Source organism: Salmo trutta, chromosome 27, assembly GCF_901001165.1.
Source record: "Salmo trutta chromosome 27, fSalTru1.1, whole genome shotgun sequence".
Taxonomy (NCBI): Eukaryota; Metazoa; Chordata; class Actinopteri; order Salmoniformes; family Salmonidae; genus Salmo; species Salmo trutta.
In genome coordinates, this window is record NC_042983.1 from 9,305,464 (window position 1) to 9,443,823 (window position 138,360).

At 41.5% G+C, this 138,360-nt stretch overlaps 3 protein-coding genes across 7 annotated transcripts in view; 2 read left to right on the forward strand and 1 right to left on the reverse strand.

Moving 5' to 3' along the window:
* LOC115164264 (tumor necrosis factor receptor superfamily member 10B-like) overlaps positions 1 to 5,524 on the forward strand; it is a 6,273-nt gene extending 749 nt beyond the window's left edge. Inside the window, exons 2-10 of one of the 3 annotated variants that reach the window (XM_029716563.1) lie at positions 967 to 1,132; positions 1,331 to 1,459; positions 1,629 to 1,740; positions 1,960 to 2,069; positions 2,320 to 2,412; positions 2,672 to 2,712; positions 3,260 to 3,514; positions 4,911 to 4,944; positions 5,117 to 5,524. In XM_029716563.1, the coding sequence (XP_029572423.1) occupies positions 967 to 1,132; positions 1,331 to 1,459; positions 1,629 to 1,740; positions 1,960 to 2,069; positions 2,320 to 2,412; positions 2,672 to 2,712; positions 3,260 to 3,514; positions 4,911 to 4,944; positions 5,117 to 5,409 (1,233 nt within the window). In that variant the 3' untranslated portion in view covers positions 5,410 to 5,524. The remainder of the gene's footprint in view (positions 1 to 966; positions 1,133 to 1,330; positions 1,460 to 1,628; positions 1,741 to 1,959; positions 2,070 to 2,319; positions 2,413 to 2,671; positions 2,713 to 3,259; positions 3,515 to 4,910; positions 4,945 to 5,116) is intronic. The other 2 variants (XM_029716564.1, XM_029716565.1) reach the window with 2 other exon arrangements.
* Positions 5,525 to 18,478: 12,954 nt separating this feature from the next.
* On the forward strand, positions 18,479 to 87,377 carry LOC115164266 (lysyl oxidase homolog 2B-like). Of its 2 annotated transcripts, none has more exons than XM_029716566.1 (14): positions 18,479 to 18,667; positions 24,023 to 24,424; positions 24,902 to 25,077; positions 44,792 to 45,003; positions 62,174 to 62,390; positions 76,199 to 76,382; positions 79,419 to 79,570; positions 79,961 to 80,128; positions 81,145 to 81,310; positions 81,626 to 81,866; positions 82,463 to 82,578; positions 82,993 to 83,129; positions 83,457 to 83,568; positions 85,773 to 87,377. In XM_029716566.1, exons 2-14 carry the CDS (start codon positions 24,064 to 24,066, stop codon positions 85,841 to 85,843), a joined length of 2,313 nt encoding a protein of 770 aa, XP_029572426.1. In that variant the 5' UTR covers positions 18,479 to 18,667; positions 24,023 to 24,063; the 3' UTR covers positions 85,844 to 87,377. The 2 variants fall into 2 exon arrangements, with proteins under 2 accessions (XP_029572426.1, XP_029572427.1); XM_029716567.1 differs by having other exon boundaries at positions 24,056 to 24,424.
* A 5,361-nt stretch (positions 87,378 to 92,738) lies between these two features.
* On the reverse strand, positions 92,739 to 121,516 carry LOC115164267 (golgin subfamily A member 7). 2 transcript variants are annotated; one of them, XM_029716568.1, is made up of 6 exons: positions 121,427 to 121,515; positions 110,076 to 110,201; positions 102,508 to 102,660; positions 97,837 to 97,938; positions 96,681 to 96,738; positions 92,739 to 94,927 (listed from the first exon to the last, which is right to left on the reverse strand). In XM_029716568.1, exons 1-5 carry the CDS (start codon positions 121,433 to 121,435, stop codon positions 96,697 to 96,699), a joined length of 432 nt encoding a protein of 143 aa, XP_029572428.1. In that variant the 5' UTR covers positions 121,436 to 121,515; the 3' UTR covers positions 92,739 to 94,927; positions 96,681 to 96,696. The 2 variants fall into 2 exon arrangements, with proteins under 2 accessions (XP_029572428.1, XP_029572429.1); XM_029716569.1 differs by lacking the exon at positions 96,681 to 96,738 and having other exon boundaries at positions 97,783 to 97,938; positions 121,427 to 121,516.
* Positions 121,517 to 138,360: the final 16,844 nt, after the last annotated feature.

Here is a 138,360-nt window from a genome sequence, read left to right on the forward strand (position 1 = left end):
AATAGCTGTGTATTTATGTTCCAAATAACATTTTTGGGAGAATACATAAAACGGCAGCCGAACATAATATGATGCAGCATATCTATTGTCGCCTTGCCTCATTTCTACCCTGGAGTGTGCTTGGGTTTTGTTCAGAGGGTATGTTTGTTGGCTCATATTTGGACATACTTTACAGGTGACTACAGGTTGCTAACTAGGGTGTGCCCATGTATCTTGTGACTCAGACGTTCCAAATGGATTTGTGATGAAATTGCATCACAGCGCTTCTTGTTGGGCCTCCAGTTGAGAAATACAACCCTCATATAGTTGAACCAGATAAAGACCAGTTTCAAAATTAGTTTTTGTGTAACTACAGAAATTGTTGGGACTAATCATTAGACGTGCTTCACTTATAGTTGAAGTGTTAGTCTACACCTGTTGTTTACTAAGCAAATCTAAATAAGTGGCGTGATCATGAATGCAATTATATTGTCCCTGTTATCATACCTAAGTGTTGGCAAGTCTGTCACTTGAACAAGGAGCTCTGCATGTACAAAGATGAGGAAATGTCTTGACAAACAAGGTTTGGATGATCTCATAGACATTCCTGGATTATTTTCTTGCCCTTCTCTAGTTAGTCATTAATATGGACCTTTTTTATGGTATTCCCTTGAAGGGGAAGTGATTTATTGTCAGGACTGCAATGTCATATTGTGAGGAAAGAAAGACCTAGGTTTATGTACCAAATGGCATGCTATTCCCTACTTTTGACCAGAGCCCTCTAAAGTAGTGCACTATATGGGGAATAGGGTGCCATTTGAGATTTACACCGATTTTTTTTTTTTATTATTATATTTTTTTTTATTTTTTTTTTTACAACGGTAATTTCCTCACCAACTTTGGTATCTTTCCTTAGATGTTATGGGTGTCTCAAGTAAGCTAGGTGAAAACTGGATGACAATGTTTTTCATGTGTGCTTTATCTAAGGTTGTCCTCCTAATCTGGGCCCTCAACCCCATGGCGGCAGCTCAGTCTGGCCTTAAATTGACACGGACAGGAGGCAGCGCCAGAAACTTGACACAGCGGGACATCTCATGCCGGGAAAACCTGGAGCACCCACATGACAACATCTGCTGTTTAAACTGCCTAGCTGGTGAGACCAAACAGATTTAAGATTCAGTCTACTGAGACCAGTGTATGCACTTGAAATGGTGCACTACTTTGGCCTTGTATTGACCATGGTTATACGACTACAGTAATTCATATTCAGTATCAAGTGTCTGCTGTATGTACAGGTAGGTAAGACACCTGTTTGGTTAACCCAGCAACTGTTGTTTCTCTATGGCCTCAGGTACATATGTCAAAGCGTACTGCACACGTGCCTTGGAGAGGGGAACGTGCGAGGCCTGTGAGTTTGACACGTACACTGAACACGGCAACGGACTACGACAGTGCTTGAAGTGCACCACGTGTCACTCAGGTAATTCTGTTTAACAAGTTAGCCTTTTTCAAATTCAACATGATCCATTAGAACGGATGACAAATGAAATGGCTGAACTCCAAGGCGCCGATCTATCCCGTGTCTGATTTTTTTCTTTTCCCTTTGTTGTTGTCTTTAACATTACAAACTCTGTATGTTCCTCTCACAGATCAGGTGACTACAAAGGCATGCACCATCACTCAGGACAGAGAGTGCCGGTGTAAACCTGGGTTATTCTGTGCCCCTGACCAAGCCTGTGAGGTGTGCCAAAAGTGCTTAAGGTATGTCCATAGAATATGTGACCATACACGCTGATGCTCTCAAACTAAATCTAGTCTAACCTCCATTTTTACTTCATTAGATTGTTGTGAAGACGTTATTGCACAGTGGTGAATAACTTTCTTATACATGGCATTTATTCATCAGTAAATACAATCTAATTAAACTGGTTTTAATATGGCTTTGAAAATGAGATTTTGTTGAAACCCCCGTTATCTCAGGTGTAAAGAGAACGAGGTGAGGCTGAAGAACTGCACCGCCACGTCCAACACGGTGTGTAAGGCCAGACTGCCCACATCCATCACCATCTCAGGTACAAGACCAGGTCCAGGTACAGCAGACATCACCTTGCTGCATGCTCTGTTGTCTCCTGTTCATTACTATGGATTAGGATTTTATTGTGCGTTAACGCAGTAGAATATTATGAATGTTGCGTATATTTTGGAAAATGACTATTTCTGAATTTCAAGGGGCGTTCTGGGATTCAAACAACGACGAATTGTCAACCCTGCCACTTATTTGGTCAACAGCGGATGGATGGGGTTGTGACATTAAACATGCATTTCTCTCTGTTGAAACAGCAGGTGTTGTTGTGATTGTGGTGGCAGTACTGGGAATCACTGCTGCAATTGCCGCTGTCCATTGGAAGAGGCGAAATTGCTGTAAAAGGAGAGGTAAGTCATTTATATCAAATAAATACCTTTTTGATCTTTCAAAAGTGAAGTCTCAGGATGCCTTCCAAATGGCACCCTATTCCCTATGGGGCCTGGTCAAAAGTAGTGCACTATACAGGTAGTAGGGTGCCATCCAGAGGGAACAGAGTCTCAAAGCTCACTGTCTCAGCAGTGATGCACTTAAAGCTGTCAACAGAACATGTCAATATTGTACCTAAAAGTAAAGTGCCCTGTGTGTTTCATACTTCATCTGTTCCAGACTCCCAGAATAATCCCAGTGAGACGCTGAAGATTGAGGTGGTGAGTCAGCCGGTCTCATTCCAAAGTTATTTTCACATTCGCGGTGTCAGACTCAATGGGGCTGATCCCGACTTAGGAATTTATGTCATTCCTACACATGCCTTTCCTATGCACTTCTCACTATTTGGTATTCAGACTTGCCTTATTCATTCGTGTAACATGCTCTGCAGGTGTGGCTACCTTGCGCACTCTGAATACATCTAATTCAACTGCTGAAAAACTTCCACTTGCTGGCCAACAGATTTTCAATTGGGTTTTCCCTTTAAATACGATGTACCTATCAAATTAGAATTTTGTCGGACAGACTCAAGAGAATACGCATTGAGAGAAATGCGCATGAAAAGGGAATTGCGTTACACTTACGCACGCTTAACTCTGGTCTGAATCTGGGCCAATCAGCACTGCATATTGAGTTAGATGAATTCTGATAAAATTACTCCGACGAGCTGATAGAATTGCACCCCATTGTGAAAACATGGCAAAGTGCATAAGTGAACAGCAACAAATGGGCCTCATTTGACTGCATATAACTTTTCATATCTTGTAGGATGATCAAAACAACAGGTCAATTGAGCAGAGGCAGAACAACCGGAGTGCTGTGCAGGATGACACACGGCTCCATCCTTTGCTGGAGCTGACCCAGGTGGTGGGCGCCAACACCTCCTCAGCCGATGAGGACAATGGACTGGGCGACAGCCTCCACAACACCACCAACTCCTCCCAGTCCAGTTTGTCCGCACTACCCTCATCCTCCCCGCTTTCCAGCCCTTCGGCCAAGAGGCAGCCTGGCACTGCGGCTACGGTGAGAGCAGCAGCACAGGGCATGCTCATGCGAACCTGCCCCTTGTCTTCCCTCAAGCTCTTTTCTAACCACATCTTCATTGTTTCTTTAGAACTCCCATCCTATTCTGGGTCTGGTCTTACTTTCTGTTCATCTTTATTTTCTCTGCTCAATACACAGTGCATTCTGAAATATTCAGACCCCTTGACTTTTTCCCACATTGTAGCCTTGACTTTTTACACATTCTAAAATGGATTGCATTTTGGTTTTCCCTCATATCTACACACAATACCCCATAATGACAAAGTGAAAACAGGTATTTAGACATTTTTGCAAATGTATAAAAAGCAATTAAAACAGATGCCATATTTATATACGTATTCAGGCCCTTTGCTATGAGACTCGAAATTGAGCTCAGGTACATCCTGTTTCCATCCTGTTTCCATTGTTTCTACAACTTGATTGGAGCCCACCTGTGGTAAATTCAATTGATTGGAAAGGCACACACCTGTCTATATAAGGTCCCACAGATCTGGGTAATTGTACCAAAACATTTCTGCAGCATGAAGGTCCCCAAGGACACAGTGGCCTCCATCATTCTTAAATGGAAGAAGTTTTAGAACCACCAAGACTCTTCCTAGAGCTGGCCGCAAGGCTAAACTGAGCTATTGGGGGAGAAGGGCCTTGGTCAGGGAGGTGACCAAGAACCCAATGGTCACTCTGACAGCTCCAGAGTTCCTCTGTGGAGATGGAAGAACCTTCCAGAAGGACAACCATCTCTGCAGCACTCCACCTATCAGGTAGAGAGGGCAGATGGAAGCCACTCCTCAGTAAAAGGCACATGACAGTCCAGTTGGAGTTTGCCAAAAGGCACCTAAAGGACTCTGACCATGAATAAACAAGATTCTCTGGTCTGATGAAACCAAGATTGAACTCTTTGGTGTGAATGCCAAGCGTCTGAATTCATTCCGAATGCACTGTATTTACTGTTTGAAAGCCACAGTCTGTCTGACGTGTATACAGCATTAATTCACCCAATTCATAATTACTCTCATGGGTAAATGGACCCCAAACAACCGTGTCCCATTTTGAAGTAGTGCTACTCCCTTTACACCATCCATCTTGATGAAAACTTGCTAGGCACAAGACTTACTAGGCAGTTTTGACATTTGTTTTTGAAGATTTAATTAACCATTGCTAGTGGCCAGGCCCAAGCACATAAATGTGATTTATAGATGCACATGCAGGGTCGAGGAAAGGACGGAATAAGGCCAGAGACAAGAAGTCCAGAGCTGGTGTTGAGGTCCTTCCCTCCTGCACGACCCTCCAAGAGCCAAACTTCAGAGCTAGTGCAGGGGCCTCATTTAGGAGCCTGACTTATGATTTAAGACTAACCCATGTTTTATTTTTTTTCTAGGAAGATGTCCTCAGAAAACTTGCTCCTTTGAATGGTGAGCGGATACCCTCTATATTTTATGGATTTAGACTAGTTAACGTACTAATATTATTTAGCCTTGTCTGTGACCCACTCTGCTGTGCTCCATATTTTCGTTGATTTAACATTATAATACAGTTCAGCACGGTGGGTTTTGATGTCGGGGCCTTTTTTTATTTTAATTTTAGGTGACGAGTCTTTGAAGAAAAGTTTTGAACTTTTTGAAGAGCTGGACGTTTACTACCATAACAGATTCTTCAGGCACATCGGACTCAGTGACAATGCTATAAAAAGCACTGCACACCTTCATCCTGAAGACCGAGTCTATGAACTGTTAAAAGTATGGTTGGAAATGGTGGGCAGGCAAGCTGACATGAATGACCTAATCAAAGCCTTGCTTTATTTGGACCAAAAGTTGTCAGCAGAAAATATTATTTATAAAGCCATTGAAAATGGTTATTATGAATATGCAGTAAATTAATATGCAGAAAGTAAAATTGCTTTAGGAAAGTATAAAGACCCCTTCCCTTTTCCCACATTTTGTTACGTTACAGCCTTATTATAAAATGGATTAAATAAAAATCTTCATCAGTTAACACACAACCCCGTATTGACAAAGCGAAAACAGGTTTTTAGACATTTTTGCAGATTACTTATTTGCATAAGTATTCAGGCCCTTTGCGATGCGACTTGCAATTGCGCTCAGGTGCATTCTGTTTCCATTGATCATCCTTGAGATGTTTCTACAATTTGTGGTAAATTCAATTGATTAGACATGATTTGGAAAGGCACACACCTGTCTAAATAAGGTCCCACAGTTGACGGTGCATGTCAGAGAAAAAATCAAGCCATGAGGTGAAATGAATTGTCCGTAGAGCTCCGAGGCAGGATTTTGTCAAAGCACGGATCTGGGGAAGGGGTACCAAAACATTTCTGAAGTATTTAAGGTCCTCAAGAACACAGTGGCCTCCATCATTCTTAAATGTAAGAAGTTTGGGACCACCAAGACTCTTCCTAGAGCTGGCCGCCCAGCCAAACTGAGCAATCGGGGGAGAAGGGTCTTGATCAGGGAGGTGACCAAGAACCCAATGGTCACTCTGACAGAGTTCCTCTGTGGAGATGGGAGAACTTTCCATAAGGACAGCCATTCTGCAGCACTCCACCAATCAGGCCTTTATGGTAGTGGCCAGGTGGAAGCCACTCTTCAGTAAAACTCCTGCTTGGAGTTTGCCAAAAGGTATCTAAAGGACTCTGACCATGAGAAACAAGATTTTCTGGTCTGATTAAACCAAGATTGAACTATTTGTCCTAAATGCCAAGCGTCATGTCTAGAGGAAACCTGGCACCATCCCTATGGGGAAAACATGGTGGTGGCGTCATCATTCTGTGGGGATGTTTTTCAGCGGAAGGGACTGGGAGACTAGTCAGGATCGAGGGGAAAGATGAACGGAGCAAAGTACAGAGAGATCCTTAATGAAAAGCTGCTCCAGAAGTAATATATATATATATATATATATATATATATATTTTTTTTTTATACATTTGCAACAAGCTCTGAAAGTACTTTCTGAATGCACCATGTCCCTGCTTCTAGGGAGTTCTGGGGAAAATACCCAAAATTCAGACAGTAGGAGTCATAACTGAGCCGTATGTGTGATTAGTTAAATGATCTCCGGTACTTGCTGCGACAGGCCTATTGTCTGGCTGTTGAATCATTCCCTCTGCAGTTTCGCACAGCGAACTGATAAGTTATGCACATGCTAGCGACTGTAGAGCACATGGGTGTTGAGTAAACACTGTCAACTGTAGGAGAAGGGAAGTATATACACTGGATGTAGTCTACTCTGCTGTAGTGGTCAGGACATCATGAAATGCATGGACCATCCTGAATGTGGACCATCCTGAATGTATTTTAAACACCAGGGGTGCATCCCAAATGTCACCGTATTCCCTTTATAGTGCACTACTTTTGACCTGGGCTCTGGTCAAAAGTAATGCACTATATATAAATATGGTGCCATTTGGGATGCACGACCAGTGGTGTGTGTCTTTTCTGATTCAGCATAGAATGTATAACAGTTGTATTTATTTTTACATTTAAAGGACTGGTAAATGTGTGTTTGTCTATAAGGTTGTTTTATTATGTTGGTCCTGTAGAGCCAGATCTATTGATGCTGAATATTCTGTACAAACTATAGACTTTGTTTTGTCATGAAATAATGCTGCCTTGGCTTCCACCATAGTACTGTCTTCATGCACTGATAATAATGCCAAGGTCCTGTTGCTCCTTAAGCAAATAATGTATGTTGAGCAATGTCCATCAAACTAAATAAAGCAACAATGTTTCAGTGTAAGTGTTAGAGGCACTGACATTTTGAAAATGATTCATGTTGTACAGATCTCATGTGTTCAGAGCAGATAACACCACCTAGTGGAAACTCTGGAAGTTATTTTGTCTTCTGCTGTTTTAATGATGAGCTTATATCCTCAGCCTTTAGTCCTCTACACTGTATTTTGTGATGTCCTCTGTAGTATTTATCATGGCCTTTTTCAACTGATGAAATGAGTTAAGCTACTCTCCCAATACTTTGTTCATTATTTCAAATACAATTGTCTCTGCATTATGTTCTTGTCATATCTCCTCTGAAGTTTTAAAGATATTGTCAGTATATCCTTGAGTTGGAGCCAAAGTGCAGTTGCCAATGGCAGTGTCCCCTTTAATTTATAATTTCACATTATTTATGTAATGTTATTTATGTAATGTTCTTTACGATGTATTTTCTTTAAGAACAATACAAGTTGGATATTAATGCATCAGTTTTGAAATAAAGGTTTTATATATTTTGTGCTCTTTTCTAAATGTCTCTAACTAGAACCAGATCTTGCTAAAATGTTGCCCAAGAATCAATCACATGATGTCACAAAGAGTAAGCTGAGTGACATCTTAGAGATATAACATTGATTGTTATTTGGTTGACATGTTCTATGATGTCATAATTGTGTGTTGTCCAAAATGTCATTCTGTTTCAATACATTGTTAGAAGCAAGACCAGGAGGTAGAGAGGAAGGGTCTCTGCTGCACCTGCACTCGGTATCAGGATGGCAAAGAACGCTGGGGCATTTGACCTCAACAGCTGCACCGTCAGGCAGCTCATGCAGCAGACTGGCATTTCCTTGGGTAATGCCAGGAGACTAGTGTGCTTCAGGAACCACCAACGAAGGTGGGCTCACAGTATAGAGGCTGAGAGGAAAGCCTTGGCAAGGCCATCCCGGAAAGGAAACAGAAACAGGCGTGAAGTGGCTTCTCAGAACAGTACAGCAGGTGGCAGTGGCACACAGCTCCCTACCCATGTGTCTGTAGCTACAGGGACTGACCCTACCCATGTGTCTGTAGCTACAGGGACTGACCCTATCCATGGGTCTGTAGCTACAGGGACTGACCCTATCCATGGGTCTGTAGCTACAGGGACTGACCCTATCCATGGATCTATAGCTACAGGGACTGACCCTATCCATCTGTCTGTAGCTACAGGGACTGCGCAGGAGGAGAGCACATCACAGCTAATCATGATGCTGGGGAACTGGGACAAGCAAGCCAAACCGCATCTCCAGAGTCCTACACATAGAGAAAACATCAAGGGTGATGATGATGAGACACTGGACTTTAAAAACATGGATCTCATCAAACAGAGACAATTGTCTACTGGGGGAGACGGTGTCATCCTAGTCAGCACCCGAACGCCCAGTGGAAGAGTACTTGAGGACAAGGGCACAGGATCCATGCGTGAGGGACACGCTGCAGTATGCACTGCTCCCCGACGCAGTGCTCGTCTGAGACTGAAGAGACTTACACTCTCGCAGAACTCAAAGCTGGTTGAAACAGAGAGAATCATGATGTCCCTTCATCAGCGTTCAAAACCTCTCAATCACGGTAAAGCAACTCGATTCCAATTACTCATCTTGAAGCCTACAGATTCTGCCCTCCAGAGCAGGGGTGAGTGTGCCTGTAATTTAACTGAAGAGTCTCTACGTGGCTTGGACTCGGACAAGAGGCAAAGTAGGGCCTGTGATGCACTTGACAAGCAGCACTGTGGGAAACATGGACGGTGCCCAGCATCTCCCTGCTTGGCAGATGACGCAGTGTCTTCTGGAAATACAAGGCTTGTAAAAGGATTGGTCGACAACACACAACTGAGGAAGAAGAGGAGAAGCAGCAGAAACAAGTTCAGGAAAGAAAGTGGAAAGGAGGAAATGGAAGAGGAATCTCTCGACTTTTGTGTCATTCAATGATTTTGTGACATTCTTGATTTTGAAAATGATTGTTATAAAATGTTATTTGGAAGCAAGTGGACTGAGACTCATCTTTGGACCATTTATTCAAGTTGACTTTATTAATGTAGCACACAATTGCTTGTACAGCAAGATACAGTATAATATATATATTTTTTTTACAGTAGAATGCAAAGTTGATTTGTGTTGGGCTACAATTTGCTATTACACTTGCTAATTACTGTAGTTAACCTAACATTTAGTAAATTATCAAAAAAATATATAGTAAACATAACAGTATCTACTAGCCTAGTCATTTTTAAGTATTAGTAGTATCTGTAAATCTGTAACCTTCATTACTTACAAGTGATGCATTTTGAAAAAGGTTATCAATTCAACCACTGTAGGTATTAGTAAATCAGTTATTAAGAAGTACATTTTCAAGATGGAGATTTAGTTCTGCTCCTCTTCATTCTCACAATACAGCATCTTAAGGACAACGTTACACAAAGCCCTCTGCAAATCCCAAATCCATCCACAAGCAGTCTGTATGTAATTGATGTTCAAAAGGGACTACATCCAGCATACTTAGATGTTTATCTTGCTCTTTGAAAAAGTTGCCAAATTTGTCTGTTTTTGATTTTAGAAGAAGGGATGGATCAACTTCAAATTCTTGATGATGTGTTTGCATTTTATACTTTCTCCATCATGAACAGTCTGCCAAAGATCTGCCATGATAAATAAGCCATCTGCAAACATACTGTACATGGACAATGATACTTTAGGTCCCTTACTCATCTGTTGGAGTGACATTTCCTTGTCGAGTTTAGGCTCATACTCTTCATGAGTTTCACTTTTGCAGTTCCTAGATTCTTATAAGAGGGCGAACCATTTCTAGGACCATGGTATTTGAGAGTTTTCCTATTAACATATACAGACGCACGATAACATACACACTATACACATGTACACATGGATTTTGTGCTGTAGATACAGTTGAAGTCAGAAGTTTACATACACTTAGGTTGGAGTCATTAAAACTCGTTTTTCAACCACTCCACAAATGTATTGTTAACAAACTATAGTTTTGACAAGTCGGTTAGGACATCTACCTTCTGCATGACTCAAGTAATTTTTCCAACAATTGTTTACAGATAGATTATTTCACTTATAATTCACTGTATCACAATTCCAGTGGGTCAGAAGTTTACATACACTAAGTTGACTGCGCCTTTAAACAGCTTGGAAAATCCCAGAAAACTATGTCATGGCTTTAGAAGCTTCTGATAGGCTAATTGACATCATTCAAGTGTATTTCAAGGCCTACCTTCAAACGTTTGACCCAAGTTAAACACTAAAGGCAATGCTACCAAATACTAATTTAGTGTATGTAAACTTCTGACCCACTGGTTATGTGATGAAATAATTAAAAGCTGAAATAAATCATTCCCTCTACTATTATTTCACATTCTTAAAATAAATTGGTGATCCTAACTGGCCTAAGACAGGACATTTTTACTAGGATTAAATGTCAGGAATTGTGAAAAACTGAGTTTAAATGTATTTGGCTAAGTTGTATGTAAACTTCAGACTTTAACTGTGTGTGGTAGTAGAGTAGGGGCCTGAGGGCACACACTTATATGTTGTGAAATCTGTTGTGAATGTATTGTAATGTTTTTCAAAATGTAAAACTGACTTAATTTTGCTGGACCCCAGGAAGAGTAGATGCTGCCTTGGCCGCAGCTAATGGGGATCCATAATAAATACAAATACAAATAGTGCTGCGTTAGACTCTTAAGACAGTCTAACTCAGGCTGATCGACACATGGATGAGCTGAACTTTGCTTGGAATCCCCAGCTTGCCTCATTTTCACACCAAAATAATACAAGGGTCTGTTCTTCTCATCTCCCTCAATTTTAAGTGATTCAATTGTGGTATAATTAGTATTTTTTTCCTCATGCATTTTAGCTTTCATCTGTTCTGAACTTGACTTGGAATCATCAGCTTGCCTAATCTTCCCATTGAAATGTTATTTTCATCTTCCTCACTGTTAAACGTGTTATTCTTCTCACGTATGTTACTAATGAGCACTAATGGTCTGTGACTATAATTAGGTTTAGTTATTTCTTCTTCATGTATTACATCTTCCACCTATTGGTTTCTATCTTTATCCTTATATGAATTACCAAATTGATCTGTATTCTCTGGTAAAATACTCATTGGTTTATCATTGTCTTTGAATGGCTTTTCATTTTTCTGGTTAAGCCATCTCCAGATGGCTTAACCATTTGCTGCTGAATCAGTAATAGCATTTCCAGGAATTTTGAGAGGAGAATAATCTGTTGTTTCTACCTTCTTGCCTTTGTGCTGTTGTCTGTGCCCAATAATGTTGGTACTGTATTTTGTGCTGCTACCATGTTGTTGTCATGTGATGTTTCTACCATGCTGTGTTGTCATGTGTTGCTGCCATGCTATGTTGTTGTCTTAGGTCTCTCTTTATGTAGTGTTGTGGTGTCTCTCTTGTCGTTATGTGTGTTTTGTTCTATATTTTTAATCCCAGCCCCCGTGCCCACAGGAGGCCTTTTGCCTTTTGGAAGGCCGTCATTGTAAATAGGTATTTGTTCTTAACTTACTTGCCTGCCTAGTTAAATAAAAGTTAAATCAAATAAAAAAATGGAACATAGTATTCGGTGTGAGCAGAAATTCTCACTGAACATATCTTTAAACCTGCAGCTGTACAATGAATTAATCCCAAACAAGGATGCAGCTGAGATGAATCTAAATCTGTCGGTTCAATGTGATCCTTTTCATCCTCAGACAGTAGAACATCTCCCTTTAAGGGATTTGTTAACTTTGTATTCAAGCCAGGATACTCTACTTCTGAAACCTTGATTTTCTTTTGTTTTCTTCATCTTCCTTTTCTCTGATTTCATTTTCTACTAATATTGCTGTACCAGTACTGGTTTCACCCATCTTAGTGACAAGGGGTTCTGTTTTGCTCTCTTTGTCAAAACGTTCATATCCCCACCCTCTTCTGTGTACGCCGTGTCCTTCTCAGATGTTATACTTTGAATGTACCCGTCTCCTGCATTGTACATGGTTTCTCTTCCATTAACATCTTCCTGTGACTCTTTAGGTAAGATTGGATTCACTAGACATTCTAATTGCCTTTTCAGTTGTAGAAATAATTACTGGAAAGATTTTCTCTTGATGTCTTATTCTTTCTACTACATTACCTTCTGATGTTGAAGCAGTGGGAGTGACTTGTTCTGTCTCAGTTTCTAGTGGCTTCGTTGCTCTTTCCCTTTCAGAACTTTCTGCTGTTACTTCTGAAAATGGGGCACCAGAATCGAAGGATGCAGTTTGAGTTTCACTGGCTGCTGTTGTAGTCTTCCTGCAAAAACGTCCTGTTGTTTTTTCAATAACCTCAGCGTGTCCCATAATTGAGACACTGGAAGCTTCTTTGTTGATGGTGTCCTTAGTCCTTAGTCCTCTTTCTCCTCTTCAACATGTTTGTGTACATTATCTCTGTAGAAAGTGGGTAGAAATTGCCTGTTGACTTCTCCTGTAGTGTAGTGAAACTTGTAGTTTTGTCCTCTCCCTTATCTTCAAATTCTTGTGTTGGTGGAGTTTCTGAAAGCTTGATTTCAGCATCAGGTTGTGGGCTGACAGGTCCACTAGACATCTCACTGATCATTCCTGTAGTTGTCATGTAATTTGTCTTGTCTTCATCCTTTTCTCTTATAATTTCAGTTGCCTCTGATATTGGTGTACTTGTTTCATCCCAGTCAGTGGCCAGTGGCATTTTCTGTACTCTCCATCTGAAAATGTCCAGTTGTTTCTCTAAGAATTTGGGCATCAGATTTGATAGAAGCGATTTGAGCTTCACTGTCTGTTGCTTTACCAAATACATGGTCTACCGTGTCCTCTTCAATAATGTCTAGGTCTGTATGGTCTTCAGTTTCTTCTACATCCTCAGTTGGTCCTTTGAACATTGGCTCAACAGAAACAGTGTCATGCTCTAGGAAGATTGTAGCTCTACCTCTATGGTCCACTTTCTCCTCTTCTCCTTCTTTATTAAGAGGAAATGATGCAGACAATTGGAATTACATACACCCCCGCAACAACCAAAAATGTGGCCATGATGTATCACCATCTTTAGATAATCCCTGTTCTGTTCAGCAGAAAGAGTTGTGGGTTCTACATAGGTTTTCTCCTCTTTCTCAGCGTTTTCTCCAACATACATGTCTGACAGAGGTTCAGAACCCTCCAGTCCTTTTTCTGTGTCGTCCTCAATTTCACTAAAAGCAGTAGTTTCATTTGTCATGTGAATTATTTTGTCTTGATCCTGTGTGTTTTCTCCAATTGCCTCTGATGTTGGTGGACACTCTGTCGAACTAAAAGGATCAGTTGTCATAAGGCTGTCTAATCATCCCCAGCTTACAATTGGCTCATTCATCCCCCTCCTCTCCCCTGAAACTATTCCCCAGGTCGTTGCTGTAAATGAGAATGTGTTCTCAGTCAACTTACCTGGTAAAATAACGGTAAAATAAAATAAATAAAAAACAGGTTCCACATAATTTTTTAAAGATTTGTGTTGCAGTCTCTTCCCGTAAGTCCTAATGGTTCTGTCAAATCCTCCAAAATCATCATCAGGTACTTCGCTTTCCACAGAAAACTTCTGATTTTCATTTTGTTCTGTCATCTAATTGGATTCATTCCTCTCCTCCTCAATTGTTTGTGTTACTGATTTTTCAGTTCTCCATACGTGTTTATCCATTTTACAGGAGTATATCACTTATTTTCTCATGGTGTGCTTTCTGGAATTTTTGGTAGGCTACATCGTTTATTTGATGTTGTCCTGATTTTATTCTCATAAATTGTGCAGATGTACAGTACCAGTCAAAAGTTTGGACACACCTACTGATTCAAGGGTTTTCTTTATTTGTTTTACTTTTTTTCTTCATTGTAGAATAATAGTGAAGACATCAAAACTATGAAATAACACATATGGAATCATGTAGTAACCAAAAAAGTGTTAAACAAATCAAAATATATTTTATATGTGACCCGATTTAGGAAACTAGGCGTATGTTGCAATTCACAACTTCACAGGATAGCTGTTTGAACGTAAAATGTTTTATTTTTTATCAAAATGCGTTTTTTTGGCAGAAATGCCTTCTCGAACGTGTGAACTTTCATGTGCCTTAATATCAAACTTGTATGCCATCTGTAAATACGAATAAAATGGTTTAATTACGAGACTAGTTGGATTAGCCACAGAAAAAGAGAGCAACCTTCTCGCTAGCCATGATTGGCTGAGAAAATAAGTGGACTGCACATGCCGAGAGATGAGTTTGGATTGGTCTACCATATAGCCAGCATCTGTCTATTGGAGCTGGTCAGTATGTTTAGGTAATCGTGTCGAACGCAGCTTAAAAAATATATATGTATCGCGTAGTAAAACTGCATAAACCTAATGGCAAGTTAAAGTTTACTGTTAGCTAGCTAACATTAGCTGGCTGGCTCGCTAGCTAACGTTATGTGTATGCTCTCCACTTTTTGGAGGACTGAGTTTTGAAATCAGTGGAATTCAAGTATGATAGCAAAGGATATGGAGAAAACACCACCAATCTGGATTACATTGTCAAGCTAAGGCAACCATGCATGGCATCAGACAGGAGACGCGTCCAATCATGATGCATACTGGTAAGATTTTCAGATATTACACGTTTCTAATTTTGACAGAAAGTGGTTTAATTTCATGTCTACTGTTAGCTAGCTAACGTTATGTGTATGATCTTCTTCTTCGTATCTCAGACACATTTGCTTGACTAGTTGTAGCCATAGAACTTGGTTGGTTAGCTACCTGCAGATTCATGCAGGGTAGTAACGTCATGAGTTGTGATTATGGTCCATTGTTTGCCTAGCTACCTAGCTACATGTCTTAACAAAAGACACTCTAATTTTGACAAACTATTTTCATTTCAATTTAAAGTGTACTGTTAGCTAATATTTCGTGGCCACTCTACCATAAAGGCCTGATTGGTGGAGTGCTGCAGAGATTGTTGTCCTTCTGAAAGGTTGTCCCATCTCCATAGAGGAACTCTGTCAGAGTGATCATTGGGTTCTTGGTCACCTCCCTGACCAAGGCCCTTCTCCCCCGATTTCTCAGTTTGGCCGGGTGGCCAGCTCTAGGAAGAGTATTGGTGGTTCCAAACTTCTTCCATTTAAGAATGATGGAGGCCTCTGTGTTCTTGGGGACCTTCAATGCTTCAGAAATGATTTGTTACCCTTCCCCAGATCTGTCCCTCGAAACAATCCTGTCTCGGAGCTCTACGTACAATCCCTTTGGCTTGGTTTTTGCTCTGACATGTACTGTCACTGTGGGACCTTACATAGACAGGTGTGTGCCTTTCCAAATGATGTCCAATCAATTACATTTACCACAGATGGACCCCAATCAAGTTGTAGAAACATATCAAGTATGATCAATGGAAACAGGATGCACCTGAGCTCAATTTTCGAGTCTCATAACTAAGGGTCTGAATAATTATGTAAGTAAGGTATTTCTGTTTTTTATTTTTTTTATCAATTGGCCAATTTTTTTTGTTGCCTGTTTCTGCTTTGTCATTATGGATTATTGTGTGTAGATTGATTAATTATTTATTTATTTAAACAATTTTAGAGTTTGGCTGTAAGGTAACAAAATGTGGAAAAAGTGAAGGGATCTGAATACTTTCCAAATGCACCGTAGGTGTTTATGCACATAGAAAGCTAATTTAAGCTACCCAAACTTCCTTCACTGCTCCCTCCACATCTTTGCCTAGCACCCTAGACATGTCAAGAACTTAAACAGTTTGGCAGCATACTATATTAATACCCCATTCTGTACCTGTCTAGGCGCAAGCCAAAACGTAAGTCAGTGTGGGGTCTATTAAGACATGTTGCCATGAGATAGAGAAAATTAAGACAAAGCTTAAATTGCAACTTATATTCAGGTCAAGTGAGTTTTTTACATTTTCATTCTGTCGCTATTGGCGCGGTGCTGTACCGCTTTCCCCTCACCTGGGGGCAGAATAAGCTGTCCTGGATGCTGCTGCGTGCTGGTGTCATGATACTGGCTCTGGTCTGCGCCGTCCTGGGGCTCTGTGCTGTGTTTGACTTCCACAACTCCAAAGCCATTCCCAACCTCTACTCCTTGGATTGTTATTTGCACCAAAGCACTCACTCTTCTCCACTGAGGTTTAGTATATGTGCCACTGCCAACACACAAATTAAAATGGCATTGTCATACAACAACTGTGAACTCATATTAGGCCATATTTTAGCCTACTTGTGTTGTGCCTTACTTGGCATGCATGGTGATTGTTAGAATTGTTATGCCATTTTCTATGGCTGTGAGAGGCTGAAATAATGTTTGTTTTGTTTTCTGTGGGTGGTGACCCTTGTTGGTTTCCTCCTGCCCTGCTCACCCATGTCATTCCACAAGCTGCTGAAAAGTGCCCATGTGTGGATGGGAGACAGCATACTGATACTCAGCATCGTGTCCTGCATCTCATGGATCAACTAGAAACTCTTCATGGCATTGTAAAAGACATTGTTCACTATGTGAGCCCATATTCTTATAGTGTCTCAGATTGCGCTGATCTAAGATCAGGTCCCCCTGTCCATGCAATCTTATAAATTGTGATGTAAAAGGCAAAACTGATCCTACTCTGAGACTATGAATATGAGCCCTGATTAGGTTAATTTTCGTTTTTGTATTCAGGACTTGGAGGAAACAATGCACTGTATACAAATTTTTCCATAATGTACCGACAAAAAATGATATCTAGCTGTGTTGACAATATTACACAAATATTCAAAGTGTAATTCTTCAGAATGAACTACAAATGGGACACAGTCATATGCCAACCTGCCACCTGAGGCATTTGTCGCCAACTCGTTAGGAGTCTTCATTGTAGCCTTTGGATTGGTCGTTCTGAAGTTTCTCTCCAATCAGAAATGGAAGCGACCAGAGCCTACAAGTGAGGACATGAGCTACAGGGTGAGCGCAACAAACCTGATGTAATGTTGCCAAGTCGGATGTCCTGACCAACATATATGAGGTGTAATAGACAAATCATATTTTTCCAACACTATGTATGTGGATAAAGCTGTAATATCTTTATTGCTGTTCATAAGTACAGTATTGTATTGACAGACTTATGAACCAACCCTACTTCATCTCAAACAGATTCATTATTTGAATGACATTTCAGAAGCTATGCTATATTCCTATTCTATATACATACTGGGTGAACATTTATTCACTGATGTATTCAACTCCTTTATGTCATTTTTTAAAAACAAACTTCAATGTTTCCACATGCAGTCACTGTTTCAAGACGACAGCTAATAGAACAAAAAAAAAACAGGAGGCTTCAAACCTGCTCTCAGCTGCTAGTCATACCCCGCAAGCTATCCATCACTGTTATCTGTCTCTGCTGGATCCATGGTTCCCTTAATCAAATGATGAGATGCTGAATGTCCTAGCCACTGCCAGGACAGTGTTGTAAGCGACAATATGTCCCATCAAGATATGCATATTTACTGAAGAGTATATTTGACATCGCTGCCTTGTTTTACATGAATAAAACAAATAAATGAATATGATGTACTCAAAAGAAATGACTGTTTCCGCATTTCTTTGTGACTGCCATTGCTGTTGGGCATGGCATTTAGGCTAGTGTCATCACTAAAGCTAGTCTGGGATTTGAGAATCTGTTCAATGATTTATATTGACCATTCAATATGTGGCCATGCGAACGATCAATATGTTGTGTTCTTTTGTGGTAGAGAAAACTACGGCTGCTGTGGGCCTATTCAAGAAATACACATTTAACATGATTGCTATATAATTTGCACATGGTGGCAGCAGTTTATCAAGGATCAGTACAGAGAGTAACTATCAGACTATCAGATGCTGTCGCGGACTAAATGGGATGCATGGGTGGGTACAATTGGGCACAATGGACAAAATATGTGGGTCTTTGTTTTCTGCCAAGCATTCAAGTCATCGATAAAGGTGTGCTTTTTTGGTTCTGGGTGCCGATTTGTACCAATGTGTCACAGAATCAGGGTTGTTGAGCTGCATTTTGCTGTCCTTCTGCGATGATGTCGTGTCCCAGTGTCGCGCCAAATATCCAGGAATTAAGGCTATTCCACTTCCAGCGCTCACTGCTCAGGCCATCGGTGAGGTCATTTCAGCAGTGGGCGTAACTGGGCAGATCCACAAGGCATAACTTTGTCGGAAGCGGCATTGAAATTGCAAGGGGGAGTGAAAGTTTAGCCGGGGAAACCATCCGAAAGTCACGTAGCAATCCTAATCCTTGGGGAGTACAAATATAAATTCGTGATTTGGGCATCATATCAGGCAGCCATATTCTTCAACAGGATCAAGATCATTTTTTGAAAATCGTCTGTGGTGAGAGTTTTTTGGGGAAATAACTTGAAAATTGGGTTAATGTAACAGTTACTAAAGAATATTACTGGAAAAATGTGCTTGATAGGCTATTTGGTCTTTGTGCTTCTTATTAAATTAAAGCAACTTTGGCTACTTGTGCTTATATGCCACGTATAACCAAATGCACTCTGATTTCATGTTGATAATGACATTTGGTTGTTAACGGTTTCTGTGTCTAGACTTTTGTATTTGTAATATTGATTGTAGGCGATAATGAGAATACATCACAGTCTGTTTCACAATGTTCACAAATAAGGATGCCAGCATATTGTGGGAACGCTGATATTATTTATGCCAGGAATGGATAGTTGTGGGGTTTGTGATATGAAAGGTGCACAGTATTCAATTACAGTTTAGTTGCAGTTACTTGGTCTGAGAGAAACAAAATGCCTCTGCTTTTGTGGACACTGATCTTACTGATTTCTCACAAGATGATTTGTGATTGCAGTCTCTATAGCCTATCGTAGTTGTGTAATTAGGTTGCAGAGAATGTTAGTTAAATGGCATACCTGTGTATTATTACCTGGATGTGTTGTTCTGTGCTATAAATCAATGGCATGGTAACAGGAGTTCTCTGGCTTGATTCTAGTTGACTGTATTGTCCTTGAAGGAACAGTGAATAAACTATTCAAGTTGATGGTTTGGTTAACTTTGGTACACTTTCTATGAGCTGCCTGTATGTAATGCATTTATAGAGTCTTCTCTCACCATCCCATAGTGCATGATAAGACTCATTTCAGTGCTTCTATAATTATCCAGTTAGTTCTACACATTATAATGGTCTGAGCAAGGTATTGGGAAGGCTCCAACTCTTTCTGACCTGACATATTGAACCCGGAACCACCACCTTATGACCTAGATGCCCTACGGCTACGAGTCAGTGTCTAGCATTCTCGAGGGGAAACATGACAAGTAAAAACTAGTGACCATTTTTTTTATGTCAGCATAGAATTAACGTTGTCTTTCTTGTGAAAGAAGCGTTCTAGGTGGTTGATGGATGCTGCTGTGTTTAGTTTATCTGCCTGCACATATTGGTTTCCACTGAAGACCAAATGGAGGCAGAGCTTCCTGGATACCTTGCTTTGTTTGGCGGAAGCTAAATGACTTCTGTTTGATCCAAGAGGTCACCATTTCATGGGGTGGGCCCATCTTATACTTTTGAATCTTTACCTTACATTTGCGCTAGGAATGTTTTTTTTGTGATACTGTACTGCGCTCCACCTTGAGCCCTTAAATCGTTGAGTGCTGAAGCAGGATGGAGTTTAAATTTAAGATATGGTCATATATCTTAGATCCCAGATCACATTTGTCATACAGTACTGTAGCTTCTGTGTGTATCTTATCCATGTGGTTTAATGAAAACATTAGGATGGTTATTAGGCTGTGAGGAGATGCCGACCCTGTGGGCTTGATTCTAGCTGTTGGGCTGGATTTTGTAATGTCTATGTTTTGTAACTTGTGTAACCAACTGCCCACTTACATTGAAGAAAATAGAAAGATGCTGGAAAATGGAAAGATCCAACCCCCACTGCCAGACATACATAGCTTTTAGTTTACATCACTTGAAAGCCACTATATTATTGAATTGCGTAATGCCTTGTGTGAAATGTTGCTGCAGTCTTAAAAGGAGTTATGCATTTTTTTTATCAGGAATCAAGGTAAGACCCAAGTACAGATTGTGTGAAGTAACAATGTTTATTGCAACCACAGGGACAGGCAAACGACAGGTCAAGGCAGGCAGGGGTCGAATAACAAGTAACAGTCTCAACGTCAACAGTGAAGAGGCGACTCCGGGATGCTGGCTTTCTAGGCAGAGTTGCAAAGAAAAAGCCATATCTCAGACTGGCCAATAAAAAGAAAAGATTAAGATGGGCAAAAGAACACAGACACTGGACAGAGGAACTCTGCCTAGAAGGCTAGCATCCCGGAGTCGCCTCTTCTCTGTTGAAGTTGAGACTGGTGTTTTGCGGGTACTATTTAATGAAGCTGCCAGTTGAGGACTTGCGAGGGGTCTGTTTCTCAATCTAGACACTCTAATGTACTTGTCCTCTTGCTCAGTTGTGCACCGGGGCCTCCCACTCCTCTTTCTATTCTGGTTAGAGCCAGTTTGCGCTGTTCTGTGAAAGGAGTGGTCCACAGTGTTGTACGAGATCTTCAGTTTCTTGGCAATTTCTCGCTTGGAATAGCCTTCATTTCTCAGAACAAGAATAGACTGATGAGTTTCAGAAGAAAGCCCTTTGTTTATATATATATATTTTTTGAAAAATTGTTTGAAAAGGTATAGTCTTTGTAAATGCTATCATAAATAGGACTGGTGGAGTTACAGTATGTCACACATGTAGCTAACAAAAACATATGGAAATGTCTGCTCTACTCAAAATGATAACCAACTAATTGCAGCATTACAGCAAAAATTGAAGAAGCAAGCGGTCTGATGAGTACAAATGTAAGGAACTTGTCTGTCAGCCCTGCATTAAAGACAAAATTGGACTATAGAAAATTGTAATAAATAAAAAACCCTACCATTTTAACTTAAGAACCAAGAAATTGACAGCTGTCCCATATAGATTTCTCAGAATAAGAATCGACTGAGGAGTTTCAGAAGAAGGTCTTTGTTTCTGGCCATTTTGAGCCTGTAATCGAACCCACAGATGCTAATGCTCCAGATACTCAACTACTCTAAAGAAGGCCAGTTTTATTATTTCTTTAATCAGAACAACAGTTTTAAGCTGTGTTTTCTAATGATCAATTAGCCTTTTAAAAATATAAACTTGGATTAGCTAACAGCGTGCCATTGGAACATAGGAGTGATGGTTGCTGATAATGGGCCTCTGTACACCTATGTAGATATTCCATAAAAAATCTGCCGTTCCCAGCTACAATAGTCATTTACAACATTAACAATGTCTACACTGTATTTCTGATCAATTTGATGTTATTTTAATGGATACATTTGTTTTGCTTTTCTTTTAAAAACAGTTACATTTCTAAGTGACCCCAAACTTTTGAACGGTAGTGTAAATCAATGTTTTTCTCTGTGACTTCATGCCACATGACATCCTGCCATGATTGACCAGAGCGGAGTGACAGTTTGTTGTTGTTGTTAAGCCCCCCCAAGCCTTGGCTTCCAGGCCTCATTCCTGTTGTTCTCTAGAGCCCGGGGAAGTTCATATTAGAAAACTAGGTATGAGTGGAGCGCTCATTGCCATCGGTTGCTGGTTGATAGGCTGTAAGTAGACATAGATTTTTTTAAAACAACCACCCCTTCCATATCCCTCTTTAGAAGTGCAAATTATCTAGAGTAAGCTTATTTATGGTGCTAGAATACTATCCTGTATTTTTTAATGTATATTTCGGAAATTGTTTTTATTTTATTTTTTATATAATTTGGTTAAAAATTCAAAAGGCATTTGCACATCTGAGCTATCTTTTTTTGCAGGTGCATGGTGACAGTTGAATAAAATTAGAAAAAAGAAGAAGCCCGCACACTGCTCTTGATAGTATCACTGCTCTTTAATAAGCTTGATATAATTTGGTTGAAATGACACTACCCCATGTGGGCACCAGTGAAAATGATTGGCTTTCGGTTTCAACTCTCCACCTCTGTTTGAATGTGCCTATTCACATTTCTGGGAGAACTTTCACAGGCTTTCATAATTCATACTAAAAGTGAGGTGAAAGGTAGAGGCTGGTAGACGCTACCCCAAACCCAACTCTGTTTCCCCCCACCGGTATGCAAATTGGAGTGGGTCTAGGGTTTCTGGGATAATGGTGTTGATGTGAGCCATGAAAGCACCTCATGGCTAGAGATGTGAGTGCTATGTGTCGGTAGTCATTTAGGCAGGTTACCTTAGTGATCTTGTCACAGGCACTATGGTGGTCTGCTTAAAACATGTTGGCATACAGACACGGACAGGGAGAGATTGAAAATGTCAGTTAAGACACTTGCCAGTTGGTCACGCATGCTCGCAGTACACGTCCTGGTCATCCGTCTGGCCCTGCGGCCTGCGGCCTTGTGAATGTTGGCCTGTTTAAAGGTCTTACTCACATCGGCTGCGGAGAGCGTGATCACACAGTCTTCCGGAACAGCTGGTGCTCTCATGCATGTTTCAGTGTTAAATGCCTCGAAGTGAGCATAGAAGTAGTTTAGCTCGTCTGGTAGGCTTGTGTCACTGGGCAGCTCTCGGCTGTGCTTCCCTTTGTTGTCTGTAATGGTTTGCAAGCCCTGCCACATCTGACGAGCGTCAGAGCTGGTCCAGTACGATTCGATCTTAGTCCTGTATTGATGCTTTGCCTGTTTGATGGTTCATCGGAGGGCATTGCAGGATTTCTTATAAGCTTCCGGGTTAGAGTCCCACTCCTTGAAAGCGGCAGCTCTGGCCTTTAGCTCAGTGCTGATGTTGCCTTTAATCCATGGCTTCTGGTTGGGGTATGTACGTACGATCACTGTGGGGACGACGTCATCGATGCACTTATTGATGAAGCCAATGACTGATGTGGTGTACTCCTCAATGCCATCGGAGGAATCCCAGAACATATTCCAGTCTGTGCTAGCAAAACAGTCCTGTAGCTTAGCATCTGCTTCATCTCACCACTTTGTTATTGATCTAGTCACTGGTGCTTCCTGCTTTAATTTTTGCTTGTAAGCAGGAGTTAGGAGGATAGAATTATGGTCAGATTTGCCAAATGGAGGGAAAGGGAGAGTTTTGTTTGCATCTCTGTGTGTGGAGTAAAGGTGGTCCACACACATAGTGTGGAAATATATATAAAACACAGCACAATCAAGTTTTTGATTGCAATGTGCCTTTAAGCACATGTTTGTTAGCTCCAAAGTGGTAGTAGCTGTGACTGCTTGCTGACAGTGAATGCCGAGCTATTCAGTGGCTAAATACACTGCAAACATAATTTCGCCTGGTTCCCGTGAAGCAATTGTAATGACAGTCCACCACAACATACCCGAGTGTCTCCTGATTAGCAAGGGCTAGTCTGTGTTTAATTTCATTGCGTTTTAAAACATAGTTTGAGATCATTGTCAGTGGATTTTGCCTGTGGTTTGAGTGGTGAATTGGACATCCTGGGAAAATGTTGTCCGAGGTTGCAACAGTAACCAAGAGGGGCTTAGCGAAGGGTCAATTGGGGTTACTGTAATTCTTTGAATGTAGGTGAAGCACTTGCTGCCCTTATTAATCTCCTTTGCTGCAATCCTGAATTCCAAACACCCAGGCAGTCTCCCTGTGAAAAACCATATGACAAAGTCGCCAAAGGAATTTAAAATGGGTAATGTTATTTTCCTAATCTCTGCCTACTCTCCCATAGATAACCTCTTCTGTCTACTGTCTGACTTGACAGACACCGCCATGCTGGCCGCCTGGTCTCTCCCCTGCTGCTTCACTATCCTGTTGGGCCTGTTAGAACTGTGCCGGGCCCAGTACGAACACCTAGGCTACCCACACGGCTATCCGCAGGGCTACCCAGAGCCCGAGCAGGAGCAGTACAGTGCCCCGGAGCTGCCACCTGACACACCCAGGATACAGCTGCGTTTGGCAGGGGACAAGCGCAAGCACAACGAGGGGCGCGTGGAGGTTTTCTATGATGGCGAGTGGGGCACGGTCTGTGATGATGACTTCTCCATCCATTCTGCCCAGGTGGTGTGCAGGGAGTTGGGCTACCTGGAGGCTGTCTCCTGGTTTCCATCCTCTAAATATGGGAAAGGAGAGGGTAAGATGTCTGTTATTGCACTTCAAACCTTTATATGTGTAATGATAAGAGGAAGGGGAAATAATTTACTATTTTAAGGGATGTTTTTTTATTGGCCAGGTTTAACCAATTTTCCCAGTGAAACTTTTCAATAGGCCATTTGGATTTATGTTTATTCTGACATATTTCACTGACAGGCCGGCTTTACCATGAATAAATGCAGGATGTTTTGGATTACCGGTAGTGCTCTTTGTCTATGTTCTGACTCTACTTTTACCAAAAGGAATAAGGCACATCTGTACTGTAGATATGTTATAAGGTAGTCAGTGTACGTACAATCTCAGCAGCATAATTGCTGTCAGTGTCCAGTCCACTTTTCCAAAGTCGCTTGGCTGTTTGACCAAGCTAGCGACAACTGGTCAGGTGAAAGAAAGATTTATCCCTACAGAGTTCTTTTTGATGTATCCACAATGTGTTCAGAATCCTAATGTTTTTCAGGACGCATCTGGTTTGACAATGTCCAGTGCAATGGAAAAGAGAAGACCTTGGCACTGTGCACCTCCAACGGGATTGGTGTGTCCGACTGCAAGCACACAGAGGACGTAGGTGTGGTCTGCAGCGACAAAAGGATCCCAGGATTTAAATTCATCAACTCCATGGCCAATAATGTGCAGGTAAACAATCTACCTTCTATAAAGCCTGCCTTAGTTAGACACAAAAGGGTGGTTTCCTAGACACAGATTAAGGCTAAACCTGGACAGAAAAAGGACTAGGCTTAATCTGTGTTCAGGAAACGGCCCCAAAGACACTTGACTTTGGTTGACATTTTTACACTGGGCCAGAACATTTGGTTCCTGACTGCTCGTCAGAGAAAGCCCTCACAGCTGGTTTTATTGAGCTGTTCTGTTCTGTGCAGTGACAGCATCTAAGTATTACGTACATGTGGCTTTCAAAAAAAGTGAATAGTCAAGCCAAAACTAAATTGTGAACCCAATGATGACTTTACGGTCATGTGCACTAGCCCACGTGAAGTTTTTCAAAGAAAGTGAGGCTACTGGTAACTAACTAAATAAGTAATCATAGGTGTTGCACTCACAACTGTCAGTGTAATCCTGCTGGGCTCTTAAAGGCTTCATTGCGCACCTCATGGAAGTATGTCCTACAAGCCTACAGCTAATTGCAGAGTGTTATCTTGCTGTTCTGCTCACTCTGCAGGCCCTCGAGTTCACATACCAATCTTATGAGGGGAGTGCAGACCAGAGCTCTCTGAGTTTCAGCTCAAACCATAACTTTCCATTTTTAAAATGTCTCTGAAATCAAGTGATGACGGACAGCACAGTAGAGTAACAGCTGGATGCCTCAGGGTGATTCTGGGGTTTTTTGTGCATTGAAAAATATGCACATCCAACATCCAAATATTCACATAAGGTGCAGGATAGAAGAACATATCAAAGATAAAAGAAATGTCCTCAACTCTGGTACGCTCCCATGGTGATTTAATCAGAAGCATTTTTTATTTTAATTTTTTGGGGGGAGGGGCAGCAGGTAGCGTAGTGGTTAGAGCGTTGGGCCAGTAACCGAAAGGTTGCTAGATCGAATCCCGAGCTGACAAGGTAAAAATCTGTTTTTCTGCCCCTGAACAAGGCAGTGATCCTAGGGCGTCATTGTAATTAAGAATTTGTTCTTAACTGACTTGCCTACTTTATTAAATAATAATAAAAAACAACAGCAGCTGCATAGACTTAGCCTAGCCTACTATGCGCCCTGTCCCTCTGGCCAGGGTAAACGAAGCGGAAACGTAGTGTATTTATAGTCCATTTGTTTGTCAGAAAATGTGAATGGGATCAAATTTGGTTTATTTTCAAACTTGGGCTGACTAGGCTACCTAGACTTTTTCAATCCAAAATGATTAACTGGAATTAGTCAATAAACACAATAGCTGAAATAGACTGTGAGATCATTTTGAATTAGGCCTACAGTTGCGTAGGGCCGGACTACACAATGCAAACCTACATAAATCAAGCTCAGCCGTGTGAGTTTTATTGTCTAATCATGTTGCTTTCTCTGTGTTTGTGTAGTAATATTAACAAGTACAAGTTTGCTGCAGTTTGACAGGGTTTTCATCCTCCACAAGGCCAGGAGTTTTTCCAGTATTTTTTTTTTTTTTTTATACCATGTGACCTGATTAAAAAAACTGCTTCTATCATAGCCCATATTAAACCTTTTTACAACAGATTAATCACGTCATACCGTATAAGGTTTTACCTGGTGAGGTTACTAGATAAGGAAGAACTACGGGCCCCAGAAGTTTTTGTCCGCCACACCACTCTGGGACCTGTGATGCCACCTCTGATAGAGATGATAATGATCCAGAGAGCAGTGCTGTAGAGGTCTAGACGTATGGACTCAGCCCTTTGTGATCTCTCCAGCTGTGATATTTACTGAGAGAATATCAGAGTCAGCTTTTCCATTCACTAAGACGTGGGGCACGTGTGGCTAGCTCCACACAGAAGCTCTATGAAACACAGCCAGGCTTAGGCAAAGCCCTCCACACAGATTCCAAATGGCATCCTATTCCCTATGTAGTGCATTATTTTTGACCAGGACTCATAGGGGTCTGGTCAAAGGTAGTGCACTGTGTTGGGAATAGGGTGCAATTTGGGATGCAGTACCACAGCCTTAATGAAGACTTTACCTTTTCATCTGGAAATGGTCATCTGGTGGTGACTCACAGCTGCCGTTTGAGGTTACACCAGACTGCGTCCCAAATGGCACTTTGTAGTTAATAGGGTGCCATTTGGGACATACATTGTCTAATGTTAGCGATGAGGACAGACTAGTGTGGTTCTGTGGTGGGGGATGATGAGAGAGGTTTGGGGACTCAAAGTAGGGGCTTTGGCTGAGAACATTTCCGCCCACATTTTAGAGTTCAGGGCAGTGTTCACAAACCTTTTCTGAGTCAAGATCACTTTCCGAGTCAAAATGCAAACCGAGATCTACCACTCAGATTTTTTTTAAACATGACTTAAAAAACATAAGCCTGTGCCACGTTAACCTATTAAAAACAGTTCTGTAGCAATGAGATTTTGCAGGTTTTTGCAATACATTATCACTGCATATTGGCTATGATATAATTGCCCTGCCGATGTTGTTCTTCTCAGACCATTTTGTTATTATATTTAAAAAATTGTAGGTATATGATCACACTGGTAATAGATCAGTTGTTTTATTACTTGTGAGGCACAGTTGAGTGAGCATAATCATTTTTATTGTTTTATTTGACTGGACTGATGGCCTGCATCAGTCTGAGAGGAGGGGGGGAAGGAGGGAGAGAGCAGCGATGAGGCTGCCTCTCATCCAACTCACCGTCACTTCGCTCTCCCTCCCTTCGCTGAGAAAAGTCTTCCAGCTGATGGCGAAACTCAAGTCACACTGCATTATTCTGCCTCATGCACCAATTCATGTTGTTACTCCTATGACCAGAGAAAGTTAAATATTCCTTGTGTTAAAAAAGACACAAGCTGCTAATAATAACACAAGTTTATTGAAACTATTTACTATACTCCAGGCTGCATCACATCCGGCCGAGATTGGGAGTCCCATAGGGCGGCGCACAATTGGCCCAGTGTCGTCCGGGTTGCGTCATCCGGGTTGTCGTCCGGGTTGGGCGGGGTAAGCCGTCATTGTAAATAACAATTTGTTTTTAAACTTGCCTAGTTAAATAAAGGTTAAATTAAAATAAAATACAATTAATTGCAGCTGCAGTGCTGGTTAAAGCGCGAGTGGAAGTAGGGAGAACGCGAATGGCTTATACATGTTTTAAAAAGTGTTGACAGTGCTGAATAACAACGTAGACATTAATTTCTCTTAAAAACAGCGGCTCTTTGCTGTATTCATTGGGTCGGTCTCTAGTCATGGTTTTAAATGTTTTGAAATCTCACAGTATCAACTTCACTGTGTGCTGGAGGAAACTGTGCCGACACGGTGATCTGAGCTATCTGATAGGCCAGCGGTAGGCCTATAGGTGCGCTTGATTTTCTCTCTGGGCCAGCCGGGTACGCAGAGTTCTACCTTCAGACACATCATATGGTTAAAATTGGGAACACTTCGCCTTCCCTGTGCTAGGGCTGCTGAATCAAGGGCACCTACTGCCAATAACGTGAAACGAATATTAAAAAAATGGAAAGGCTTTGTCGTTGGGGGTTTTACAGAAATGTTTGGTGATCGACTAGGAATGCCTTGGCGATCCACCGGTTGGTGACCACTGGTTTAGAGACACTGTTGCCCTTTCATCGTGGGGCACATGTGATGACTTAACGACAATAGCTGGCGAGTCAACCACAAAGAAACCACAAAGAAAATGTTTCAAGGAGTTAGTTAAGAGAGAGGTGAAACCTCGCAATTCTTCACATTTTGCAATGGGGCAGAGAAACTTTTGCAGTTTTAAATCTAATTTCCTGCAGTTCTACACATTTTGACATTACTTATGCCATGTTCACATGATATCCGTGAGAGAGTTACTAATAAAATCCCATGGAGGTCAGGGTACCTGAACACATTCCCTGCATGCCCGGTCAGAAATGTGCTGATGATTAGGCGTAGATAGCAGCCGCTTTACAGACTCCTGACCAATTCTGCGATTTTGTGTTTTTTTTAATCTGATCGTAACTTTTTTTTGTACATAATGTCTCTGCCATCATTTCCTATGACCGTAAACAGCTTCTGGACATCAGAACAGCGATCGCTAACCTCGATTTGGATGACAATTTCTACTTCAATGAGTCAGCAGCCTCGGGTGAGACGGAGGGGGGAGTGGTGTGTCTCCTTGTTAACAACAGCTGGTGCACAATCTCTAATGTTATGGACGTCTCAAGTTTTTGCTCGCCTTAGTAAGAATACCTCATGATAAGCTGTAGGGATGTAACGACTCACGTTGCTCCCCGATTCAAATGTGTAAGATGCGAGTGCATCGGTCCGCGGACCCCAAACCGATCCAACTGTAGCATGCGTCGGTCAGAAAATTGATTCAAATGTTACGAATCACCAGTTCATTTGTTTTATTTTGTATTATTAACTTATTTCTACCTTTGAAAATACCTCTCATCTTTTGTGACAACTGATGCGTCCTCTCCTTCAGCATTGAACTAAAGCTACACGTCATTTTGCATGCAGAAGAACCCCAGGCAATATCAGTAGCCTAGTCAAACTATTGCACTGTGCCCAGCTTTGTGCATTGACCAACATGAGGTAGGCATCCTGTTCATGATCTGCCGGCACCTTTAGCATTCAAATGCTAAAATGGCTTGATATTAGGCTTTATTAGGTAAGCGTCAAGCTATGTAATTTGCTAGGTTATTGTTATCTATGCACTGTTGAAAATTGTGCTTTACCGGAATAAATGTAACCTACCGGAGACAGAACTATCATCTGGCTATACCCGTGTAGGGGGCTTATAATAGATTGTATTTCAATTGTTCAGCTTCACCATCAGCAATATTTGTGATCATTTTGCTTTAAACAATCTGCGTATGTGGTCATTTTTAGATATACAGAGTAAAGTTGATAGTTTCATACAAGGGCAGAAAAGAAGCTCACTCCATAAATCTTCCAAACGGTCAAAACATGTCATGGCTAATTTAGAAACGATAGTGATACATTACTAGCTCAAACACTTAATCTGCAAAAATGACAGGTTAATTAGTGGGTGATGGTGATTTCACAAACAAAGTGGGGCGACAAAAGACATAGGCTACATTGGTGGTAGATGCCTAGTCTACCTTATATACACTATAGACATACATCATTTACACACACACACAAATGCATCGAAGCGCATCGAACCGAAGCGCATTGATTCGTTCTCTAATCAAACCGAATCGCACCAAATCGTTTCAAACTAAAATGTATCATTCCGGTATCGTATCGAAGCCTATGTATCTAGATACAGTTGAAGTCGGAAGTTTACATACACCTTAGCCAAATACAATTAAACTCAGTTTTTTACAATTCCTGACATTTAATCCTCGTAAAAATTCCCTGTCTTAGGTCATTTAAGATCACCACTTTATTTTAAGAATGTGAAATGTCAGAATAATAAGAGAGAATGTTTCATTTCAGCTTGTATTTCTTTCATCACATTCCCAGTTGGTCAGAAGTTTACATACACTCAATTAGTATTTGGTAGCATTGCCTTTAAATTGTTTAACTTGGGTCAAACAGTTCGGGTAGCCTTCCACAAGCTTCCCACAATAAGTTGGGTGAATGTTGGCCCATTCCTCATGACAGAGCTGGTGTAACTGAGTCAGGTTTGTAGGCCTCCTTGCTCGCACACACTTTTTCAGTTCTGCCCATACATTTTCTATGGAATTGAGGTCAGGGCTTTGTGATGGCCACTCCAATACCTTGACTTTGTTGTCCTTAAGCCATTTTGCCACAACTTTGGAAGTATGCTTGAGGTCATTGTCCATTTGGAAGACCCATTTGCGACCAAGCTTTAACTTCCTGACTGATGCCTTGAGATTTTACTTCAATATATCCACATAATTTTCCTTCTCATGATGCCATCTGTTTTGTGAAGTGCACCAGTCCCTCATGCAGCAAAGCACCCCCACAACATGATGCTGCCACCCCCGTGCTTCACGGTTGGGATGGTGTTCTTCGGCCTGCAAGCCTCCCCCTTTTTCCTCCAAACAACAATGGTCATTATGGCCAAACAGTTCTATTTTTGTTTCATCAGACCAGATGACATTTCTCCAAAAGTACGATCTTTGTCCCCATGTGCAGTTGCAAACCGTAGTCTGGCTTTTTTATGGCGGTTTTGGAGCAGTGGCTTCTTCCTTGCTGAGCTGCTTTTCAGGTTATGTCGATATAGGACTCATTTTACTGTGGATATAGATACTTTTGTACCTATATTTCCTCCAGCATCTTCACAAGGTCCTTTGCTGTTGTTCTGGGATTGATTTGCACTTTTCGCACCAAAGTACGTTAATCTCTAGGAGACAGAACGCGTCTCCTTCCTGAGCGGTATAACGGCTGCGTGGTCCCATGGTGTTTATAATAGCGTACTATTGTTTGTACAGATGAGCGTGGTACCTTCAGGCATTTGGAAATTGCTCCCAAGGATGAACCAGACTTGTGGAGGTCCCCAAAAAAATTCTGAGGTCTGGGCTGATTTCTTTAGATTTTCCCATGATGTCAAGCAAAGAGGCACTGAGTTTGAAGGTAGGCCTTGAAATACATCCACAGGTACCAATTGACTCAAATTATGTCAATTAGCCTATCAGAAGCTTCTAAAACCATGACATAATTTTCTGGAATTTTCCAAGCCGTTTAAAGGCTCAGTCAACTTAGTGTATGTAAACTTCTGACCCACTGGAATTGTGATACAGTGAATTATAAGTGAAATAATCTTTAAACAATTGTTTGAAAAATTACTTGTGTCATGCACAAAGTAGATGTCCTAACCGACTTGCCAAAACTATAGTTTGTTAACAATACATTTGTGGAGTGGTTGAAAAACTAGTTTTAATGACTCCAACCTAAGTGTATGTAAACTTCCGACTTCAACTGTAGGTATTGAATCGTCTTGAAATGTAAAGATGCACGTCCTTAATAAGTCTATTTACCACCACAAACCAATGCTGGTTTACCACCACAGACCGAACTCAACAAGCTGTATAGGGTCGTAAGCAAAGAATAAAATGCACACCCAGAGGCGGCGCTTCTCGTTGGCCAGTGATTTTAATGTAGGGAAACTGAAATCCATTTTACCTCATTTTTACCAGCATGTCAACCTGTTCAACTATAGGCGACAAAAATCTCATCTTTACTCCACACACAGAAACGCATACAAGGGTCTCCCTAGCCCTCCTTTTGGCAAATCTGACCATAACTCTATCCTCTTGTTACCTGCTTACAAGAAAAAACTCAAAAAGGAAGTACCAGTTACGCGGTCAATACAGAAATGGTCCAATGAAACCCAGCCGTAAACTGCCCAGTGATGCGAGCCAACTAGACAAGCTAAATGCCTTCTAGGCTCGCTTCGAGGCAAGCATCACTGAACCATGTATGAGAGCAACAGCTGTTCCAGATGACTGTGTGATCTCGCTCTTCGTAGCTGATGTGAGTAATGCCTTAAAACAGGTTAACATTCACAAGGCCACAGGGCTAGATGGATTACTAGGACGCGTACTCAGAGTATGCGCTGACCAGCTAGCAAGTGTCTTCACTGACATTTTCCACCTCTCCCTGACCCAGTCTGTAATAGCTACATTTTCCAAGCAGACCACCATGGTCACTGTTCCCAAGAAAGCTAAGGTAACCTGTCTAAATGACTATCGCCCCATAGCACTCACATCTGTAGCCATGAAATGCTTTAAAAGGCTGTTCGTGGCTCACATCAACACCCAGACACCCTGGACCCACTCCAATTCACATACCGCCCCAACAGATCCACAGATAATGCAATCTATATTGCACTCCACATTGCAGCACCTATGTAAGAATGCTGTTCATTGACCACAGCTCAGCGTTCAACACCATAGTGCTCTCCAAGCTCATCACTAGGTTCATAACCCTGGGACTGAACACCTTCTTCTGCAACTGAATCCTGGACTTCCTGGTGGGCCGACCACATATGGTGAGAGTAGGCAGCAACACACCTACCACGCTGACCCTCGACGCGGGGGCCCTTCGGGTGCGTGATTAGTCCCTTTTTGTACTCCCTGTTCACCCACGACTACGTGGCCTGCGCACGACTCCAACATCATCACTAAGTTTGCTGATGACACGATGGTGGTAGGCCTGATGACAGACCTGGCAGTGAGGTGCCAGGACAACAACCTCTCCCTCAACAACCTCTCTGCAAGACAAAGAAGCATGTGACGAAGCATGTGACAAATAATATTTGATTTGATCCAGTGCTCCTCTGAGAAGTTACTGTTTGCTTTCCGTTAAGTCTGTTATTAAATAGGAATTCATTTTCTGTTCATTTTCTGTTTATCACACACACTCTTTTTTTTCAGCTATAGTCATAGCTATATAATTTGGGGACAATATATAAAGATTAGTGCCCAAAAACTCCTGTCCTACTCCATAATCCTTAGGAATGTATCCTCTCACTGCCATTCAGCTTTTACTGTAGATAATTTTGAGGTTTGTGTTTGTGGGGATGTCTGACCTGTGATCAAGGACATGCATTACATTCTGCTCCAACCAGATTTAACATTGAACATTCCTCTGTGTTTATGAAAGGTCCTTCTTGGCTATGTACATTTCCTAGCTGGCTTACCATTGAGCTGCATTCATCAATGCAGACTTTATGTACACACCAATGTGTTCTGTTGCAGTAGCAATTTAGGAAACATTTGAGATGCATTCATGCCTGCACTCTGCATCCGACAAGGAACAAACAGGGTACTGTGGGCTCCTAGAAGCTAGAAGGAATACATCCTGAAGAACGTCAGCTATTGAAACATCCCCCAGAGAGGTGGTTGATTGAGGTTTATTGAAGGAAGTAATATAATGTAAGTTAAGGTGTAATGGTGGTTCATAAAGTGGTATTTTTATTGTAGTTAGATGATTTTTGTGGTAACATGCCTTGAAACAACCTTGTTCTACTTCAATGTATTTACTTCCATTTGTTTTTGCTCCTTTGGTTTGGAGGAATCTCCTACCATGCTGTGACATGAGCTGGGGCTGGGAAGCTGGGAGGCTAGGTGGAGGCAGGGCTACTGTGGCAGACAGGTAAAATCTGTCCTAATGTTAATTGGGATTGAATGTTATTTTATTTGTCTGTCTGTCTGTCTGTCTGTCAGTCTGTCTGTCTGTCTGTCTGTCTGTCTGTCTGTGACTATGCCTCACTCACACACACACACTCACACTCACACTCACACACACACTCACACTCACACTCACACACACACACACACACACACACAGTGTATACAAAGACACTGTTTCTCCCAAAGCAATAGTTAACGGCCCTTCCATCTTCCTTACATCAGTTTTTCCCCTCAGGCTTAAGGTCAAACCATCCACTTTTTCCTCTATAAACCTCTGGCCTTGTCGTCATAGTAGGGTTCTGTAAAGTGCCATGTCAAGCCTAATAGGAATGGCACCAAGAACTTGACTAATGTGGGGTTGAAAAAGTAATTTGACCTTTGAATTTGAACAATTGAATTAACTTCTCACATAACTGATGGATTGCTCTCTGGCCATGTAAACAACAATGAAAAGTCTACACCCAAGTGCACTGCATTCCCACAAAACAATTCAACTGAATAGGATGTTTAGTTTATCCTCTGAAATACAGTCTAAAATGTAGCCCTTAGTCTCTTATAACTCATAGCTGGGGAAATCAAGATTCATTTTTACAGTCAATGTGTGAGTTTGTGCCAGTGTGGCACAAACCATGAACTTCTGTGTCTAATTTATAAATGCCACACAGTAATAGTTAAGGACATTTTCTTCCAATTAAAGTAGTTTATCTCAGATTCAACTACAAATAATAATTGCCTTGTTTCTTTAGCCAAATAAGTCAAACTGTAGTTTTTCAGGATTTGTAATAGTTTTGTGGAACATCTGTTTCCACTTTGTCAACAAAGGCTCTTTTAATGTTTTCTAAGGAGCATGAACAAGTGAAACAGAGACGTGAGGTAAATTGCCTGCACTGCCACATAAACACTGTTTCTGGAAAGAACAAATCATCTATTTGTGTTGTGGCTCACAGAATAATCAGCTCCCAACAGTGCTGGTCTGGTCAGCACAGCACATGTGATCTTGAAACAAATGCAGCAAGCCCATGGAGGAGCAACCTTGATCCCAGGAAGTCACTTTAGCTCAATACTGTTGTGATGTTCTAGATAAATTATTTGTTCTCTCACTTGGAATGTCTATGTAACCCAGTTTCACAAGGATATTTGGTGATTTCTGTAAGAAGTCAATGGAGTTCAGGGTCTCTATTGGAACCATGTGCTGTAGGCTCCATGGCCATTGTTTTTGCTGGCATTAGCACTGTGTTTTGGTGGAGGCTTGAGGTTACAGTCTGGCCTGAGATGATGAGAAGTAGGTTAATTAAAGATTACACACTAAGTCACACCATTGTCTAATTGCTCCAAACGGACATTCATGTCATAAAGAGGATTGCGCCTCAGTACTGTGAATGCAAGTGGCACTTGAATCTGAATGATGCATTTTGTTTTTCTTCATGTTTCATTGGCATGTCTTGTTGGTTTCAGTTGCATTTGAAATGCATATTTCAGTTAATTTCTCAAGGGTAACAAACATCATTGTGGATGTAACATTTTAGAACTAATGCCCCAAGCTCACTTTCTAGTGTATGATTCTGGGAATGGACTATTGTAGCCTACATAATAAACCTCACACATACTGCAATTGTCAGTGTTAGCCCTAGTGGGGATATTTTTGCTTTCCGGCTGGAGCTTCTCACTGGGCACAGATGTCAATTCAATGTCTATTCCACGTTAGTTCAACGTCATTTCATTGAAGTGACGTGGAAACAACGTTGATTCAACCAGTGTGTGCAGAGTGGGTTGGCTGATTCTTCTGTTCTGTGGTCAATGCGGAAGATAGCTCTAAATCATTCTATGACACCATGGCAGTTACATTCTGTTCAAATCCAAGCCCGGAGGGTTAGAATGACACACTCAGTCTGGTCTCATTCCAAGGGACCTCATTTAACTTGTTTAGTTGAATGACATATTCTCTTCAACTACCAATGGTAGGCCTACAAATGCACTGCATTGATTTCATGGAGCAGTCAGGATCAAAAGAGAATCACAGCTCAATGAGTTTCCTGAAAGATGATATTTGATTAACAAACTTTTAGACATTCTTTTCTCATTTACATTATAATTACTTGTCGTTATGTTGCTACAGTGCCTTGCAAAAGAATTTATCCCCTTGGCGTTTTTCCTATTTTGTAGCATTACAACCTGTAATTTAAATGGATTTTTATTTGGATTTCATGTAATGGACATACACAAAATAGTCCAAATTGGTGAAGTGAAATGAAAAAAATAACTTGTTTCAAAAAATTCTTAAAAATGGAAAACTGGTGTGTGCAAATGTATTCACCCCTTTGCTATGAAGCCCCTAAATAAGATCTGGTGCAACCAATTACCTTCAGAAGTCACATAATTAGTTAAATAAAGTCCACCTTTGTGCAATCTAAGTGTCACATGATCTGTCACATGATCTCAGTATATATACACCTGTTCTGAAAGGCCCCAGAGTCTGCAACACCACTAAGCAAGGGGCACCACCAAGCAAGCGTCACCATGAAGACCAAGGAGCTCTCCAAACAGGTCAGGGGCAAAGTTGTGGAGAAGTACAGATCAGGGTTGGGTTAGAGAGAGCACCATTAAATCCATTATTAAAAATTCAAAGAATATGGCACCACAACAAACTTGCCAAGAGAGGGCCGCCCACCAAAACTCACAGACCAGGCAAGGAGAGCATTAATCAGAGAGGCAACAAAGAGACCAAAGATAACCCTGAAGGAGCTGCAAAGCTCCACAGCAGAGATTGTAGTATCTGTCCATAGGACCACTAAGCTGTACACTGCACAGAGCTGAAATTTACGTCAGAGTGGCCAGAAAAAAACCATTGCTTAAAGAAAAAAACAAGCAAACACATTTGGTGTTCACCAAAAGGCATGTGGGAGACTCCCCAAACATATGGAAGAAGGTACTCTGGTCAGATGAGACAAAAATGTAGCTTTTTGACCATCAAGGAAAACGCTATGTCTGACGCAAACCCAACACCTCTCATCACCCCGAGAACCCTATCCCCACAGTGAAGCATGGTGGTGGCAGCATCATGCTGTGGGGATGCTTTTCATCGGCAGGGCCTGGGAAACTGGCCAGAATCGAATGAATGATAGATGGTGCTACATGCAGGGAAATTCTTGAGGGAAACCTGTTTCAATCTTCCAGAGATTTGAGACTGGGACGGAGGTTCACCTTTCAACAGGACAACCACTCAAGTGGTTTAAGGGAAAACATTTAAATGTCTTGTAATGGCCTAGTCAAAGCCCAGACCTCAATCCAATTGAGAATCTGTGGTATGACTTAAAGATTGTTGTACACCAGCGGAACCCATTCAACTTAAAGGAGCTGGAGCAGTTTTGCCTTGAAAAATGGGCAAAAATACCAGTGGCTAGATGTGCCAAGCTTATAGAGACATATCCCAAGAGATTTGCAGCTGAGATTGCTGAAAAAGGGGTCTCTACAAAGTATTGGCTTTGGGGGGGTGAATAGTTATGCACGCTCAATTTTTCTGTTTTTTTTTGTCTCATTTCTTGTTTGTTTCCCAATAAAAAATATTTTGCATCTAATAAGTGGTAGGCATGTTGTGTAAATACAACCCCCCCAAAATGTCCATTTTAATTCCAGGTTGTAAGGCAACAACAGGACAAATGTGAAGGGGGGTGAAGACTTTGTATATAGAAGTGAAGCCACTGTATATAGACATTATAGATGAACTAATTGATTCTGGATGATAGCAACAATGAGACAGCCAGAGAGAGGGGCCACTAGCTTCCTCTCCTTTGCCCCTCTCTCTACCTCCTCACAAAGACGCATCCAACTAATGGCTTTTCCATCTGCTGCACCTCCCCCCCCCCCCCCCCCCCCCCGCTGCCAATTCTGGAAACCCCTTCCCCAAAGTGCATAGAAACAAGCCACATATGTTAGAAGTATCTCACCGGCTGCTGTTTTTCTGCTGTGCTTTTATACCACATCACCTCTGCAATCAACCGGCATTTATTTTCTAGACATTTGAATGAGGCACCGAGGAAAGTGCAGTCCTGAACTCTAAACAGGAAGTCAATCATTAAAGGGGTTGGGTGCCCAATAGCAAGGAGGGAAGGTGGAGGTTGGGTTGCCATGCGAGTTTTAGTTAGTGAAACAAGTTCACTCCTTTCTTTCACAGCAAAACAAATTAAAGAGGAGGGGTATTCAGAATAATATTTTGATGACTGACTTCTATGTAAGACTGTTAGGTTTAAGTACAGCTTGAGAGACTGCTTCATCCGTACAGGTAAATCCTGTATGTTAGAGTTATTAGGCAGTGATAGTGTTTGTCTTGGCCAGTATAAGTCTGTTTGGAGGAAATTGGATTTTTATTCTATCATGCCTGTCAGAGCAGTTGTATCTTCTGTCTGTGTATTCATCTCTGTAATATGTTTTGGAGTCAGGTCATTTTATTCATGTTAAGTACTATACCTGTTCACTATTAATGTAAAGTTCTGGAGGAGGTGATAAGTCTGTTATCTGCGAGAATCCTGCTTGAAGGTCGCTATGGGCCCTGGTTAAAAGCAGTGCACTACATGGGAAATAGTGGGCCATTTGGGAGGCAACCTTGGTTTTTATTGGGCAGACTTTCTTCAAAGTACAGTATACTACCAGATAATCTAAAACAGACAAGGTCGCTATCACCACAGTTTCCTCAATTATCATGTCGTCATGTCACAGGGTTGGAACCCCCAGATAGTTTTACATCCTCAGCATGCTGCATCGATTCGCTCCACTCACTGGTTAATCCTGTCACTGCCAAGATCCCAGCAAAAATCGGCTTTTCATTTATCTGACTTTCTTTTATATGCATGTCCAGCCCTTATATTTAACCTCACAATGAAGTGTTTTACCATGTTCTTTTCAGGACAACCATGGCTACAAGTAGAATGCAAAACAATTTGACATAAAGAGTTACATTCATTGGTTTTATTGACAAATGGGAATGAAAAAATAAGGTCCTCCAGAGCAAGAACCTGATCAAATGAATTTATATGAATGCTGTAAGTACAGAAATAGTTTGCTCAGTGGGAAATTAATCTCCACATAGTCAGTGACAAGTTTGTGACAGCAACTATGTGAGCTTATTACAGTATTATAGACACTACAGTGGCGGTCGGTGTTGTTTAAGATTAGGTAGGACATTTTTTATGAGCATGGCCTTTTATATTAACATTGATAGGTTTAGATACTCAAATTTCCGCTATACCTATCATGAGGCTGCTACAACCTAGGCTACGAATGAAAGTTTGTGGATACCTGCTCATCCAACATCTCATTCCAAAATCATGGGTATTAATATGGAGTTGGTCCCCTTTTTGCTGCTATAATAGCTTCCACTCTTCTGGGAAGGCTTTCCATTAGATGTTGGAACATTGCTGCAGGGACTTGCTTCCATTCAGCCACGAGCATTAGTGAGGTCGGGCACTGATGTTAAGCGATTAGGCCTAGCTCGCAATAGGCGTTCCAATTCATCCCAAAGGTGTTTGATGGGGTTGAGGTGAGGGCTCTGTGCAGGCCAGTCAAGTTCTTCTACACCAATTGCAACAAACTATTTCTGTATGGACCTCGCTTTGTGCACGGGGATATTGTCATGCTGATACATACAAACAGAATCATCACTTTGCTCGTTGTATAATTCCTTCTCGCATCTACGCGCTCTCCTCCAACCTTTTCCCACAATTTGTGGACTTCAGTGCACAAAACAACAGCTGTCTGTGACCAGGAGAAAATACCTTTCAAAACTAAACCTTCATACCATAACCACTAAATGCTACACAAAGCCTACATTGTTGTCACCATATTAGCTAACGTCATAGTCAACATAGATACTAACTAAACCCGCTACAATCATGCAGCACAGCGTACAGCAAGCTGTTTAGCAGTTACACCAGCAGGCCCCAGTGGCAATAAATGTATAAAACTGAAAGCTTACCTTGACTTGGAAGACTTAGCCAGCTAGCTAACATAAATAGCATTCCTCTCTGTTTGAGCTGGGTGTTTTAGTAGGATAAATTAGCTAGCTGCATTAGCTAGCTAAGGGAAAGTGAAAAAAATACAACAAAATATAGCTAGCTCTCTCTTTCTGCTGCTTCTACTTAAATTTTGAATAAATTAATTTGTTCAAAACTGTTCAACTATTGCCTTTCTCTCTCTTTGAGTCAACTACTCACCACATGTTATGCACTGCATTGCTAGCTAGATGTAGCTTATGCTTTCAGTACTAGATTCATTCTCTGATCCTTTGATTGGGTGGACAACATGTCAGTTCATGCAGCAAGAGCTCTGATAGGTTGGAGAACGTCCTCCGGATGTCATCATAATTACTGTGTAAGTCTAGGGGGTGAGAACCATGAGGTGAGAACCATGAGCCTCCTAGGTTTTCTATTGAAGTCATTGTACCCAGAAGAGGATGGAAAATAGCTGTCCTCCGGCTATACCGTGGTGCTACCCCAGAGAGTGCTGTTGAGCCTACTGTAGACCTTCATTTCAAAACAGTGTGTTTTAATCTGTTATTTGGTGACGTGAATATATTTAGTTTGATCTAAAAATGATAACGTTTTAAATGTTTGACTATTTTTATTTTGATTAAATTCACTGAGAAGGATGATCCTCCGCTTCCTCTTCTAAGGAGCCTCCACTGAGACACTAAGTGTCTACACCACCACTCTTGTCAGGAGGGCACAACAGTGGCTGAAGAAATTTGGCATGTCACACCAGGTCCTCTCTAAATGCTACCGCTGCACCACGAGTGTTCTGACCAGTTGCATCATGGCCTGGTACGGGAATTGCTCCGTCCACGACCGCAAGGCCCTCCAGCGGCTGGTGAAGACGGCTCAGTACATCACTGGGAAAGTGAACCCACCCATCCAGGACAGCTATTCAAAACAATGCCTGAGAAAGGCATGCAGCATAATCAAGAACCCCATACACCCGAGCCATGAGCTGTTCACACACGCACACACGTACACATGAATACATTCATGCTACACACATATCAAAACTGCTGCAACCAGACTCTTATGATTGCTAAATACTGCACAATTTAAACATTTTCCCCCCAATCCCCCCTTCCACAAAACACTAGTAAATATTGGACTATAAATTGTGCCTTCCTCTATTATACTTACTGTGCATTCTGAAAGTTTTCAGACCACTTCCCTTTGTCCACACTTTGTTATGTTACAGCCTTATTCTAAATTATTTAATTTTTTTATTCTCATCAATCTTCACACAATACCCCATAATACATTTTTTAAATGTATACAAATAAAAAAACAGTAATAACTTGCTTACATAAGTATTCAGACCCTTTCCTATGACACTCAAAATTGAGCTCAGGTGTGTCCTGTTTCCATTGATCATCCTTGAGATGTTTCTACAACTTGATTGGAGTCCACTTGTGGTCAATTCAATTGATTTGGAAAGGCACACACCTGTCTACTGTATATAAGGTCCCACAGTTGATAGTGCATGTCAGAGCAAAAACCAAGCCATACGGTCGAAGAAATTGTCCGTAGACGTCCGAGACAGGATTGTGTCGAGGCACAGATCTGGGGAAGGGTACCAAACAATTTCTGAAGCATTGAAGGTAGATGGAAGAAGTTTGGAACCACCAAGACTTTTCCTAGAGCTGGCCGCCCAGCCAAACTGAGCAATCGGGCGAGAAGGGCCTTGCCCAGGAAGGTGACCAAGAACCCGATGGTCAGTCTGACAGAGCTCCAGAGTTCCTCTGTGGAGATGGGAGGAACTTCCAGGACAAACATCTCTGCAGCACTCCACCAATCAGGCGTTTGATGGTAGAGTGGCCAGACGGAAGCCACTCCTCAGTAAAAGGCACATGACAGCCTGCTTGGAACTTGACAAAAGGCACCTAAAGGACTCTCAGACCATGAGAAACAAGATTCTCTGGTCTGATGAAACCAAGATTGAACTCTTTGGCCTGAATGCCAAGCGTCACGTCTAGAGGAAACCTGGCACCATCCCTACGGTGAAGCATGGTGGTGGCAGCATCATGCTGTTGGGATGTTTTTCAGTGGCAGGAACTGGGAGACTAGTCAGGATCGAGGGAAAGATTAACGGAGCCAAGTACAGAGAGATCCTCAATGAAAGCTTGCTCCAGAGCGCTCAGAACCTCAGACTGGGGGAGAAGATTCACCTTGCAACAGGACAACGACCCTAAGCCCATAGCCAAGACAACGCAGGAGTAGCTTCGGGACAAGTATCCAGTGGCCCAGATCGAACATCTCTGGAGAGACCTGAAAATAGCTGTGCAGCAACGCTCCCCATCCAACCTGACAGAGCTTGAGAGGATCTGCAGAGAAGAATGGGAGAAACTCCCCAAATACAGATGTGCCAAGCTTGTAGCGTCATACCCAAGAAGACTCAAGGCTATAACCACTGCCAAACGTGCTTCAACAAAGTACTGAGTAAAGGGTCTAAATACTTATGTAAATGTGATATTTCAGTTTTTTATTTTTAATACATTTGCAAACATTTCTAAAAACCTGTTTTTGAGTTGTCATTATGGGGTATTGTGTGTAGATTGATGAGGGAAAAAATCTATGTAATCCATTTTAGAATAAGGCTGTAACATAACAAAATGTGGAAAAAGTCAAGGGGTCTGAATACTTTCTGAATGCACTCTACGCTTAAATGTTTATTCGATTCTATTGAGCCATTTACTTTATGTTCCTATTATTATATTTTGTTATTTCTTATTGTTGTAGAATTGTTGAGAAAGAACCTGTAAGTAACCATTTAGTTGGACGGTGTGTATCCTGTGTATTCTGTACATACAACTAATAAAACTTGAAACTCGAAACTGTCCTGGGATTTCCTATGATTTTCTATGTAGAACCCCTTACCGTTTAGCAATTATTGTGTACCTTGTGAGCGTCGTAGAGCAAAACATGTTACCTGTGTGTTCATGAGAGTCTTAGCTTTTCATAGATAGTAAAATAGTTTGTAGCTCAAAACATTCTACAGAGATTTTTGTAAAAGGTCCTGGCCCCGGGCCCCTTCAGGATCCACCCTTGTCTCACAAACACCGCTTTAGCTCTGCCCCCATTAATCACACAGACTAATGGTTGGTACTGTATCAATGGTTGCAGAAGAAATAGAAAATAGACAAATCCATTGATACAACCCAGAAGTCTGAAGCTTAAACACACAATGTTTTAAAGGGGTTAGAAGTCCAAAACATGCCAGTACTATGGTGGGACTGTTGGAGTTAATGTGGTCATCTTTGGAAAAAAACAGTCGAGGAAAGAGTAGACTGATCTTTTTCAGTTTCTCTGTGGTTCGGTGGCATCTGAACATTTCTGTGGAATGATGTCGATGACATTTCAGGAAAACCTTTTCATGGAGATGTAACTGGCCCTATGGGCCCTGGTCAAAAGTAGTACACTACATTGGGAATAGGGTTCCATTTGAGACACAAGCCAGTGGCTTTAGGTCTGAGAGGACAGGACCTGGGTTTGATTTGTTTCTCAGCCAGACCATCATGTGTCTCAGCCAGACCTTTCTCAGCCTATCCGCTGAGAAAAGACAAATATCCATCAGACAGTACTTCTCTCCTCTCCTCTGTTGTCCATGGCCTGCACTGTCACGTAGCGCAGGAATGTGGGTTGGGGTTTTGGAAGAGAAGCTGTTTATTCAAACCCCAACAGGCATCACAGAGGAAGGTCTCCCAGTTACTTTTTGACACAGACAGACATGTAGACAGATATACTCTGCCTTTGAAACGATACAGTATTGATCTGGTAATGCTTGCAGGAGAAGAGAGAAGCACCTCAGGCAAGTCAGCATGTCACTCTCACCACAGATGGTTCAATAAATTGAAAAATATTCAAATCTTATTTCTTGTAATATTACAGTAAATGAAAGATCTTTGGTGGAGAGTTGCCATTGATTTTACAACCAATCATAATGCTTTGTGGGTGTTTCTCTCTATCTAGAACAAAAAGTTAATCTGCAAAATGCTACGAAAGTGTTTAATAGGCCAACGTTTTGACCCCAGACTGGGTTTTCGTCACCTACCAGCATCTTTCCAGTGACACCCTTTAAAACATGACTAGAAAGTGTTGTATGGGTTGCCATGGTCACTCTTTTGATATCCATGTTCAAAAGCCAAGCAGTTGCAGTACAGCTGGGACTGAGCTGTCATTAATTAGGTGATGGGATTGTAAAAATGTTTGGGTATACTGTTGAGGAATGCAATTGGGGGGGGGGGGGGCGTATGCATTCGGTATACGATTATGTAATAAGGGAAAACGGCCAAATGTACACATGTGGAGGGGTTATTTAGAAGATGATGAGGAATAGACCATAGAATAAGAGAGGACCGTAGAGGACCACAGGGGAAGAGACCATCATTTATAATGACGTACATTTTTACAATACAGATGCCTCTTGGCCTATGAATGTGAAATGAATCCTATTAATCCTAATTAATCCTATTGAGCATATCTGATATGCTCAATACCTTGCTCGTTCAATCACTGAAAGCCACAGCGGCGACATTTCATTAGCTGACACTCGTATACTCAAATATGTACGTTTTTGTTCACAGAGTTTAAACATTCAGGTGGAGGACGTGCGTATCCGGGCCATTCTGTCGTCATACCGCAAGCGCGTCCCAGTGACGGAGGGCTACGTGGAGGTGAAGGACGGGGGGAAGTGGAAGCAGATCTGTGATGTGGAGTGGACCAAGCACAACAGCAGAGTCATCTGTGGCATGTTCGGTTTCCCCGGAGAGAGGAAGTACAACGCCAGAGTCTACAAGTGAGTGAGAGCCGGGACTTTACTTAATCCTCTTCGTCCCCTTTGGGATTTAAGGCCACAATGAGTTCCCTCTGTTTCTTCCTGTCCTTGGCTAAAGGGATGGGAGTGTAGAGATTAATACTGTATTCGTCTCTATGGATGGGGCATGACAGCAGCAGCAGTTTCCATTAAATTGGAGTGTTATGGAGCAGGACAACTGTGCGTATAAGTAAGTACGCCTTGTCCGAGCCAGAATGGCCCATCTCCTGTTTCTGTAGCGTGAGGCCGCCTTATGTACAAGTACATCCCCTGGACAGGACGCTACTGTACATACTGTATGTTTTTCTTGCAAAATGCTTATTATGTCAACTTGAGAGACCTTGTTTTGATCAAGCACAGGCCTTTATTCATCTTCAGACATGTATGTATTAAGGCTGGGGCGGTCAATGCATCATTTACACTTACTCTCCCAGTTACTCTCCTAGGTCCAGTGCAACAAAGCAGTAACAGACCCATACCTCATGTTAGTCAAGATTAATTATTGGTACACGACACAGAAACCTTGACTCTTAAGCTCTCCACTCACTTCACTCCATTATTTAGCACGTGTGCGTGTGCTTGGGTGGAATTGGATATTTTGGAGCAACGCGCACTTTTTTGTAACATGATACACTACTACATGACCAAAAGTATATGGACACCTGCTCGTCAACCATCTCATTCCAAAATCATGGCCATTAATATGGAGTTGGTCCCTCTTTTGCTGCTATAACAGCCTCTACTCTTCTGAAAAGGCTTTCCACTAGATCTTGGAACATTTCTGCGGGGACTTGCTTCCATTCAGCCACAAGAGCATTAGTGAGATCAGACACTGATTTTGGGCGATTAGGCTTGGCTCGCAGTCTGCATTCCAATTCATCCCAAAGGTGTTCGATGGAGTTGAGGTCAGGGCTCTGTGCAGGCTAGTCAAGTTCTTCCACACCTATCTCGACAAACCATTTCTGTATGGACCTAACTTTGTGCACGGGAGCATTGTCATGCTGAAACAAGACTATTGCCACAAAGTTGGAAGCGTAGAATCATCTATAATTCCTTGTATGCTGTAGCGTTAAGGTTTCCCGTCACTAGAACTAAGGGGCCTAGCCTGAACCATGAAAACAGTCCCAGACCATTATTCCTCCACCAAACTTTACAGTTGGCACAATGCATTGGGGCAAGTAGCGTTCTCCTGGCATCTGCCAAACCCAGATTCGTCCGTCGGACTGCCAGATGGTGAAGCGTGATTCATCACTACAAAGAACATATTTCCACTGCTCTAGAGTCCAATGGCGGTGAGTGTTACACCACTGCAGCCGACGCTTGGCATTGCGCTTGGTAATCTTAGGCTTGTGTGCGGCTGTTCGGCCATGGAAACCCATTTCACGAATCTCCCGACGAACAGTTATTGTGCTGACATTGCTTCCAGAGGCAGTTTGTAACTCGGTAGTGAGTGTGAGATGATTTTTATGCGCTACCCGCTTCAGCACTCGGTGGTCCCGTTCTGTGCGCCTGTGTGGCCTACTATTTCGCGGCTGATCCGTTGTTGCACCTAGACATTTCCACTTTACAACAACAGAACTTACAGTTGACCGGGGCAGCTCTAGCAGGGCAGAGATTTGACAAACTGACTTTTTTTGACAAACTGACATCCTATGACAGTGCCGCATTGAAAGTCACTGAGCTCTTCAGTAAGGCCATTCTACTGCCAATGTTTGTCTATGAAGATTGCATGGCGGTGTGCTCGATTTTATACACCTGTCAGCAACGGGTGTGGCTGAAACATCCGAATCCACTAATTTGAAGGGGTGTCCACATACTTTTGTATATGTAGTGTACCTCGCCGGTGCACGCAATCCTAGACTCTCTAAAATAGGGGGCGATAGCAGATATTTTCTTCTTGTGTCTTCCCATTTCTGATAAAAACAAAGAAAAATCACGTTGAAAACATCACCACTGTTATCTTAAACCAACTGCACATTTGAATAATAGCTACATCCCACTGGGCACATCACGTAATTTCAAGGTGGATAATTTAGTAATATTTGGTTGAGATGTTAATCAATAAGATTACAACCTATATTCACCCACTCAAAAAGACAGCCAAATGTTAGTTGAATTTCCAATGTATTATCACTATGCTTTCAACCATCTAAAAGCACAACCAAATTCACATGGAAAAACAATGTCTGATATTTGGTTTGGTTGTCACCCAAATGTCCATCACTGCGCATTCAACCATTTAATAGCACAGCAAAGTTCAAATGGGAATACAATGTAAGATATTGTGTTTATTTATACAACAGATTAATGTGTTATCAGTGTGCTTCATATAATAGCAGAACCAAATGACTTGGATTGGAGTTGACATTATATAAAAATGATATTGTGCAAGTGATCAACGCTGTTTGAGATTCTGCACAGATTATTACAGCTATTGTGTAGATCTCCACAGACCTGCGACGACCTATGCATGCTGTCTTGAACATGCATCTTTATATGATTACATAAGCAGAAATGTATAGTTACAGTAACCTCAAAATGTGTCCATGGAAGTGTTTCTCATTTTAAGGTTGAATGTTACATTAGTTTATAAAATAGCGTTAACGTTGATTCAACCAGTTTGTGGCCAGTGGGATGTAATGAAAGTTTAGGTTTGTTTTTACTTTACCTCGTTTTGTACCTGCCAGTTAGCAGTAGGCTACTCTGCTAGCAGTTTGCTAGCTAGCTGGCTAAAAACAGCAAACAAGCTAACCTTTTAGCTTCTCACATCTCCCCCATGTGAAATAATCCGCTGTGTAATTCAATAATATGCCGTGGCAAGTATTCATATACTTGCCAGTGTAAGCTACAACATTAATAATTGACTACAGCTCAGCGTTCAGCACCATAATTCCCTTTGAAACTCGTCACCAAGCTCGGGACCACATAGTTTCTAAACCAGGGGCCCAATATTTCGATACTTTGGGAACGCTTCACGGAGCAGACTCAACAGACCAGACTGGGGTTTGGGGTTTTGGAAGTCAATGAGAGAAGAGAAAAAGGATTCCATTCTGTTTACTCTGTTCCAGACATTATTATGATCTGTCCTCCCCTCAGCAGCCTCCACTGAGATGAACATCTTATTAATCCTTCCTTGTGAAAGTGACAAGCTGACATTTTTCAATTTTCGTCAAAAACAACTTTATATCGAAGATCTGCCTTTGATTTGACAGAATGCAAATGCACAGTTCAGTGCGACACGACCGTTCCACCCGATGAGGTGTTTCTGTGCATGAGCTTAGCTAGCTAATGTCGCCATGACATCGCCTACAAGCGTGATCATGGATTTCTACTGGAGAAGCAGTTTCTAGGCATCTTCATGATAAACCATGAAGTTGGGACCCTGGGGCTGAACACCTCGGTCTGCAACTGGATCCTGGACTTCCTGATGGGCCAACCCCAGGTGGTGAGGGTAAGCAACAACACCTCCACCACGCACAACACCTCCATGACCCTCAACACGCAGGCCCCCCAAGGGGTTGTGCTTAGTCCCTTTCTGTACTCCCTGTTCACACACTACTACATGGCCACGCATGACTCCAACACCATCATCAAGTTTGCTGACGACACGACGTTAGTAGGCCTGATCACTGAGAGCAATGATACATCCTATAGGGAGGAGGTCAGAGAATGGTGCCAGCATCTCCCTTGACTGCAAGGCCCTACAGAGGGTGGTGCGGACGGCCCAGTACATCACTGGGGCTAAGCACCCTGCCATCCAGGAGATTTATATCAGGCAGTTTATGAGGAAGACCCGGAAAATTGCCAAAGACTTCAGCCACCCCAGCAATGTACTGTTGTCTCCACTACCATCTGGAAAAAGGTACAGGAGCATCAGGTCTCGGACCAACAAGCTCAGAGAGCTTCTATCTCCAAGCAATTAGAGTGCTGAATAGCTAACCGATGGCTGCTCACCCCCGTCCATCGTCTAGCTGCATTTACTCAATCTGCACTGACTTTATGCACACTCTCAGGTCTCTATCCACACACACTGTCACTCTCTCTCTCTCACACGCACACACACACACACACTCACACACATAACGCACACACAAACACACACTCACACATACGGACACCACACACACTTACACACACCTTAGAGGATGCTGGTGTGAGGAGCTATAGGAGGATGGGCTTATTATAATGGCTGGAATGGAATAAATGGAATGGTATCAAACACATCAAACATGGAAACCAGATGTTTGACTCCGTTCCATGAATTCCATTCCAGCCATTACATTGAGCCCTTCCTCCTATAGCGCCTCAATGCTGCTACTATTTATTCATACTTATCCTGCTGCCTTGTCACTTTTTACCCCTGCCTACACGTATGTGTATATTACCTCAACTTACACCATATCCATGCACATTGACCTTGTATAGTATATAGCTTACATTTTTGTGTGTTTTATTTCTCATGTGCTTTTATTTTTATCTGATCTAGTGTTGTTTCCATGTTTTTTTAAAGATCCTATTTCTATTTGGTACCTCTGATATTGAACTGTGCATTGTTGAGGAAGAGCTTATAAGTAAGCATTTCACTATATGGTTCACACCCCATTGTATTCTGTCATGTGACAAATAAACTTTGATTTGATTTGATTTTAGTTATTTCAGTTTGATATGCGGCTTGAACGTATTCGCCCACATATCAGCTAAAAATAGAAGATCATCATTTTTGCTCGCTGAGAAGAAAACACATGGCTAGCAGCTATTTATACCATGTAAAAATAGCCTAGAATCACATAGTTATTACTTCTAAATAAAATTCATTTTTGGGGGGATTCTAGTATAAGGCATTAAGGCATTCTGTCATTTCTTCTTTTTGTTTTCATTCTCGTTTTTTTATTTTTCATTACCGTTACTTGTCGATTCTGCTAACTTAACTGTAATTTTTTTATTTTTTTTATTTCACCTTTATTTAATTAACCAGGTAGGCAAGTTGAGAACAAGTTCTCATTTACAATTGCGACCTGGCCAAGATAAAGCAAAGCAGTTCGACAACATACAAAAACACAGAGTTAGACATGGAGTAAAACAGCATACAATCAATGATACAGTAGAAAAAAATAAGACTATATACAATGTGAGCTAATGATGTGCGATAAGGGAGGTAAAGGCAAAAAAGGCCATGGTGGCAAAGTAAATAAAGTATAGCAAGTAAAACACTGGAATGGTAGATTTGTAATTTGAAGAAAGTTCAAAGTTAAAATATAAATAACATGGTGCAAAGGAGCAAAATAATAAATAAAATAAATAAATACAGTAGGGGAAGAGGTAGTAGTTTGGGCTAAATTATAGATGGGCTATATACAGGTGCAGTGATCTGGGAGCTGCTCTGATAGCTGGTGCTTAAAGCTAGTGAGGGAGATAAGTGTTTCCAGTTTCAGAGATTTTTGTAGTTCGTTCCAGTCATTGGCAGCAGAGAATTGGAAGGAGAGACGACCAAAGGAGGAGTTGGTTTTAGGGGTGACCAGAGAGATATACCTGCTGGAGCGCGTGCTACAGGTGGGTGCTGCTATGGTGACCAGTGAGCGGAGATAAGGGGGGACTTTACCTAGCAGGGTCTTGTAGATGACCTGGAGCCAATGTGTTTGGCGACAATTATGAAGCGAAGGCCAGCCAACGAGAGCGTACAGGTCGCAGTGGTGGGTAGTATATGGGGCTTTGGTGACAAAACGGATGGCACTGTGATAGACTGCATCCAGCTTGTTGAGTAGGGTATTGGAGGCTATTTTGTAAATGACATCGCCGAAGTCGAGGATTGGTAGGATGGTCAGTTTTACGAAGGTATGTTTGGCAGAATGAGTGAAGGATGCTTTGTTGCGAAATAGGAAGCCAATTCTAGATTTAACTTTGGATTGGAGATGATTGATGTGAGTCTGGAAGGAGAGTTTACAGTCTAACCAGACACCTAGGTATTTGTAGTTGTCCACAAATTCTAAGTCAGAACCGTCCAGAGAAGTGATGCTGGACAGGCGGGCAGGTGCAGGCAGCGATCGGTTGAAGAGCATGCATTTAGTTTTACTTGTATTTAGGAGCAGTTGGAGACCACGGATTGAGAGTTGTATGGCATTGAAGCTCGTCTGGAGGGTTGTTAACACAGTGTCCAAAGAAGGGCCAGAAGTATACAGAATGGTGTCGTCTGCGTAGAGGTGGATCAGAGATTCACCAGCAGCAAGAGCGACATCATTGATGTATACAGAGAAAAGAGTTGGCCCAAGAATTGAACCCTGTGGTACCCCCATAGAGACTGGCAGAGGTCCGGACAGCAGGCCCTCTGATTTGACACACTGAACTCTATCAGAGAAGTAGTTGGTGAACCAGGCGACGCAATCGTTTGAGAAACCAAGGCTACTGAGTCTGCCGATGAGGATGTGGTGATTAACAGAGACAAATAATGTAATAAGTAATGGTCTGAATTGGTTACTTATTTTGTTTTACTGTATTATTTTTTAAATATATTTTTGTTAATACATTAAGACCAAAAATATGCTGATTAAGAGATTTCATATGTAAGGCTGCCACTCGCCGTTATGCTGCAACCCCGTAATTATAGTGCAGGTTTGGGGAACCGGGGCGGAAGGGCTAGGGGGGGCTGGGGAAGGGGGGGCAGGGAAGGGGGAACGATTTATAGAGAGGTTCTTCTGGGTGGGAAGCGACCAATGAGTGGGTTTCCCTGTGGGTAATGCTTTTTATTTTACACCCATGGGCTTATCAACACTAAAGATAACAATTACATTTTAGATAAAAGAATGGTAACACTAGCTATTATCTTCAAAATTAAACTCTGCGTACAAATGAGACACACACACACACACACACACATCAAATGAATCTAACTTAGTGACAACCGATGTGACATATTCAAAACACTACTATCAGAGCCTATTTCAGTGTGAAGACAAAGATTTTGTTGTCATACTGTATATTGTTTGCATGTACTCAAACAAGAAAGGAACGCCAATGCAAGTTTTATATTTCAACATGACTCAATACATGACAAACTGCAGACTGTAAGCACACATACAGTAAAAATGCAAACATACAGTAAATATATTTTGCATATGCAAAGGAAGAAAAATAGGCCTATTTGTACTACTGTACTGTACAGTATGTTAGATCAATTGTACGGAATAGATAAAGAAACGGTCAAAATTTTGTAAAATCACAATCAAACCTCAAGAAACAAATACTACTGTTGTTTTGGTCCCGCCTCAGATTTTCATCAACATCACAGGCGATATTCTCCTTGGCCAGACAGCGGGGGAAATATCTTCTGGCATGACGCATCCACCCCTGACAGGACTCTGCTGGAATGTCACCACAGGCCTCCTCCATTGCCTGGAGAAGGGCCATACGTTCATGGGGTTTGCGATCATACACCTTCCACGCCATGCTGAAAACAACTCCTCAATGGGTTTGAGAATTGGCAATATGGTGGGAGATAAAGAATTGATAACCTGGGATAGTCATGGAAGCAGTTGCTGACCTGAGTAGCCCGATGGAAACGTATGTTGTCCCAAATTAGAACATACATTTGCTGCTCAGCATCACCTGGCACTCTCTGCTCTGGTTGGAAAAGATTGTCATGTACTGTAAGGTGTTCAGGAAATTAAGGAGATGGGCAGTGTTGTATGGTCCAAGGGTGGCATGGCGGTGGATGACCCCATTTGAGGCTCATAGCTGACATTATGGTGACATTTCCCCCACGGTGACATTTCCCCCACGGTGGCCAGGTACAGTGCATTAGGAAAGTATTCAGTTCCCTTTACTTTTTCCTCATTTTGTTACGTTACAGCCCTCAAATCTACACACAATACCCCATAGTGACAAAGCGAAAACAGGTTTCAGAAATGCAAATGTCAAAAAACAAATACCAAATGTTTCTTCCTGAGCTCAAAAGGGCATTAGGTATCATGAATAAAGGTAAATCACCTGGTTGTGACGGTATTCCTCCTGAGGTCTATTGAGGTCCACTGTTACTTGAAATGATTAATTCAGCCATTCACAAAGGTTCATTGGGAAGGGATGTAAATACAGCACTAATTTTGCTTTTATTAAAAAAAAGGCTGAGGACGCCACCCAGTGCTCTAAGGGTCGCCCTCTGTCTTTGATAAACACAGATATTAAACTATTTTCAAAAATTCTGTTGTCCCGTCTTGAAACCTACTTACCCAAATTGGTAGATCTGGACCAAAGGGGGTTTGTTAAAAAAACGATTATCCTCAGATAAACTCCGTCATTTATTTCATATCTTACATGCTTCATCAGCATCATCATATCTTACATGCTTCACCAAATCTCCTTGGGCAGTTCTAGCTCTCGACGTAGAAAAAGGTTTTGATAGACTAGAATGGCCATATCTTTGGTCATTTTTGGAACATATGGGAATTTCTGTAGTTCAATGCTTCCCTTGTTACAAAATGTATATGGCAAGGATAAAATTAACAAACTTGCAGACAGGATTCTTCAGTCCCCTGGCTGAGTATAGAAAGATATGGTGTCTCCTTTTGCCCTGGAAGAGGTGGTGTTCATTGATATATCCCTTAAAACCTCTTACATCTACACGTTCCGCTAGCGGAACGTCTGCTCCAATATCCAATGATGGGCGGGGCGCGAAATACAAACTCCTCTAAAATCCGAAAACTTCAATTTTTCAAACATATGACTATTTTACAGCTATTTAAAGACAAGACTCTCCTTTATCTAACCACACTGTCCGATTTCAAAAAGGCTTTACAGCGAAAGCAAAACATTAGATTATGTCAGCAGAGTACCCAGCCAGAAATAATCAGACACCCATTTTTCAAGCTAGCATATCATGTCACATAAACCCAAACCACAGCTAAATGCAGCACTAACCTTTTATGATCTTCATCAGATGACACACCTAGGACATTATGTTATACAATACATGCATGTCTGTTCAATCAAGTTCATATTTATATCAAAAAACAGCTTTTTACATTAGCATGTGACGTTCAGAACTAGCATTCCCACCGAACACTTCCGGTGATTTTACTAAATTACTCACGATAAACGTTCACAAAAAGCATAACAATTATTTTAAGAATTATAGATACAGAACTCCTCTATGCACTCAATATGTCCGATTTTAAAATAGCTTTTCGGATGAAGCACATTTTGCAATAATCTAAGTACATAGCCCAGCCATCACGGGCTAGCTATTTAGACACCCAACCAGTTTAGCCTTCACCAAAATCACATTTCCTATAAGAAAAATGTTCTTACCTTGCTTGTTCTTCGTCAGAATGCAGTCCCAGGACTTCTACTTCAATAACAAATGTAGGTTTGGTCCCAAATAATCCATCGTTATGTTCCATCAAGACGTTTTGTTCGTGCGTTCTAGACACTATCCCAACGCTAAATCTCGGCCACGAGCATGGCGCAGAATGTGACAAAAAATTTCTAAATATTCCATTACCGTACTTCGAAGCATGTCAACCGCTGTTTAAAACCAATTTTTATGCAATTTATCTCGTAGAAAAGCAATAATATTCCGACCGGGAATCTGCCTGTCTGTATACTGAGGGAAAAACCGAAAGCCGGGGGCGGGGTGGGTCGCGAGCGTAAGGCTTAGTCCACTGAGTGACCACTTAGCTTTTGCTCTCCTTTGTTTCAGCCAGGGCTTTGAATTACGTCATTCCTGTTTTTCCCGGGCTCTGAGACTCCATTGGAGACGTGGGAAGTGTCACGTAACAGCAGAGATCCTTAGTTTTTGGAAGAGATGTCAAATAAAGAAAATAAAAGGTCTGACAGGGTACTTCCTGAACAGAAGCATCTCAGGTTTTTGCCTGCCATAGGAGTTCTGTTATACTCACAGACACCATTCAAACAGTTTCAGAAACTGTGGAGTGTTTTCTCTCCAAAGCTAATAATTATATGCATATTCTAGTTTCTGGGCAGGACTAATAATCAGATTAAATCGGGTACGTTTTTTATCCAGCCGTGAAAATACTGCCCCCTAGCCATAAGAGGTTAAACAATGTAAACTATGCTTTTGTCCTATTATTGCGCACACAATTTACATTTGATGCAAATCAAAATGTCATGCCCATACTCCTTTCACAATAACCCCTTGCGATCTGGAGGGCGGCCTTTTGCATCCCCCCCAATGTTCCAAATGTGGAATCCGTACCCTTGCCGATGGTGGTGGGTGACTGACCAGCAAACCTAGTTGCTAGGGTGGTGGGAAGGGGTTGGAAACATGGTTTCAGGGGGTGGGGTTGGGGGAATGAGAAGGGAGGTTGGATGTTTTATGTTTTCTGTTTAGGGTGAATTTATTATCACTGTATTTCTTACAGTTTTTTTTCTAGTGGCAGATTGTGGGTACAGTACATGTTTTATAAACGTATACTGTAATTTTAAACGGATAATGTACCTGAAAGCCCCCCAACAAAAAATAACAAAACAAATAACAATTAAATAAGAGTTCTCTCTAGTGGAATTTATGAACCTATGTGGTTACTTTTACACCCCAATATGCTACTGAAATTTTAGGCTGTTATTCACCAAACGTACAACTCACCAGGACATTAACCTTCTTACTCTCTCGCTGTGGATCATTTGTTGGGGATTATTGGTGCTCCACTTTATCGGATACAGAACATTTTTGTGGTGTAAAGTGTGGTGTTCTGTGGTGTAAAGTACTTAAGTAAAAATACTTTCAAGTACTACTTAAGTAGTTTTTTGTGGTATCTGTACTTTACTTTATTAATTATATTTTTTCTACTTTACTTTTACTTCACTACATTCCTAAAGAAAATAATGTACTTTTTACTCCATACATTTTCCCTGACACCCAAAAGTACTTGTTACATTTTGACAGGAAAGTGGTCCAATTCACACACTTATCAAGAGAACATCACAGGTCATCCCTACTGACTCTGATCTGGCGGACTCACTAAACACAAATGCTTCGTTTGTAAATGATGTCTGAGTGTTGTAGTGTGCCCCTGGCTATCTGACAATTAAAAAAAATACAAGAAAATTGTACAGTCTGGTTTGCTTAATATAAGGAATTTTAAATGATTTAAACTTGTGGTTTTGATATTTAAGTATATTTTAGCAATTCCATTTACTTTTGATACTTCAGTATATTTAAAACCAAATACTTTTAGACTTTTACTCAAGTAGTATTTTACTGGGTGACTTTCACTTTGACTTGAGTCATTTTCTATTAAGGTATCTTTACTTTTACTCAAGTATGACAATTGAATACTTTTTGCACCACTGTCTTTAATATTAATCCTTAAGAGTCTAATTATTTGATTAAATATTGAATTTGGCCTTACTGCTATTAGCCCATAGAAATACATTGAATAACAGATTAATACGCTACAGACAGAAGTTGTCAAATCGGCGGTACTGACTTCAGTCGAGTCCCGTGACGCTTGTGGGGGTTGTAGAGCAAAATGGAGAATACCTTCATGTTCATGAGTCTCACTGTTCCATAGAGTGGTCATATAGTTTGTAAGCCGTTCGGACACTACAGATGTTTTTGTGAGAAGACCGATTTTTGGGATGTCTCATGGTCTGACAAACACCACTTTAGCTCAGCCACCTCCCACCGCAGATGCGGAAGGCCGCCATTGGCGGATGCGGTGGATTGAGATGTAGCCCATGCAAAAAAAACATATACAGTGGGCTCCAAAATTACTGCCACCCCTGACTGGCAATGCACAAACAATGCTTAAACAAATATAAACAATATAATTATAGAGATAAACTCAAAATACCAACATGTGAGAAATACTGTACATTATTAATGTTTCAATGGAACCAACCAAAATAATTGATTTAAAAAATCAGTGTCCTCCAAATCAAGGTTTCACAATTAATGGCACCCTTAAAGATTATTGTAAATAACATTTACCAAAATTAAACCACAAATAAAATTCCACTTATTTAAGTTTATCTAAGTCTTAAGGAACTATATTGAGCCATTACATCACTTCCTGTTTCACTAGGGTATAAAAATGAGGTAAGACACATGCAATATCCCGCTGTCATCCAACACCATGAAGAAAAAAAAGGAACTGGCAGTTCAAAAGAGACAGATGGTCGTAGACCTTCATAAATCTGGTAATGGCTACAAGAAGATCCACAAACGATTGCTGAGCACTGTCAGAGCACTGTGAGGGCTATTATTAAAAAATTGAAAACATATGGAACAGTTGAAAACCTCACGGATAGAGGGCGCAAATGCATTTTTCCCCCCAGGATAGGAAAGAGGATGGTGAGAGAAGCAACAAAATCCCCAAGAATCACTGTGAAAGAATTGCAGGCCTTGGTGGCATCTTGGGGTCACCAGGTTGAAAAAAATCACCATCAGACGCTACCTCCACAACCACAGGCTCTTTGGAAGGGTTGCCAGAAGAAAGCCCTTAATGACCCCAAGACACAGATGCAAGCGCTTGGAGTTTGCCAAACGTCATTTAAATTATGACTGGAAGAAGGTGCTCTAGTCAGATGAGACCAAAATTGAACGTTTTGGTCAGATACAGCATCGGCATGTTTGACGTCGAAACAGATGCGTACAAGGAGAGGCACCTCATACCCACGGTGAAATATGGAGGGGGGTCAGTGATGTTTTGTGGCTGTTTTAATTCCAGAGGTCCAGGGGGAGTGGTTAAGATTGATGGCATAATGAATTCCACCAAGTATCAGGCAATTTTGGCTGACAATCTGGTTGCCTCTGCCAGAAGTCTGGGACTTGGCTGTAGATGGACTTTCCAACAAGACAATGACCTGAAACATACCTCAGATCCACACAGAAATGTTTCTGTGACAACAAAATCAATGTTCTGCCATGGCCATCTCAGTCGCCAGACCTCAATCCAATCGAAAACCTGTGGGCTGAGTGGAAGAGGGCAGTTGATTAGTGCAAACCCAAGAATGTGAAGGATCTTGAAAGGATCTGCACAGAGGAATGGTCCAAAATCCCTCCAAATGTGTTCCTTAACCTTGTCAAACATTACAGGAAAGGACTCCATGCTGTTATCCCTGCCAGAGGTGGTTGCACTAAGTACCAAATGAGGAGTGCCAATAATTATGAAACCTTGATTTTGGTGAAATTTATTTTGTATTAAATAATTGTATGATTTTGGTGGGTTCCATTGAAACATTAATAAAGTACAGTATTTCTCACATGTTGGTATTTTGAGTTTATCTCTCTAATTATATTGTTTATATTTTTTTAAGTATTGTTTGTGCATTGCCAGTCAGGGGTGCCAGTAATTTTGGAGCCCACTGTATCTCTAACTTAAACAGACAGATTTTGATGGGGATTTTTTTTTACGCTAATTAGATTTCCGCGGGGCGCGGACATCAACTCTAGGGGGTTAATACAGAGTAATAATAGAAGAACTTAGTCTGTCTTTAAAAAATCCCAGTAGATCAATGCATTTTCTTTGCAGTCACTAAATCATGATGATCAAAATTGGAAAAACAACTATCCAAAGGTGCTGAATTATGGGAAAGTACTCTCCTTTTATGCATACTTCACCAAACAATTTCATACACATTAAATCAAATATTATTTCTGATTTTAAAAATCATTCAAAAGAAATAAGCACATTGTGTGCAGGATTCATTTATCGGTGTCATCACAATCCACAGTAGTAATAAGGAAAGATGAATACAATGGAGGACGTGAGGAACGCAACTAATATGAGTGCATAGGCCTCAATCCACACCAAAGCAAGCTCCATAATGGAGGGTCACAATGTCGAAGATGATGACTTAGAAGTAACCCAACTTCATTCTCTACATCTCTGCATGTCTGCAATATTGTAACAAATCATAAAAATCATCAACCATTGCCTAGACGACATTTGTATTTAAAGTCATTTTCTTGCCTTAGTACCGGACCTAAGATATGCAAGTCAGGTACTAAAGCAAGAACATTTCTGAAATTCTGTAAATGTATTTGATCATAGGTGTTCTACTATAGAAAATTGCTTGTACGCGATTGAGAAAAACTGTAAGTAACCTTCCCCCCCTTTGTATATATACTGTGTATACAGGATCAGTGCATTCCTTAAAGTAGTCGTAATGGGGTATTGACTGGGCTGGGGAAAGATCTAACTCTTATATACACGTGGAAACCTGCAGAGGAATAGCCAGCGGTTATTAATCACTCAGACCTTAGCCCTCGCCTCTAGATCTGAAGCAAACCTTGAATTTACTGTCTCAGTAGGGGTAGAGAAGGAGAGAAGTTTCCTCTGCTTAGGTAAACACAGTACAGCAGCGCCCTACTTTCCATCTCTCCCGGCCTGCACCTGGTTTAAACCCATGAAACATGCAAATTGTTTTTATAGTCTGGCGTTTGGTCTAGGCGGCGGCACACAGCCAATGTCTACAGTTATTTCATAATCCAAACTTTGCCTCTGTTCAAATGCCTCTGTATGCCCTCTAGTTTAACTTAGCGTATTCCAAATCATTTGGAGGTCATAGGGTTGAGTACACAACTTCCAAATGCATGTCATCCGTGCTGTGGTATGTTTCATTTCAAAAACGCACCTTGACAGCACGTGCAAACTTTCAAGCTGATGAAAAGTACACCGTAAAGGAGTTACTGTAATCTAAATACAGTATCAAAGTGAGTACTGTGTAATGACATACAGTAGAATTGACTGTATTGTACTGTAAAAAAAGTAAATGCTACCATAATCATAATACATTAAAGTCATTGGGGGGAGATTTCACAGTATTTTACCTGAATTACATGGGGATTGGTGCAAGATGTTGGCTGCTAGGTAATGTGCTTACATATTACATCATATCAATGAATATTTGGTGTTTTAGATCATTTGAACTTCTAGAAGCCGTAACAAAGGCTTTTAAACTGGCAGCAACTGCAGGGCAAAAGAGACCAAAAGCACATGACAAAATACTTATGCAATAAATATTTAAAACTTGCTCCCATTCCAATCTGGCCCTTATATTTTATAAATTGATGGGGCATTATAACCACATATGAGTTAAATTGGTACAGACTCACACTAACAGTTGCAACAAGGCATGCCTCAAAATATAATAATGGTATTGTTGTTTCTGGCTCATTATCATATTTCGAGGTGTGCCTTATAAGAGGCGTGCATTGACTAGTGGTGAAAAAGTTTTTAGCACTCCAAAAATACGGTATAGTACTGGATTCTGTAGGGTGGAAATACAGAACCAAAACATTTCTGCAGCATTGAAGGTCCCCAAGAACACAGTGGCCTCCATCATTCTTAAATGGAAGAAGTTTGGAACCACCAAGACTCTTCTTAGAACTGGCCGCCCGGCCAAACTAAGCAATCAGGGGAGAAGGGCTTTCGTCAGGGAGATGACCAAGAACCCGATGGTCACTCTGACAGAGCTCCAGAGTTCCTCTGTGGAGATAGGAGAACCTACCATAAAGACAACCATCTCTGCAGCACTCCACCAATCAGACCTTTATGGTAGAGTGGCCAGACGGAAGCCACTCCTCAGTAAAAGGCACATGACAGCCCGCTTGGAGCCAAAAAGCACCTAAGGACTCTCAGGCCATGAGAAACAAGATTCTCTGGTCTGATGAAACCAATATTGAACTTTTTGGCCTGAATGCCAAGCGTCAAGTCTTGAGGAAATCTGGCACTATCCCTACGGTGAAGCATGGTGGTGGCAGCATCATACTGTGGGGATGTTTTTCAGTGGCAGGGACTGGGAGACTAGTCAGGATCGAGGGAAAGATTAACGGAGCAAAAAACAGAGAGATCCTTGATGAAAACCTGCTCCAGAGTGCTCAGAACTCTGAATGTCCATCAGTGGCCCAGCCAGAGCCCGGACTTGAACCCGATCGAACATCACTGGAGAGACCTGAAAATAGCTGTGCAGCGATGCTCCCCATCTAACCTGACAGAGCTTGAGAGGATCTGCAGAGAAGAATGGGAGAAACTTCCCAAATACAGGTGTACGAAGCTTGTTCTGTCATACCCAAGAAGTCTCCAGGCAGGAATCGCTACCAAAGGTGCTTCAACAAAGTACTGAGTTAAGGGTCTGAATACTTATGTAAATGTGAAATTTCAGTTGTTTTATAATTTTTTTTGCCAATATTTCTACAAACCATTTTTTGCCTTGTCATTACGGGGTATTGCCTGTCACGAGATTGAGGTTTTTATTTTTTATCCATTTTGGAATACGGCTGTAACATAACAAAATGTGGAAAAAGTCAAGGTGTCTGAACACTTTCCAAATGCACTGTATATCTCTCTTTTATTTGTGGGAATACTTTGGAACAGATTTCCTAAATTAAAATCACTTGGAGCTGATTTGCAGGTGTTTTTGCAGTCTTTTATGTCCAATAATTAAAACTAATATATTTAAAAACAAAACGTGTTTTTTTTTGCTTAGAATAGAATCACTGCCATTTGGCCAACCCTGATTTACAGTATGCTGCAGTATAATGCTTTCTCAATATTTTATTGTTGATAATACCCCACATTACTGTATAAATTACAGTTTTCCATTGAAGCGTAGCAATAGATCACTGTTCCAAAACAAACATGTGATTGCTTTTTCAGTCCTTTTTTCATCAAAGTTCTATTTTTCCATCCTACACTCACAACTTCTGTATGTCGCCCACAGTCTCAATGGCTTAGAACGCTGGCTTTGGATGGGTTCCAGACAGTGAGCAGCGATATTCTTTATCCAGGTTCCAAATGGAAAACCAATGCTGTGTGCGTGTCTCGTCCTCTTTAATCTGCTTTCATGTACACCTCTCAGACATGTGATATAGACGCAGGATGAGCACACGCTGTTCTGCCCTAAACGTTCATTAAACACTTTGGTTGGCTAACTATTAAAAAGTAAAGGAATGGATTAACATCCCTACAGGCCTGGAAGACCTCAATTAACCTCACGTATTGCTCACATCCCAGACTAAACATGCACATCTGTATCCTAATACTGAACCCTTTGTTATCGGATATGGCTTATTTAACCACTAGCTGACTACATACGGTTATGTTTGTTGCTGTAGTGTATAGGTGTTAGGGAAAAAGGGATAGCAGCCTTGTGTATGAAATGTTATTATTTGACTATGTGTTCCCTGTGTTCTCAGGATGTTTGCTCGCAGGAGAAAGCCCTCTTACTGGGATTACTCTGTCAACTGCACTGGAAACGAGGCCCACGTGTCAAGCTGCAAGCTGGGCCATGCCATGGCAGCAAAGGCCAATAGCACCTGTGGTGGGGGCACTCCAGTGGTGGTCAGTTGTGTGCCAGGAAGAGCCTTCTCCCCAACCTCCATGACAGGCTTCAGGAAGGCCTTTAAACAAGAGGTATGCACCACAGACATTTATTTTTATTCTATTGGTTGCAAGAATTTTGTAAAATAATTTCAATTGAAAAACTCTACGTTTTGAATCTGGTATTGTTTTGTGTATTAGTTCATAAACCATGTGCCATGGAATCGGCACATCGAAAATCTCTTCCCGAATATTTTGCAACCTGTATGGCACAGCTGGCAATTTTTGTGTCCTTAAATGAAACTGGTATACTTATTTATTTGTCACAATTTTCTTTAACCAATTTTGATCTTTAATGTAGGGCCGAAAGACAAGTTCCTTATGTTCTCTCCCTTCCACTTGCTTCTTCCATTTTTGCAGTAATGCTGCAATCAGTTGGTTGTAATTTTGGATATAGCAGACATTTACATATATGTTTGTTTGCTGCATGTGTGACAACTTCACCAGTCCTATTTATAATATCATTAACAAATATTTGAGTTTAGTCATAATATTTGTTGTAATATTCGTCTTTCTAGTGGATTAAAATGAAAATTCAAACTAGCTTTATATGACTTGTTTTAAAAATAGCTGTCACGCCCTGACCGGGTGAACTCAGGTGTTTTGGGTCAGGGTGGTTTATGTTGGGTGGTTTTCCTGTGTTTGTTTTCTGTTTTGCGTTGGAGCCTTGTGTTGGCTCTATTGGGGAGTATTTCTATGTTGGTTTCTGTCTTCCCAATCAGAGACAGCTGTCGCTAGTTGTCTCTGATTGGGATCTCATTTAAGTTCATTTTCCCCCACGCTGTTCGTGGGGAATTGTATTTGCATTGCTATTCGTAGCCTGTGAAGCTGTTCGTTCATGGTATCGTTTATTGTTTTGCTGGTTCACCGTTCTAATAAAAATGATGATGAACCAAACCTCCGCTGCGCCTTGGTCCCTCTATAACGACGAACGTTACAGAATTCCCCACCGAACCAGGACCAAGCAGCGGGAGGAAAAGGAGCGCGAGAGATGGGCTCGCGAGGGAAAGGAGTTCTGGACCTGGGAGGAGATCATGTCGGGGAAAGGACCCTGGCGGACGGACTCCCAGGTCGAGGAGGAAAAGCCAGCCGGTAGACGGAGTCGCAGGCGGCGGTCGAGGAGGCCCGGAAAACAGCCCCAAGAAAATTTTGGGGGGGGGCTAATGGGGTGATCCGGTAGGGCAGAGGAAGAGCCCAGACCACTGCTCTCGTGGGGGATGACGGCGGAGGAAGAGACGAGGATGAGGCAGTTGATTGAGGACCTGCAGAGGGAAGATCTGGAGGAGGAGCCCTGGTATGCGGAGTTGCGCGCTGTGTCGCCAGTGCGCCCGCACAGCCCAGTGCGTCCGGTGGACAGACCCAGCACATGCCGTGCTAAGATGGGAATCCAGCCGGGACGAGTGGCTAAACCAGCTCCACGCTACAGGTCACCTATACGTGTTCACAGTCCTGTCTGGCCCGTCCCTGCTCCCCGCACCAAGCCCACGGTGCGTGTCCACAGTCCTGTCCGGCCCGTCCCTGCTCCCCGCTCCAGGCCACGGGAAGCGGAGTTGCGCGGTGTGTCGCCAGTGCGCCCGCACAGCCCGGTACGTCCGGTGGACATGCCCAGCACATGCCGTGCTAGGATGGGCATCCAGCCAGGACGAGTGGCTAAACCGGCTCCACGCTTCAGGGCACCAGTACGTGTTCACAGTCCTGTCTGGCCCGTCCCTGCTCCCCGCACCAGGTTAGTGGTGCGTGTCCCCAGTCCTGTCCGGCCCGTTCCTGCTCCCCGCACCAAGTCAGAGGTGCGTGTTCCCAGTCCTGTCCGGCCCGTTCCTGCTCCCCGCACCAGGTTAGTGGTGCGTGTCCCCAGTCCTGTCCGGCCCGTCCCTGCTCCCCGCACCAGGTTAGTGGTGCGTGTCCCCAGTCCTGTCCGGCCCGTCCCTGCTCCCCGCACCAGGTTAGTGGTGCGTGTCCCCAGTTCTGTCCGGCCCGTCCCTGCTCCCCGCACCAGGTTAGTGGTGCGTGTCCCCAGTCCTGTCCGGCCCGTCCCTGCTCCCCGCACCAGGTTAGTGGTGCGTGTCCCCAGTCCTGTCCGGCCCGTCCCTGCTCCCCGCACCAGGTTAGTGGTGCGTGTCCCCAGTCCTGTCCGGCCCGTTCCTGCTCCCCGCACCAAGTCAGAGGTGCGTGTTCCCAGTCCTGTCCGGCCCGTTCCTGCTCCCCGCACCAGGTTAGTGGTGCGTGTCCCCAGTCCTGTCCGGCCCGTCCCTGCTCCCCGCACCAAGTCAGTGGTGCGTGTCCCCAGTCCTGTCCGGCCCGTCCCTGCTGCCCGCACCAAACCAGTGGTGCGTGTTCCCAGTCCGGCACGGCCCGGGTCCGGTCCACCGGTGCCCAATCCTGTTCCGGGCGACGGCTCCGCTCCAGAGCCTGGGCATGCCGCTCCACAGTGGTCCAGTCCGGGCCAGAGGGGTAGGGCTAAGGTGGAGGCGGGGGGGAGAACACGCCCGGGGCCAGAGCCTCCACCGAGGGTGAGGCGCCCACCCGGATTCCCCCCCCTAATAGACTTAAGTTTGGTGCGCCGGGAGTACGCACCGTTGAGGGGGGGTACTGTCACGCCCTGACCGGGTGAACTCAGGTGTTTTGGGTCAGGGTGGTTTATGTTGGGTGGTTTTCCTGTGTTTGTTTTCTGTTTTGCGTTGGAGCCTTGTGTTGGCTCTATTGGGGAGTATTTCTATGTTGGTTTCTGTCTTCCCAATCAGAGACAGCTGTCGCTAGTTGTCTCTGATTGGGATCTCATTTAAGTTCATTTTCCCCCACGCTGTTCGTGGGGAATTGTATTTGCATTGCTATTCGTAGCCTGTGAAGCTGTTCGTTCATGGTATCGTTTATTGTTTTGCTGGTTCACCGTTCTAATAAAAATGATGATGAACCAAACCTCCGCTGCGCCTTGGTCCCTCTATAACGACGAACGTTACAATAGCGATATTCTGGAGATCATTTCATTTTCAAATAACCGAAAGTGAGATGTTGTAATCTGAATAAAGGGAAAAGGCCATTTTTGCCACCACGGACTTACTAAACCACTGCATTCTGTCTATAGAAATATAATCACAACACTGGATATAGCCAGACCTATTGACTTGACTGGTGATACCTTTTCTAATGATTCTACTTCTATGATTCAGTCAGATTTCTGCTATGCCACTGCTGGGCTATGGCAAATAAAACATACAGTAGATAGGGGAAATACTGTAGCTGTGGGGGTCGAACTATATTCTGTCAATATGAGTGGGTTAATTTATCTCTGATCGCATTAATCCTGTGAGAGATTGATGGACAATGTAGTTTTCTGAGACGCAAGAAACACTGATACTCAGAAACACTTTAGCTACTTGGCTTTGTTAAGCCCATCTGCAGTTTTTTATGTTTACTGTCAAGTGATTCATCGTCATGGACTCAGGATCTGTGGGAAGGAGATAATTCATGCTGGTCTATTGAAAACATCTTGTGGGAATCCCACGTCTATTTTGCACATCCAAGTGCTGTACAGATGTAGGATCTTAATTTGCACTAACTATTTTGACTCAACACATACGTTGCTGCTACTGTTTATTATCTATCCTGTTGCCTAGTCACTTTACCCCTACCTACAGTATATGTACATATCTACCCCAATTACCTCGCAGCCTTGCAAGTTAACATTACTCAATTGTGTATTTTTTTTGTATATTTTTTTAAATATATTTATTTCTATATTTTTCTCTCTGCATTGTTGGGAAGGGCCCGTAAGTAAGCATTTCACTGTTAGTCTACACCTGTTATTTACGACGAGTGTGAATTTGAATTTGATCACCTTGTTCCAAGAGAACTTTAATGCAATGCAAGAAATGTCAAACTTGTAGTTTATTGGAGGTTTAAAAAGGCTTCTGAAGTTTGTCATTTACACTTTGAAATTTCAGACTTGATTTTTTTTCCGAAAAATGTATAAAAAATGTCCATTTATTATAATCCACATAATAATTCACATTTCCTGTTGCTGCAAAAATATTTTCCTGCTGTAGCAAACTGGCTCAAATTAAGATCTTACATTAGAATGCATGCCTGCCTGCTCTGTCACTTTCCACATCACAGTGTTTTGTAGCGAGCTGGGCATAACCAGGGACATCCCATAGGGTGTGTCTCAAATGGCACCCATTACCCTATATAGTGCACTAATTGTGACCAGAGCCTCATTGACCCTGGTAAAAGGTAGTGGACTATAAAGGGAATAGGTGGCGATTTGGGACTCAGAATATTCCCATTATACATGTTTAGCTCTGCCTCAAGGCTGTACAGATCCAGAGTACATTTCACAACAGCTTTATCTAATAGCATAACCAAATGACATGGATTGCAGTTGAAATTACATTAAAAGTACATTGTGCAAGTGATCAATGCTGTTCGAAATTCTGAACAAATTATTGAAACAATTGTGAAGATCTCCACAGACCTGCGACGACCGATGCATGCTGTCTTGAACATGCAGATTTATATGATTACATAAGAAGAAATGTATAGTTACAGTAACCTCAAAATGTGGCCATGAATGTGTTATTCATTTAAATGTTGAATGTCGGATTAGTTTGTAAGATAACTTAACTTTAGGCTATTTACTGTACTTGAAAAGTAATATTTAATATCAACATTTAAAGGAGATGTGCATTCGTAAAGTATTCAGACCTCTTGACTTTTTCCACATTTTGTTACGTTAGACTTGTTTTAAAGCGGATTTTTTTTTTATTCTTCAAACAGGTTTTTCGAAATTTTTGCAAACGTATTACAAATAAAAAACAGAAATACCTTATTTACATAAGTATTCAGACCCTTTGCTATGAGACTTGGTAAATTCAATTGATTGAACATGATTTGGAAAGGCACACACCTGTCTATATAAGGTCCCACAGTTGACAAAAACCAAGCCATGAGGTCGAAGGAATTTTCCGTAGAGCTCCGTGACAGGGTTGTGTTGAGGAACAGATCTGGGGAAAGGTACGAAACATTTCTGCAGCATTAAAGGTCCCCAAGAACACAGTGGCCCCCATCATTCTTCAATGGAAGAAGTTTGGAACCACCAAGACTCTTCCCAGCCAAACTTAGCAAACGGGGGAGAAGGGCCTTGGTCAGGGAGGTGACCAAGAACCCGATGGGCACTCTGACAGTGCTCCAGAGTTCCTCTGTGGAGATGGGAGAACCTTCCAGAAGGACAACCATCTCTGCAGCACTCCGCCAATCAGGCCTTTATGGTAGAGTGGCCAGACGGAAGCCACTCCTCAGTAAAAGGCACGTGACAGCCCGCTTGGAGTTTGCTGAAAGGAACCTAAAGGATTCTCAGATCTTAAGAAACAAGATTGTCTGGTCTGATGAAACCAAGATTGAACTCTTTGGCCTAAATGCCCAGCGTCACGTCTGGAGGAAACATAGCACCATCCCTACGGTGAAGCATTGTGGTGGCTGCATCATGCTGTGGGGATGTTTTTCAGTGGCAGGGAATGGGAGACTAGTCAGGATCAAGGGAAAGATGAACGGAGCAAAGAGAGATCCTTGATGAAAACCTGCTCCAGAGCGTTCAGGACCTCAGGCTGGGGTGAAGGTTCACCTTCCAACAGGACAACGACCTTAAGCACACAGCCAAGACAATACAGGAGTGGCTTCGGGACAAGTCTCTGAATGTCCTTGAGTGGCCCAGCCAGAGCCCGGACTTGAACCCGACATAACATCTCTGGAGAGACCTGAAAATAGCTGCAGTGGCACTCCCCATCCAACCTGACAGAGCTTGAGAGGATCTGCAGAGAATAATGGGATAAACTCCCCAAATGCCAAGCTTGTACTGTCATACCCAAGAAGACTCGAGGCTGTATTTGCTGCCAAAGGTGCTTCAACAAAGTATTGAGTAAAGGGTCTGAATACTTATGTAAATGTGATATTTCAGTTTTTTTTATTATCAATTTGCTAAAATTCCTAAAAACCTGTTTTTGCTTTGTCATTATGGGGTATTGTGTGAAGATTGATGAGGAAAAAATATTATTTAATCGATTTTAGAATAAGGCTGTAGCGTAACAAAATGTGGAAAAAGTCAAGGGGTCTGAATACTTTCCGAATGCACTGTCTCTACTGCTTGGATAGTTCCATCTGAGCCTCTGGCTTAATCCAATTGTGTTTGAATAGGACTAAATCAAATCAAACTTTAAATGCACTTTTATTAATTTGTAGACAAACTGGAATTAAAGCCAAGTCAGTGACACAGATGTAACTATCCAAGCAGAAGATACATCTCCTTCAAATTATGATATTTGGTTGTGTTGACAACCAAACACAATTCAAATCACTAAATATCATTACATTGTAAATCAACCTGGGCCCATATCCACAAAGCATCTCAGCGTAGAAAATTGGTCGTAAGTGCTGAGAATAGAGACATTTTACTGGTGTCTTGCAGCGATTCAGTGCTTCCTGAGTTGTTAAAATAATTTTGGGATAATTCTATACAATCAATCCATAAATAATCTAGATCTACATGCAACAGTATCTCTTGTGCCTTTGACAATGATTTCACGAGGCCTATTTCACATGATATGCCTAAACACTTATAACAAATAGGCTTATAAATAAACAGGTTTTTCTTTCGATTATTTAAGTACTTACATTATTTTATTTCAAGCTATCCCTTTCAAGTGCAATATCAAATTGTTAACAAATATGGCTAATGTCACGGATCCCTCCGGAACTTTCATCACGCACACCTGTCTCCTATTCCCACTGATTAGTATTTGTATATATGTGCCCTTTGGTTTCCATGGTCTTGTCCGATTATTGTTACAATGGCCGTTGGTGCGTGTGAGTACCTGTGCTGTGTGTTTTGTGTTTTGTGCCCTTGTGGATTGCACAGATGATTACGGGTCTCGTCCCGTGTGTTAATCATTGTGCGCTTGTGTATTTATTTGAGGTACTCCTCGCTCTTTTGTTTGGGTTTCAACCCTGTGTTTTGTGTACGTGTTTGTTTGGTCTTCGTCCCCGTGCCTTTACACAGCACGCCGTAATTTGGGCTGAATAGAAAACCCTATTACGCATTCCTGCGCCTGTCTCCCGAATCATTGTTACCAACGTGACACCTAAATTGGGCATGCCTATAAATTGGGCAATTGAAGGCTAGGGATTATGTTAACTTTGATTGTGTTTGCCGAAAATGATAGACCTTTCAAATGTTATATGCAACGTTGTTTGCAACAATATTGGCAAGTGACTTGAGGCCGACAAGCCAAAGCGATTTAGAGTTGTTAACAACGACTTACACTAGATGATTGGTAGGGGGCACTGTGTTGAAACCACCATGCCTCCATCTTGGCACTCCCGCACCTTTGTAAAAAATGTTTTGGAAGCTATAGTAATGCATTTATTAATGTCTACATTCTTTTTTTCCACGTTTATTCTATTACAGACACCTTAATGCATACTTTTAAATTATATTATGTGAGCTAAAAATGAAAAAAGATAAATATTTTCCTTAAAGTATAATTTTTTGAGATTACTAATGTTACTGTCCCCACTAGAACAAAACAATACTTACATTTTGAAATATTTAATTGAAATACTGTAGAATTCCATTCCTTCCTATGGATGACTGCTACTACTTGGGAGTGCCAATATGTGACCGACCTGCTCGATTCAGTCTTATGCAGCAAAATTTGAAATTGTGTTTTTTACTTTTGATAAAAGTACAGACTCAGAGCTCGAAAATGTTATATCATACACTACAGTTGAGAAACAATGGGAAAGTAATTCTGCTTTAAAAGTTGATTAACGTCTCTAGGGTATGTGGGACAGTAGCGTCCCACCTCGCCAACAGCCAGTGAAATAGCAGAGCGCCAAATTCAAAACAACAAAAATCTCATAATTCAAATTTCTCACACATACAAGTATTATACACCATTTTAAAGATAATCTTCTCATTAATCCAACCACACTGTCCGATTTCAAAAAGGCTTTACGGCGAAAGCATAGCATTAGATTATGTTAGGACAAGAGGTCGGCCGATTAATCGGAATGGCCGATTAATTAGGTATTTTTGGACGCCGATTTGGCCGATTTTAATTATTATTATTTTTTTTTAAATGTTAGTCCTTTATTTAACTAGGCAAGATAGTTAAGAACACATTCTTATTTTCAATGACGGCCTAGGAACAGTGGGTTAACTGCCTTGTTCAGGGGCAGAACGACAGATTGTTATCTTGTCAGCTCGGGGATTCAATCTTGCAACCTTACGGTTAACTAGTCCAACGCTCTAACTACCTGCTTAACATTGCACTCCACGAGGAGCCTGCCTGTTACGCGAATGCAGTAAGAAGCCAAGGTAAGTTGCTAGCTAGCATTAATCTTATCTTATAAAAAACAATCAATCAATCATAATCACTAGTTAACTACACATGGTTGATATTACTAGTTTATCTAGCCTGTTCTGCGTTGCATATAATCGCTTAGGTACACGTTGCTCCAACCATAAACATCAATGCCTTTCTTAAAATCAATACACAAGTATATATTTTTAAACCTGCATATTTAGTTAATATTGCCTGCTAACATGAATTTCTTTTAACTAGGGAAAATGTGTCACTTCTCTTGCAAACAGACTCAGGGTATATGCAGCAGTTTGGGCCGCCTGGCTCGTTGCGAACTGTGAAGACTATTTCTTCCTAACAAGGACTGCCGACTTCGCCAAACGGGGGATGATTTAACAAAAGCGCATTTGCGAAAAAAGCACAATCGTTGCACAACTGTTCCTAACCATAAACATCAATGCCTTTCTTAAAATCAATACACAGAAGTATATATTTTTAAACCTGCATATTTAGCTAAAATAAATCCAGGTTAGCAGGCAATATTAACCAGGTGAAATTGTGTCATTTTGCGTTCATTGCATGCAGTCAGGGTATATGCAACAGTTTGGGCCGCCTGGCTCGTTGCGAACTAATTTGCCAGAATTTTACGTAATTATGACGTAACATTGAAGGTTGTGCAATGTAACAGGAATATTTAGACTTAGGGATGCTACCCGTTAGATAAAATAAGGAACGGTTCCGTATTTCACTGACAGGAAAAACGTTTTGTTTTCGAGATGATAGTTTCCGGATTCGACCATATTAATGACCTAAGGCTCGTATTTCTGTGTGTTATTATGTTATAATTAAGTCTATGATTTGATAGAGCAGTCTGACTGAGCGATGGTAGGCAGCAGCAGGCTCGTAAGCATTCATTCAAACAGCCCTTCACAATGCATTGCGCTGTTTATGACTTCAAGCCTATCAACTCCCAAGATGAGGCTGGTGTAACCGATGTGAAATGGCTAGCTAGTTAGCCGGGTGCGCGCTAATAGCGTTTCAAACGTCACTCGCTCTGAGACTTGGAGTAGTTGTTTCCCTTGCTCTACATGGGTAACGCTGCTTCGAGGGTGGCTGTTGTCGATGTGTTCATGGTTTGCGCCCAGGTAGGAGCGAGGAGAGGGACGGAAGCTATACTGTTACACTGGCAATACTAAAGTGCCTATAAGAACATCCAATAGTCAAAGGTATATGAAATACAAATCGTATAGAGAGAAATAGTCCTTTAATTCCTATAATAACTACAACCTTAAAACATCTTACCTGGGAATATTGAAGACTCATGTTAAAAGGAACCACCAGCTTTCATATGTTCTCATGTTCTGAGCAAGGAACTTAAACGTTAGCTTTTTTACATGGCACATATTGCACTTTTACTTTCTTCTCCAACACTTTGTTTTGCATTATTTAAACCAAATTGAACATGTTTCATTATTTATTTGAGGCTAAATTGATTTTATTGATTTATTATATTAAGTTAAAATAAGTGTTCATTCAGTATTGTTGTAATTGTCATTATTACAAAAAGGAAAAATAATCGGCCGATTAATCGGCAGCGACTTTTTTGGACCTCCAATAATCGGTATCGGCGTTGAAAAATCATAATCGGTCGACCTCTACTACGGGCGTGTTCGTATATTCAATCTGGAGTGCCAGAGTGTGCTCAGAGTGTGCTCTGGGCGTTCATAAACTCAGAGCGTTGTCAGATTGTACGTTCGTAAATTCAGAGCGCACACTGGATGCTCTGGCCGAGGAGTAGGGTTGATCCGAGTGTTCTGACCTAACAACAGCAGTCAAGCACCCACGTTAACTGGCTAACGTTGGCTAGTTTGCTAGCTACTTCCAGACACAAATAAGGGAACAGCTCACTTTGACCATTTTACTCGCCCTAGCAGAGCTGGTTAGGCTGTTTTTCTGTTATCCAGAGCGTTGGTGACTGCAACTGTGCTGCTGGCAACAATTTAATTACGCTTTTTTGCCAACTTTTACTGATACCGGCCATATTCAACGGGTGTAGAAAGTTCGTAAATTTGTCAGTTATTCTGTGCTCTGTCACACTCAGACGAGTGCTCTGAAATCAGAGTAGATAGCCAGAGTGAATTTACCAACTACGTCTATCGACAGTCATCGCAGTGACATCATGAACATTCTATTGAAATCGTTACTTGTATAGTGGAGTCTTTTGTTTAGCTAGCTAGCTAGCTCAACAATGAACCATAATCATAACTTTACTACCCTGCATGAATTTGTATTTATTTTACCTTTATTTAACTAGGCAAGTCAGTTAAGAACAAATTCTTATTTTCAATGACAGCCTAGGAACAGTGGGTTAACAGCCTTGTTCAGTGGCAGAACAACAGATTTCTACCTTGTTAGCTCGGGGATTCGATCTTGCAACCTTTCAGTTACTAGTCCAACGCCCTATCCACTAGGCTACCTGCCTCCCCAGATAGCTAACCAACCAGGTTCAATGTTAGCTAGCTAACCTAAGCTATCATACTCTAATTCCACTGTGCATTCCACTGATTTCAAAACTCAGTCCTCCAGAAAGTGGAGAGCAACAGCTTTGCAGTTCTACTATGTGATATCTTTCAAAAAGCCGTGTTAGAAAGGATTACCTACACATACTGACCAGCTCATGTTGTAGACAGAAGCGTATTACATGGCAGACCAATCCGAACTCATCTCTTGGCATGTCCAGCCCACCCATTATCTCAGCCAATCATGTATTTTTCTGTTGCTAAACCAACTAGGCTCGTAATTTAACAATTTTATTAGTATTTACAGATGGCATACAAGTTTGTTATTAAGGCACATGAAAGTTCACTTGTTCCAGAAGGCATTTCTGCCTTCTGCATTTTGATTTAAAAAAAAGTTTACGTTCAAATTGCTCTCCTGTGAAGTAGTGACGCGCGACATAAGCCTAGTTTACTGAAATGAGTCACATATGGCCGACCGGTGGCTTCAAAGCCTCTCAATGGCCAATATAAAGCAATAGCAATCCAGGGTTTATATACCTCATTGATTGTTAAACGGTAGTGATGAGTGTGTTGATATAATGGTAACACTGTCAAAATTCTGCTTTTAACAACCAGAAAAATGTGTTTAAAAAAAGGTTATGCATGCCAAAACATTAGGTGATAATTAAGAGAAGTGATTGTGTCAAGCGAAATTAATCAAACGTTTTACACTTGCAACATTAATTAATATGTACAGTCACATTCACCGTGGTTGTCTGAAGCGTGCTATAGAGTTCCCAGCTGGCGATGCCTCATTGCAATTGGTTATTCCCCATCATTTGCAACAATGTCAATGAGCATCATCACTATCTTTCCTTTGCTGTACCTCAAACTGTCGGGATTACCAGGTGAAATAAACATTTATGAGTTGATTTTACTCCTGGCTCAGAGTTTGTCTGGGCAGTGTCTTAGCATCACCCTAAAACCTACTCTGAGAGTTTTTTTTGTTTTAAAACCAGTTTTAACAGGATTCCTAGGACCTTTCTGAGATGCTTTGTGGATACGGGCCCAGAGCTTGAAACTCTAGGCTTATTGTATTGTCAATTTTTTGTTGAATTATTGGATGAATTGAAACAATAGCTGTTGATTAATGCAAATGATATACAGGCCTAAATAACATTGATGATATGAGTGATAAAGTATGGTCACATTTAATTTGCACTGTTAAACCTACCCTTTGGAATGACTTCGACAGCAACAGTGAATCTGTTTAGCTTTTAAGTGGAGATCTCTTAACAATCACTCTCATGAAAGCACATTGGTAATAGTCTCTGACAAATATCAAAGATAAACAGCGCTGGGTTTGGTTAAAACTCTCTATGGGAGACCAAAGGGTAGCTGTAGATTGATACATTCTCCAGTAGGTGGTGCTGCCCAGTCTAGTTTTCTGATAGTGGATATAACTTTGATGATCTGAAGTTGTTTTAAAGGTACGAATTCAACTTATTTTATACAAGGTTTGTCTATGCTGGAATTTGGTTACCATGATGACATAATCCTATTGTTGAAATTTCACCCTCAAAACCACAGTTTACATTGATTAATTTTTCCAAATCAATCCAATGTATTTTCTACGTAGATTCCACGTCACAATACATTGACATATTATGTTGAAACGACGTTGATTCAACCAGTTGTAATAAGGGTCGTCTAAAGGAGACCAGAATGTGGCGTGTGAAGTGCTCATATTACTTTTAATGAAAACACTTTGCAAAATAACAAAACGACCAACAACAGTCCCATCAGGTACAAACAACGAAACGGAAAACAACCACCCACAAAACCCCATAAAAAACAGGCTGCCTAAGTATGGCTTCCAATCAGAGACAACGAAAAACACCTGCCTCTGATTGGAAACCATACCCGGCACCAACATAGAAAATACAACATAGAACGACAATCTAGACAACCCACATAGAAAACAGAAAACCCAAAATACATAGACAAAAACACCCCCTGTCACGCCCTGACCAATCTACTATGGAATAATGACCTCATACTAAGGTCAGAACGTGACACCAGTTTGTTCCAAGTGGGAAAGCATTATTTTTACACTATGAAGTATTAGGATCCTGAACAAGTTGAGGCAGAAGCCTTGAGGCAGAATAAGACTTCGCTGTGTTGCCAGAGTTGTTTGGGCACACTGCTAATATGGCACACTGCTAATAAGCTAATTCTCTGCATTTGAGAATTCTATTCCTGTCCCTGCTTCGGTTCAAATTGTCAATCCAATTTTCAAAACCATATTTCCCTCTTTCCCTGCCACAGGTTCACCTAAGAAATATTCAGACATCACTCAAATACTTACTGCTTTCGAATATGTAAACATTCTATGATGGCTTTGGTATTTTATGTTTTTCAGATACCTATTTAGAATATTAGATGTATACTGGGAATAAACACAGGTTATAGTTTCCTTTTTTGGTATGGGAACACAAACCACAAATCGGTGTCAATCCCAAACTGCATGCAAACACTTATGCATTGCTGTCTGTAATTACAAATCAGAGTAAATAAGATACGGTTATGCTACTAATGTGTCCACTTCCAATTTGCCAAAACTGTAAATGGGAGTAACATTTACCACTGTGTAAACTTGGAGCCACCCAGTCTGTAGCCTCACAGCCCTCACTCAATCTTTCTTCTAGCTTCCCAGAAAGTCTGGGAAAGAGCCAATTCAAAACAGGTTTTGTAACTCTTTATAGATGGCAACCTCTAGACAGTTATTTATTTCTCTATAAGGAATCATTCATTTATGGAAAGTTGAACTCTGTAATTCTGCTTTTTGGACCAGTAAGGTCTACTTACTGTACCTTCTATTGTCTTTCATATTTCAGGATGTGTTAATGTGACTTAATGCATATGCCTTGCTTTGGGTGTTCGACTAACTCAGCCTACTATGGGTCTGATCTCCCTCTTGTTCCTGCAGCAAACGTTGGTGCGTCTGCGAGGTGGGGCCATCGTAGGGGAAGGTCGTGTGGAGGTGCTAAAGAACGGCGAGTGGGGAACCATCTGTGATGATAATTGGAGCCTCCTGTCAGCCACGGTGGTGTGTCGAGAGCTGGGCTTCGGGAGTGCCAAGGAGGCCCTCTCTGGTGGTCGGCTTGGACAGGGTACGGATTGGAACTCAGTCCTACTTACAATAACAGTGCCAATCACAACATTACATCTGGCCAAGTACATGATGGGCATTCCAACATATTGGTCAGCCTAGCAGTTGACCGGGCTGAAGATGAAGTTGACTATTATAATGTTTGATCTATGTAAAAAGCCTTGAATAGATTTTAAAACACACCTTTGTTATTACATAGGTAATCAAAATCAGATTAGAGGTCATGCAAGTTTTTCTGGTTATTTTTTAGAGTAGTCGTCCAAGAGTATTGGGTTTGTTTCACCATTTTCAATCAACAGTCAATCAAACAACATTGGCCTAACTGCGCAAAGTCTGAGTAGAAATATGAGATAACCACTTGAGTTCCTGGAATACAAAGAAACATTTACATGAACAGCTTAATTGTGTACTGTAGCTTTAGAACTACATGTGTTCACCAAATGTTGCAAAGGGAAAATGTCCAAAAGATCTAACAGTCTGTAATACTATCCCTTATTTGCTGACTTTTTGAGCCGTCACTAACCCTGACCTGAACAACAGGAAGTCTGCTGGAGGACCAGATCAGGCTGGGTTATAAAAATGGAATGGATCAGTTCAACTTTTTATTTGTTCTCTGCAGTTCAGAGCCCATATTCGTAAAGCTTCACAGAGTAGGAGTGCTGATCTAGGATAAGTTTGGCCTTTTTGGATCATAATGACTGAGATAACATGAAAAGGGGGGACCTGTTCACCGATCAGCATTCCTACTCTGATTCTTTGTGAATACAGGCTCAGGGTCACAGTGAGCTGAACAATGCAAGGCCATACTTGCCATATTCCAGGACTGTAATTGAAAGGCTGTAGTGGAGAGAAATACTATATTTAAGTACTATATTTGAGTACATCATGTATCCACTCCCTTATTCAAGACCTTGTCTTTCCCTCCAGGGACATGGGCCCTGCCAAAACGAGGACATACTATTTATTGACCAGTTTTCTCTCACTCAGTATTACCTGCGGGGATATTAGTTACCATGGATTTTTTTTTTACTGCAGAGGCAAACCAATAACTGAGGCATAAAGGCATGGACCCTCCCCATATACAGTAGGTATCGCTGACTCACAGTCCAAATGATGTATTCAGCAGATCTTACAGTAACTGTAACCGTGGACTCATCGTGGACTACAGGAAAAGGAGGGCAGAACAGGCCCCCGTTAACATCGACAGGGCTGTAGTGGAGCGGGTCGAGAGATTCAAGCTCCTTGGTGTCCACATCACAAACAAACTATCATGGTCCAAACACACCAAGACAGTCGTGAAGAGGGCACAACAAAACCTTTTCCCCTCAGGCCTCAGGAGACCGAAAAGATTTGGCATGGTTCTACAAGATTCTCAAAAGGTTCTACAGCTTCACCATCGAGAGCATCCTGACCGGTTACATCACTGCCTGGTATGGCAACTGCTCGGCATCTGGCCGTAAGGCGCTACAGAGGGTAGTGCATACGACCCAGTACATCACTGGGGCCAAGCTTCCTGCCATCCAGGACCTATATAATAGGCCAGTGTCAGAGGAAAGCCCATAAAATTGTCAGAGACTCCAGTCACCCAAGTCATAGACTGTTTTCTCTGCTACCGCACGGCAAGCGGTACCGAAGCGCCAAGTCTGGGACCAAACGGATCCTTAACAGCTTCTACCCCCAAGCCATAAGACTGCTGAACAATAAAATCAAATGCACACTGGACTATTTACATTGACACCCCCTCCCATTTCTTTTGTACACTGCTGCAACTCACTGTTTATTATCTATGCATAGTCACTTCACCCCTACCTACATGTACAAATTACCAAATGAACTAACCTGTACCCCCGCACACTGACTCGGTACCGGTACTCCCTGTATATAGCCTCGTTATTGTTATTTTATTGTGTTACTTTAGTTTATTTGAACTGCACTGTTGGTTAAGGGCTTGTAAGCAAGCATTTCACAGTAAGGTCTACACTTGTTTTATTCAGCGTATGTGACAAAGTTTGATTTGATTTAACTGTGTCTTTAAATAATTCACCTATTTTGAGTGAGGCTGAAGTGAAGGGCCATGCTCTACCAACTGAGCTACACGGGACACTATAACAGGGTTGAAAGGAATTGCACACTGCTGTTTTCCGAATAGGTACAGCTATTATTAGTTTTATCTCTGAGCTAGTCCACACAGGCATGACACTGAAAAAAGGAGTAGTAAATTACAGAATAATGGCACATTATGGAACATGGAAACAGCAGACAGGCTAAGTTTCATATGGCACCCTATCCCTTACATAGTCCCCACTTTTGACCAAAAGTCGTACACTAGATCGTTGCTGTCTGATGAAAACCTCTTATCTCCAAAACAGGAACTTTTCAAAACATAATATTTTCCCATTAACAAACAAAAATTTCTGAAACGTTTGGAGTTTCCTTTTATAAATTCTTTTGGTCCTAGAGTCCTGACATGCTCAGTTTTCATTGAAGGGAGTTACTGCTTTCAATAAATGTAAAAAAGTATATTAAATAGGCTAACATTTTATTACAAGGTTTTCATCAGACAGTGACGATATGGGTACCATTTGAGAAGCATCCAGAGAGATTTCTGGACTGGTTGTTCCTTTTGGAAAAATATTTTCCCCACATGATTTACTACTGTCAAGCAGAAAGGAACACTGTCTCTGTATCTAAGGCCTCCAGGAAAATAAGTTACAGAAAGACACATCTTAATAGACCAGCTAGAACAGACATGAAAACATCCTCTTTAACCTTCAATAATGAAACTCATCTAATAAAGTGATGACAAGATCCTGCAATGCATTAGAATTTGTGGTCTCCCATGAGCTTGTTGACTGAAACACCAAGTCTTGGGCTTTGACTTAGATTCACCACAGTCCCATTTACCTGTCAACGTGGAACCACACCATTTTTGGCCATACTCTGTTATTTTAGCTTCCCTGAACGTCTGGGAAAGAGTCAACTCCAAGAGTCTCTGCCCATCTCTTACCAGTATTATTCTCCTTTTTGTGTTTCCCAGGTATGGGCCCAGTCCATATGAATGAGATTGAGTGCTCTGGCTTTGAGAAGTCCATCACAGAGTGCTTCTTCAACAAAGAGTCGCTGGGCTGCAGCCATGAGGAGGATGCAGCCGTGAGGTGTAACGTCCCAGCAATGGGCTTCCAGGAGAGGGTGAGTGTGTGTGAGTGTGTGTGTGTGTGTGTGTGTGTGTGTGTGTGTGTGTGTGTGTGTGTGTGTGTGTGTGTGTGTGTGTGTGTGTGTGTGTGTGTGTGTGTGTGTGTGTGTGTGTGTGTGTGTGTGTGTGTGTGTGTGTGTGTGTGTGTGTGTGTGTGTGTGTGTGTGTGTGTGTTAGCCTGTGCTTTTTACCTGACTATCTTTAACGGAGACTTTATGTGCTGTTCTCATCACTAAGGTCAATAAGATTGAACATTTACCTACAGTACATTTCTTTCTTTCATAAAATATAAACATTGTATAATGTAGTAATGGACAAAGTAATATTCCTATTGCTGCTATCTGTGTGTTTGTAGCTAAATACCTCTCATGTGTTTCTCTGTGCAGCTGCGTCTGAGTGGGGGACGTAACCCAAACGAGGGGCGTGTGGAGGTGCTGGTGGAGAGGAACGGTTCCCAGGCATGGGGTACGGTGTGCAGTGATGGCTGGGGCACCATCGAGGCTATGGTCGTGTGCAGACAGCTTGACCTCGGCTTCGCCAGCAATGCCTTCCAGGTGAGAAACGTTTTTTGAAATGTGTATTGACGACCTGTCCAAACATGCAGCAGTGCTCTCCGCAGCATTACAGCACTGTACAGTTACCCTACTGAAAAAAGGTCATCAGCCTGTTGTGAATAAAAAAAAATGTCCTTGGCCCCCATACCATGTAGTCTGTCCTTTTGACATCAATTCTGTTCCAAATGACAGCTTTCCCAAATTAGGGCCCTCATTCAGTCCTCTAAAACTGTGTGTGTATGTCTCTAGTTGCCAGGGGTGACTAATACCTCCTCTGGTGTTGTAGGACCGTCATCTCTTAACTATTTGCACCTGAGAAGCATTACACAGACCTTCCCATCAGACAGCACAGTATTTGTCAAATGGATTTTTACTAGACTGCTTGATAAGAGTAATAGTGGGTTTGGAAAATCTCTGTAAACCTTGGAATGGTAGAAATGATGTTTGCTATAGAACAGAGATTTCTGAGGAATGATTACTGTTACTCCTGAATTACAACATAACACAACGTATGAATACAGTTAAACAATATCTATTTTGTAATCTGTAGTTGGTTTTAATATGTGTGATGGCTACACTTCAGGGATAAATGTAGAACTAAGCCAAGTAACAGTGCCACTAATGCATAGCTAGAGAGATAATGAACAGGTTGCCCCCTCTTGTGGTAAAAAAATAAAAAATGTTTTCTTTCGTTTTTAATTTAGGGGGTAGATCAGCTTTAATATTGCAGATAGATACCAACCCTCTTGTGGTTGATAGAAAAACTGCTTTGCCCATACAGTATGTGTTGCTATCCTCATAATGAATGTGAAAACTACTGGTACATCCTTCAAACTCATTTACACTTACTGGTATCTACATACATGTACTGTTGAATTATCCAACTACTTCATTGAACATATAAATACAATAGTATATTAGCATAGCAAACGCAACCTATGACAAAATTCCCCCAAATTCTCTGTCTGATCTAAACCATTCCCTGACTGCTATCATGCTGTGTCCCTGTCCCGTAGGAGACGTGGTACTGGCCAGGGGAGGTGAGTGCTGACCCTGTGGTGATGAGTGGAGTGCGATGTTCTGGTACTGAGATGTCCCTTTCCCAGTGCCTGCACCACGGAGCTCATCTTACCTGTCCTAAAGGAGGGGGACGCAATGCTGCCGGAGTCTCCTGCTCAGAGAGTAAGAGAGAACTCATACTGCCTTTTCCTCACAGACAGTCGTCTGCCTGGACTAGATGTCTTGCATTGAAAGAGGATGATTGCTTGCATGCAAAAACATGCATTTGTCTGGCCTGGCCTATTATGACTTAATGACTATTATAAGCATCCTTCAGGCTCATCCTACCTTCAATCTTATCTTTCAATCTTTTGAGTGCGGACCTGTAGCATTGTAATTTCAGTAGTCAGCAGGACTGCATGTTACAGTAAATTGTGAGGATAAAGTACGGTCTGATTTCGAACCAGTAACCGCCATAACTCCCTGCTCTCCCCTCAGCTGCCCCTGACCTGGTGCTGAACCCCCAGATAGTGGAGCAGACCACCTATATGGAGGACAGGCCCATGTTCATGCTGCAGTGTGCCTATGAGGAGAACTGCCTATCCACCACCTCCAGCGAGACCCCTGCCAACTCTTACCGCCGCCTGCTGCGCTTCTCCTCCCAGATCCACAACAACGGACAGTCTGACTTCCGTCCCAAGGCTGAACGCCACTCCTGGGTGTGGCATGACTGCCACAGGCAAGTAGCTCCATGGATGTTCCTGTCTGTGAAACTGTCCGATCATTTCCTTTTCCTGTTTAAATTGGTGATTTATTGACCTCACAGTTGTGTGGGTGAACAGGATTGGTTATTTTAGCACTGTTTGGAAATAACTGTCAGAAGCAACAACAAAAAAACACATGTTAAGAGAAAGTTCCACTGAAAGTTTCCCATTTCCATAAGTTCTCTGCCCTGTAATTGACCATGGACTGAAACGTCTCAGATGTTTGTGGTCAAGGCATTGGGTGAACTGTGCAATGTTGGCAGCTTCACACAGTCACCAGCTCTACACACATCAAACCCTTGGTATATCCTCAGGTGGCCAAAACATGACAGCATGCAGCGGAGCTCCAATCAGCTTTCTGCCAACAGCCCTGTGGGATTATACATAGAATCGCCATTTTTAAAAATAAATGTTTATTTTCGGTTTCTTTGGCCTTGGTGCCATGTGTTTCAACAGTGTCTCGAGCTCTGGAATAGAAACCTATCTGCTTCAGAGGGAATATACTAGGCACCTCACTGTCATTGCAAGCTAGAGGTTAGTTGAATAAACGTGTGTCTCTCTCTGTGTCCAGCCATTATCACAGCATGGAGGTGTTCACCCACTACGACCTGCTCAGCCTCAACGGCACCAAGGTGGCAGAGGGACACAAGGCCAGCTTCTGTCTGGAGGACACCGATTGTGAAGAGGGTAAGAGCCTGGAGAGACAGGGTGCATCCCAAATGGCACCCTATTCCCCAGTGCACTACTTTTGACCGAGACCATGCAGCTTACCTATTCATGCCATCCTCCGGCAACCTTTTACCCTTTTTTACACTATTATGCCAACCTGAACCAAAATAGGCTGTGTCATTCTTTTCAGCCTGGTTCCAGTAACTATGGCAGATGTGTAAATAGGCAAGTTCAGTAGGTTTGGCTACGCTTTGTTCAGCTCAGTAGTGTGGAAAGCCCTCGTCTACCCAGTGTTCCTCACTCCAAGCGGAATATAACACAGCCTTTACCCATCCAACTCTGAGCAATAGCCCAACTGTCACTCACAAAAACATCCATCATGCAAAAGTATGTGCTTACCTGTTTGTCTTTGATTGATTATAACTTTGGCAGGTATTGAGAAAAGATATGAGTGTGCCAACTTTGGGGAACAAGGCATCACTGTGGGCTGCTGGGATACGTACAGACATGATATTGACTGCCAGTGGATCGACATCACAGACATTAAGCCCGGAGATTACATATTCCAGGTAAGTGACTTTTCTGGTTACATGCTGTGAACTCCCAAATGGCAACCTATTCCCCATATAGTGCACTACTTTTGATAGGGCTTTGGTCAAAAGTAGTGCACTATAGGGAATAGGGTGCAATTTTGGCCGTAACCAAAGTCATGCCACCACTATTATTCTATGTTATCGATTGAGGTTTTTCATGTTGTATGCAAACTATGTATTTTGTTAGTTGTAGAGTTGGATTGGCTTCCTCGTCATCTCCATGTTGGACTAGTTGTCTCTGCCGTACACAGTCTGGTTAGATTGTCAATATGGCCACTCGCAGCATTTGCCTCTGTCCCACAGGTTGTTATTAACCCTAACTATGAGGTGCCTGAGTCCGACTACTCCAATAACTTCATGAAGTGCAGATGCAGATACGACGGCCACCGCATATGGATGTACAGCTGTCATAATGGTAAGGCAATGGTGCACCAACCATTGGTAGAGCGACAGTTTTACATCATACATGCTGTGTTACTGCGTTGTTCCACCACCCTCCTTGACTTAAAAGATAATTCCACTCGTAAATGAAAGTTAGATGTTTTCCGAAGTAGACTAATGTCAAGATATATTGACCCAGCTATATGCCATTCATTTTTGGTAGAGGCATACGCAGTTGTTGGATCTACACAACTGATGTCGTGGGTGTTATGTATGGTACTGTATATTGTAATGGTTTACGACAGTGTGCTGCTTTACGTATGAATGGGTTGTCAGAATGAGTGGCACATGTCATAAAATGTCAGAGTGACGTATTCAGTCCTCTACTGTGGAACAACCTGACCCTGAACGGCGAAAAGTGCACCTTTACAGCTCCAGCCGTTGAGTTTGTGGGAGTCCGCCTGTCGGCAAAAGGCATTGGCCCACTCATGTCAAACATTGAAGTCGTCCACCGCATCCCGGAACCTACCTCAGCCTATCAGGTGGCCTCATTCTTGGTCATGACAGCCTAGTACCTCCGGTTTCTGCCCCACTACTCTCAGACCACAGCGCCCCTTCGCCAGCTCCTCAAGAAGGACGAGCCATGGGCCTGAACACGGGTCTGCTCAGACGCGGTCCACTCACTGAAGAGCCAGCTCACCACAGCCCCAGTTTTAGCTCACTTTGATCATGTCTGCCCCACCATTGTCACCTGTGAAGCCTCAGCTGGAGCACTAGTAGCTGTCCTCTCACAGCTGCAGAATGGCATTGAGAGGCCCGTCGTCTTTGCTTCGAGGGCCCTGAGCCCCACTAAGTAACGGTACTCTGTGGTCGAACGAGAAGCACTGGCCTGTGTCTGTGCGTACGAAAAGTGGTACCTCTACCTATACGTCCGGCTGTTCACGCTCCGAACTGACCACCAGTCTCTCACGACACTACTGTGAGCCTCAGGAACTGACCACAAGCCACTACGGCTGCACAGATGGGCCGACCGACTCAGACAGTACGACTATCAGCTGAAGTTCTCTCTGGGGAGGGATAACGTGGTTGCAGACCACCTCTCACGCTCCATTGATGCTCCTACTCCGATTGTCTTGCCAAACGACAAAACAGAGCTCGTACAAATGCTCTACGCTCCCCTTCAGCCAGCCATCTCAGGAACTGAGAACTGAACTGGAGGAACTGAAGCAAGCATCGGAACAGGACCCCGCACTGTCTACCCTGCACAACTACATACGCACTGGATGGCCAGCATGTGTGCCTGAAGAGCTGGTGCCTTTCGCCAGGGTGAAGCACAAACTTTCTTGCTGGGAAGACGTCTGTGTCTCTCGAGGGTTGTGCATTGTGGTCCCGGGTGGCCTGCGTGCGCGTGTTCTATCCATAGCCCACAAAGGTCACTCATAGTGAAGGTGTTCGAGACCTTGTGGAGTGGCCAGGCATCGACCACGACATTGAAGCCCTGTTCAGAGATTGTGCTGCATTCCTCCTCAGTGGGAAAACAGGAAAGTCCAAAGGTACCAAAGAACAATTAAACAGGGTTTCAACAAGGCAAACAGACACACCACCTGATGGACCTCCACTACTACCACCCGAGTCCCAGCCTCTGTGGGCTCCCGAAGGGCCAGAGCCACAAGCGGTGGCGGCTGAAGAACGGCCTATGCGGGCACGAACTCGCCCCGCTCATCTGGAGGACTACTTAACCTCCATTCCCTCTTAGGCTCCGTTAGGTGTCTTAGCCAACCTCCAGGTTAATGGACGGAACTGTCTAGTTTGGAGAGTCGTTGTTTACCTCTTCCGTTTAAGGGTTAATGTTTCTTACAGGTATCACTCTAGGTTCTATGGACATTTTTAGTTGGTACCAGTCTCTGGTTTTGGAAAGGGGGGGAAATGTTATGTATGGTACGACGTGCTGTACGTCATGCTGTACGTTGTTATGGTTTACGACAGTGTGCTGCTTTACGGATGAATGGGTTGTCAGGATGAGTGGCACATGTCATTAAATGACAGAGTGATGTACAATGTGAAACTGTGCAGATGTGCGCTCTTCTACAGCTAAGCTCGATATAACAGTGGGGACTTGGTTTCATCTTGACATTAGACGTCTGACGAACTTTGGTTTGAAAGTGTAATGCGTTGAAAGTGTTGCGAAATTTTGACTTGTAACACTGTGCGAGCACTTGTCTCCTTTCCTGTGTCCAGGTGGTTCGTTAAGCACGGAGACTGAGGAGTCCTTCCCTGGGCTACTGAACAACCAGGTTATCCACAGATAAAAGGGTGAAAGAGAAAGAGAAGAGCAGAATCATCACCACCACAGAGAGACTGCCAAAAAGCCCCCAAACACTCGCTCTCTCCCCCTCTCCCTCCCAGTCAGCAGTCCAGGATAACTGTTATCGTGTTGCCAATACGCCTCCAGCTGTTATGAACCCTCCTAGTGGGGAGTGCCACAGTATATGGACAGCACTCATTGATTATGCCTAAAGAAGCAACCCACTGCACACCTCTTTCAGACATCCCCTCTCCTTCTTAGGCAGACCATTTGATGTATCCTTCTGTCTTCCCAAAACCAGGTAGCTTCTCCCAGTCCCAGCTCTCTGGTTGAGGTCAATACGGGACTGAGAGTTTCTCTGTCACGCTTGGGTTAGAGACATGAAATGTACATCCCCACTGCTCCCCACTAGAGGTGATGATGAGACGAATATGGCACCCTATTCCCTATATAGTGCACTATGTTTGGGCCCTGGACAAAATTAGTGCATTGTAAAGGGAATTCTGCTGCACTTTCTTTTTTTAATATGATAAAACGACAAATAAATATCTCTCTTGGACTATGAACAAAGGCATATTTGGGAACAATACAGACTTTATTGATCATTAGCTAATAATAGTTTGTAATGGCTTTATGCAGTTGGTGCCTCATATAGGCTCCTCTCTGAGTAGCTTAATGAAGATGCTTATTGAGGATACAGTACAATACCATAATAGGATGCAATAACTAACTGTCGGTAAGTGCATTGCTGTTGGGAAATGTTTAACAGTCTTATTCCAAGAGATGTCCTGTGCCTTTTTTCTCACTTGGAATTGTGCAGCAAGTTGACATGTGATTTAATAATTTATCCTATTTCCTCTTCCTTGGGAAATGTAGACATCATTTTGAAGTGCAGGGTTGTTACCCTCACCAATCTTTTCATCTGTGGTACAGGGTACTCCCTCAGATGTCATCAGTATGCTCAACACGCTCTATTTTAAGTTATTCTGTGGTGTTCTCTCACTCTGACATCTGTAATAAACCAAGTACCAGTCCCAAGTGCCTGAGAAGTTCCTTTTCCATTGTAAAAACTGTGACCAAATAGCAGACATTAGTCTGCTCCACACCACAACAGAGTGGTGGTGGTGGTAGTACGGTAGTTAAAATGGAGGGATACAACTAATCCCCCTCAGTGCCTTATAGTGAGAATATACATGTTTTTTTTGTTTCCTTTTCAACATTCATGAACAATCTCATATTTTCCAGCAAACATCAGTAACTTATTGTTGTAAAAGTCAGGGATTTTAAGCGATTTTTTTTTCTTTTTTTACTTATTTTTTTTTATTTTACAATAATGTGTGTGCGAGTGTCATTGTTTTATTGTACTTTTTATAATGGTGCTACCAAACTGTCATCCTCTGTTTTATGAGGGTACAGTACAGTGACAGCTGAATCGCTAAAGTATGTTATGTATGCTAACTGTATACTTGATTGGAGTGTTTAAATCCATAATTTGCTTTGTTAACTATATTAAAGGTAAGATTTATTGCGCAAACAAATCTAAGTTGTCGGTTGTATTTTCAGCTCTATACATTTAAATTAGGCCTAATGCCACCTCCATCACACGTGGCAGGGGGCGGCAGGCTAGAGAGCCGAGCCAGCAACTGGAGGGTTGCCAGTTTGAATCCTGGGTCCAACGGGAAAAATCTGTCGGGAAGTGAGCTGGTGAGCGGAGGGTTGATGGTATCAAATCCTAGATGCCATTGCCTGCTGTTGTGCCCTTGAGCAATGCACTTAACCCCCAAGAACATCTCGAAGTGTGGCCACCCCCCACACTTCTCAACAACAACAAAAACTATATATTTATACGTATGTCTCTAGGAGGGGTTGGGTTAAAAGCGGAAGTACAATTTCGGTTGGACCTTGTGTGCAATTTTAAATCTTAATCACAGTTCTCGAATTTGCTGCCATCTTCTGGTTGTTTAAGGCAGTGATTTGGCTATGGACCATAAAGGAGCAGTGTCTCATGTAGGACACAGTGTATGCTCTCCACCCTCGGGTCATCTATACACACGCTACAGTTTGTTCTTCGTTGCTCGGCTGACTTTCCTATCATTCCTACAGTATGGCCAAGGGATGTCCTTTAACATCTACATTGCAAGATTTCAACAGGAGGGACATTTTCTTTTTAGTGTGGCATCAGCGACATTCTCACAACTAGTTTAACTCTTTCATGTATGTATCCATGCCATTTGTTAGGGACTTACGCATTGTGCTATACCTAAAGAGGTAAGAAATACATTTACGTTCGCAAGTGCCATGCTCTACCAACTGAACCAAAATGGACATAATAGTCCATAAGGCAAATGTCAGAATGAGTTTGAAGTACTACAACATTTTTCGACTTTCTGCAGCAAGCTATTCCAAATTCCAAGCTGTGTATGCTCTAAAACAGCTTTGTAACAGCATTGTATGCACTTAAATTGGAGCTGTTCACTTGGGTAACTGGTGTTCAGTGAAAACTAGAGATGGACTTCCTGTTGTCATTGGTTGGAGTAAATCCAGGCCTCATTGCTCTTTGTTTGGACTGTCTCCTGTGCTAATGTAAGCAGCCCTGTATTACTCAGCAGCAGGACTAATAAGGTTGATCTCCAGCACTCCCAGGAACAGGGCTGCTGTTAAGAAGACTGTGAAGCAGCTTTTCGGGTTAAGACAAATGCTCTAGGTCTAAAGCAGAGGCTGTGTACCAAATGGCAGCCTATTCCATATATAGTGGACCACTGTTGACAAGAGCAGTATGGGCCCTGGTCAAGTCAAAGTTGCCTAGTGCACTATAAAGGGAATAGGGTGCCATTTGGGACACAGCTATAGATGTAGCAGCTAGCCTCAGCGATGCATAGACTGCTACCCTGGAAGATGGGATTCATCCAGGGCCATCAATTACACACCTAACACCCCCTCTGACACTTTTAGTTTTTAGTCCTCCTGACTGATTAGATGTTAGAGGCGCAGGCAGGCGACATATCCAAGTGGTTGTTTAATCCCATACCATCTACCAAGACCACCCATTCCCCTGATGTACTGTAGCTAGTCTCTCTATTAATCTACTTCTTCCCACCAAGGCGGAAAATGGTAGCAAGAGCCATCTGAAGACCGGAAACCCCAAACCAGGTCTCCACAAAGTAAATACACACACTAGACACGCACGCACGCACACACACACAAAAGGTCTGGCTTGTTTTGCAACCAGGGAGGGAAGACCACCTACCATGCTGTGCCACCAGGAGGGGGAATGTCACAGGTAACTTGAGACGGAGTTCAGTGGGTAATGACAGACATTCGGTTGACTAGACACACTTGGGCCAGGGAAAATCTCCTTCTGCTCTATGAGGTAACAAAGAGCTGCATTCATGTGATAAAAGGTTAATTATGCGAGGCTTGGCTGAATAGATTCTGTGCGTGCTAAAACTGAAGGGGATGGTTCAGCAGTCTCTTTCTCAGGCTCGGCCTGAGAGAAGACAGGGAACCAGAACAGGTGATTGGGTCTAATTTCTCTTATGGTCAAGAGTAACCTCAGAGTTCATGGGAAAGTCCTATCTCTGTGGCAGCATCCTAAATGGCACTCTATTCCCTATGTAGTGCAGTACATTTGACCGGAGCATAGGCTTACATAGGAAATAGGGTGCCATTTGGGATGCAGCCTGTGGCCCTTTGTCCAATCTTACTCGAAATCTCCTCACCGCCTTAGTTATACCCAGAATGACTTTTCTTGGGATTATTTAGGTTAACTTTGAAAAATACTACTACTTTCAGGGAGATTTAGTCAGGCTTCTCCTCCTCTATAAATCTTGTGGACAAGAGAATATATTACCTGGAACTGAAAGCAGATTTCTGGGAAGTCCTGTTTTTCAAGCCCTAGGATGCAACTTTTCCCTCAAGAAACCCCCCACTCTGACCAGACATCAGTACACACACAGTATGTGTGAAACCAGTGTTTGTGCATCCATGCTACTATTGGATTGATGAAGAGGGCCAATCTCAGTCGAATGTAATGTCCCAAAAGATGTGAATATGTCAATTTACAGATAACATTTCTATTAGATTATCATACAGTTCGTGTACAAATTGAAGTTGCAACAACCATTTTTGGACTTATTAATTAATAATATGTACCCATTGATTCTTGAAGAGTATAACTAACAAATATCTCATGAACTTAGTTCAACTGTCGTACCCCATCAGAACCCAAAATATAAGCTTGTTTTACTCCAAGTTTGTAAACAAAGTAAATGTAAACACTGCATAGCCTCAAAACATGTTTAAAACTATACTTTTGATGTTATGGATTGTCAATCCTTTCATTTTTGATTTTTATTCAACTAGGCAAGTCAGTTAAGAACAAACTCTTATTTACAATGACAGCCTAGGAACAGTGGGTTAACTGCCTTGTTCAGGGGCAGAACGACAGATTTTTACCTTGTCAGCTCGGGGACTCAATCGAGCAACCTTTCGGTTACTGGCCCAATGCTCTAACCACTAGGCTACCTGCTGCCCCATCCATCTGTCTAAGAATTTGAGCTTTTTACTGAAACAGTGGTGGGGAACACACTTTGTTATTGTTTCAACTGCAGAATTGCCACTAAGCTAAAACATCCAAATAATTTTATGCATCATCCAGAAGTGTAGAAGAAGTATACGTTTGATTTATTATGATACAATTCACAAGTTAAGAAACAGTTTGCATTTGAACTAAAAAAAAAGACATAAAAGGTATACCAATTTATCAAACTAAAGAGTTTAATGTTAAAAAGGCCAAATTAAATACATTTTCATTTTGCTCAACATTGCCATCTTCAGAATACATTGAAATAATATTTACAATAAGTAATCTGACTTTCATTATAACCTACCCTCAAAATGTTCAATAAAATCTATAATCTATAGTTGGACATTTCTGTAGTGTTAGATTATCTGTAATATAGCACTAACAGATTTCAGTCAGACAGAAGAAACTCAACATTTAACATTCAAAACACATCATTATGAAATGGATGTAATTCCATGGAGCAATGTCATATTTAACCAATTACTTATAAACTAGATAACTGACAAGGAGCTGTTTTGAAGCTGCCACACCTCCATCTTGACACCCCAACCATGGTAAAAAAATATTTTGGAAGCTATAGAAAAGTCAAAATTTGTTTTAGCCACATTTCTTCCATTACAGACTCCGTAATGCATACTTTAAAATTACATTATGTAAGCTAAACATAAAAAATAATTATGAAACATACAAATATATACAGTACCAGTGAAAAGTAAGGGTTTTTCTTTATTTTTACTATTTTCTACATTGTAGAATAATAGTGAAGACATCAAAACTATGAAATAACACATATGGCATCATGTAGTAACCAAAAAAAGTGTTAAACAAATCAAAATATATTTTAGATTTCAGATTCTTCAAAGTAGCCACACTTTGCCTTGATTTACAGCTTTGCACTCTTGGCATTCTCTCAACCAACTTCACGAGGTAGTCACCTGGAATTCATTTCAATTAACAGGTGTGCCTTGTTAAAAGTTCATTTGTGGAATTTCTTTCCTTTGAGTCAGTTGTGTTGTGACAAGGTAGGGGTGGTATACAGAAGATAGCCCTATTTGGTAAAATAAGAAGTCCATATTATGGCAAGAACAGCTCAAATAAGCAAAGAGAAACGACAGTCCATCATTACTATAAGACATGAAGGTCAGTCAATTTGGTACATTTCAAGAACTTTGAAAATGTCTTTAAGTGCAGTCGCAAAAACCATCAAGTGCTATGATGAAACTGGCTCTCATGAAGACCTCCACAGGAAAGGAAGACCCAGAGTTAACTCTGCTGCAGAGGATAAGTTCATTCGAGTTACCAGCCTCTGAAATCGCAGCCCAAATGCTTCACTGAGTTCAAGTAACAGACATGTCAACAACTGTTCAGAGGAGACTGTGTGAATCAGGACTTCATGGTCAAATTGCTGCAAAGAAACCACTACTTAAGGACACCAATAATAAGAAGAGACTTGCTTGGCCCAAGAAACATGATCAATGGATATTAGACCGGTGGAAATCTGTCCTTTGGTCTGATGAGTCCAAATTAGAGATTTTTGGTTCCAACTGCCTTCTTTGTGAGACGCAGAGTAGGTGAACGGATGAACTCCATATGTGTGGATCCCACCGTGAAGAATGGAGGAGGAGGTGTGATGGTGCTTTTCTGGTGACACTGTCAGTGATTTATATAGAATTCAAGGCACACTTAATCAGCACGGCTACCACAGCATTCTGCAGCGATACGCCATCCCATCTGGTTTGCGCTTAGTGGGACTATCATTTGTTTTTCAACAGGACAATGACCCAACACACCTCCAGGCTGTGTAAGGGCTATTTGACCAAGAAGGAGATTGAGTGCTGCATCAGATGACCTGACCTACACAATCACCTGACCACAACCCAATTGAGATGGTTTGGGATGAGTTGGACCACAGAGTGAAGGAAAAGCAGCCAACAAGTGCTCAGCATATGTGGGAACTCCTTCAATACTGTTGGATTAGCATTCCAGGTGAAGCTGATTGAGAGTATGCAAAACTGTCATCAAGGCAATGGGTGGCTACTTTGAAGAAACTCAAATATAAAATATATTTTGATTTGTTGAACACTTTGTTGGTTACTACATAATTCCATATGTGTTATTTCATAGTTTTGATGTCTTCACTATTATTCTACAATGTAGAAAATAGTAAAAATAAAGAAAAACCCTTGAAAGAGTAGGTGTGTCCAATCTTCTGACCGGTACTGTATATATAAAAACATTTGTCAAAGTAGAATTTTTTTTTAAGTTCTAATGTTACCATCCCCACTACAATAAAAAAATACTTAAATACATGTAATTTTGTCTTTGATACATTTATTTGAAAACTGCTTCTTCTGAGGAGTGCCAATATGGCCGTCCTTTGGCTTCAAAGCCTTTCATTGGCCAATACATATCAGCAATCCAGGGTTTATATTAATCATTGTATTTGACCCACGTACTGTCAATGTATATCTATATCATCAGCAAAAGATAACAATCTAATGTCCTTCATTCATACAATTGATCAATACAAAAACAAAGAAATCAAGAAGTTGGGGTTGTTTAGGAATCGTCTTCGATTTTTAACATGCTTGCTGCCGAGAATAAAGCGAGCAAAAGTTTGGATAAGCTAAATAAGATGGCTGCTAAAATAGTATGCTAAGATACACTTGACCTGAACCCACTGAGCTGACAGAGGCAATCTTCACAGAAACTACAGGCACTGGAGACAAACAAGAGCACTTCTCGGCCTAACGCTTCACTTGAAGGCAATCAAATGTGCTTACGTAGCTAGACATAGCCTACCCACACACATACAAACAAGTCAATCAACGCACGGCAAAATGAACAGTAGCCACCAAACAAACACTATGCATGGCACATTTACGTTTTACAAAAGAACCATCTGAGCACTGACGCAACATGCAAGTAGAATGCAAGCATAATTTGGGCCATTTGGTTTTGTAAAGCGAGCAATCTCTGTACAGGCAAAAGTAAACAGACTTAAGATACAGTAAGTAAATGGCTATAAATACAGAGATAGGAAATACATTTTAGAGAATTAGGAGTCTGGGGATGTATTCCAGAAAACAACGGAACTGTCAAATCATATCTTATTTCACTTTAGAGGGGCCTTTAGGATTTTAATGGGTAATACAGCCCCGGCATCATATACTGTACATGCGTTAGTTGAGTGGAGTATAGAACAGTGTGAGGGAGTCGAGTACAGGGGAGATTGCAGAGACGCAGTAGTCAGAAAGTAGATGTGGATCCTGGATGGGAGCCAGGAGGGCTGGTATGATGTTCTGCAGACTAAAGGTTCCGGTGGTCCTCAGACTGGAGGTGTGGCGGTGGTCTCACCTACCCAGGACCAGGGGCCTCATTTATCAACCGTGTGTACATTTCTCACTAAATTCTGCCATACGTGGGGATACTAGGATTTGCATGCACAACTAAATTATTGGGATTTATCAAACAACATATACGCATGTTTTTGTTACCTTTTATGGTAATAAAAACACCCTCATTTGATGTATGATTTGGAGATGTTGGAACTGGGCCATGACAGTTTCTAAAAGAAAGTGCAATGGCAAATTTTATCACGTTTATGTAGAGCTGAGGGCAGAATACTTACCTTTTTCAAACAAAAAATGCATGCCACCTATAGAGTGCCAAACACTGGCAGCACATTCTGAAAGTTTGATTCCCTATTCGAACAATTCAAAAGTAAATGCTACAGCGCACTTCTATGGAAAATACTCATTCTTGTTCAATATTTTGTTTATCAGTAGATGATTGTGTTTCTATCTCCTGCCTTGGTATAGGCTCTGAATTGAAATAGGCTATGACGTTGCACTCCTATCGCACAGCAATACTGTATCCTACACACTGTCAAATTTAAATAGGCTACCGGTCTATTTACTTTTGAGCATGCTTGGCTATTCTCCTTTCTCCAGGAGAAACAGAAGTTAGGTTGAAAATACTGTATCCCTGAAAACCAGAAACATCCTCTTTCCGCCAACGCCGCTAAGAGTGGAAAAGGAGAGACGTGTCCTGCTATATGATTAGAATTTAGGCTTATATAATACAAGTAAAAGAAACGCATTAGGCTACATGCTGCTATGTGATCTCCTTACCAACGGCAAATGCATCTGTTCTATCATTAGGCCTCTATGTTTTTATTAGCCTACCATTACTATAATTCTTATGCATCAAACACCTACATTTTTTTCTCAAAATAACAATATTTGCTTGCGATACATGTTTATCTACCACTAGAAGTTGTGCGTACGGCTGGTCTGAGATTTGTGTGGAGATAAGCACACTTTCCCTTCAAGTTAAAAGTGGATAAATACCAACATTTGAGGGAAAACTGGCATACGCAAGGTTTAGACAATTTTTTTGTGTGAACGCAGCTTTGATAAATGAGGCCCCAGGTGATGCTGAGCAGAGTCAGAACCAGATAGAACCAGCCCCTCAAGAGCTCTTGTCCAGTCAGTCTGGGATCTGCCAAAAGTGAGAAGGTCAGTGAGAAAAATGCCCTTAAACAGCAGGAATATTTATTTTTTAAAGACAAAACGGCAGCCAGTATGATGCAGATAAACTTTGGTGACGTTTTTAGTGAAGCCTTAGTTTATTTTTTGGGATCTGCCAAAGAAATGTCACAGTTAGCCAGCTACTCATCTCTATGGCTCTAAACACACACCATCATACATCACCTTGCTCAACAATGTGCACTACTTACTACCTGTCTGTATCATCAACTTCTGTTATATCAAAGCTATTCGATCATTTCAAAGTTGTTCTTCTGAGAAAACATGTATCTTTATTTTAAATATCATAAACCCTTTCACATATTCACAATTGACAGCATTTATTCTCCCCAAAGACTAATGATTTGAAGGTCAAGATAGTCCAGCTGCCCGCTTTCTAAAGCAGTGCCAGTCAGTGTGCTGGCAGGTTGGCACCAGGAAGAACCAGGACAACACACAGGGCATTGGTCCTGCTCCTGAATAGTGAGCACTGTGGTGGAGGAGCATAGGGAGATAGACTTGGCACGGTCGTCTGTTAATGACTCATTTTGAAACCATTAACTGCTGAACGCCTGTTTTCCTACACTGCGGTCTGGTGCAATTACACCAGAGGACCATTCATCACACACTTCACCCCAAACAGTGAAATTCCACAACAGGTCCACTGAGGTCCGCCATCAGGGCCTTCTGCTCTGCTATGTAAGGAAGAGCATGCAGCAGAGTAGCGGGACAATGCTATCACAACACTTCACATTGGGCCTTTCCAGTGGGCTTGCTGCACGGACGGAAGGACAGATTGCCTAAAAGACCATGGCAACAGTCCAACGGACTTCTCGCAACAGCTACTTATAAAAGAGCAGTTTACATTCCTCACAAATACATGTATAGAGGATGAAAATAATAATCCCTGTCTGCACTTTGCTCCACCAGGCCGGAGCTGAACCAGCACCTGATGAACAAATAGGGCCATGTTCTTCAGCCGATCCATTAAGAACGGTTGCTCTCTCTACAGGCAGAGCATGATCAGAGACAGTTTGGGTTTGGCGTGACTGAAGTGTCTGTTGAAAAACACCAGGTTGAGACATCGTCATTAAGAGTTCGCAAACGGTTTCGCGGTGTGACACTTGTTGAAAATAGTTGCGATCTTAAAATGGGGGAAATGATGTCCCTTGTCATATGCAATAACCTACACAAGGCGGACAGATGTGCTTGATTTAGGCGAATAGATTCATGACATATGTAGTACTCTTGAAATACATTGGGACAAAAACCCTGTGTTGTCTGCCAGTACATTTTAATGAACTCTCCGATGTTCGAAACTCATAACGGAGAGGCGTGATACTGTAGAGAGCATGGTAGATGGGAACTGCACAGCATGAGAGTAAATACAAATTGCTGTGGGACAATGACTTGGTCTCAATGATTTTCGTAACAGCATGGGGTGAAACCAGGAAGAATATAAATTTCAGTCTTGGAAAGCAAGAACAGCCATATTTCAATGCAACAACATGCCACATATCTATCCATCATTAGATTAAAGAAATTGCTCTCACGCACTCACTACTCAAATACTTAGAGATTTCACCCTTTGAGCAGTTTTTGACAGTATTCTTCCTCAGATTGCTCCAGAGTAATTTAGTAAGCAATACAGAATGGGCATGAATACATGAGGTATATGCAATCTGTTGTACACATCCTGTGTGACATGACCGTGTCTTGAAACTCACCATAGTACTGTAGATTTTATCTGCTCAGGCTCCTGTCTTCAAAGATGGTTACTTCAACCTTGATCATGTTTAGTTAAAGGCGATGCAAAATTCCTCTAAAATATTACATCTACAGACACATACTGCTATGAGTAAAGCACTTGGGCAGCAATAGTCAAAACATCAAATCAGACACTCGAAAATCAGACACTCGGGTGCATTGAGAAGACATGGGGGGGGGGGGGCAGGGCAGGTGTGACATTCCTGTCAATCTCCACTCTGCTATCACAGCCGCTCCCAGGCCAAAATCAGCACCTCTGCAGTGCTGGAGAAATAATCCAGGACCAGAGGCCCATACAGTGCCATTTGGGATGCAGACAATGAAATCATACAGGAGGTCCTCAGCTGCAAACAATTTCAGTCATATTTCAGTGCCTGCTCCAGCCCTCAGTACAATTCATTTGGATGTTGAGTCAGTCACTCAGGCTGCACCCCACACACTTGGAGAACGTAGACCATTTCTGCACCCTCTGATTTTGAGCAGATGAAATGGATTAAATATAACTTTTATCTGGTATTATTACAGGGTACCACTGTGAGCTGCCCAGACTCCTGGTTTCCATTTACAGGCAGGGGTTCTAGAGGGGAGCACACCACACAGAGCCCTGGGTATGCGTCCCAAATGGCACCCTAATCCCTATGTGGTTCTGGTCAGAAGTAGCGCACTGTAATGGGAATAGGGTGCCATTTGGGATGCACATGTGGAAACACCACATACCAACTCGGTCACACATCAGCAGCAGGTCACTGTGAAACTTCATTGTTCTAGCTAGTACTACACAGCACACATCAACATGGAGCTAGCCCAGCTCAGCCCTGACTTAAATATATAAATAAGCCTGCATGACGAAACCTAAGAAACGCATAAAGGAAATATCACTGAAAAAAAGCACAATACTTATTTTCTGATCTTCTAATTCTAAATATAGTACCTTGTTTATCCCGTGAACGTAGCACATATTGAGTCTGCATTCCAAAGGCACACTATTCCCAATACATAGTGCACTACTTTACAAAGTAGAGCCCTTCAAAGGGTGCAAATATGGATGCGAATCCGAGTTACCTTTCTAGACACGTTGCTTTAATGGCTATCACACTGCTTTGTGAAGAAGGATACAACTCGGAGGCCTCTCTCAATAGGGTCAGTGAGGAGCAGACCTCGTGGAGCATAGATCTTATCATTCTGCTCCTGGATGAACTTAGCAATCTTCTTCAAAACCTGAAAAGAGACAATAAGAAGAAACCTTTTTCAGTTTTCCAACTTTCCTTGTCATAAATAGTTTTGGTTGAATTCTTGCATGTTAGAAGATTACATTATTATAATTTATTACATCAAATTTACATTTAACCTAGAACATTTGCTTTCACCAAACAAGGGATAGCCTACTGGTAGACTGTCATCTCTCAACGTTTACTTATTATTATTTTTAATTATTTTTTTGTTATTTTTTTTGTTACATTTTACAAACATTAACTGACTTGCCTGACTTGCCTAGTTAAATTCCACATTTTGTTACGTTACAGCCTTCTTCTAAAATTGATTAAATAACATTTTTTCCTCAATCTACACACAATACCACATAATGACAAAGCAACATTTTTGCACATTTATAAAAACTGTAAAACGAAAATAGCTTTTTTACATAAGTATTCAGACCCTTTGCTATGAGACTCGGAATTGAGCTAAGGTGCATCCTGTTTCCAATGATCATCCTTGAGATGTTTCTACAACTTGATTGGAGTCCACCTGTGGTAAATGCAATTGATTCGACATGATTTGGAAAGGCACACACCTGTCTATATAAAGGTCCCACAGTTGATTGCATGTCAGAGCAAAAAAACAAGCCGTGAGGTCAAAGGAATTGTCCGTAGAGCTCCAAGATAGGATTGTGTAGAGGCACAAAAGGGTACCAAAAAATGTCTGCAGCATTGAAGTTTGGAACCACCAAGACTCTACATAGAGCTGGCCGCCCGTCCAAACTGAGCAATCGGGGGGGGAAGGGCCTTGGTCAGGATGGTGACCAAGAACCCGATAGTCACTCGGACAGAGCTCCAGAGTTCCTCTGTGGAGATGGGAGAACCTTCCAGAAGGACAACCATCTATCTATAGCAACCCACCAATCAGGCCTTTATGGTAGAGTGGCCAGACAGAAGCAGCTCCTCAGTAAAAGGCAAATGACAGCCTGCTTGGAGTTTGCTAAAAGGCACCTAAAGGACTCTCAGACCATGAGAAACAAGATTCTCTGGTCTGATGAAACCAAGATTGAACTCTTTGGCCTGAATGCCAAGTGTCACATCTGGAGGAAACCTGGCACCATCCCTACGGTGAAGCATGGTGTTGGCAGCATCATGCTGTGGGGATTTTTTCATCTGCAGGTACTGGGAGACTAGTCAGGATCGAGGGAAAGATGAACAGAGAAAAGTACAGAGAGATCCTATATGACTCCCACGAGGAGCCTAAGTCAATGCATCACAGGAATAAATCAATTCCTATATGGTTGTGCAGTGGTTCGTCCTGTAGAAATTGCAGCGTACTGCAGCACAGCTTGCGTGGTGCCGCAGAATTCTATGGAACGTTATTTAAGTGCCAACCACTGGTACCATTAATGCTAGTTAGTGCTAGTTTGACCACCAGACGGCATCTTTGAGAAGCATTTGATAGCCTTCAATAGTGGCTGTACTAGAGAATTTAAAACCCTTTTTGTAAGAACATACTATATGGGACTGATTTTAAGAAATGTTGCTTAATTCATTTGATTAATATTATGGTGTTTCTATTCCAAGAAAAAGGATGGAATGGAAAATATGGTGCTGTACAATGTGACGGTCGGGAGTAGGCTACAGTGCTGGGCTACTTAACTAAAGAACCCCCGCGTCGTGCAGGCACGCGGGAGACCGGGGTTCAATTCCCCGATGGGGAGGAAGTAGGCTGTCCTTCTAAATAATATTTTTTTCTTAACTGATTCCATATGTGTTATTTCATAGTTGTGATGTATTCACTATTATTCTACAATGTAGAAAATAGTCAAAATAAAGAAAAACCCTGGAATGAGTAGGTGTGTCCAAACTTTTGACTGGTACTTGCTTAATTCATTTGATTAATATTATGGTGTTTATATCCAAGAAAAACTAAAAACCCTTTGGGTTCCCGTTAGGATGGAACGGAATATATGGTGCTGTACAAAGTGACGGTCGGGAGTAGGCTACACAGTACTGGGCTATTTAGCTAAAGAATCCCTGTGTCGTGCACGGGCATGTGGGAGACCAGGGTTCAATTCCCCGATGGGGAGGAAGGAGTTGGCTAGTTAAATAAAGGTTACACTAAGAGCATAACATTTCTACACCATAATTTTTGTCTAACCAAATCCTATTTCTTCTAACTTCAATATGCTCTTTAAATAAACAAGACCTACACCACTTTTAACAGCGCATTACTCAACACAAGCGAGACTCATGTCGCCTACGGCAGGCCTACAGTATATCGAAAAATATGGAGTGACTCTCCGCCAATAATTACATATAGAGGATTGGAGGATTCTAAATTAAAACCAAAAGCCGCCTCATTGGTCTCCCGGTGGCGGCCGGCATGGCTATCTGTAGCAATGCATTTTGCATTGCGATGCGGTGGCTGCGCCACTGGGGAGGCCCCATCCACAAAGTATCAAAATACAGAGAGAGGTGTTGGTAAAGGTATATTGTCCTGCTAATAGCCCATAATGGGCTATTATAATACTGTACACGGTATCCAGGTCAGGATAACCAAAACATGTATTTATTAAAGACTATCAGAAAGAATGTTGGTACTTATTTATTTTGATCCAAAGCCATGAATGAGTGAGTCACTCAGCTTAATGTAGGTGCTGGGCTATATGACTGCCATCAACTTGATAATATATAACAATATTTTGGAGGTTATTTCGAAAGTGAGCGATTGTAATCTGAATAAAGGCCAAAATAATATTTGTAAAGGCCAAAACATTTATTTCTATATTTAGAGGGAGAGAAACGCTGGGCCAATTGTGCGCCGCTTATGGGACTCCCAATCACGGTCGTATGTGATACATAATAATAATGCTACTTAACTTAGAATGTAACTTAGAAATACATTTGACGATAGAATTCTCCCCCTACCCTCCATCTAGGCAAGTTTTTTGTCCTGCTACCTGCTAGAACAGCGGGAACGTTTCCCTAGTCAGCGCCATTATTAATGCAATGCCCCTTAAAGTGTTGCTCTGTGCTACCCTGTGTGGCGGGGTGGGGGTCCACCTGACCTCCCTCCTCTGTTCCCCATGGGCAGAGTCTGTCTTCTGTGCACGGCTCTGCGGCCCACCCCCTGCCCTCGTGCCTTGAACCTCGCGCATTTTCAGTGGATACAGCTGGAGAACTGCAAGGCAATCCCATTGTGCGCCACTCGGGAGCCATGTCCGATATATATTGTCCTGCCAATAACAGGGTTAATAATATATCTGTGAGAATATCCAAGGGGCTTTTATATCATTCTAAATTAATAATCGATTTCTTTAAAAAAATGATATTTTGGAGATGATTTTGTTTTCAAATAACGTAAAATGAGCAAGAAAAAGGCCATTCTTGAACATGGGGTGAGACATTGTTATTAATTTGTAAATAAAGCCAGTTTGTTATTTAGAATGATTTATTTCTGTTTTTAGAGGGAGAGAAACCAAAAACCTGCAGTCATCTCATGGGTCTCACAGTCGAGGTCGGCACGGGTATTGAACCAGCATCTGTAGCAACACAGCTTGCACTGCGATGCAGTGTCTTAGACCGTAGTGTAACAACTGTTTTAGTGAGTAATACTGACGTCGTGCACAATTATCAGTTTCAATTTAGGTTTATGTCACCCATTCATTGTCAGAAACACAGAAGGACCCAAAAGCATAATCAGTGCTCTAACTCCCCCTTGTGCTGGTCTGGAGTAATGAAGTGGTGACGCAGGGTACCGTACTAAACCACAAATGACCTCTAAGTACCGCAGCATAATCGCAAAACTTTCAGCGGAGCAACCACTGTATGTGCCAACCGGTAGAGCTGGATCTGAAAAAAGGCTTTTGTGTAGTAACAGTATACTCACTTAAATGTTAAAATCACATATTAGATTTATGTCTATATCTACTTGTATGGGCGCTATTGTTAGAGCTGTACTGCTCTCTGCCATTTTAACTCTGCCATTAATCATATTAATATCAATACCTCACATCTCATTTCAACTTCCATGAAATGTGATCACTGTACTGGTTTGGGTTCCCCCTCCTAATTCAAAATGACTAAATTGCAACATGAAAGCTAAACCCATTGACCAAAACATCTTGATAGATTACATGACAGTAATAGAGGCCTTCAATGTGGGAACAAAACGCACTTATAATATCAAGCCATTTCTATGAGGCCTTTCTTTCTGACTCCAGAAAATGGCTGCTGATTAGCTTACAATCTATTCAATCTATTCTAGAGTGTTGGTCTACAATCTAATTCAGAGAATTCCAAAGCATTACTTGGGTGTATTTCTGTACAACACATTGGCTTTACCTAGTCAGCACTAGCTTTGTAGTCAGCACACATTAAGCTGTGTAGAGTTTCAAAATTCCAGTATGTTTCCCCAAATTCCCAGGTTTTCCAGAAATCCAGCTCGGAGGATTCTGCATTTGCTGCTTATTCTCTTCTGATTCCGGGGAATTTTACAACCGGGATTTTTGGAAAACCTGGGAATTTTGAGAAAGATAACAGAATTGTTCAACCCTAGTTGTGTGGATTAGTGAAGGTCTCTCACCTTCTCGTAGTGTGTCTCCATACAGAGGAAGATGGTGTAAGCTGTGAGGCAGGCCAGACAGCCCTCCAGATACGACGAGCCTCCCAGCTTCTCTGCCTCAGCATACAGGTTGTTCAGCGTCCTCACCGTCTCCTCAAACTGCTGCTTGTCAATCTGAAACACACGGCCAATCAAGTTGTGTCTCAAATAGCACCCTATTTCCAATATAGTGCGCTACTTTTGACCAGGGCTCATAAGGCTCTGGTCAAAAGTTGTGTACTTTATAGAGGGAATGGGGGCGCCATTTGGAAAGCAACCCAAGTAAAATCAAAAACTGTTTCTGAGGATGATACACATGGTGAGATCTAAAGGAAGGCAATCAAGATAGAAAAATACATCGCATAGTTACTATTTTAGATGATCAAATGGAGTGTTAGATATCTAACAAATGGAAAGTTAATTATACATTCTTTTCATCCTCAGTATAAATGATGAGTCGTTTGATTCGAATCATGTTTTTAATCAGAGAATGCTGCATCTCTCTCCACTTTTGGCAAAATAATTAGGATGCCTTGGCCGTTTGCTCACCGCATGTTTTCACTTTATACCACAGTAGGAGACACCAAAACCTCTAGTGAGGAATCTGACTGTCTCTCCTTATCTATTGGCAGAGACTAGCTATTAAAAAAAACATTTCCAGTGTTTCCATCAATCTGGTGATGATTGGTCTAGTGTTGCTGATATGAGAGATGCAATGTGGCTCTGACAGAGTTGAAGCAATTACACTCCCTAATTCCGGACAGAGTGGAACTAAGGGCTGGCTAACACTAACCTTCACTCATCACGTCAGGTCAGGCCTGCTCCACTGAGGGGAGGCCAAGGGCTGTTGGACCACTGGAAGTAGTGAAGGGTGTTTTGACTGAGTGTTGGCACGAGTCTCCACTCTGGTCTCCTGAGCAGGCCTAATGGAGAGTGAGACTGCATCCCAAATGGCACCTTATATAGAGCACTACTTTTGACCAGGGCCCATAGAGCTCTAGTCAAAAGTAGTGCACTTTACAGGGAATAGGGTACCATTTGGAACACAGCCTGAGAGAGTGGACTGCAGACCAGACCAGATGAGGGGAGCAGCCAGGCCTTCTGTGCCTCTGAACAGCCTCCAAGTTATGCTCCCATGTGCCCAAGGAATGTAACAACAAGCTCCAACAGATCAGTGGTCTTAGGCATGTTCGGTGCCCGCCGTGAGGAGTCTTTGTTATCCCTCTAATTTCCCCATCTGAAGGCTGGGATTCAAACCACATTTCTCCTTCGTCTGAGCATTTTTCCATTACGTTAGATGTTGTGATTTTAAAAGTGTGGATGTGCACTTTAGGAAGCATGTGCTACGGTAGTAGTATTAGATGATAGATTAATCGTGCCATGTCACCCACCATCTCAGATTGTTCCGAAATGGTTTCTGTAGTTCAAATAATATTGCAGGAATGTTTCTAAATAAGCTAATTGGCCATTTCAATTTATAGTATACATATAATATTCAATAAATAGTATAGTACCCAACATTCGATTTGGAACAAACCTCTTAACAATGATTAAGATTCGAGGAATCCAAATAAATCATAAAAAGCCAAGGGCCACCCAAAACCCACACCAAGCCCACCCCAATAGCCAGCATACAGTATAATTTCTCTATGCTTGACAAGTAGTATGAAGCTGTGGCTTGGAGTATTGTTTATTGAGACTATGTAATATATTCTCAGTAAATTTGTTGATGTCCCCCCCTGTTTAAAGAAATTAGCAATTGAAGTAGCCATTGAAATTTGCCATTACATTTTTCCCCAAAGATTAGTGTGAAAGAACCAGTCTTTGCCCACAAGATATCGCTGTTCCTGCTACTGCCACACCCTTTTATCCATTTTGTTGGTCTCTTATGTTTATCAAATGGATCACAACATTTTCTTAGCGAATTTGGGTTGAAAACCAATAGCTTTTGCTCATGATGAAAATATATTATGTGGTCATCCTCACAAGTCAAGTCAGTCTTCCATGAAAGTAATTTAGTTTGTCCTTCTCTTAGGAACCTAATGCTTTAATCAAGCTCTCCTTGTGGCAGCTCTCTGAAAGGGCTATCCATATAGTGCAATTCTCATAAGGCCAAAAATTTCCTGGAGAAATGGGCAGTTACTAAATGTTGTGACTACCGTAATACAAAAATACAATTAGAAACCATTTCATGGCAGTCTTATGTTATTTTTTTATATATATGTTGTGTGATAAGTGACATTTAACATTAAACCCAACCCAATACCATTACAAAACACTATACAGTGTGTGTTTGGGACTTTTACCTTTGAAGACCCTTATAGGCCATAACATCGAAACCATTAGAACTGCTGTAGTCTAATGGTTTGCTTGTTCACCAGGAATGGTCTAACTCAGGGAAGCGCAACTTTGATAGAGGGGGCCACAAAAAATTTGAACTTGACATGAAGGGCTGCAGTTTTACAGCCAATTTCCTACAATTCAACATTTTGGCCATAGGGTGGAGATTTTTTTTGTTGCAGTTTTTTATATGATATGAGTGAGATTGATTTTGTTAGTCAATGGGACACCCGCCCAATCGGCAATTCGACCATGATCACTAGAAGTTTAGATAACTGGCCGTCAGACTAATTTACCAATCTAAAAAAGTATTTTTTGACATGGGTTGATTGAGTGACTGTCAGTGACTGACATAACAAGAGAAAAACTGTTGGATGCACAACCAAATTTCTAAATTGCACCTAACGCTCAACAATTGGTCTGCGGGCTGCCAGTTGCCCATCCCTGGTCTAACTAATCCCAAACTTTTTCAAAGGGGAATAAACCACACATACAGGGGCCATTTCCTGGACACAGATTAAGCCGAAGAGAAGAATAAACAGAATTATTTTCATTGTGGACTGGCTTGAATTGTGAGGATAACCACACAATTTATTTCCATCATGAACAGAAACTATTGGTTTTCTACCCAAAGTTGCAAAGAAAATTGTGATTAATTTAATAAAAGAGAGCAGAAAAATATACTGAACAAAAGTATAAACACAACATGCAACAACTTCAAAAGATTTTCCTGAGTTACAGTTCATATAAGGAAATCAGTCAAGTGAAATAAATTCATTAGGCCCTAATGTTATGGACTTCACACGACTGGGGATACAGATATGCATCTGCTGGTCACAGATACCTATTGGTGGGAATTGGAACATGCTATCGTACACGTTGATCCAGAGCATCCCAAACATGCTCAATGGGTGACATGTCTGGCGAGTATGCAGGCCATGGAAGAACTGGGACATTTTCAGCTTCCAGGAATTGTGTACGACATGGGGCCGGCGGCGAATGAATTGCACAATTACGGGCCTCAGGATCACATCACTGTATCTCTGTGCATTCAAATTGCCATCGATAAAATGCAATTGTGTTTGTTGTCCGTAGCTTATGCCTGCCCATAACATAACCCCACCATGGGGCACTCTGTTGGCATCAGCAAGCATCTCTTCCACACAACGCAATACACGCGGTCTGCCATCTGCCCGGTATAGTTGAAACCGAGATTAATCCGTAAAGAGCAAACTTCTCCAGCGTGCCAGCGGCCATTGAAGGTGAGCATTTGCCCACTGAAGTCGGTTATGGCGCAGAACTGCAGTCAGGTAAAGACCCTGGTGAGGATGAGTAGCACGCAGATGAGCTTCGCTGAGATGGTTTCTGACAGTTGTGCAGAAGTTCTTCGGTTGTGCAAACCCACAGTTTCATTAGCTGTCCTGGTGGTTGGTCTCAGACGATCCCGCAGGTAAAGAAGCTGGATGTGGAGGTCCTGGGCTGGCATGGCTACACATGGTCTGCGGTTGTGAGGCCAGTTGGATGTACTGCCAAATTCTCTAAAACAACGCTGTGGTGGCTTATGGTAGAATTAACAATAAATTCTCTGGCAACAGCTCTGGTGAACATTCCTGCAGTCAGCATGCCAATTGCACACTCCCTCAAAACTTGAGACATCTGGGGCATTGTGTTGTGACAAAATAGCACGAACAGCAGCATCTAGAGGGGGCAAAACCTGTTACTTTCACACTTATTTATGGGGGGAAATGAAAGCTACTTCAAATTCAATGAGAATACATTACATATTATGAATAAACAATCCTCCAAGCCGCAGCTTCATACTACTTGTCAAACATATAGTAATGATATTGTATACATATTTATTTTTTAAATGTAACCTTTGTTTAACTAGGCAAGTCAGTTAAGAAGAAATTCTTATTTACAATGACGGCCTACACCAGCCAAAGCCCTATGGGACTCCCAATCACGGCCGGTTGTGATACAGCTTGGATTCAAACCAGCGTGTCTGTAGTGACGCCTCTAGCACTGAGATGCAGTGGCTTAGACCACTGCGCCACTCAGGAACCCATAATTTAATATTATGTCAATCCTATAAGTGAAATAGACCAATTTGGGTGCAATCAATTAGCTTAATTTAATCAGAGATCAAATTATATTTCAACAAAATAACTACAGAAACGATTTCAGATGATTCTGAGATGGTGTGTGTCAAACTCCTCTTTCTTGTGCTTTTTGTGGTGGAATGACCCAGATACCATCTTAAACAACTTATTTAGCCTACTTTGCATCAAGCGATCTACTGTAGATCTGTGAATGTGAAGAAGGAAAAAAAAGGGAAAGGTCAACATGTGCAAATTGGATGTGGAAAAAATTTGACAGCATTATCAATTTATTTCACTGTCCCTGGCAGGTCTGGCTAGCTATCTGCCAAATACAATGAACAATTTTCCAGACATTTTCTTCTGCCTAAACTTAAGATAGAAAAGAACATGTAATAATGTATAATAACAACAACTAAACGACCTTAAATAGAGGTGAAAATCATCAACAGAAGGTGCCGTCCCATGATCTATTCCAGCTAAAGAGCAACATGAATCCAAAGTTGAATAAAAAAAAGTATTTTATTAAATTGATGAATGAGGTATTTTGTCACTCTTGAGATTTGAAAAGGAGAGAAACGAAAATCTTGACAAGGTGAAATAAATGACTGTATAAAAAAGAACAAGCTCACTTAAAAAGTTTGGCAGTACATTGCCTATGATATACTATGCTAGCAAGGGGATGGGAGAAATGTTGGAAAGGTTTTTTATGATGAGGCACTGTAGCTGTGGATGGACTCCCTGAGGAGTAGCAAGCTGTATTTCTTCAGCAGTGGTATGTGTAGTGCATCCTACAGGAAAACAAGTGTGCCAAAGAGAGACCACCCAATCAAGAGGGAAGTTCCATTAAACCCAAAAGCTGTGTTGTAAAGCTACCCTTTTCATGTGACACATGAATGTCAACACCCCCACCCCCACCCCCATCCCCCCCACCCCACCCCATTTAGCTAGCAGCACATTTTTTATGTGGGCATGGAACAGGAGGAGTCAGTTTTCCTCATGGACCTGCTTCATTCCATTCCTAGGATCATTACCAAATACTGTTTATTAAACCAGTCTCTGCTCTCAAGCGTAACAGGATAAAGGGTAAATACTAGATCACTGTGTATTGGCGTCGTAAGCTACACCTGACGTTTTCTGCTCCTAGCCTTCTGCTAACCCCATACGGCTCTAACTAACAGGAGCTGAGAGATTCGGAAAGCATTCAGACCCCTTGACGTTTTCCACATTTTGTGACGTTACAGCATTATTCTAAAATGGATTACATATTTTTTTTCCTTCATCAATCTACACACAACACCCCATAAAGACAAAGCGAAAACAGGTTTTTATAAATTTTAACAAATGTATTAAATAAAAGAAAGTATTCAGACCCTATGCAATGAGATTTGAAATTGAGCTCAGGTGCATCCTGTTTCCATTGATCATCCTTGAGATGTTTCTACAACTTGATTGGAGTCCACTTGTGATAAATTCAATTAATTGGACATCATTTGGAAAGGCACACACCTGTCTATATAAAGGTCCCACAGTTGACAGTGCATGTCAGAGCAAAAACCAAGCCATGAGGTTGAAGGAATTTTGTCGAGGCACAGATCTGTGGAAGGGTAGCAACTAAATTCTGCAGCATTGAAGATCCCCAAGAATACAGTGGCCTCCATCATTCTAAAATGGAAGAAGTTTGGAACCACCGAGACTCTCCTAGAACTGCCCGCCTGGACAAACTGAGCAATCGGGAGAGAAGGGTCTTTGTCAGGGAGGTGACCAAGAACCCGATGGTCACTCTGATAGAGCTCCAGAGTAGGCCTTTATGGTAGAGTGACCAGACGGAAGCCACTCCTCAGTAAGGCACATGATAGCCCGTTTGGAACTTGCCAAAAAGCACCTAAAGGAACCTCAGACCTTAAGAAACAAGATTCTCTGGTCTGATGAAACCAAGATTGAACTCTTTGGCGTGAATGCCCAGTGTGGCACCATGCCCTGGCACCATCCCTACGGTGAAGCATGGTGGTGGCAGCATCATGCTGTGGGGATGTTTTTCAGTGGCAGGGATTGGGAGACTAGTCAGGATTGAGGGAAAGATAAACAGAGAAAAGTACAGCGAGATCCTTGATGAAAACCTGCTCCAGAGTGCTCAGGACCTCTGACTGGGGGGGAAGGTTTACCTTCCAACAGAACAACAACCCTAAGCACACAGCCAAGACAACGCAGGAGTGGCTTTGGGACAAGTCCTTGAGTGGCCAAGCCAGAGCCCGGACTTGAACCGGATCGAACATCTCTGGAGAGACCTGAAAATATCTTTACAGTGACGCTCCCCATCCAACCTGACAAAGCTTGAGAGGATCTGCAGAGGTGAATGGGAGAAACTCCCCAAATACAGGTGTGCTAAGCTTGTAGTGTCATACCAGAGAAGACTCGAGGCTGTAATTGCTGCTGCCAATACTTACGTAAATGTGATAACAGTTTTTTATTTATTTTTATTTGCTTTGTCATTATGGGGTATTGTGTGTAGATTGATGAGGGGAAAAAAACTATTGAATCAATTTTAGAATAAGGCTGTAATGTAACAAAATGTGGAAAAAGTCAAGAGGTCTGAATACCTTCCGAATGCACTGTATATCTGGAGGAGCTGGACACGGGAAAGAAGCATGTTATACGTCCAGGGCTCTATGCTGACCTTTTTTACAAGGCGCACGTGTGCGCCTAAGTTGAAAAATGTAGGCGCACACAAAGACATTTAGGAGCACAATGAGGTATTGAAGATAGAATCCTTACTTTTTCTAGGCGCACTGGTGCTCCTAAATAGCAAAGACCAGCACAGCAAATTAGATCAGCACAGCACTAGATCAGCACAGCAAATTATTTACGCACATATGCGAGTAAAATTGTCGCACTGTAGAGCCCTGATGTCCGTCTGATCCATCAAATAGATCTTGCAAGAAGGCTTTGCAGATCAGAGGGAGTGCTGATCTAGGCTCAGGTCCTGCCTATCCATGCATTCTTATTCATTGTTATCTGAAAAGGACAAACTGATCCTAAATCTGATCTCCTACTCTGAGACACTATGCATATATGCTCAGATCACAGTGTTATCAGAGTGCTTCAGCGTACCCTGGTCTCCAGTTCAGAAGGGAACTTGGTCTGGAACTGGCAGACAGTGCCGTTGGTGTAGTCTCTCTGGATGAACACTTTGGCAGCGATAGCCGCCTGCTGCCTCATATCCTGCAAGCTGTGAGTCTGGAAGGAAGGAGAGGGAAAATGGGCTTTAGGCTAGTTGAAGAGCTCAGTGAGGATTTAACCAAAAATGTATTCATGTTTAGGCCTAGATCGCATACATAGATGACATAGCCAAGATGTGCACACCAGACAATTTGAATTTCTACGACCCAAAAAATATTTTGCCTATTAGCCAAATCTATTCAACATCTGTTGGCATGAAGTAGCTGGAACAAACTACCATATCAACAAGCATCATTAATTTGTTTAACTGACAGCCCTATTCTGTCACGTTTACCCCTACCTGCATGTACATATTACCTCAATTACATTGTACCCCTGCATATTGACTTGGTACCAGTACTCTCCTTGTATATAGCCTCATTGCTGTTATTTTATTGTGTTACTATTTACTTTTCCCCTCCCCCTTACTTTTTAACTCATGTGACAAATACAATTTGATTGATTTGTAAATAAAATAAAATGGCTGCCATTTTTTGCAGACTGAAAAACAGATTGCAGTTTCTTGTTGCAAAGATTACAATGCAGTGGACTCTATGGCTGCCCTGCAGCTTGTTTTATATTAGACAGGAACACTGATAGATAATGAATGCTGACAAATGGAGGACTGTTGAAAACAAAATGTGTAACCTATTAATCACGAATTAGACTAGGCAATGCTTAAACACCAGTATAAGGAAACAAATGACATGGAACACCACCCTATTATCTTACCCAACAAGGCGGCAATGAATTAGGACGGCTAACGTTAATCATTCATAACTTTAACATGTTTTATAATGGAAACCACAACCAGACTGGGAGACCATCAACCTAAGTGACCCCCAGCGGAGTGGGAGTGATGGCTTGCTTTCAGGTTGCTTTCCAAATGCATTCCAACTGGCACCTTATTCCCTTTATAGTGCCTGCGTTTGACCAGAGCCCAATGGACCATGATAAAAAGTGGTGCACTACATAGGGAACGGGGTGCCATTTGGGACAAAGACTCTGAATAATGATTAGTCTACAGTGTGCTGTGCTAAAATGATATACTTTGTGAGGTCCTTCATAAACCACACTGTAGCTACAGTAGTGTCTCAGACTACTGTAGCATAAAGGCATTTCTATGTAAAAAAAGAAAGAAACTTGAGCAGTAACATGTGAAGTTCATAGGAACACATCAGATTGTGTCAAATGAAAGCTGAAAGTCTACATTTTTTAGACATAGAGGCATATAAATATTTCTCAAGCATTTTCCATCCTAAATATTGGAAATGGCACCGGCTTTGATTTCTGTTCAAACAGACGAAAAATCGGGCTTAAAAAAAACGTCTAGCAGAAAAAGGCCTTAAAAAGGTATTAGCAATACATCAAAACACAATAGTGTGTTGAAGTAAAGACCATGCCAACATTTTTATTTTGTTTTGACGAAATAATTTGCCTTATGTAAGTTGAAGAAATATTGCCTAGTGTCTTGTCATTCTGTTACCAAAAACCCACATATCTTGAAGATATTTTCTAATCTCTCCCTCATGACAAGGGAGGATAATGAAAGTTCACAGAAGTACTAAGTAAAGGTAGCCTACCAATTAGTAATAGGGTTTTTACTGATAATAAATCATAAACCAGATTGTTAAGTGGTTGAAACACATCATTCTGTTACCAAATGCAGAATGACCCCGCCAAAATATATGTAACAGAATGACTGCAACTGAATCGGCAACAATGGGAATTCATAGTAGTGACAATCCCCCGTTGGGTCACCTGCTACTGTCCTCCCTTCCACTGGCATACTGTTATGTTCAGCTGATAACTGTTTGCTTTCTCTTTGTGGTTAAAGCTGTGGTTAAAGCAAGAGTATAAAAACAGACTGAACAACCCCTCTCTCTCTCTCTCTCTCTCTCTCTCTCTCTCTCTCTCTCCCAGTCTCTCTCCCAGTCTCTCTCTCCCAGTCTCTCTCTCCCAGTCTCTCTTCTCTCCAGTTAATGTCACCTCTCCCGGCACCTACCCATGAGCCCCTGCTCTTTCCATTTACTGTAACAGCCCTCTCACCCACTGAGCACCGACTGAAGCCGGATGTTCACGGACGTTGAGTAGTTGTTGAAATTTGGCCAATCCAAATCTGAACCAACCATAAACGTCTGTTTCACACCTTTGGACTGCACAGTTCAGTAAAGAAAAGTTGAGTAGAGGTCAGTACAATACAGTACTAGTGTTGACACAATATCAGAATTTTGACTTCGATACTGATACCATATTTAGTATCACGATACTCAATACCAAAATTGAGTATTGTGAAAAAATAAGGCGTATCAGCTAAATTCACAGAATGGCACATGATCCAGACGGATCTTTTGAGTTCAATATAACTACGTTAGACATTTTTTATTTATGAACGTATGCATTAATGAATCAAATGTACAAATCATACAATCAATTTGACTAAGATTTTTTTACCAATCTAACTACATATCATAATGGTAATAATTTATTTGAAAGGTAAATCTCTAGTCTATTGATAAACTGGGTAAATCAAAATGTACCCTAGGTCTATTCACAATACAAGTGAATGCATATTAAATAGGAGTGTGTGCATGCAAAAACACCATTCATTTTCCCATAGGCTTTGACCAACAAACCATAGCAGAGTTATTGCCTACAAAAAGACGCCATTACTATTTCTCTCTGTTTGAGGATTGAGCAAAGAGGATCTTGACTGGGAGAGACATGAGGTGGGAAGAAGAAGTGAATGAATAAAGTTTATGGTGACGATCAGTTTTGAAATCAGCAATATTTTGAAATCAGCAATATTTTGAAATCAGCAATATTTTTTGTTAACAAAGTACTAGGGCATTGAATTGATGTTAGCTTCAGTTGTAAGCTAGCAAGGAAAGTTAGCCTTCACAGCTGGAAGCTACCGGTATCTTCTTGCATTGTAAAGTGGCTAGCCTGTAGTGGACATTGTTTTGTGAACAATTATGAACAGTTGCAACATTTCTACATGCTGTTTTGCATTATTCAAGTGTGATGCAGCCCAGACTCCCAGTGAGTGAAGTGGTTCCTCAGGACAGGCTAGAGCTAGCAATAGGTAAGTGGAGCAAGCACGGTGGTCTCGCGCTACAAAGGGGATCGGCTGCGCTGATCAACAGACTTGATCCTATTTCAATCAGTAGATGACGTGAGACACGTTTGACAGAAGTACCGAACTGTTTTTCAGGTTCTAGTATCGAAAAAGTACCGAAGTTTCGGTATACCGAGCAACACTATATTGTACAGAGTAGAATAAAGTATAATTTATTGTATTGTACTCTACTGCATTTTACTGTACTGAACTATACTCTGCTGTGATGTCCAAACTTGTGAAATATTGACGTCTATTACTGGTACAGATTTGGTCCAGTCCCACCAAATTTGGTCTTGTTTGGGGCAGCGCTCATTAGAATAATAGCCATTGTGTGGAATAATAACCAAACATGCAAAGGAGGATATTACATTCTTCTACCTATTCAGGATACATCACCATGAAGAGAATGACATTCATAATTATGCATTTCTCTATAGGTCAGATCAGGGACCCATGATGTTACCATCATCCTGTTACCAGGTGGTGATCCTCTTCATTTACTGTAGTTCCCTTAAACAAAATAGATGTTTCAAACTCAAGGTGTCATATCATAGCTGACACCCCCTTCTTTCTGCAGACATCTTTCAATCTTAATTCTGAGTATTAATAAAGTAATTCATTTGAAGTATTAATAAATGAACCGTTTTTGAAATATGTGGTCACATAAAAAACTGAGGGAGATATTGACAGTCATTCAGCTACCAAACTTGATATCTGCATTGTTCTTAGAATGTGTTTTTGTGAAATTGTCAGTGGAACGTGTTAAAAGTACTCATTGTGCATACGGTTGTATGGTTTAACTTTGTAATCAATGGTTTTGTTTGGCATACTTTAAAAGAAAAAAACCTGAGTCTGAGCGACATTTTGTTAACGTGGAATTGCCCTACACTCACTACAACTTTGTTTAGTTACTGATGAAATGTCCTCAAAATTACATAAACGTCATGTGATGTGTGAGCGCCCTGCAGTTAAATGCTGCTGGGACAAAGTTACATAATAAATGTTAAGGTGCATGAATGTAAATATTTAATGCTTTGCATCTACAATATTACTTAATGATGATAGCTTCTTCAATCTCTCAGTCATTCAGAGATGATTACTGCTGGCAGGCAGCACTGCCGTAAAAAAAAGATGTTGGCTCACTCTCTCCCAATTCGCCAGTGGATACAGTTACTATTAGAGGTTATAACAGAATTAACGACAACGATAATGAATGGAGTTAGTCAAGGAACAATTGAGGCTTGGACAAATATACTTACTCTGTAAAGAATAATCTCAGCTAAAGCCCAACACACATATACATACATATACACATATATATATATATATATAGATACATATATACACATATATACATACATTATACATACATACATACATACATACATACATACATACATATATATATATATATATATATATATGTACGTACACACACACACACACACGTATGTATGTATACATATATATGTACGTGTGTGTATGTGTTGGGCTTTAGCTGAGATTATTCTTTACAGAGTAAGTATATTTGTCCAAGCCTCAATTGTTCCTTGAATAACTCCATTTAATATTGTTAATTCTGTTATAACTTCTAATAGTAACTGTATGTTATAGTGATACAGTGAATTAAGTGAAATAATCTGTCTGTAAACAATTGTTGGAAAAATTACTTATACATATATGTACACAGTTGAAGTCAGAAATGTAATAAAATGCAAATTAATTACTTAAAAATCATACAATGTTATTTTCTGGATTTTTGATTCCGTCTCTCACAGTTGAAGTGTACCTATGATAAAAATTACAGACCTCTACATGCTTTGTAAGTAGGAAAACCTGCAAAATCGGCAGTGTATCAAATACTTGTTCTCCCCACTGTGTGTGTGTGTGTATGTATATATATAAATAATCACAGACTATTGGTCAAAAGTTTATGAACAGCTACTCATTCAAGGGTTTTCTTTATTTTTACTATTTTCTACATTGTAGAATAATAGTGAAGACATCAAAACTATGAAATAACATATATGGAATCATGTAGTAACCAAAAAGTATTAAACAAATCAAAATATATTTTATATTTCAGATTATTCCAATAGCCACCCTTTGCCTTGACAGCTTTGTACACTCTTGGCATTCTCTCAACCAGCTTCATGAGGTAGTCACCTGGAATGCATTTCAATTAACAGTTGTGCCTTAGGGCTATCTTCTGTATACCACCCCTACCTTGTTGTCACAACACAACTGAATGGCTCAAACGCATTGGCTCAAAGTAAAGAAATTCCACAAATTAACTTTTAACAAGCCAAAGGGTGGCTACTTTGAAGAATCTCAAAAGTAAAATATATTTTGATTTGTTTAACCCTTTTTTGGTAACTACATGATTCCATATGTGTTATTTCATAGTTTTGATGTCTTCACTATTATTCTACAATGTAGAAAATAGAAAAAAATAAAGAAAACCCCTGTATTGTATAGGTGTGTCCAAACTTTTGACTGGTACTGTATGCATGCATGTATGTATGTATGTATGTATGTATGTACAGTGGTAAGAAAAAGTATGTGAACCCTTTGGAATTACCTGGATTTCTGCATAAATTGGTCATAACATTTGATCTGATCTTCATCTAGGTCACAACAATAGACAAACAGTCTGCTTAAACTAATAACACACAAACAATTATACGTTTTCATGTCTTTATTGAACACACCGTGTAAACAGTCACAGTGCAGGGTGGGAAAAGTATGTGAAACCTTGGATTTAATAACTGGTTGACTGAATTTTGGACCATTCCTCTTTACAAAACTGTTTCAGTTCAGCAATATTTTTGGGATATCTGGTGTGAACCACTCTCTTGAGGTCATGCTACAGCATCTCAATTGGGTTGAGGTCAGTACTCTAACTGGGCCACTCCAGAAGGCGTATTTTTTTCTGTTGAAGCCATTCTGTTGTTGATTTACTTCTGTGTTTTGGGTCGTTGTCCTGTTGCATCACCAAACTTCTGTTGAGCTTCAATTGGCGGACTGATAGCCTAACATTCTCCTGCAAAATGTCTTGATAAACTTGGGAATTCATTTTTACGTCGATGATAGCAAGCTGTCCAGGCCCTGAGGCAGCTCCAAACCATGATGCTCCCTCCACTATACTTTACAGTTGGGATGAGGTTTTGATGTTGGTGTGCTATGCCTTTTTCTCCACACACAGTGTTGTGTGTTCCTTCCAAACAACTCAACTGTAGTTTAATCTGTCCACAGGATATTTTGCCAGTAGCACTGTGGAACATCCAGGTGCACTTTTGCAAACTTCAGACGTGCAGCAATGTTTTTTTTGGACAGCAGTGGCTTCTTCCGTGGTGTTCTCCCATGAACACCATTCTTGTTTAGTGTTTTACGTATCGTAGACTCGTCAACAGAGATGTTAGCATGTTCCAGAAATTTCTGAAAGTCTTTAGCTGACACTCTAGGATTCTTAACCTCATTGAGCATTCTGCACTGTGCTATTTCAGTACTCTTTGCAGGACGGCCACTCCTAGGGAGAGTAGCAACAGTGCTGAACTTTCTCCATTTATAGACAATTTGTCTTACCGTGGACTGATGAACATCAAGGCTTTTAGAGCTACTTTTGGAAACTTTTCCAGCTTTATGCAAGTCAACAATAGTTCACATGAGGCAATGCTTCTTGTGAATAGCAAACTCACATTTTGTGAGTGTTCTTTATAGGGCAAGGGAGCTCTAACCAACATCTCCCATCTTGTCTCATTGATTGGACTCCAGGTTAGCTGACTCCTGACTCCAATTAGCTTTTGGAAAAGTCATTAGCCTAGGGGTTCACATACTTTTTCCAACCTTCACTGTGAATGTTTAAATGATGTATTCAATATAGACTAGAAAAATACAACAATTTGTGTGTTATTAGTTTAAGCACACTATGTTTGTCTATTGTTGTGACTTAGATGAAGATCAGATCAAATTTGATCACCAATCTATGCAGATATTCAGGTAATTCCAAAGGGTTCACATACATACATATATACAGTGGAATGAAAAAGTAAGTAAGTATATCCATTTGTATATTTTTTACTTTCTTTGCATTCAGGCCCACGGGGAAGGGGTGGCAAGCTACCTTGGATGTTTAGACGAATGTGGGATTTAGGGGATAAGTGGAGGGGGGTGGGCAGATATAGAAAAATGGGGGGGTAGGGAGTGACAAGACAACCAACCTGTTTTGCTAGGCAGGGTGGGAAGGGGTGAAAAACATGGTTTCTGGGGGGAGTTGGGGGTGTAGGCCCTTTTTGTTTATTTTTCTTTACACACCAAGTTTATTATCCCCAAATCCTGTGTGATCAATATGATCATTTCTCTGTATGTATTTTTGACTTTTGTTTTTCTTTTGAGTGGCAGCCCACAGGAGCATGTTATATAAACTGAATATATGAATTGGTATGAATTGTACCTGTCACACCCCAACTAAAAATTACAAAACAAATTTTAAAAACCTGGTCACCATGTTTAAGATTTACGTCTATTAGATGCATAATCCATCATTACGCCAAGCTGTTCTAACAGTGGTCACTGGCTGCTTCCCAGACAACACTAAAAGATAACATCAACTCTAATCTGACATGTTTATCTAGCTAGGTTATCATGATTTATCTAAGCAATGATGATCTAATTGGTGGGAAAGTAGAAGCTATAGCCATTTCAGGGGGGGGGGGTTCTGAAGGAAAAAGTATTCACATATCATGCCAGAGAAGAGTAAAAGAATGTACGCACTCGCTACTGTAAGTCGCTCTGGATAAGATCGTCTGCTAAATGACTAAAATGGAAATGGAAAAAGTTAGACCTATAGGCTAATAGTCCCATGATGTGCTTCTCTCTCTCTCTCTCTGTGTGTGTATGTATGCATGTGTGTGTGTGTATGACACACAAGGTAGGTTAAAACTAACATTTTAAATAACCAGCACCAATAGCTTAGATGGGTTTTTTTCAACATTGCATTCAGAAAATAGGAATGAGCACCAGAAGCTGCTAGCCAAAAGCTACCACTACCGCATAATTTTATATAAGTCTCACCCTCATGAAATAATTAATTAATTAGCTAGCATAGCTAACTGAATAGTGTTATTGTGAAGTACACAGACAGATAAGGGACATTTAATAACTTCTTAGAGTTTTGATAGCTAAGCTAAAGTAAGTGAACACAATCAAATCCACAATTAAATTTCTACTTTCATATGCTGACTTGTCTACCCTACAATCATCTACACAAGGTGGACCAATGAGTCACTGCCATTGCATTGTAATAAGTGAATAAAGTTAGTTAGTTATATTACATTAGAGTTATACTATTAGACATTAGTAATAATAGTTATGAGGGGGGGAAACCTATTCAACTTCCAGATAAAAAAGACTGGAATGAGGGAATGTATTATTGTTGGATCAGATTTAAAGTGGAACTGACAATGTTTTAGCAATATGAAATCTTAATTAAATCTGTTCACATATACCCCCAGGAAGAATATTAATTGTTTTGTATTTTTTTTTACATTATCTGACAAGCGAGTACTTAGATATGGTCAATTTCACTTTTTCATAAATTTCATAGAATGTTTCGGAATAACGTATAGTAAGGCATTTGTGAAAATTTTAGAGCAATAGAGTGGGAAAGTGGCAGTGTGTTTGGACAATTAATAGACACTGCAGTAAATAAAACCTAATAAAAAACATCTGTCTTGTCCAGGACTGAAGTCTATGCAGACCGGTACACCATAGCCAATCAGAGCTACAGTAGGTTTATATGCAAATATGCCATTTGCCACACGGGCCTGCCATCATTCACTTTGAACTGGACTGTGTGTTTACAGGCAGTAGCAATAGTGCGACTTTAAATAACTAGAACTCATTCGTCAAAAGCCACAAAATACACCTGAATGGACTTCTGCAAATATGTATATACCACGAGAGTCCTCTTAGATTTGGGAACTTCACAATCCTATTGATCAAACAACCGTGAACAAGTAGGCTCTCTACCCCTCAGTTGCCTACGCACATCAACAACAAGATCAACAACTAATTCTAGCCAGAGCAAGATGAGCTAAAAATGTAACAAGGGAACATTAGATAAAACCTTTCAAACTTTTTCAGCTAGTTGGCCGTCAAAATTGCAATGATAAACTGCTCGTCCTACAGCTTGCCTGCCAATGCATGCTTGTGCCAACCCACATTTTCACAACTGAATAGGAAGTTGCCTGCCTGTCCGCCCATTTGATTGATGACAAATACATTTGATTTACAACTAAGAGATATGCTAACTGTGGATAACAGTTGTTGAAGTTCAGCATAGCTAGCTAGCTAGCAAAGCAATTCAATTCACATTTCTTGCTAGCTAACCAAGCAACACCTGCATCTCTAGCTGTAGCCACCAAAAAAATATGAGGGGAAAGGGTCAGTCACTCACCCACTCCTCCAATGACATGACATCCTCCCAGCTGATAGCTAGCTAACGTGTTTTTAACTTGCTAAATAAATAGCTAGCTACATAAGTAGACACGCTAGACCAAGGGTGTCAAACTCAATCAGCACACTGGCCATATATAGCCTACTTGTTTTTTTTTTGTTTTTTTTGTTTTTTTTTAAACATGCAACCTAAACTAGCCATTGTTTTATTAGAAAAAAATATGGCCATTTCTAATGTCCACTTATGTACATAGGATGCTGTATATAGCATTTTAACATATTAAAACAATTTTGTCCAGCCTTCGCTTGCTGCTATGCTTGCAATGTGCATAATATACTGCGACCCTAATCAAAAAGGATTTAAGAACTTCAAATAGAAAAACCTAGCTATAGGTTGTTATAACAATTAAACTTAAAACATGTTCACCCGTGCGGTTGAATGCATCTTTGCTGTATTGTGCACTCAAAATGTATTGTAGTTAAAAAGCCAGCCTAGGCTACTGCTCAAATGTTGCTGTAATAGGTCTACATGTTTCTCCTTTACATGGTGTTTTGTAGCAGGTTTTGTGTCTTGGTTATTCATTGTCAAGCTTTAAAAACCGAAGCCAGACTGCAACATTTTAGTAGCCTAGCTAGGACTGTGGCATGTCTATACACTTTCCCTCTGCTGCACGCTGTAAGCAGGACACAGGAAAGCAGCACAATTGAAGTTGAATTCATCAATGCGAGCGCATCTGGTTGTAATTTCATAAAGTAGATGACTCAACTCTTGACTCATTTATACTCGCTAAAGGGTCCTATTTGGCCGGTCGGCCTTGTGTTTGACACACGTGCTAGACTATTAGCCACGTTATGACTGACTTGTGATCATTGCTCTAGCTAGTTTGATTGTATTGACATTCCTAGCCTTAGTGACAGTGGACCGTTTTTGTTCAAAATATTGAGTAAAATTTAAATTGAAACAGTGCATCCCGAATTGGTGAAGGCAGCAAACAATGTAACAGGCCAGCTGTGATTTCAAATCTGATAGAAATATTTTTTGGACTTCCAAGAAATGAATTGGTGAATTTTGTGAATCATCCATTGAACTGCATCCATCTATTCTGCTATTCTGCCAACAATGCCTTACTGTAATCCGTGGAATTTTGTCAACTATAACCTATTTTTTAAACATCTTAAACAATTGGTTTTGAAGCATAAACTGGGAATTTGATATTTTACTGATATTATCGATTGTTTATTTCATATCTGCAAAGTAGTTAAAACGCTGTTAGTTCCACTTTAAAGAAGCACTAGCAATGTCATTATCTAGCTAACTCAGAAGCAAAACGACGTTTCTCAATCTGCTTCACAAATTCGTTAGAAAACTAACACCAAAAACGAGTTGGCTAATACAATTTAATACAATTACAATGCAAAGTTTAATCATATCAAAGACAAACAACCCTACATTCTTTAGCTGTATAATGTTAGCTATTATCATTTCGATAGGCTTGCTAGCTAACGTTAACTACAAACTGTTAACGTTAACAGTTAGTCAGGGGTAAATACGATAGCCATTTGAATGAGCAAATGTGTAAGCATTACACTATTCAGATGACGAAAGTATATTGTAACAGACTGCTGGGGGGTATTTATGATTAAAACTGATCACAAAATCCCTTACCTCAGCCATGTTGACAGCTCTCTGTTTATCTTCCGCTAGCTCTAAACTGAGTACAGCTACTAATGTGTCCGGATACAAGTTGTCCAATTCACGAGGTTCCGTAGCAGCAAATTGCAATGCTCTGTGTGGGAATAACGAACAAAAAATATATAATTTGCTATCACACGTATAGAGTTTATGAATCTTAGATGTACAGTGCCCATTATTGGATAAATGAAACAGATGTTTAGTTAATTTTCTACTTTTCCAACTAGCTCTGGTCCATGGCATCGCGAACTACGCCCTGCACCAGAGCTACTCTCCAACAAGCGATGTACATAGGCCTAAACCGTGCTCTTGATGCTATGTCTTGGCCACTGAGAGGCTTTGAAGCCATCGGTCGCCCATATTGGCACTGCCTAGTAGACGTCTGTAAAACAATGAATGTTGAAAAACGAATGTAGACAGTAATAAATGCATGTTTGTAGTTACCAAAATATGTTTTACGTTGATGGGCGTTCCAAGTTCAAGGCAGGGTGGCTACAACACAGTGCCGCAAAACCGTCATCTAGTGTATGTAGATTTCAACCTAGGGTGCTTCAGTTTGACGGAACTATGTGCAACGTTTAATTAAAAGGAAACTGAACTAAACGACCAGTGAAAGAACGGTGTGAAAATAAAAGAACCATTGTTCAGATTTTTTAACTCATTATCCAATCAAATCATGTTTTGTTTTATATTCCTATTGTGATTAGTCCCTAAATTCATAGGAGGCAATTTTGAAATATATAAAATCCTCCATTATTTGTCTATCTGTGTAAATTAAACCCCGATGAAGGTTCTACGTTTAACAAAAAAATATGCAGTTTTATCAACTTCCACTGTCTTAGCTGCTGAATTTCCTCTTTACTTCAGTTTGCTCTTCAATGTACGCACCTTGGTTGGAGAGATGTCCCGCTACTCCGATGGCTGACTCAATCCCGACATTTCTTAACTCTACAAAAGAACAGAAGCATGGTAAACCAATTGAATTGGATTAACCTGTATAAAACTGTATCTGTCTGTGTAAACAAATAGTGATGTCTCTCAACTCTAATCTAATTGACACAATCTAATTCGAGAGATTAGGGGCATGGGGTTTTTAGTCTATGATGAGAAAATTGAGGACTAATTCTAGTCATTAGCAAGTCATTTTTTTATCTGATAGGCATGAGGAATTTTCATGGTGGATTAGTGTACTGCAGACCAAAACGGTTTTTTTTTGCCAATACAACCATGTGAATGTGTGAAAAATACCACTTTAACATTACCTACCCCCACCACCACATTTTATTGCACCCTTTACCAGGCTGTGAGTTTCTTTCTAGACCTATCTTTTTTTTTTCAATCTACGTTCACTATCCATCACTAAAATTAACACAAAAGCCCATGTCCAGGTAAATAGTAATTCTAGAAGTGACTTTTACTGAGAAATCCAGCTGCAGTTAACCCATATAATTCCCAAATCCCTGCCCTGCAATGGTCAGCCTGTGTGTGAAAAGGATGAATAGTGTTTCCATTAGACCCCCACTTCAGCATGAGCGGACTGAGCAGCAGTAAAACCCTGGTAGTGGGCTATTAACCAGCATGTGTTGTAAAGGAAGGGCACAAATGGTGCTCATTAGTGGGCTCTCCTCCTCTCACAGACTCTGGCCATCACAGAGGGTAGAGAGCTAGGGCTTTAAAGGCCTGCTGCCTGCCCCATTGCCAGACAAACAAACCCTGCAGAGGGGCAATAGAAGGATTTTTACATTTATACAGATCCACTCTAATTACCCCTGGCCTGAAAGCCAATCTATTTCTGTCCCAAATTGCACCCTTTCCCTTTATAGTGCACTACTTTTGACCAGAGCCCTATGGGCTAAATCCCAGCCCTTGTGATGCATGGGAGGGATGGCTGTGAAAACACATTCCTCCCAGGCGAGTCACACAGATCAGCCAAGTGAACACCATATTATCCTGGGCTGTGAAAAGCTCTGAACTTGGCTAAAACTTTTACTTACTGTAGCCTAGTGCTAATTCCCTTTACCACTGTGTATCATCAGCCACATTAAGGGATATGATTCAGTCAGCCATATTCAAGAGTTCTGGGCTATTCTTGGGATTCTAGTGATACCAAGTGATTATTCTGATACTATATTAATTTATAATACTTACAGCCACTGGTTTATCAATAATTAAGGTAGTAATGTGTTAAAATATTATTAAGGGTTGTTGGGCCTGTACCTAGTAAGATGTTTGAAAGCTGCTGAAAGTTAATAAAAGGACATTTGTTCCTGATTTTTGTCAATGCATGGGAAAGCAAATTATACAAAAGTAATAACTCCTTGTTTTGTCTGTGTTCTGCCTGAGCTATAGGTTATGCCTCTTTGATCAGCTGAGTGTACGTAACTGGAAATGAGATGCAGTTCCTTTCAGGAGCCAAGGATGGCAGTAACCGCCATGTAAATATGTCACGGTTCATCAGGGAGAAATGCCCTCAAGCAGGACAGTAATTGCAATGGTTATGCTTACACAATTATAGTTTACCCATAATATACTATATTGCATGGCAACTGTCTTTGAAACTGTTCTAAGGGTTCCCTAAATCTAGTGATGTAGGAAATATATGAATTAGGGGCCTATGTATGATCGCATGAGGCTATAACAAAGGGTTGTGTATATTACTCATTTTGGAGTAGGTCTATGTGTCAGATATTGTAAACACATATCATGTCTGAACTCAGATGACATCCCCCAAGAAAGACAGATAGAAGGAAATCTGGCATGGGGTGGAACAAGCTGGAGAAGGCATCCCAGAACAGAGTGAGATGGAGAGAAGCCATCGATGGCCGATGCCCCCAAAGGAACAAAGGGCCTAAGTACTGTAAGAAAGTGATGTTAGGGAAACAGAGATCATCACTTCAGCATACAGTAAAACAAGAAAAAGCAGATCCCCTTGAAAGCCTTCACCACCCACCCACAGACCTATTCCATCATTACATGCTCAAATGAACAAAAAACTCTTAAACAGTATATATTGATGTAATCCATGAAGAAACAAGACTGATGCTGAATGGAGTATAAATGGAGGTTGTCTTGAGGGCCCCAGTTATCCATCCACTTAGTCAATTGGGTATCCCAAAGGGCACCCTATTCCCTGTATAGATAGGCTCTGGTCCAAAGTAGTGCCCTAAATAGGAAATCAGGTGCCATCTGGGGGCGCATAGTCAGTCTGTGCACACTGTCAGTCATTTTGTGTGCACTCTACCAGCATGATTCTCCAGGAGACAAGCGAGAAATGGGCCCACTTGGACTGCTTGGAGTTATTATCATTTCGTAAGGCAGAGGCCACCCTTTGGCTTTGGCTTGAGATCCTGCAACCCATGAGGAGGGATGCAAGCTGGTTCCGTTTAAACTCAGATTTACAGCCATGAGACTAATAAGTGAAGACCCACAACTGGAACAGATTTCCATTTTTCCTAAGAGTAAATTTAAAACCTGTAATATACGCTGCTAATCTGAGATCCTTGTGTTTAGCGAATGGCCCTTATTGTCCTCTCTGCCACCAACAGCTTTCCTGTTCACTCCCTGTGGAAGCCAAGATGGAATAGCATAGTGTGTTTTGTGCCAAATTGGAGCACGTGGCAATAGTGTTTCTTTGTTTGCTTTAGTGTTCTTATTTCATTCGTTTGTTTGAGGCAAAGTGGAAAACCATTATAAAGCAAGGGGCTTTTATAATGAGAAGAGTTCCTACTGGTATTCGTGTTGGAAAACTCCATGAAATTCAACAGCATCCATATAAGCCTTGTGGAATTTATGAATGAATTCTTTGTATTTTTGAGACCTTTGAACTTCAAATCATTATTTCCCACTCTCCGTAATCACAGACGCCGGAGGTTTATTGAAAGTGAAGCGTGCTACCCCAGGAATCCCCTGGCCTACCCCAAATTACCGACATAATGACGTGGTGTAATTATTATCTCGACTCCTCATGATTTACTACATCATATGTGGTCGGCAGTTTTCATTCAACACCCTATGAAAATTTAAACAATCACTCTCTTCAATCTGCCTCGCAGGCATTTAAGGGGAAACATTATATGGCTCTAAATGTTTATTAGCTGTTTAATATCCTGTTTAGAGTGTCTTTTATCAGTTTGGTGCATTTCAGTCCCTTGGTTAAGTCACATTTTCTCATAAGTACTAATTCCTTCCCCCATCCCGCTCTCTCCCCTCCTTTTTAGACACACTCAGATATTGGTGTGTCTAAACTGTGCCTCTGACGGCAGACCTTTTGCAAAGACCAAGATGACAAATCCCACTGGGCACAAACTGGTTGAATCCACATTATTTCAACGTTATTTGTCAACGTATTATGACGTGGAATCTACGTGGAAAATACATTGGATTAAAAAAAAAGTCATCAACTGAGGGTATAATTTCAACCACAGGATTATGTCATTGTGGTAACCAAATTTCTACATAGACAAAACTTATATGAAATATGTTCTATTTGTACCTTTAAAACAAAGTCAAATATTCAACGTTATATCCACTTTTTAAAAAAAAGACGAATAGGCTGGCCAGCACCTGGAAAATGTATCTACAGCTAAGCTTTGTTCTCCCATTAAAGGTTTTAACCAAGCCCCACTTAGCTATGATATTTGTCACTGAGTATTACCAATGTGCTATCATGAGAGTGATTGTTAAGAGATCTCCACAACCTCTTACATCTACACGTTCCGTTAGCGGAACGTCTGCTCCAATATCCAATGATGGGCGGGGCGCGAAATACAAACTCCTCTAAAATCCGAAAACTTACATTTTTCAAACATATGACTATTTTACAGCTATTTAAAGACAAGACTCTCCTTTATCTAACCACACTGTCCGATTTCAAAAAGGCTTTACAGCGAAAGCAAAACATTAGATTATGTCAGCAGAGTACCCAGCCAGAAATAATCAGACACCCATTTTTCAAGCTAGCATATCATGTCACATAAACCCAAACCATAGCTAAATGCAGCACTAACCTTTTATGATCTTCATCAGATGACACACCTAGGACATTATGTTATACAATACATGCATGTCTGTTCAATCAAGTTCATATTTATATCAAAAACTAGCTTTTTACATTAGCATGTGACGTTCAGAACTAGCATTCCCACCGAACACTTCCGGTGATTTTACTAAATTACTCACGATAAACGTTCACAAAAAGCATAACAATTATTTTAAGAATTATAGATACAGAACTCCTCTATGCACTCGATATGTCCGATTTTAAAATAGCTTTTCGGATGAAGCACATTTTGCAATAATCTAAGTACATAGCCCGGCATCACAGGGCTAGCTATTTAGACACCCAAACAGTTTAGCCTTCACCAAAATCACATTTCCTATAAGAAAAATGTTCTTACCTTGCTTGTTCTTCGTCAGAATACACTGCCAGGACTTCTACTTCAATAACAAATGTAGGTTTGGTCCCAAATAATCCATCGTTATGTTCCATCAACGACGTTTTGTTCGTGCGTTCTAGACACTATCCCAACGCTAAATCTCGGCCACGAGCATGACGCAGAATTTGACAAAAAAATTCTAAATATTCCATTACCGTACTTCGAAGCATGTCAACCGCTGTTTAAAACCAATTTTTATGCAATTTATCTCGTAGAGAAGCGATAATATTCCGACCGGGAATCTGCCTGTCTGTATACTGAGGGAAAAACCAAAAGCCGGGGGCGGGGCGGGTCGCGAGCGTAAGGCTTAGTCCACTGAGTGACCACTCAGCTTTTGCTCTCGTGTGCTTCAGCCAGGGCTTTGAATTACGTCATTCCTGTTTTTCCCGGGCTCTGAGACTTCATTGGAGACGTGGGAAGTGTCACGTAACAGCAGAGATCCCTTGTAATAGATAGAGAAAATCAACAAGGGCAAGAAATGTTCAAACAGGGTACTTCCTGAACAGAAGCATCTCAGGTTTTTGCCTGCCATAGGAGTTCTGTTATACTCACAGACACCATTCAAACACTTTCAGAAACTGTGGAGTGTTTTCTCTCCAAAGCTAATAATTATATGCATATTCTAGTTTCTGGGCAGGACTAATAATCAGATTAAATCGGGTACGTTTTTTATCCAGCCGTGAAAATACTGCCCCCTAGCGATTTACTGTTGCTATCGAAGTCATTTCAAAGGGTAGGTTTAGCAGAGCAAATTAAATGTGACCATACTTTACTCAAATATCATTAATGATGCTACACTACATTACCAAAAGGATGTGGACACCTACTCGTCCAACATCTCATTCCAAAATCATGGGCAATAATATGGAGTTGGTCCCCCCTTTGCTGCTATAACAGCCTCCACTCTTCTGGGAAGGCTTTCCATTAGATGTTGGAACATTGCTATGGGGACTTGCTTCCATTCAGCCACAAGAGCATTAGTGAGGTCGGGCACTGATGTTGGGCAATTAAGCCTGGTTCGCAGTCGGCATTCCAATTCCTCCCAAAGGTGTTCAATGGGGTTGAAGTCAGGGCTCTGTGCAGGCCAGTCAAGTTCTTCCACACCGATCTCGACAAACCATTTCTGTATAGACCTCGCTTTGTGTACGGGGGCATTGTCATGCTAAAACAGGAAAGGGCCTTCCCCAAACTGTTGCCACAAAGTTGGAAGCACAGAATCGTCTACAATGTCATTGTATGCTGTAGCGTTACGATTTCCCTTTACTGGAACTAAGGGGCCTAGCCCAAATCATGAAAAACAGCCCCAAACCATTATTCCTCCTACACCAAACTTTATAGTTGGCACTATGCATTGGGGCAGGTAGCGTTCTCCTGGCATCCGCCAAACCCAGATTTGTCCATCGGACTGCCAGATGGTGAAGCATGATTTATCGCTCCAGAGAACGCATTTCCACTGCTCCAGAGTCCAATGGCGGCGAGCTTTACACCACCCCAGCCGACGCCTGGCATTGCGCATGGTGATCTTAGGCTTGTGTGCGGCTGCTCGGCCATGGAAACCCATTTTATGAAGCTCCTGACGAACAGTTATTGTGCTCACGTTGCTTCCAGAGGCAGTTTGGAACTCGGTAGTGAGTGTTGCAACCAAGGACAGGCGATTTTTACGCGTTACAAGCTTCAGCACTTGGTGGTCCTGTTCTATGAGCTTGTAATGGCCTACCACTTCTCAGCTGAGCCGTTGTTGCTCCTAGACGTTTAAACTTCACAATAACAGGATGTACAGTTGACTAAGGCATATCTAGCGGAACAGAAATTTGACAAACTGATTTTTTGGAAAGGTGGCATCTTATGACGATGCCACGTTGAAAGTCACTGAGCTCTTCTTAAGGCCATTCAACTGCCAATGTTTGTCTATGGAGATTCCATGGCTGTGTGCTCGATTTAATACACCTGTCAGCAACAGGTGTGGCTGAAATAGCTGAATCCACTAATTTGAAGGGGCGTACTCTTGCATATATAGTGTATTTAGGCCTATAAAGCATTTGCAAAGTCGTCAACAGCTATTGTTTCAATTCAAACCCTAATTCAACTAAAAAAAGACAATACAATAGGCCTAGGGTTTCAAGCACTGGTTGATTTAAAATGTAATGATATGCAGTGATGTTGAATTGTGTTTGGTTGTCAATGATTGATTACATAGGCTAGATCTTCATGAACAGTCAGGCCTTCTACTGTTTTATCTTACGAACCCTAAAACAATTGACAACATTGTTTTAGTGTTACAAGATAAAATAATTAGCTATGTTTTTTTTAACAATACCCTAACACCAATATTGATTATTGGAGTATTTTTGGTACAAATATTGAAATGTAGATATAGCCCTAGCCTGCATTGTCGCAAATGCTTACCATTCATTCTTGAAGTTAATGTGTGTTGCCCTCATAGTGGGCAGGTTTTGATTGGGATTGGGGAATCAGATTACTTCTAATTTTGCTCAGCGGTCTGAGAGGCGTTAAACATCCCGTTAAATCGAGACAGTTTTATGGCACCATGTGTGAGTGCCTATGACCTACAGTGCCTATCCAAAGCATTCACCCCCTTGGATTTCTTCACATTTTGTTGTGTTACAAAGTGGGATAAAAATGTATTTAAATGTACTTTTTTTGTCAAGTTCTACATACTCTGTCAAAGTGGAGGAAATGTTCTGAAATGTTTCAAAGATTAATGAAAAATAAAACACTAATACCTTGATAAGTATTCACCTCCTGAGTCAGTACATGCTAGACACACCTTTGGCAGCAATTACAGCTGTGAGTCTTCTTGGGTCAAGGTGTTGGGGATCATGGCTAGACACCAATTTTCTAATCTTGCCATAGATTTTAAAGCAGATTTAAGTCAAAACTGTAACTTGGCCACTCAAAAACATTCACTGTCTTCTTGATAAGCAACTTCATTGTAGATTTGGCCTTGTGTTGTAAGTTATTGTCCTGCTGAAAGGTGAATTCCTCTCCCAGTGTCTGGTGTAAAGCAGACTGAAGCAAGTTTTCCTCTAGGATTTTGCCTGTGCTTAGCTCCATCCTGTTTCTTTTTATCCTGAAAAACTCCCCACTCTTTGCCGATGTCAAGCATAACCATACCATGGTGCAGCCACTATTATGCTTGAAATGACTGGGATAAGGCTGGGACAATGCTGGTGGAAACGGCTCAAGAAACTATACAGACAATGACTTCATCAAACAACACTGCTTCACGACGCATCAGTGACATGGCAGAAGATGTTTTTAAACAATTACTGCTTCGCATACAAGCCAGTGAATTATATACGTTACAGCTGGATGAGTCAACAGACGTGGTGGACCTGGCACGACTCCTGGTATATGTCCGTTACGTTTATGGGGGGTCAATTAAGGAATACATCCTCAACTGCAAACCACTGGAAACCAGGACAACATGAGAGGACATTTTAAAACAGTGGTTCTTAACCTTGTTGGAGGTACTGACCCCCACCAGTTTCATATGCGCATTCACCGAACCCTTCTTAATTGGAAAAATAAAATTCAAAACATAGGTCTATATTTTACTGGTGCACAAAATGAACCGTGCATCAACATCAGTGTTCAAAGAACAAAACCATTAAAACATGATTTTCACACAAAAACATAATAATGAATATTTACTGAAAATCAGTGTGACTTCTGCTGTTGCCTTTCAGAGACCAGTTCAGAAATGCGCGGCTTCACCTTGGCAAGTGCCACTCTCATGTCATTTTCGCAACAAAGTCTGTTCCTTTTCTTCGTTTTTATGTCCAGCATCCTCGAAAAGGAATGCTCGCAAAGATATGTTGTAACAAACGGTATGAAAATCTCCAGAGCTTTCTTAGCAATAACAGGGTACGTTACCATTTGTTGACACCAAAACGTTGAGAGCGTTGTTGTTCTGAAGAGTTGCTGTTGAACCTGGCTCTGCTGAATTTCAATGATTTCATCGAGGTATTCATCATTGACATCTGTTGTCTCAACACTAAACGTGAACGGCTGTCTCACCCATGCTGGATATGTCTCTATTGTAGGGAAGTATCCGTCGAGAGACTTTGCAAGCTCATCTAAGTGCGTGGCAATTGCTTGCTTCAGTTCCGCGGGTACAGAAATGTCTCCGATTCCAGATACATCTTCGATCTTACTTACACAGTCGTCCAGCAGGGGAAGGTTTGCGAAGTTATCGTTCTCTGTTCGTCGTTTCCATAACGGTAGCTTTTTTTGAAAAGCCTTCAGGTTTTCTTCCGCTTCGATGATGTTGACTCCACCGCCCTGCATCTGTTGATTGAGATGATTGAGAGCTGCGAAGATATCAGCCATGTACGCTAAAATGAGAATGAACTCAGAATTTTTTAAGCAATCTGCATGACGATGTTGGTGCTCTTGCAAAAACAGGGCTAATTCCACACGCACGGCAAAAACACGATTCAGCACCTGTCCCCGGGATAACCACCGAACGTTAGAATGGTACAGAAGTACCTCGAATTCAGAGCCCATTTCTTTACACAGCTCACTGAAGATGCGGTGCCTCAGAGCACTATTTCGCACATAGTTCACGCATTCCACTACAATTTAATACTTCTGCCAGTTTTGGAGGCAAGGTTTTTGTTGCCAACGCATGCCTGTGCAGAATACAATGCGTAACAATGATGTGTGATGCATCGGCTTTCACTAGCGCACCAAAACCAGACTTTCTTCCCAGCATGACTGGAGCTCCGTCCGAACAAACTGCAGAAACCATATCCCACGAAAGATTGTTGTCTTTGAAGAAGTCATCCACAAGTTTCTTCACATCGGCTGCCTTAGTTGTTGTCGTAAGAGGCTTACAAAATAAAAAATCTTCCTTTATCACGTCGTCTTTCACATAGCGCACAAATACAGCAAGCTGGCTTAGATTGGAAACGTCTGTGGTCTCGTCGAGTTGAAGGCTGAATTTTGCCGGGCTTGAAATCAGATCTGCAACTACTTGAGCCAAGATGTCTTTGCTCATGTCCTCTATTCTGTCGCTAATGGTGTCATTTGAAAGAGGAATTTGGGATAACTTAACTTCAGCCGCTTTTCCCAGCATGATATTCGCCATCTTCAACACAGCTGGTTTTATGAGTGTTTCACCAATGGTGTGTGGTTTGCCCTGCTTTGCGATCAGGTAAGCAACTTCGTACGATGCTGTGAGGATCGGTTTGTTGATGGGTACAAAGCCGAGAACAGGCAGAGTAGCCTTTTCATCGAATCTGGCTCTCTTCACCTTGAATTCAGCGAGCGTTGTGTTCTTGTATTGTCCATCTCCATGCAGCTTAAGGAAGTGTTCTCTTAGTTTTGCCGGTGCTAGACTAGAATTGCTCAACTTGGCATTGCAAATCATGTAATAAGGACGCTGACTCTCATCACGTTCTGTTATACATGTGAATCCATATTGTACATATTCGTCCGACCACTTTCTTTTTTTGCTCGACATAGTTAGTATGAAGGGATTAAAATATTAAGAAAGAAATCACACGATGTACCATCACGACAGTCACAATTCGACTACTGAGCGCGCCAAATTCCCTGCAGCACAGATAGGCCAAGCGATGTTGCGTGATCACCTGCAGCCAATGATGGCCAAGCGGGGCGTGTCATCACGAATCATATGAGTCGGGTGTGTGTCTTGACCTCCGCCGAACCCCTGAGACTGACTCACCGAACCCCTGGGGTTCGATCGAACTCAGGTTAAGAACCACTGTTTTAAAAGTACTGGACAGCTTTGTGACATCAAATGGACTTCGGTGGTCAAGATGTGTTAGTATCTGTACTGATGGCACAAAAGCCATGACAGGGAGACATAGTGGAGTGGTAACAAGCGTGCAAGCTGTTGCTCCAGACGCCACTTGGGTACACTGCAGCATCCACCGGGAGGCAATTGCTGCCAAGGGAATGCCTGACAACTTGAAAGATGTTTTGGACACTACAGTGAAAATGGTTGACTTTGTTAAAGCAAGGCCCCTGAACTGTTGTGTATTTTCTACATTATGCAATGATATGGGCAGCGACCATGTAACGCTTTAAAACATATAGACGTGCGCTGGTTATCAAGGGGTAAAGTAATGACACATTTTTTTAAATTGAGAGATTAGTTGAAAGCTTAAAGTTTTCTTTACTGACCACAATTTTCACTTGTTTGACCGCTTGCATGATGACAAGTTTCTCACACGACTGGCCTATCTGGGTGATGTTTTTTCTCACCTGAATGATCTGAATCTAGGATTACAGGAACTCTCCGCAACTATATTCAATGTACGGGACAAAATTGAGGCTATGATTAAGAAGTTGGAGCTCTTTTCTGTCTGCATTAACAAGAACAGCACACAGGTCTTTCCATCATTGTATTATTTTTTGTGTGCAAATGAACTCAAGCTTATGGACAATGTCAAATGTGATATAGCGAAGCACCTCAGTGAGCTGGGTGTGCAATTACGCAGGTACTTTCCCGAAACGGACGACACAAACAACTGGATTCGTTATCCCTTTCATGCCCTGCCTCCAGTCCACTTACCGATATCTGAACAAGTGAGCCTCATCGAAATTGCAACAAGCGGTTCTGTGAAAATTGAATTTAATCAGAAGCCACTGCCAGATTTCTGGATAGGGCTGCGCTCAGAATTTCTTTCTTTGGCAAATCGCACTGTTAAGACACTGATGCCCTTTGCAACCACGTACCTATGTGAGAGTGGATTCTCGGCCCTCACTAGCATGAAAACTAAATACAGGGACAGACGGTGTGTGGAAAATGATTTAAGACTGAGCCTCTCTCCAATACAACCCAACATTGCAGAGTTATGTGCATCCTTTCAAGCATACCATTCTCATGAACCTGTGGTGAGTTATTCACTATTTTTGATGAACCAATAAGGTTTTATAAGTAAGATGGCTAAATAAAGAGCAAAATTATTGATTATTATTATATTATTATTTGTGCCTTGGTCTTATAAGAGCTCTTTGTGTGTGTGGCAGGCTTACAATGATGGCAAAAACAACATTTGAGAGTGCACTAACCCTGGTGCTAGAGGGGGTATGCAGCTGGAGGTTGAATGTTTGAAGGGGTACGGGGCTATAAAAAGTTTGGGGACCACTGCTTTACAGTATACTCCTGGTTTATGTAATCCTAGCGTATGATTGCACACACGTAGCGATGACCTTCATTTTTATTTATTTTTTGCCAACCAGAAGCATGAGATTGAGGACATGGTTTTAAATTAAATTGAACTAATACTTATATATTGCACAAGTTGTGTAATTGTTCAATTGCTTCTTTTTTTTTTACTTAGCTCTTGGCTACATCGTTTTCAATTAAACTATCCACTTACTCTTTCTCAGTGTGATTTAGATTGATCAAAGCAAACCACGGTATTCACTCCATTTTCTCTCAACAAATGTCATAAATTTGTGGTTCATAAGAAACATGATAGACAATAATGAAAATGAATGGCTTGTGCAAACCAAAAGGGGTGGAATAATGATTGTGTTTACCCCTCCAAAACCACTTGAGATTACATGGTCTAAAATTGAAATATCTACTCTTTCCTCCTCTGGCTTTCATTACCATACAGCACTGTTGGAACCATTGGAATGTTGTGTTCTCTGTGGTTAGAAGTATTCCATTCCATCTGATTTCCCGCAATGATTACCAAACAATAAAAGAGGCCCAAGGAGCCGATGGTCAAAGGCTCACATAATGACTATTGTTACAGTGTGACCACTCTTCGGGCAGAGTAATCATCCGTGGCCTCAGCAGCAGTGCCCTGAGATATTTATAACAATTACCATACATGGGCCATGTTACCTTTACATGTCAACATTTCCTCTGCTTTGTTCACCCTCCCTGAGGTTTGCCATTGTTCTCTGAACCTTCTAAAGGGTGAGGGGACCATCACTTTGAGACAATCAAGTCTAAATGAACATGCTGACAACAGATCATGGTTTCTCAAATGGTACCCTATTCCATATATAGTCCTCTATTTTTTATGTGGACACCCCTTCAAACTGCTGACAGGTTTATAAAATCGAGCACACTGCCATGCAATCTCCATTGACAAACATTGGCAGTAGAATGGACTTACTGAAAAGCTCAGTGACTTTCAACGTGACACCGCCATATGATTCCAACAAATCAGTTCGTAAAATTTCTCCCATGCTAGAGCTGCTGTTATTGTGAAGTGGAAACATCTAGGAGCAACAATGGCTCAGCTGCGAAGCGGTAGGCCACACAAGCTCACAGAACGGGACCGCCGAGTGCTAAAAGAGCATAAAGTGTAAAAATTGTCTGTCCTCGGTTGCAACACTCACTACCGAGTTCTGAACTGACTCCGGAAGCAATGTCAGCACAAGAACTGTACATCGGTAGCTTCATGAAATGGGTTTCCATGGCCTTGCAGCCGCACACAAGCCTAAGTTCACCATGCGCAATGCCAAGCGTCGGCTTAAGTTGTGTAAAGCTTGCCGTCATTGGAGTCTGGAGCAGTGGAAACGCATTCTCTGGAGTTATGAATTACGCTTTACCATCTGGCAGTTTGGGGAAGGCCCTTTCCTGTTTCAGCATGACAATGCCCCCATGCACAAATCGAAGTCCATACAGAAATGGTTTGTTGAGATTGGTGTGGACGAACTTGACTGGCCTGCATATAGCCCTGACCTCAACCCCATCGAACACCTTTGGGATAAATTGGAATGCCGACTGCGAGCCTGGCCTAATCGCCAAACATCAGTGCCCGACCTCACTAATGCTCTTCAAATCCAATTTTATTGCTCACATACACATGGTTAGCAGATGTTAATGCGAGTGTAGCAAAATGCTTGTGCTTCTAGTTCCGACAGTGCAGTAATATCTAACAAGTAATTTAACAAATTCACAACGACTACCTTATACACACAAATGTAAAGGGATGAATAAGAATATGTACATGTAAATATATGGATGAGCGATGGCCGTGCGGCATAGGCAAGATGCAGTTGATGGTATAGAATACAGTATATACATATGAGATTAGTAATGTAGGATATGCAGACATTATTAAAGTGGCGTTATTTAAAGTGACTAGTGATACCTTTATTAAATAATTTTATTAAATGTATTAAAGTGGCCAGAGATTTTAGTCTGTATGCTGGCAGCAGCCACTCTATGTTAGTGATGGCTGTTTAACAGTCTGATGGCCTTGAGATAGAAGCTGTTTTTCAGTCTCTTGGTCCAAGCTTTGATGCACCTGTACTGACCTCGCCTTCTGGATGACAGCGTGGTGAACAGGCAGCGGCTCGGGTGGTTGTTGTCCTTGATGATCTTTATGGCCTTCCTGTGACATCGGGTGCTGTAGGTGTCCTTGTGGCTGAATTGAAGCAAGTCCCCGCAGGAATGTTCCAACATCTAGTGGAAAGTCTTCCCAGAAGAGTGGAGGCCCATGATTCTGGAATGAGATGTTCGGCGAGCAGGTGTCCACATACTTTTGGTCATGTAGAGTACGTGGACAACATCTGCAGAGACACTGGTTTCAGTGCAAAGGATCTACCAGCTATCATGAACAACAGAGAGCTGTGGCAAGCAAGTAAGCAACGTCCTGCCAAATCACTATAATAGTCGGTGTGGGAGCTTGGCTGTCAGAGGCTGAGGCTGTACATTGACTGATCTGTACAAGAATACAGCAACTTGGTGAAGTAGGTCAAAATAGTGAACCTCGGTGGAGTCTCATCCACCATGAGACATTCATCGAAAAGGGAACCCAAAATGAATCACGATGTGCGCTCTGTTTGTTGAACTGTATTGGATAGGATACACAACGGGAACTGCTAAATGGCAGGATTGTTTGCAGGGATAAGATCCGTAAGACGCAAGAGAACCTCATGAATCCTTTATCAAAGACTTGGACTTGGATTGAGACTGTCCATAAGCCGTATTATAGATGAACAGTACCAAACCTGTGATCAAGCATTGAGCTAGAAAAGCTTGGCATATTAAAACTGACTGGCATTTTTGTGTTCCTTAGTTCAACTCCAAAAAAATGTCTGGGAGACAAGGAGATGGGAGTGTATAACCTCAGTTTATTATTATGTTAGTTAGTCCTGCAGTTTTTTCAGGCCAAACTTTAAGGTGTATATTTTGTTATAGGCCTTCTATGCAACCCCTATTCTGACTCATAATTTAACAGTGAGTTGGAGAGGAGAAAGACATTGTTGTTCACAAAATGAATAGCTACCAACCTTGCATAATATAAGGAGCAGAAAACGGCTTACAAATGCTTGCCGCCCCATGAGTTGGGGGCAAATAAATAGAAAAGCCTAATTGATTTGTGTATGGTCATGGAAATCCCATGTACAATGACCCTGAGATCAGCCTGTCTTAGGCTGTCTCCCAAACAAACCAAGGGAAAAAGCCTGAATATGGAGAGCTAGAGTGAAGGCATGGGTAGCAGAGGAGGGGGCATATATTCATGTGAAACCAGCCCAAACAAAGACTCCCTGTTTCTGGGACCAGACAACCCCCACTTCTCCAAGCAAGATAAATAAATACATACAAATGGGGGGAAAAAAACACATACGCCCACTGAAAAGGTCTATAAGAGAGTGAGTGACAGACAATTGAAAAGACAAATTGTTACATTGTCTTTGAGTGGGGGTGGCAGGAGGGTTGATGCGCAAAGGTAATTACGAGGAGACGTGAACCAGGGGGGCAAAGGTCAGACAATGTGTCTGACCCCAAGTTTTAGGCCATCCACAGGAAAGAAAGAGAGGGGCTGAATTGGACCAATGTGTCTCTTACCCCTTCACTACTATGGTTTAGCCTATACTGGTTGCTTGGTGACACAAAATATCTTGGTCTTTTTTTTTTCGAGGGTTGTCTTTCTCACTTTCAATACTCTTTGCTTTCAATAGCCCACCTTTTAAAAAAGCACAGACTTTTTTCTGGTATAGGTGAAAAATGCTGACGACGCATTTGTCCCGCAGTCACTCACCCATGTTTGATTTAATTGCTTTTCCAGCCCTCAGTGCCATAGCTCTCAGCAGCTGGGTCTAAGGGACAGTGTTGCTTGAGGGAGCTGCTTGAGGGAGAGGTACTTTTATTTTGACAGTCAGGCGAGGAGACAAGGTTGACCTGACCCATATTCAGTTGGCTGGCTTTCCCATGGTGCTCAAGGGCTGTGAACGACTACCCTGGTCCTGTCACCATAGCTAAGCCAGTCAGTCACTGCTGCTTGTAGGGTGGAAGCCTCTTGTGTTTGAGACACACTGCAGAGTGACATGGAACCAGCGCTGTTCTTTTAATCATCTCGCTATAACTCACAAGTTGAGCAGTTTGTCCATTTTATGTGAGACCTTACACAGACGCACACATAGCACTTGTCGATAACACAGTTACAGGTACAATATGTATCAGTGGATTCATCTCTGACCTACAAAATTGACACACAAAAATGT

Excerpts from the sequence above, each read along its gene's own strand:
- LOC115164266 (XM_029716566.1), top strand. The coding sequence starts at position 24,064 with ATGCTGGCCGCCTGGTCTCTCCCCTGCTGCTTCACTATCCTGTTGGGC. Across the intron at positions 62,391-76,198 it reads GGAAGGCCTTTAAACAAGAG|CAAACGTTGGTGCGTCTGCG; the intron begins GTATGCACCACA and ends TTGTTCCTGCAG. Across the intron at positions 80,129-81,144 it reads TCGCCAGCAATGCCTTCCAG|GAGACGTGGTACTGGCCAGG; the intron begins GTGAGAAACGTT and ends CCTGTCCCGTAG.
- LOC115164267 (XM_029716568.1), bottom strand. Across the intron at positions 102,661-110,075 it reads CTTCTGAACTGGAGACCAGG|ATTGACAAGCAGCAGTTTGA; the intron begins GTACGCTGAAGC and ends CGTGTGTTTCAG. Across the intron at positions 97,939-102,507 it reads TGGAGACACACTACGAGAAG|GTTTTGAAGAAGATTGCTAA; the intron begins GTGAGAGACCTT and ends GTCTCTTTTCAG.